The 136,965-nt window shown below is 45.1% G+C and overlaps 1 protein-coding gene and 1 pseudogene across 1 annotated transcript; both read left to right on the top strand.

Annotated features, from left to right (window-relative positions):
• Nucleotides 1-15,855: 15,855 nt before the first annotated feature.
• LOC126088479 (glutamate receptor ionotropic, delta-1-like) lies at nucleotides 15,856-103,100 on the top strand. Its single transcript, XM_049906620.1, has 7 exons — nucleotides 15,856-16,134; nucleotides 44,703-44,827; nucleotides 44,906-45,076; nucleotides 65,650-65,876; nucleotides 71,101-71,312; nucleotides 84,595-84,869; nucleotides 102,902-103,100. The coding sequence occupies exons 1-7, from the start codon at nucleotides 15,856-15,858 to the stop codon at nucleotides 103,098-103,100; spliced, it is 1,488 nt and encodes a 495-aa protein (XP_049762577.1).
• Nucleotides 29,777-29,894, top strand: LOC126089906 (5S ribosomal RNA; annotated as a pseudogene).
• Nucleotides 103,101-136,965: the final 33,865 nt, after the last annotated feature.

The following is a 136,965-nucleotide window of genomic DNA, read 5'->3' as shown; positions in this document are numbered from 1 at the left end:
TATAATTGTTCAAAGGGGACGTTTCACATGTAAGTGCCCAGAGCGCCGCATATCGTGGAAGCCCCAGCAAGAGCCGGCCGTTGTGGCCGAACGGTTCTAGACGCTTCATTCTGGAACAGCGCGACCGCTACGGTCGCAGGTTCGAATCCTGCCTCGGGCATGGATGTGTGTGATGTCCTTAGGTTAGTTAGGTTTAAGTAATTCTATGTTCTAGGGGACTGATGACCTCAGATGTTAAGTCCCATAGTGCTCAGAACCATTTGAACGCCAGCAAGACAGGTCAGACTGCTGCGCCAACCGCAATGAGACTCCTGTGTACACATATACGTAAGCTGTTACATTCATGTTTTTTTCGGTTAGGCACCATTTATTCGGTGTGGTACTGCTTGATTCAGAGAAGGCCGGCCGCTGTGGCTGAGCGGTCCTAGGCGCTTTAGTCCGGAACCTCGCTGCTGCTACGGTCCCAGGTTCGAATCCTGCCTAGTGGTTCTAGGCGCGCAGTCCGGAACCGCGTGGCTGCTACGGTCGCAGGTTCGAATCCTGCCTCGGGCATGGATGTGTGTGATGTCCTTAGGTTAGTTAGGTTTAAGTAGTTCTAGGTTCTAGGGGACTGATGACCACAGAAGTTAAGTCCCATAGTGCTCAGAGCCATTTTAACCATTTCGAATCCTGCCTCGGGCATGGATGTGTGTGATGTCCTTAGGTTAGTTAGGTTTAAGTAATTCTATGTTCTAGGGCACTGATGACATCAGATTTGAAACTTTTTTTTTTTTTTTCAGAGAAGCTTTTCGTGCCACAGCCGCGCGGGACCTCGCACGCTACTTGATAAATTTGCTGGATTGTTTACGTCACTAATGCGACTTTCTCGTACGCAGTGAAAGTATAACCTGATGTTCTTGATCGGGCCCTTCTAATGTTAATTAATTTTACGAAGAGTCCCTATGAGCTTTCCATTTTTTTTTTTCGCCTGAAGATGGGATTTACATCATGAAATCCGGGTCGTGTTTACGATTTCATTCAAGTAAAGGATTTATCAAGTACAGCTGTATCAGATTCTTTCACCACGAAAAAAAATCTTCGTTTGATTGTGAATATACAGGGTGATTCAAAAAGAATACCACAACTTTAAAAATGTGTATTTAATGAAAGAAACATAATATAACCGTCTGTTATACATCATTACAAAGAGTATTTAAAAAGGTTTTTTTTTTCACTCAAAAACAAGTTCAGAGATGTTCAATATGGCCCCCTCCAGACACTCGAGCAATATCAACCCGATACTCCAACTCGTTCCACACTCTCTGTAGCATATCAGGCGTAACAGTTTGGATAGCTGCTGTTATTTCTCGTTTCAAATCATCAATGGTGGCTGGGAGAGGTGGCCGAAACACCATATCCTTAACATACGCCCATAAGAAAAAATCGCAGGGGGTAAGATCAGGGCTTCTTGGAGGCCAGTGATGAAGTGCTCTGTCACGGGCTGCCTGGCGGCCGATCCATCGCCTCGGGTAGTTGACGTTCAGGTAGTTACGGACAGATAAGTGCCAATGTGGTGGCGCTCCATCCTGCTGAAATATGAATTGTTGTGCTTCTTGTTCGAGCTGAGGGAACAGCCAATTCTCTAACATCTCCAGATACTGTTGTCCAGTTAAAGTAGCACCTTCGAAGAAAAAGGGACCAAAAACTTTATTGGCTGAAATGGCACAGAAAACGTTCACCTTAGGCGAGTCACGTTCATACTGAGTTGTTTCCCGCGGATTCTCAGTGCACGCTGAACAAGTGTCGTCGATTCACTTCTGCCGTACTCAATAACACAAAAAGCTTTCTGTTGAGCGGTCGCCATCTTAGCATCAACTGACGCTGACGCCTAGTCAACAGCGCCTCAAGCGAACAAATGTACAACTAAATGAAACTTTATAGCTCCCTTAATTCGCCGACAGATAGTGCTTAGCTCTGCCTTTTGTCGTTGCAGAGTTTTAAATTCCTAAAGTTGTGGTATTCTTTTTGAATCACCCTGTATATTATTGCTCCAGTTTCTACCGTCTCTTAAACTTTAATCTATTGATGGTGTGTATCTGGGTCACAACATTCAGAAACTGTTTACCGCGCCGTACCACAAACCCGTGACAGCCTCGTCCGCGGAAACTGCTGTTTGTTTACCGTGGCACGTGCGAGGGAACCTTGCACTCTGAGCCATAGCTCCAGCGTGCCACTAATTCTGCTCATCACTTGCAACCTCGAGGTGCATGGCCCGGCCGGATTTGAGGCGTGAACCTATCAGGACGTTGAACGTAACTGCTGTCTCGGGCGTCAGCTATTTGTTTCCTCTGTCCTTTTCCAGACAGCAGGCGCCTGTCTCACCATCTGCTCGCGAGGCGCCGGGCGTGGCTGATGCTGTCGCCTGACCCTCGGAACATACCGTATGGCAGCTCCGTGTTCCTGGACTACGGCTGCGAGCGGAACCAAGTCCTTCTTGCACAGGTCAGTGTTTGCATACAATAATATACGGATATGAAAAGGAGGTGTCTGTGTATATACAGGGCTATTACAAATGATTGAAGCGATTTCATAAATTCACTGTAGCTCCATTCATTGACATATGGTCACGACACACTACAGATACGTAGAAAAACTCATAAAGTTTTGTTCGGCTGAAGCCGCACTTCAGGTTTCTGCCGTCAGTGCGCTCGAGAGCGCAGTGAGACAAAATGGCGACAGGAACCGAGAAAGTGTTATGTCGTGCTTGAAATGCACTCACATCAGTCAGTCATAACAGTGCAACGACACTTCAGGACGAAGTTAAACAAATATCCACCAACTGCTAACTCCATTCGGTGATGGTGTGCGCAGTTTAAAGCTTCTGGATGCGTCTGTAAGGGGAAATCAACGGGTCGGCCTGCAGTGAGCGAAGAAACGGTTGAACGCGTGCTGGCAAGTTTCACGCGTAGCCCGCGGAAAATTGGCTCATGCCACAACTGCATGACCGACAGCGCCGACTTCATCTTTCAACAGGATGGCGCTCCATCGCACTTCCATCATGATGTTCGGCATTTCTTAAACAGGACATTGCAAAACCGATGGATCGGTCGTGGTGGAGATCATGATCAGCAATTCATGTCATGGCCTCCACGCTCTCCCGACTTAACACCATGCGATTTCTTTCTGTGGGGTTATGTGAAAGATTCAGTGTTTAAACCGCCTCTACCAAAAAACGTGCCAGAACTGCGAGCTCGCATCAACGATGCTTTCGAACTCATTGATGGGGACATGCTGCGCCGAGTGCGGGAGGAACTTGATTATCGGCTTGATGTCTGCCGAATCACTAAAGGGGCACATATCGAACATTTGTGAATGCCTAAAAAACTTTTTGAGTTTTTGTATGTGTGTGCAAAGCATTTTGAAAATATCTCAAATAATAAAGCTATTGTAGAGCTGTGAAATCGCTTCAATCATTTGTAATAACCCTGTATATATATATATATATATATATATATATATGTGTGTGTGTGTGTGTGTGTGTGTGTGTGTGTGTGTGTTCGTGGCGTAGCTCTGGAATATCTGGAGCAATTTGAACTGAACTTTGCACCCGCATGACTTAGTACCAGAAGACAATTACTGTACGAGTTCAAATGGCTCTGAGCACTAACTGTACGAGTGAGACATACCTTGCACCCATATTTGTGGGGGTTGGGTTGAAGGTAGGAAATAGTTAATATAAGCGTAACTTTTGTGGTACTGCTTCTCTCTCTCTTCTCGTTGTAATAAGATGTGGCTTTTCCATGCTTAAAATTTGCAGAATAATTTGCAGAATATACAAATAGTGAATGAAACGGGGGTTTATTTTATTGAATTTCTTCCAGCTATGAGTGATAAACTTCTCGGAGCAGAAGTTCGATTCACGGGACACGGATCTTAGCACTTAGAAAACTTGCCCAGCAGCCGTCAGTTCTGGTGTTATTCGACCGTGTAACAATCCATAAAAATTTGCGTTAATCTTTTCCACACCATTTTAACCCGATATGCCACGACATTTTTCAATGAAAATGAGCAGTCGTGTTATTCCGAAATAAATACAATATGTGATCAAAAGTATCCGGACAGCTGGCTGAAAATGACTTACAAGTTCGTGGCGCCTTCCATCGGTAATGCTGGAATACAGTATGGTGTTGGCCCACCATCAGCCTTGATGACAGCTTCCACTCTCGCAGGCATACTTTCAGTCAGGTGCTGGAAGCTTTCTTGGGGAATGGCAGCCCGTTCTTCACGGGGTGCTGCCCTGAGGAGAAGTATTGATGTTGGTTGGTGAGGCGTGGCACGAAGTCGGCGTTCCGAAACATCTGAAAGGTGTTCAAAATGGTTCAAATGGCTCTGAGCACTATGGGACTCAACTGCTGTGGTCATAAGTCCCCTAGAACTTAGAACTACTTAAACCTAACTAACCTAAGGACATCACACACATCCATGCCCGAGGCAGGATTCGAACCTGCGACCGTAGCGGTCGTGCGGTTCCAGACTGTAGCGCCTTTAACCGCTCGGCCACTCCGGCCGGCGAAAGGTGTTCTATGGGATTCATGTCAGGACTCTGTGCAGGCCACTCCATTACAGGGATGTTATTGTGGTGTAACCACTCCGCCAAAGGCCGTGCATTATAAACCCCTGTTCGACCACCGAGCGAGGTGGCGCAGTGGCTAGCACACTGGACTCGCATTCGGGAGGACGACGGTTCACTCCTGCGTCCGGCCATCCTGATTTAGGTTTTCCGTGATTTCCCTAAATCGCTCCAGGCAAATGCCGGGATGGTTCCTTTGAAAGGGCACGGCCGGCTTCCTTCCCGTCCTTCCCTAATCCGATGAGACCGATGATCTCGCTGTCTGGTCTCCTCCCCCAAACAATCCAATCCAGGTGCTCGACCGTATTAAAAGATGCATTCGCCATCCCCGAATTGCTCTTCAACAGTGGGAAGCAAGAAGGTGCTTAAAACATTAATGTAGGCCTGTGCTGTGATAATGCCACGCAAAACATAAAGGGGTGCGAGCCCCCTCCATGAAAAACACGACCACACCATAAGACCACCGCCTCCGAATTTTACTGTTGGACTAGACACACAGGCAGATGGCGTTCACCGGGCGTTCGCCATGCCCACACCCTGCCATCCGATCACCACATTGTGTACCGTGATTCGTCACTCCACACAACGCTTTTCTACTGTTCAATCGTCCTATGTTTAGGCTCCTTACACCAAGCGAGGCGTCGTTTGGCATTTAGCGGCGTGATGTGTGGCTTATGAGCAACCGCTCGACCATGGAAACCAAGTGTTCTCACCCCCGCCTCACTGTCATAGTACTTGCAGTGGATCCTCATGCAGTTTGGAATTCCTGTGTGATGGATGGTCTGGATAGATGTCTGCCTATTACACATTACGACCCTCTTCAACTGTCGGCAGTCTCTGTTAGTCAACAGACGAGGTCGGCCTGTACGCTTTTGTGTTGTACGTGTCCCTTCACGTTTTCACTTCACTATCACAACGGTAACAGTGGAAATTGGCATGTTTAGGAGTGTGAATATCTCGCATACAGACGTAGACACAAGTGACACCCAATCATCTGACCACGTTCGAAGTCCGTGAGTTCCGCGGAGCGCCCCATTCTGCTCTCTCACGATGTCTAATGACTACTGAGGTTGGTGATATGGGAGTACCTGGCAGTGTAAAACATGGCTAGCACCAACTACAAACAGGTTTGTGAAAACTGTTTCATGCGGAAATAATCGAAAACGACCGAAATTAGTACTGAATGCATACTCGTTTGGGATACTAGGCTACTTGATGATAGTAACGATGGCATTAAGTCCACGTTTGGTCGAAAACATTCAATAACTGCAGAATGGATTTGTGATTGCGATGTTTCTCCCACGAACAACTTTATGTTGCTTGTTCAAGACTGGGTTTAGTCAAGAAGTTATTTATTCTTGTACCTGAAAACTAAACTAAAAAATCAATAGTTAATAAAGTTTTTCGAAATTAATATTGTAATGAATTTATCTTATGTTACTGTCGAATGCATTGTTTTAGAGCTGCAGGACTGATAGTGACAACTCCGATGACATTTCTGCCAAGGAACAGATGACATGTTACATGGGGGCTTAATTAAATTTTTATGCAAATAATTTTACTGTCTGTCCGGTTACGCAGCCTCGTAACCGGTTGGCCCTGACTAGTATTAGTACGCCATCTGACTGCATAGAATAACAACAAAGAATGAAAGAAAATTTCCGTTAACACAATTAATTAATTAAGTCCCCAGCAACTATAAAACGTACGAAACCAAAGCACAAGTGTAACTGTTCTGTGTGTGGAAGTGTGATTCAACGTACACATCTGGCACGGTTCTTCTTCAATAAGACAAGAAATTTTAAGTACCATTTACATTGAAGCAATTAAAAAAAACCAGAAATACTATAATTGCCCAAGAAAACCAGAATTACACTCTAATACAAGAACACAAGCCAGATGCTTTGTTGACTGAACCTGTAATGACGCATTATTTTTTAAGACATTGAAATAATGAAAAGAAAAGAGGGAATTTTTTTTTACCTCATATATATTGACGAAAAGCACTCTGATCGTTACAATATCTCCATTTCGAACAGCATCTGCGGTCTAGCCCATCAAAACTGCATAAAACATGGAACAAGCACTCTCTACTACGACATCTCGACAAGCACCGTCCACCACCGCATCTGCACAACAACTACTCTCCACTCCGCCTTCACGACAAGCACTGCCAGTGGAGGCGGCTGAATAATACTCTTTGGCGCAATCTCTGGCGCTGTGGCTCAGTGTAGCCACCTTTCAATGTGAAGAATAATTGTGAAACTTGTGGAGTAATTTGCATACTGTATTGCGAGGGTTGTTTATATTTTAAGTTACCACTTTGTGATCTTCAGCTCGGAATAGACTGCGAACCTCCGACTCTTTAAATATTGTTCTTATCTATAGGAAAGTTTATTTTTACTAAAAACCAGGACTTGGCAATTCGATCTTTTAAGGCTTTTATTGCGCCTTCAAATACAACACACGTCAGATGAGAAGTATTCAAAAATGGTTCAAATGGCTCTGAGCACTATGGAACTCAACTGCTGAGGTCATAAGTCCCCTAGAACTTACAACTACTCAAACCTAACTAACCTAAGGACATCACACACATCCATGCCCGAGGCAGGATTCGAACCTGCGACCGTAGCGGTCGCGCGCGGTTCCAGACTGTAGCGCCTAGAACAGCTCGGCCACTCTGGCTGGCGATGAGAAGTATCTTGTTACAGGAAACCTTCTGGGTAACGAATAACAAGCGGTGTTTTTCAGGACATACGTGCATACATTATTGATCTACACTTCTGGTCGTCGGTATTCCTTGGCAGCACGCCTGGTGCAGAAGACTCTTCGCCGCTTTTGACTATTTTGCCTGTCAAGACTCCAAATATGTCTTGAAACTGCACGAAGACCAGGCGGAACACCTCATACAAATAATAAAATACGCAAAACAGGACTTGTCCCCTAATAGATCCTCTTACATAACAATTAAAACTTTATATTCTGAGCGCTTATTCTGGATAACAAAAAATGCATATAATTCTACTAATAAGGCTTGTTCATTTATATCCAAAATTAATACGATATTCACTTCCACTCAACGAAATTATTTATTTCCAAACTTTGGTTACAAAATGTCTGGAAAATCTCGTACCCTCGCAGTATTTTTACTTTTAAAACCATGTAAATAAATTAACTTTATTTTTACACTATAGGCAAATTTCTTTCCTTTTCCGACCTAGTGTAAGACTTGGAAACATAATTGTAGACCTACAGACAATGTCTGATAATCAACTGGTATACAGCGTTATGCATAATTACCTTAGCCGGCCGGGGTGGTCGTGCGGTTCTAGGCGCTACAGTCTGGAACCGCGTGACCGCTACGGTCGCAGGTTCGAATCCTGCCTCGGACATGGATGTGTGTGATGTCCTTAGGTTAGTTAGGTTTAATTAGTTCTAAGTTCTAGGGGACTGATGACCTTAGAAGTTAAGTTCCATAGTGCTCAGAGCCATTTGAACCATAATTACCTATGTGGTTTAAGTAGACAGATGCTCGGAATCTTAAAGACAAACAAAAAGTAGACTGATCCATGTAAGTTCTTAACTCATGTTACAGGTGCTCGGTGTGAACACTGCTTGTGACGCAGCAAACGCCAAAATGATATCTCAACTCTTGACATGCACGTCCCATTACATCAAGGTCGATATCAATGACCACATTAATTATCCCTCCTTGCAACTCTTCCAAATTGACAGTGGACAATGTAACACCCGACAACAACAGCTACAAACAAATTTCATCGCTAACTTTCGTCAGGAAGGAAGATCAGAATTTAATTTCTCGTTGACGACCAGATGGAAGACTCAGATTACCTAGGAGAGGGAAGGAAATCGGCTGTGTTTTTTTCTTTTTTTTTCCTTCTTTTTTTAAAGAGCACATCCACATATTCACCTTAAGCGATTTAGTGATAGCAACGGAAAATCTTACATGCATGGACGGAGGGAGATTTGAATCGCCGCCTTCCCAAAAGTGATTTCAGCGTGCCGAACACTCGCTATGAGGTCTATATTGAAACTCCTTTATTTAAATGAGTGTGGCTGAACTTAAATTGCTGAAAGACTGAGAAGATGAAACTTCTACGTTATTTTATTTTGAAACAGCTGAGTAAACCTGAACGTACTGAACCTACTTTCTCTTTACTTTTTCTTATCATGTCAACACTGACGCGCAATATTCTAGCGCAACGCAATCTGACTGCTCAAAAAAAATTACAACCTGACTTCAAATAATTAATTCAAAAGAATGGCTCTGACTGAAAAAGAAATCCTAACAATAACCTATACATTTCATTAAGCACTTACCTCACAAAAATCTTCATTACGCGAACTACTGCAATACAGCGAGCGTCAATACTGCCAGCTAAATGAAAGATTCTAAGTACTAAAGCCACTAACTACTAATAGGCATGTGGTCAGCAAAGGACAGATTTTGTTGCAATCCAAGTAATGTATTTTTTTTACCTTAATAAAGTGACATCCAGCTCAGACACGAATATAAATCGTCATTGACATCCAGTACAAAGGTATATAATCATGAATAATATTCAATCTACAAGTCGAACATGATGCACAGATCGTTAGCCTACGCTAACACTCCAGACCTCTACCCTCCTCCTATGCTAACTTCTCACATCTAACATCCATCACTGCTGGCGACTAACTTCCAGCTGTCCAACAGTACTGGCGATTAACTTCCAACAACGAGTCCAACCAGCCACAGAGTCTCTTACAGAGAAAGCGCAGTCAGAGATCCAATCAGGCCCCCACAACCGCACGAGTGGTCGACTGTGAAGAGCGGACAAATTGAATAGCTGGGCGGCGGCCATTAGAGTGGTAAACTGATGCGAGGAGTTCGAATGTTTATACATCGCTTTTGGTTATAAAATGCCTTCCCTAGAGTTAGGTCACAAACATAATGCCTCATTTAAAAACGTTACTACAATATAGTTTTTAATTTATGAACAAACAGCAAGTAGTCACTGTTTATGAATTTATGTTACGTAGTACATGGAATCTGCCGTAGATAAAAGTTATGCACTGGACCCCTAGCATTTTTCGTAGTTCATTTACGATAGAGGTACGCAAAATGCATCAAAATACTCGAAGATTTGCCCACTATGTTAATAGATATTTTCTGACTCTACCTTGCTTTAGATTTTATGACGAAAAGTGCGTTATACATGGCGTAGTGCTTTGGCAACTCACGACCAAATTATCAAGTTTCAACCTAACCTAGACCATGAAAACACTACCGATCAGCCAGCTACAACAAACAAGACTTCAGGCAGGCATCCAGTATCGCATTAGTCACAATATTTACTTTCGAAGATGTACACTTCAGTTTATATGTGTGGTTTTTTCATATAATAAATAAAACTCAACAACTGTTCCATCGAGAGAAGTTGTGAAATCAGATTACAATTACACACATTCAGTTGCATTTTATAACCATAAAAAGCCTGCTAACTCAAATTTCGTGTTGCTTGCAACTCAACTTTCATAGTTAAAATAAAATGTGGTTCACAAAGAAAAATTTATCTTCTGCTGTATATGGTCTGGAAAACGAAAGATGGATGGAACAGCATCATCTTTCAGCTTTCTGCGATTTACGTAATTTTCAAGGAAACAACTTTCTTCAAAATGATCGGAACATATAAAATGGTATTCTGTCGGTCAGAAATCTTGCCTCCTGACAGCGTGTAACCATTTTTGTAACAGCTGTGGTTTTGAGAAAGGAAACCTGCAAATAGATGCACAGTCATTATGCAAATACCGTGTTACAAATACATTTGTTAAGCAAGTGCACTGACATACAAAACAACTTAAAATATTCACACATCTGTGAAATGTAATCTTCGTTCCTTTCTCGAATTTATTTGTACAATAAATCGCTGCACAACTCTTCACCATTGCACTTCTTTTGATTGGAACGTACAGACAGTAGAATTACGAGTAACAAATACTGTATGTACGCCCCAACAAATATACAACTTTGAATCAGGGTCTTCATAAACAACAGTACTACACAACACATCAGATTACAACCACTATAATGGCGTCCAGCCGAAGGTTCAAATTATCCCGCGACTGCAGCGCCATCAGTGAGTCTAGTTATTTTTTACAAGGTCTTTGGATCCAATGCAAAGCGCTACACAGTGCTGCCAACACAGAAGCAGCCCACTTACAATATACAGGATGACAATTACTGAACTATATGAAATAAAATCGTCGTAATTTCTAAACGGTTTGCATTAAGACGTTCAAACTTCACGATTGGACGCGAGGCATGATGGGAATTAATATGCCCTGTCGGTTTGGTTTTGCGACGAAGCCCGCTTTCATTTGGATAGGTTCGTCAATAAGCAAAACTGGCACATTTGGGGATTGAGAATCCACATTTCGCGATCGACAATTCTCTTCACCCTCAACAGGTGACTGTGTGGTTCGCAATGTACTGTCACGGAAGAATTGGTGCGATATTCCTCGATGGGACGGTGACTACCGAATGGTACGTGAAGGTTTTGGAAGATAATTTCATCCCCATTATCCAAAGTGACCCTGATTTCGACAAGATGTGGTTCATGCAATACGGAGCTCGACCCCATCGAAGCCGGAGATGATTGATGTGCTGGAGGAGTACTTTGGGGACCACATTCTGGGTCTGGGGTACCCAGAAGCCACTGGCATGGGCCTCGATTGGCCGCCATATTCTCCGGATCTGAAAACATGCGACTCATTTTTGTGGACTATATTAAAGACAAAGTGTACAGCAATAACCCCAAAACCATTGCTTAGCTGAAAACAGCCATTCTGGAGGTCATCGACAGAATCGATATTGCGACACATCAACGGGTCATGCAGAATTTCGTTATTCGTCTGCGCCATATCATCGCCAATGATGGCAGGTATGTAGAACATGTCATAACCTAAATCCCAATATCTGTAGCGACGTTTACAAGTTGAATAAAATAAGTACACGCCGTAGTTTGTGGCTAATTGACGGTCTTTTCTGATATACACTCCTGGAAATGGAAAAAAGAACACATTGACACCGGTGTGTCAGACCCACCATACTTGCTCCGGACACTGCGAGAGGGCTGTACAAGCAATGATCACACGCACGGCACAGCGGACACACCAGGAACCGCGGTGTTGGCCGTCGAATGGCGCTAGCTGCGCAGCATTTGTGCACAGCCGCCGTCAGTGTCAGCCAGTTTGCCGTGGCATACGGAGCTCCATCGCAGCCTTTAACACTGGTAGCATGCCGCGACAGCGTGGACGTGAACCGTATGTGCAGTTGACGGACTTTGAGCGAGGGCGTATAGTGGGCATGCGGGAGGCCGGGTGGACGTACCGCCGAATTGCTCAACACGTGGAGCGTGAGGTCTCCACAGTACATCGATGTTGTCGCCAGTGGTCGGCGGAAGGTGCACGTGCCCGTCGACCTGGGACCGGACCGCAGCGACGCACGGATGCACGCCAAGACCGTAGGATCCTACGCAGTGCCGTAGGGGACCGCACCGCCACTTCCCAGCAAATTAGGGACACTGTTGCTCCTGGCGTATCGGCGAGGACCATTCGCAACCGTCTCCATGAAGCTGGGCTACGGTCCCGCACACCGTTAGGCCGTCTTCCGCTCACGCCCCAACATCGTGCAGCCCGCCTCCAGTGGTGTCGCGACAGGCGTGAATGGAGGGACGAATGGAGACGTGTCGTCTTCAGCGATGAGAGTCGCTTCTGCCTTGGTGCCAATGATGGTCGTATGCGTGTTTGGCGCCGTGCAGGTGAGCGCCACAATCAGGACTGCATACGACCGAGGCACACAGGGCCAACACCCGACATCATGGTGTGGGGAGCGATCTCCTACACTGGCCGTACACCACTGGTGATCGTCGAGGGGACACTGAATAGTGCACGGTACATCCAAACCGTCATCGAACCCATCGTTCTACCATTCCTAGACCGGCAAGGGAACTTGCTGTTCCAACAGGACAATGCACGTCCGCATGTATCCCGTGCCACCCAACGTGCTCTAGAAGGTGTAAGTCAACTACTCTGGCCAGCAAGATCTCCGGATCTGTCCCCCATTGAGCATGTTTGGGACTGGATGAAGCGTCGTCTCACGCGGTCTGCACGTCCAGCACGAACGCTGGTCCAACTGAGGCGCCAAGTGGAAATGGCATGGCAAGCCGTTCCACAGGACTACATCCAGCATCTCTACGATCGTCTCCATGGGAGAATAGCAGCCTGCATTGCTGCGAAAGGTGTATATACACTGTACTAGTGCCGACATTGTGCATGCTCTGTTGCCTGTGTCTATGTGCCTGTGGTTCTGTCAGTGTGATCATGTGATGTATCTGACCCCAGGAATGTGTCAATAAAGTTTCCCCTTCCTGGGACAATGAATTCACGGTGTTCTTATTTCAATTTCCAGGAGTGTAGTTCAATAATTGTCACCATACAAGTAAGGCTTTTGTGAAAGGATCTCGTCTTTAATGATGTGTAGCATGTGTGTTGAGTCTGCTTGCTGTTGCAGGATGTAAAAAAATCAATATCCTACCGTCTAATCTGGTGAATGTAATTTGCGGACCCGTTCTTTTACCCTTCTTACATATAGGAGTCACTCGCGCTTTTTTTCCAGTCGTTTGGGACTTTGCGCTGGGCGAGAGATTCGCGATAAATGCAAGTAAGTACGGGGCTAATGCCTTACGGTACTCTTTGCAAAACCGAATTGGGATTCCATCCGGACCTGGCGACTTATTTGTTTTCAACCGTCCGTTGTTTCTCTACATCAAGGATGCCTATTATGATGTCCTCCATCGGGAGTCTGTGCGATGGTTAAACGACGATATGTTTGTACGATTCTCTCGCGTGAACGATTTCTTAAACACGAAATTTAAAACTTCGATTTTACTTTTGTGCCATACCAGATTTGTCAACGAGTGACTTGATTGAAGCCTTAGACTGGCTTAAAGATTTTACGTAGGATTAGAATTTTTGCGAGTTCTCGGCTAAGGTATGGCAGTTGTAGTTGTTGTACGCTTAGTGCATCGATCTTTTTACAGACACAAGAATTTCTACTAATTTTGCCTGTCGTTATTTGCGCGTTCTATTTTGAACTGAGAAGAGTGAAACAGTCTTTGCTTCTTCAGCATTTTCCGAGTTTCTTTGTTAAACCACTTCCTCGGCACATACTTCTCAAGAACACGATATACAATCCATATAAAATTTGCCCATAATGCCTCTTCGTCTATCATACTGGAACTAAATAATGTCAATTTATTGCCTAAGTGAGTTGCTAATAACTGCTTATCTGATCTTTCTAGCAGAAATACTTTCCTAGCTTTCTTGATTAACCTATTAACTTCGGTAACCAGAGTCGCTATGTTGATATCGTAGTCACTACTCCCTGTGTTAATACTGACGTCGTCGATTAGGTCACACCTGCTTCTAGCTACAAGATCTAAAATATTTCCATTGCGTGTGGACTGTCGAATTAGCAGCTCAAGATAGTTTTCGGAAAAAGCGTTCAAAAATACTTCACAAGACTGTCTGTCTGTACCCTCTTCAAAGAATCCATAGACATTCTAGTCTATAAACGGTAGCTAAAAGTCGACTCCAACCAGTGTTACCTATAATACTATGAGATAGCGAAATTCATCCACCTCTTAAATAGCTTGTTATTTAGGTACCGAAGGAAGTTTAGCTGCTGTGCACACCGTTACCTTGGTTTTGCCTTTGTTTCTGTAGGTGTTATAGCCTTCAGCTAGCAGAAGTTCAGTTTAATAAAGCACCGTTCTCAATTCCTGTTCACTCTCGGTGGCCAATGCTGTGACACCAACAAAATGTACCACAATGGTTTTCTGTCCGTGTCAAACAAATATCACATCTGTATAGTCCCTTCCCTTGCTGTCTCTTCAATTTTCAAATTAAATACCAGTTGTGACAGAGAGCAGCACTGGGCCGTATCTTTCCTGGTTCGGTCTCTTGTGCCATTGCCGCGCGGGATTAGCCGAGCGGTCTCAGGCGCTGCAGTCATGGTCTGTGCGGCTGGTCCCGGCGGAGGTTCGAGTCCTCCCTCAGGCATGGGTGTGTGTGTTTGTCCTTAGGATAATTTAGGTTAAGTAGTGTGTAAGCTTAGGGACTGATGACCTTAGCAGTTAAGTCCCATAAGATTTCACACACATTTGAACATTTTTTCCTTGTACCATTGCGCCATATGCTTTTATCATTGCAGATCCTCGAGACGTCGTTATTTCTTATCATATGTTTTTTAAGACTGAGTTTGCAGTTCCTTTAAGTTATGTAGATTCTAACGTTTCAGCAGACAGAGGTTTAACTTCATGAATTTCAACTGACATTTCATTAGTACAAGGGTATGATCTCTGTCAGTGTGGACACATAGATAAACTGCATTTCTTCATTCCTGAATCTTTATTTTACTAAACCACAGGGTGGTCAGGAAAAGTCTCAAAGCTTGTAAGGGTGTTGCAGGATATGTTGTGCTGAGAAATAATTTTTAAGAAAAAAAATTCCTTAGGTTGCGACGTTTTCGATTTAATTAGCACTGCCGTTAGCCAATTGCCAGTTGCCTGCTCACATTCAAGCACGTGCATGCGCCTAAATTCGGCAGTACACAGACATCTGTGGGTCTGTGAGCTATCACTCGCTCACACGCAGACTACCAATTAAGATGTGCCTTTTTTGGAACCGACAAATTTAATCTAGGTGAGCAAAAGCCACTTCTTTCAGTTTGAGGAAACCAAAACAAAGATCGCGTTTGGCAACATTGTGTCTAGCAGGCTGTTTGAATTTTCACGCGACTGGTTCACTTTAATGGCAATTAAATCGGCAACGGCGCAACGCATCGAATTTTTTTCGTAAAGATTATTTATCGACACAACTTCTCTTGCAACACCCCTACAAGACTTTCAGACAGCTTCTGACCACCCTGTATAATGCATCTGACCTTTGCTTTGATCGCTGGAATCTTACACCGTACTGCCTATTCAAGTGGTTCTAAGAAAGTTTATTTGCAACAGCTAACTCTTGCCACGCATAGAACTGTGTGTATTAATTTCCTCCCTTTAGCTTAGTCGTGACCAAAGTCTCTCTTTATTTTATGTTTCCTATCTTCACCTGCGACTGCATTTCAGTCTCCGATTCACATACGTGGACTTCTTACGCTGCAGTGCGCCAGGGCCGAGATGATGAACACGTCGACGCGCTGGCTGGTGTGGAGCACTCAGGAGCCGGACGAGAGGCTGCAGGTGCGGGTGGACAGTGACGTCACGTGGGCCACGTGGCGCGTGCGCGGGGGCGACGCCGTGCTGTGGGGGCTGATCCGCCTCCACCCCGGCTGGCCGCTGGCGCGCTGGCCCGTGGGGCGGTGGGCGCCCGCCGCCGGCCTCCAGTACGACAACCGGAGGCTCCAGTGGGTCGCCAAGAAGAACCTGCAGGGCCTCGCGCTGGGCGCCGCGCTGCCGGTACGTAACCCGACCTCGCCCAACCAAACTCCTGCCTCCGGTCGAAACAGCTGTAGTCAGATTCCAAACTATCATCTACACTACTGGCCATTAAAATTGCTACATAACAAAGATGACGTGCTACAGACGCGAAATTTAACCGACAGGAAGAAGATGCTGTGATATGCAAATGATTAGCTTTTCAGAGCATTCACACAAGGTCGGCGCCGGTGGCGACACCTACAACGTGCTGACACGAGGAGGGTTTCCAACCGATTTCACATACACAAACAGCAGTTGTCCGGCGTTGCCTGGTCAAACGTTGTTGTGATGCCTCGTGTAAGGAGGAGAAATGCGTACCATCACGTTTCCGACTTTGATAAAGGTCGAATTGTAGCCTATCACGATTGCGGTTTATCGTATCGCGACATTGCTGCTCGCGTTGGTCGAGATCCAATGACTGTTAGCACAATATGGAATCGGTGGGTTCAGGAGGGTAATATGGAACGCCGTGCTGTATCCCAACGGCCACGTATCACTAGCAGTGGAGATCTACATCTACGTCTACATCTACATGACTACTCTGCAATTCACATTTAAGTGCTTGGCAGAGGGTTCATCGAACCACAATCATACTATCTCTCTACCATTCCACTCCCGAACAGCGCGCGGGAAAAACGAACACCTAAACCTTTCTGTTCGAGCTCTGATTTCTCTTATTTTATTTTGATGATCATTCCTACCTATGTAGGTTGGGCTCAACAAAATATTTTCGCTTTCGGAAGAGAAAATTGGTGACTGAAATTTCGTAAATAGATCTCGCCGCGACGAAAAACGTCTTTGCTGTAATGACTTCCATCCCTACTCGCGTATCATATCTGCCACACTCTCTCCCCTACTACGTGATAATACAAAACGAGCTGCCCTTTTTTGCCCATCAATCCCACCTGGTAAGGATCCCACACCGCGCAGCAATATTCTAACAGAGGACGAACGAGTGTAGTGTAAGCTGTCTCTTTAGTGGACTTGTTGCATCTTCTAAGTGTCCTGCCAATGAAACGCAACCTTTGGCTCGCCTTCCCCACAATATTATCTATGTGGTCTTTCCAACTGAAGTTGTTCGTAATTTTAACACCCAGGTACTTAGTTGAATTGATAGCCTTGAGAATTGTACTATTTATCGAGTAATCGAATTCCAACGAATTTCTTTTGGAACTCATGTGGATCACCTCACACTTTTCGTTATTTAGCGTCAACTGCCACCTGCCACACCATACAACAATATTTTCTAAATCGCTTTGCAACTGATACTGGTCTTCGGATGACCTTACTAGGCGGTAAATTACAGCATGATCTGCGAACAACCTAAGAGAACTGCTCAGATTGTCACCCAGGTCATTTATATAGATCAGGAACAGCAGAGGTCCCAGGACGCTTCCCTGGGAAACACCTGATATCACTTCAGTTTTACTCGATGATTTGCCGTCTATTACTACGAACTGCGACCTTCTTGACAGGAAATCACGAATCCAGTCGCACAACTGAGACGATACCCCATAGGCCCGCAGCTTGATTAGAAGTCGCTTGTGAGGAACGGTGTCAAAAGCTTTCCGGAAATCTAGAAATACGGAATTAACTTGAGATCCCCTGTAGATAGCGGCCATTACTTCGTGCGAATAAAGAGCTAGCTGCGTTGCACAAGAGCGATGTTTTCTGAAACCATGCTGATTATGTATCAATAGATCGTTCCCTTTGAGGTGATTCATAATGTTTGAATACAGTATATGTTCCAAAACCATACTGCAAACCGACGTCAATGATATAGGTCTGTAGTTCGATGGATTACTCCTACTACCCTTCTTAAACACTGGTGCGACCTGCGCAATTTTCCAATCTGTACGTACAGATCTATCGGTGAGCGAGCGGTTGTATATGATTGCTAAGTAGGGAGCTATTGTATCAGCGTAATCTGGAAGGAACCTAATCGGTATACAATCTGGACCTGAAGACTTGCCCCTATCAAGTGATTTGAGTTGCTTCGCAACCCCTAAGGTATCTACTTCTAAGAAACTCATGCTAGCAGCTGTTCGCGTTTCAAATTCTGGAATATTCCATTCGTCTTCCCTGGTGAAGGAATTTCGGAAAACTGCGTTTAATAACATCGCTTTAGCGGCACAGTCGTCGGTAACAGTACCATCGGCACTGCGCAGCGAAGGTATTGACTGCGTCTTGCCGCTTGTGTACTTTACATACGACCAGAATTTCTTCGGATTTTCTACCAAATTTCGGGACAATGTTTCGTTGTGGAACCTATTAAAGGCACCTCGCATTGAAGTCCGTGCCAAATTTCGCGCGTCTGTAAATTTTAGCCAATCTTCGGGATTTCGCGTTCTTCTGAACTTCGCATGCTTTTTCCGTTTCCTCTGCAACAGCGTTCGGACCCGTTTTGTGTACCACGGGGGATCAGTTCCATCTCTTACCAATTTGTGAGGTATGAATCTCTCAATTGCTGTTGCTACTATATCTTTGAATTTGAGCCACATCTCGTCTACATTTGCATAGTCAGTTCGGAAGGAATGGAGATTGTCTCTTAGGAAGGCTTCTAGTGACACTTTATCCGCTTTTTTAAATAAAATTATTTTGCGTTTGTTTCTGGTGGATTTGGAAGAAACGGTATTGAGCAAAGCTACAACGACCTTGTGATCACTAATCCCTGTATCAGTCATGATGCTCTCTATCAGCTCTGGATTGTTTGTGGCTAAGAGGTCAAGCGTGTTTTCGCAACCATTTACAATTCGCGTGGGTTCGTGGACTAACTGCTCGAAATAATTTTCGGAGAAAGCATTTAGGACAATCTCGGAAGATGTTTTCTGCCTGCCACCGGTTTTGAACAAGTACTTTTGCCAACATATCGAGGGAAGGTTGAAGTCCCCACCAACTATAACCGTATGAGTGGGGTATTTATTTATTACGAGACTCAAATTTTCTCTGAACTGTTCAGCACCTAAATCATCGGAGTCTGGGGGTCGGTAGAAGGAGCCAATTATTAACTTAGTTCGGCTGTTAAGTATAACCTCCACCCATACCAATTCGCACGGAGTATCTACTTCGACTTCACTACAAGATAAACCAGTACTGACAGAGACATACACTCCACCACCAATTCTGCCTAATCTATCTTTCCTGAACACCGTCTGAGACTTCGTAAAAATTTCTGCAGAACTTATTTCAGGCTTTAGCCAGCTTTCTGTACCTATAACGATTTCAGCTTCTGTGCTTTCTATTAGCGCTTGAAGCTCAGGGACTTATCCGCATGACTGTAACGGATCGTGCAGCCACGTCTCGATCCCTGAGTCAACAGATGGGGACGTTTGCAAGACAACAATCATCTGAACGAACAGTTCGACGACGTTTGCAGCACCATGGACTATCAGCTCAGAGACCATGGCTGCGGTTATCCTTGACGCTGCATCACAGACAGGAGCGCCTGCGATGGTGTACTCAACGACGAACCTGGGTGCACGAAGGGCAAAACGTCATTTTTCGGATGAATCCAGGTTCTGTTTACAGTATCATGACGGTCACGCCCGTGTTTGGCGACATCGCTGTGAACGCACATTGGAAGCGTGTATTCGTCATCGCCATACTGGCGTATCACCCGGCGTGATGGTAAGGGTTGCCATTCGTCACACGTCTCGGTCACCTCTTGTTCGCATTGACGGCACTTTGAACAATGGACGTTACATTTCAGATGTGTTACTACACGTGGCTCTACCCTACATTCGATCCCTGCGAAACCCTACATTTCAGCAGAATAATGCACGACCGTATGTTGCAGGTCCTGTACGGGCCTTTCTGGATACAGAAAATGTTCGACTCCTGCCCTGGCCAGCACATTCTCCAGATCTTTTAGCAAGTAAAAACGCCTGGTCAATGGTGGCCGAGCAACTGGCTCGTCACAATACGTCAGTCAGTACTCTTGATGAACTGTGGTATCGTGTTGAAGCTGCATGGGCAGCTGTACCTGTACACGCCATCCAAGCTCTGACTCAATGCCCAGGCGTATCAAGGCCGTTGTTACGGCCAGAGGTGGCTGTTCTGGGTACTGATTTCTCAGGATGTATGCACCCAAATTGCGTGAAAATGTAATCACATGTCAGGTCTAGTATAATATATTTGTCCAATGGATACCCGTTTATCATCTGCATTTCTTCTTGGCGTAGCAGTTTTAATGGCCAGTAGTGTAGTAACCTGAAGGTGCTACTGCACAGAGGAGCTGTTACCTGATATGGATTCTAAATGGGCAGGGATCCATTAGTATCTGGCCTGACAGACAATGGCGCGTAAGAAACGTGAATTTGGTTGTTAGCTTCAGAGAAGATTGCATCTGCAGCAGATTCCTCGAGCCTTGTGCGTTAGTGATTCGTCTATGACGGCAAGCCTCGACACGAGGGGTTGCTTTCAGTTAAAACACATTCTACCGAAGTCATACACTGGCGGAAGTGGGAAGCGTTACAGATACTGAATCATTGAACTATCATTCCGTTCGTAATTGATGTCCATCATCAATATTAGGAATTTTTTGGCATGCCTGAGACAAATGGTGTGTCAGTTCATGAAGATTGCTGGCTGGAAGCTGGTATGAAGATTTACGTCTATTTATTCTACATCCAAATCTACACCTATACTCCGCAAGCCACCTGACGGTGTGTGGCGGAGGGTATCTTGACTACCTCTGTCGGTTCTCCCTTCTATTCCAGTCTCGTATGATTCATGGAAAGAAAGATTGTCGGTATGCCTCTGCGTGGGCTCTAATCTCTCTGATTTTATCCTCATGGTCTCTTCGCGAGATATACGTAGGAGGGAGCAATATACACTCCTGGAAATGGAAAAAAGAACACATTGACACCGGTGTGTCAGACCCACCATACTTGCTCCGGACACTGCGAGAGGGCTGTACAAGCAATGATCATACGCACGGCACAGCGGACACACCAGGAACCGCGGTGTTGGCCGTCGAATGGCGCTAGCTGCGCAGCATTTGTGCACCGCCGCCGTCAGTGTCAGCCAGTTTGCCGTGGCAAACGGAGCTCCATCGCAGTCTTAAACACTGGTAGCATGCCGCGACAGCGTGGACGTGAACCGTATGTGCAGTTGACGGACTTTGAGCGAGGGCGTATAGTGGGCATGCGGGAGGCCGGGTGGACGTACCGCCGAATTGCTCAACACGTGGGGCGTGAGGTCTCCACAGTACATCGATGTTGTCGCCAGTGGTCGGCGGAAGGTGCACGTGCCCGTCGACCTGGGACCGGACCGCAGCGACGCACGGATGCACGCCAAGACCATAGGATCCTACACAGTGCCGTAGGGGACCGCACCGCCACTTCCCAGCAAATTAGGGACACTGTTGCTCCTGGGGTATCGGCGAGGACCATTCGCAACCGTCTCCATGAAGCTGGGCTACGGTCCCGCACACCGTTAGGCCGTCTTCCGCTCACGCCCCAACATCGTGCAGCCCGCCTCCAGTGGTGTCGCGACAGGCGTGAATGGAGGGACGAATGGAGACGTGTCGTCTTCAGCGATGAGAGTCGCTTCTGCCTTGGTGCCAATGATGGTCGTATGCGTGTTTGGCGCCGTGCAGGTGAGCGCCACAATCAGGACTGCATACGACCGACTCACACAGGGCCAACACCCGACATCATGGTGTGGGGAGCGATCTCCTACACTGGCCGTACACCACTGGTGATCGTCGAGGGGACACTGAATAGTGCACGGTACATCCAAACCGTCATCGAACCCATCGTTCTACCATTCCTAGACCAGCAAGGGAACTTGCTGTTCCAACAGGACAATGCACGTCCGCATGTATCCCGTGCCACCCAACGTGCTCTAGAAGGTGTAAGTCAACTACCCTGGCCAGCAAGATCTCCGGATCTGTCCCCCATTGAGCATGTTTGGGACTGGACGAAGCGTCGTCTCACGCGGTCTGCACGTCCAGCAGAACGCTGGTCCAACTGAGGCGCCAGGTGGAAATGGCATGGCAAGCCGTTCCACAGGACTACATCCAGCATCTCTACGATCGTCTCCATGGGAGAATAGCAGCCTGCATTGCTGCGAAAGGTGGATATACACTGTACTAGTGCCGACATTGTGCATGCTCTGTTGCCTGTGTCTATGTGCCTGTGGTTCTGTCAGTGTGATCATGTGATGTATCTGACCCCAGTAATGTGTCAATAAAGTTTCCCCTTCCTGGGACAATGAATTCACGGTGTTCTTATTTCAATTTCCAGGAGTGTATACTACTTGATTCCACGGTGAAGGTATGTTCTCGAAACTTCAACAAAAGCCCGTACCGAGCTACTGAGCGTCTCTCCTGCAGAGTCCTTCCACTGGAGTTTATCGATCATCTCCGTAACCCTTTCGCGATTACTAAATGATCCTCTAACGAAGCGCGCTGCTCTCCGTTGGATCTTCTCTATCTCTTCTAACGGATCCCACACCGGCGAGCAGTATTCAAGCAGTGGGCGAACAAGTGTACTGTAACCTACTTCCTTTGTTTTCGGACTGCATCACCTTAGGATTCTTCCAATGAATCTCAGTCTGGCATCTGCTTTACCGACGATATCCCACGCATGCTCTGTGCGTGACAAATCAGAGGACTGGGCAAGTCAATCAAGTATCTGCACCTTCATCAAGGCGTTTTTGGTGCGAACTACAGTGTTGGATATTCCTTTATCCTGCTGGAAAATGCCATTTGGTTCCTTGATCATGAAGGATATCACAACAGAGCTTACGATTGTTGTCTCACGTTGCCTCTCTTCAGTGATTACCAAATCGACCCTGTTGTCAAATCCAGTAGTTCCCACAGCACGGTTCGAGAAAGGTTTGGGTCCCAAGAAGTCGCTACTTCCTCTGACTCGTCACACGATCGTCTGTGGACTCGTTGGTGTCGATATCACCGTCGCAGACAGAAGCGAAACTCATCGCTGAACACCACAGAATGACACTCAGCCTCCCAGTTACGTCATGCTCTACGCCGTGCAAGTCCTTGTTATCTCTGACACGGTGTCAGCCGTAAGCGACACATGACAACTAGACATCTCAACCCACTAATACACTCCTGGAAATTGAAATAAGAACACCGTGAATTCATTGTCCCAGGAAGGGGAAACTTTATTGACACATTCCTGGGGTCAGATACATCACATGATCACACTGACAGAACCACAGGCACATAGACACAGGCAACAGAGCATGCACAATGTCGGCACTAGTACAGTGTATATCCACCTTTCGCAGCAATGCAGGCTGCTATTCTCCCATGGAGACGATCGTAGAGATGCTGGATGTAGTCCTGTGGAACGGCTTGCCATGCCATTTCCACCTGGCGCCTCAGTTGGACCAGCGTTCGTGCTGGACGTGCAGACCGCGTGAGACGACGCTTCATCCAGTCCCAAACATGCTCAGTGGGGGACAGATCCGGAGATCTTGCTGGCCAGGGTAGTTGACTTACACCTTGAAGAGCACGTTGGGTGGCACGGGATACATGCGGACGTGCATTGTCCTGTTGGAACAGCAAGTTCCCTTGCCGGTCTAGGAATGATAGAACGATGGGTTCGATGACGGTTTGGATGTACCGTGCACTATTCAGTGTCCCCTCGACGATCACCAGTGGTGTACGGCCAGTGTAGGAGATCGCTCCCGACACCATGATGCCGGGTGTTGGCCCTGTGTGCCTCGGTCGTATGCAGTCCTGATTGTGGCGCTCACCTGCACGGCGCCAAACACGCATACGACCATCATTGGCACCAAGGCAGAAGCGACTCTCATCGCTGATGACGACACGTCTCCATTCGTCCCTCCATTCACGCCTGTCGCGACACCACTGGAGGCGGGCTGCACGATGTTGGGGCGTGAGCGGAAGACGGCCTAACGGTGTGCGGGACCGTAGCCCAGCTTCATGGAGACGGTTGCGAATGGTCCTCGCCGATACCCCAGGAGCAACAGTGTCCCTAATTTGCTGGGAAGTGGCGGTGCGGTCCCCTACGGCACTGCGTAGGACCCTACGGTCTTGGCGTGCATCCGTGCGTCGCTGCGGTCCGGTCCCAGGTCGACGGGCACGTGCACCTTCCGCCGACCACTGGCGACAACATCGATGTACTGTGGAGACCTCACGCCCCACGTGTTGAGCAATTCGGCGGTACGTCCACCCGGCCTCCCGCATGCCCACTATACGCCCTCGCTCAAAGTCCGTCAACTGCACATACGGTTCACGTCCACGCTGTCGCGGCATGCTACCAGTGTTAAAGACTGCGATGGAGCTCCGTATGCCACGGCAAACTGGCTGACACTGACGGCGGCAGTGCACAAATGCTGCGCAGCTAGCGCCATTCGACGGCCAACACCGCGGTTCCTGGTGTGTCCGCTGTGCCGTGCGTGTGATCATTGCTTGTACAGCCCTCCCGCAGTGTCCGGAGCAAGTATGGTGGGTCTGACACACCGGTGTCAATGTGTTCTTTCTTACATTTCCAGGAGCGTAGTTCTTGTCCACCCTTTAGCCTAGTGCCACTAACAGTTCTGGTACTTCATTAACACTGGCCCATTTTTTGCGTCTTGCTTCAGCGAGAGGCTTTCGCCATGCTTTACCTGAAATATCAAAAGAACATGCGTTGTGTCTCAACAGATATCCTCTGTGATGCTCAATTATTGTCCTCAAACTTATACAAATGTGAGAGCACATGTGAGAGGTGGTACGCCAGCCGGTAATTTTCACATCTTTTGTGGATCTGAGAAGCAATGACTAACCAGAAGCAGACGACGTCAAAATCTTCGTTGCTGGGAACGCTGGATTCCTAATCTGCAGGAGGGCAGTCAGACACTCATGGAAATGTAACTTTTACCACTTTTCTCCCAGTCGTCGCTTTCTTTTTGCAGAAAATACACTCCTGGAAATAGAAAAAAGAACACATTGACACCGGTGTGTCAGACCCACCATACTTGCTCCGGACACTGCGAGAGGGCTGTACAAGCAATGATCACACGCACGGCACAGCGGACACACCAGGAACCGCGGTGTTGGCCGTCGAATGGCGCTAGCTGCGCAGCATTTGTGCACCGCCGCCGTCAGTGTCAGCCAGTTTTCCGTGGCATACGGAGCCCCATCGCAGTCTTTAACACTGGTAGCATGCCGCGACAGCGTGGACGTGAACCGTATGTGCAGTTGACGGACTTTGAGCGAGGGCGTATAGTGGGCATGCGGGAGGCCGGGTGGATGTACCGCCGAATTGCTCAACACGTGGGGCGTGAGGTCTCCACAGTACATCGATGTTGTCGCCAGTGGTCGGCGGAAGGTGCACGTGCGCGTCGACCTGGGACCGGACCGCAGTGACGCACGGATGCACGCCAAGACCATAGGATCCTACGCAGTGCCGTAGGGGACCGCACCGCCACTTCCCAGCAAATTAGGGACACTGTTGCTCCTGGGGTATCGGCGAGGACCATTCGCAACCGTCTCCATGAAGCTGGGCTACGGTCCCGCACACCGTTAGGCCGTCTTCCGCTCACGCCCCAACATCGTGCAGCCCGCCTCCAGTGGTGTCGCGACAGGCGTGAATGGAGGGACGAATGGAGACGTGTCGTCATCTGCGATGAGAGTCGCTTCTGCCTTGGTGCCAATGATGGTCGTATGCGTGTTTGGCGCCGTGCAGGTGAGCGCCACAATCAGGACTGCATACGACCGAGGCACACAGGGCCAACACCCGGCATCATGGTGTCGGGAGCGATCTCCTACACTGGCCGTACACCACTGGTGATCGTCGAGGGGACACTGAATAGTGCACGGTACATCCAAACCGTCATCGAACCCATCGTTCTACCATTCCTAGACCGGCAAGGTAACTTGCTGTTCCAACAGGACAATGCACGTCCGCATGTATCCCGTGCCACCCAACGTGCTCTAGAAGGTGTAAGTCAACTACCCTGGCCAGCAAGATCTCCGGATCTGTCCCCCATTGAGCATGTTTGGGACTGGATGAAGCGTCGTCTCACGCGGTCTGCACGTCCAGCACGAACGCTGGTCCAACTGAGGCGCCAGGTGGAAATGGCATGGCAAGCCGTTCCACAGGACTACATCCAGCATCTCTACGATCGTCTCCATGGGAGAATAGCAGCCTGCATTGCTGCGAAAGGTGGATATACACTGTACTAGTGCCGACATTGTGCATGCTCTGTTGCCTGTGTCTATGTGCCTGCGGTTCTGTCAGTGTGATCATGTGATGTATCTGACCCCAGGAATGTGTCAATAAAGTTTCCCCTTCCTGGGACAATGAATTCACGGTGTTCTTATTTCAATTTCCAGGAGTGTATCTGATCGAGCTCTGCTCTCAGCTGGTTCTAAAACTTATGGACTAGAGAAATTCATCCGTCGTATTCGAAATTAATAAATAAAAACTGTTCTACAATCAACTTGTTTATTTGAAAGCGTTTTTACAATATTAGCTTTCGCCTAGCTCTAGAAAATACACAGGTGCACCTGTCTACTAGAACTACCAGAAAGCCAGAGAGCGATAGACAGGTAGGAATATATTTTATAAATAGCTAAGGCGATATTCTTACATGTCGATGCAAAATATTAATGTAGCAGCTGAAGGCTGCTCCATTGATTTCTTAGTTCATTACACGCGGAATGAAAGTTATTATTTGTAGAAAACAGCCGCCTGTGGATGTTACAACGGTCTGATGTACCAGTATATGCTACATGAGTTGTGCGCTGTAGTGGCGGCACTTTGAACAGTGGACGTTACATTTCAGATGTGTTACGACCCGTGGCTCTACCCTTCATTCGATCCCTGCGAAACCCTACATTTCAGCAGGATAATGCACGACCGCATGTTTCTACATCTACATCTACATCCATACTCCGCAAGCCACCTGACGGTGTGTGGCGGAGGGTACCTTCAGTACCACTATCGGTTCTCCCTTCTATTCCAGTCTCGTATTGTTCGTGGAAAGAAGAATTGTCGGTATGCCTCTGTGTGGGCTCTAATCTCTCTGATTTTATCCTCATGGTCTCTTCGCGAGATATACGTAGGAGGGAGCAATATACTGCTTGACTCTTCGGTGAAGGTATGTTCTCGAAACTTTGACAAAAGCCCGTACCGAGCTACTGAGCGTCTCTCCTGCAGAGTCTTCCACTGGAGTTTATCTATCATCTCCGTAACCCTTTCGCGATTACTAAATGATCCTCTAACGAAGCGCGCTGCTCTCCGTTGGATCTTCTCTATCTCTTCTATCAACCCTATCTGGTACGGATCCCACACTGCTGAGCAGTATTCAAGCAGTGGGCGCACAAGCGTACTGTAACCTACTTCCTTTGTTTTCGGATTGCATTTCCTTAGGATTCTTCCAATGAATCTCAGTCTGGCATCTGCTTTACCGATAATCAACATTATAAGATCATTCCATTTTAAATCATTCCTAATGCTTACTCCCAGATAATTAATGGTATTAACTGCTTCCAGTTGCTGACCTGCTATTTTGTAGCTAAATGATAAAGGATCTATCTTTCTGTGTATTCGCAGCACATTACACTTGTCTACATTGAGACTCAATTGCCATTCCCTGCACCATGCGTCAATTCGCTGCAGATCCTCCTGCATTTCAGTACAATTTTCCATTGTTACAACCTTTCGATACACCACAGCATCATCTGCAAAAAGCCTCAGTGAACTTCTGATGTCATCCACCAGGTCATTTATGTATATTGTGAATAGCAACGGTCCTATGACACTCCCTTGCGGCACACCTGAAATCACTCTTACTTCGGAAGACTTCTCTCCATTGAGAATAACATGCTGCGTCCTGTTATCTAGGAACTCTTCAATCCAATCACACAATTGGTCTGATAGTCCATATGCTCTTACTTTGTTCATTAAACGACTGTGGGGAACTGTATTGAACGCCTTGCGGAAGTCAAGAAACACGGCATCTACCTGTGAACCCGTGTCTATGGCCCTCTGAGTCTCGTGGACGAATAGCGCGAGTTGGGTTTCACATAACCGTCTTTTTCGAAACCCATGCTGATTCCTACAGAGTAGATTTCTAGTCTCCAGAAAAGCCCAATGTTGCAGGTCCTGTACGGGCCTTTCTGGATACAGAAAATGTTCGACCGCTGCCCTGGCCAGCACATTCCCCAGATCTCTCACCAATTGAAAACGTCTGGTCAATGGTGGCCGAGCAACTGGCTCGTCACAATGCGCCAGTAACTACTCTCGATGAACTGTGGTATCGTGTTGAAGCTGCATGGGCAGCAGCACCTGTACACGTCATCCAAGCTCTGTTTGACTCAATGCCCAGGCGTATCAAGGCCGTTATTACGGCCAGAGGTGGTTGTTCTGGGTACTGATTTCTCAGGATCTTTGCACCCAAATTGCGTGTCACCTCTCCTGTGACACCACTGTGGTGCCAATGTCGAACAGGAAGACGCTTGTACACACATGGCTCGTGCCTCTATGAAATGCCTGCGTGGTGTTGGAGTTGGCCAGCAAGATCTCCAGATCGGTCCCAATAGAACATGTGCGTGTCAGCTGGGGCATCTACTCCGGCCCAGTGTCACTACGCAGGATATCAAGTATGCACACTTGTGGGCCAGCTTGCTTTGGGAGAAGATGCAGCGGCTTATCCCACCCGAATTGGTACACGCACCACGCCATAGGGTGTGCAACGTCATACTGATAAGTGGGATCATACTTCCAGTATGTTTGTAAATCTGAATCAGTTTTTTAATTACTGCAATAACATCACACACGCTCCCAACCCGTGAAGTTTCATTTCGTTTCCTCCCCTCCATCGGTGTACTTCACTTTTTTTCTCAGGCACTTGATAAAAGAAAAAAACTGTCTGACATAACAACGCGCAACCTTAAGCCAATGCTCCAAGAAAGATGAAATTTGGAAATTTTGACATTCAGCCCCGCTGCTCATATTTCCTTGTCGAACCGAAATCCAGCGTAAACCAATGGTTCCAGAAACCTGAAATTTGGTGAGAATGTTCCTTATGTGACTTAGACGCCCGCTGAGAAAAGATTTTTCTAAATACAGCCACTCAATGCCATAAACAGGGGTTCTAAATTCTGTTCGCGTATAAATACCCATTCTAAGCTATTTGTCATAGAAACTTGAAAATCTGTCAAACATTAGTTACATAACGTAAGCATTGACTAACAAAAGATTTTTCAAAATTCAACCTCAAGGGAATAATATGGGTACGAAATACGTATTTAAAATTGCATTCCACACCTAGCATCCCGAGGAACTAAATAAAAATGCGGGTGCACTGTTGACCCTTAGAAGAAAATAATTACACAGCACGAAAGTAAACAAGAGGTAGTAACGGAAGAAGAAAGTCAGTTGTTCACGAAGGGATACTGTAAAAAGCTGGGCGTACAAAATGAGACTTATGTATACTAATAATGTAGTAAAGTATATGATCTTGTGTCTTTGTTTTGTCCAGTTTGCAACCGCATCTTCTACTGAATTTCCTTATTCGTAGTCAGTATAGTTTAGCCGGTCAGACACAGAGACAGTAGTAGGAAATGTATAGGGTTTAACTGCGAAGGTGTTCGATAAACGGCTGTCCGAATTTATGTATACTAATAACGTACTAAGCCAACGGCCTTGCCGCAGTGGTAACACCGCTTCCCGTCAGATCACCGAAGTTAAGCGCTGTCGGGCTGGGCTAGCACTTGGATGGGTGACCGTCCGGTCTGCCGGGCGCTGTTGACAAGCGGGGTGCACTCACACCTTGTGAGACAAACTGAAGAGCTGCTTAATTGAGAAGTAGCGGCTCCGGTCTCGGAAACTGACATACGGCCAGGAGAGCTGTGTGCTGACCATATGCCCCTCCACATCCGCATCCAGTGATGCCTTATAGGCTGAGGATGGCTTGGCGGCCGGTCAGTACCGTTGGGCCTTCATGGTCAGTTCGGGAGGAGCTGTTTTGGTTTTACAGTGTACTAAAGTATGTGATCTTATGTGTTTGTTTTGGTTTGTCCAGTTTGCAACAGCATCTTCTACTGAATTTTCTTATTCGTAGTCAGTATATTTTGGCCGTCAGATACAGAGACAGTAGTAGAAAATGTATAAGGTTTAACTGACAAGGTGTTCGATAAACGGCTGTCCGAATTTCTCTAAATTTTACACTTGCGCTTCGTGTATGACTCTACAGAAATATTTACTCCATTTACTGCTGTCTATTCAAGATTCACCATCCAATAGTACTCCCATCAGCAGTTCCCATAAAATCGCTCCCGCCGTCGATCACATCGCCAGCGACTGACGACACGTGCCGCGAAAGTCTTCGACATCACCGTAGCTCAGAATTAACTTCCAGTTTCCACCAGTTCTGCCCGAAGTTTGCCGTTGGGCAAATGTCGCAACGGCAAATCCCTTCCAAAGTATTTCTAATTGGAACTCCTGCCCCACTACGGGGGCGCGGTTCTTTCCGTCCCTTTACGACAGACCTGCACCTACCTGTGAACATTGTCTCAGCAGAAAGCCGAGTGAAACCTACTGTACTTCGACGTAAGCCAGGCTGCAATTTAAGTCACTAATCTACGTTTCGGGAGAAAGTTCTCACACAAATGAAAGATTGGAAATTTTGTCCTCAATTAATATATTCTGAAACTTAGGTGAACAAGTGTCACTGCCAAGCCCGTGCTAGTCTTAACACAGTCACTCAATCCCTTTCACTCACGTTTGCAAGTTTATGGTGTTGCATTTCCCGAAATCGTAATAGCTACAAAAATACGGATTGTTTTCGATTGAGAATGCTCGCCAAATATTGAAACGTCCCCTTTCAAAAATTATACATGACTGTGCTTAAACTGACACACAATATTTTTAGCGCAACGCAATCTGACTTTCAGAAATCCCTACAAAATAATGGCCCTGACTAACATTAACCTATACGTTTCACAAATCACTTACCTCACAAAAATCTTCGTTACTCGAACTACTGCAATACAGCGAGCGCCACTACTGCCAGCTAAATAAAAGATTCAAACTACGGAAGGCACTAACTACTGATAGGCATAGTTAGAAAATGAAAGATTTTAACAGAGAACAAACAATGCATTTACCTTAATAGTGTTCAAAAGTCATAATGTATATAGCAGTTCATGATATCCAGTATTACAAATTTCAAAACTCCATCTCTCTCCTCACATCCACCACTGCTGGCGGCTCACCTCCAACTGCGCAACGCTACGCGCTGTTAACATCCAGCTGCCCAACACTACAATAGCCAACAACAATGCAAACCAGCCACAGACTGCACACAGCCCAGCCAGTGATTTTCATACAGAGCGCTACGTAGCGTTGCCAATAAGAAAACATAAACAGCCTACTTACAATATTAAGCCTGTCGGTACCAAATGCAGTCACAGTTTTTAGCCTTTACCTGCTCAATACGCCACGCGGAATATATGTCTTTTCTCGTCACAAAAATTCACTTAAAAATTACGAAATTTCTACACGCCCATCGGAATAATTATGCCGTCACTTTACCACACTTTTGATGTATGAAACACTGCTAGATCCGGCAACTCATCGTTTCCATCGGAACTACTACTACACACGTCCGAACTGTTTCATGGCTAGGCTCCCACTCTTCTCTAGAATACTCTAAGTCTTCTCTACCAGCAGAGAAAGGCGCGCGAAGAATATTGCTTTACCATTGGTCAGTTTACTCAACAGCCGATAGCACAACAACATTCTCCCGCGTCAATCCGCGCTTTTCACCAATAACCAATTGCAAAATAGTAAACCTGACGACTGCACTTTTTACCGAGGCAATTATCTAATATGCTGAAGTTTTGCTTATGCCTAAAGTTATTTACTATTGTTATTTATACCTGAATTAACTTTCCCTTTACCATAAACATACTTTACAAATCTATTCTACAAAAATTCCCTTTGTCCATATCCATACTTCTTCGAAATGTTCCCACACTAAATCCTACTAGATAACTCGCTAAACCATTATATTCATATTAACCTTAAACCACACTCACGCATCATTCATACAGCTAAAACACATTTATAATATTTTACCTAGACAAAAAGACACAATAACATATTACGAAAATACTAGAACAGTTTATGAAAAACATTCTATTACTTTAGTGCCTCTAGTGGGCACAATCGAAACTAAAATCACAGTCTCCCTATCCAATATTGTCCTCTATCGGCTGATACATAAACTACGTGCGCGTCCAGTTTCGCGTCACCAACTGTCACTACCCAGCTCTGAGACACATCTCCCACTTAACCGCCTCCAAGGCAGGATCGTTATACGGCGCTACGCCTCACCATAACCATCTCGCCTAGCATGTGGTTGAGAACAGCTAATTCTAAGAAAGGCAGGACTTCATGCTTTACCTGTACAGATGGTGAATGAACAGTAGAAAAAAGACCTCATAAGAAAGCAACGGCAAGAAGTAACAAATAATTTGAACAGACAATGTAATTACTGTCCAAGGGGAAAATTTTATATTTTGCTAGGGAAAATCATTGGAAATGTTTTGTTTCATCAGCAATAAAGTTTAGCTGAGAAACGAAGGACGTTCTGTCGTTCCACTAACAGTTGCTAAACGGCACTCTTTTGATGAATTAAATGTTGACATCCTCGTTTTATAACCAGTCAAGCAGTATGAATGTAGCACAGTGTTTCATACTCTCACTTCTGGAAGAAGTCATGGTTAGGCTTGCACGGTGACCATTGAGAGCTTGGAACATCACTTAAATTAGAAATGCAGACTTGTTCTGAAATCTATGAGAATACAATAGCATCACTGAAGACTGCTGTATTACATGGAGTTGATTTTGTTGTATCTGATGGGCAGTTAACAAAAGACAGTGTTCAAGTAACCTATCGTGACTTCCATATCTGTCTAGCTATGAAAAAAGAGCAGCATTTCGAACAACACGATATACTTTAGGAACCTTAAGGCTCTCACATTGGAACAGGTCCATATGCTACAGGTGTATCGTCGTGAAGAAGGAAAAAACAGAAATCCTAAGTTTCTTACGGCGATTTGAAGGAACGTCAGCCTTTTCCAGCTCTTCAAGAAGTACTACAAATAATAGAGACACATGTGGGAGTCATTGTTGAAATTCAGTGGACAGTGTAAATTATGGATAGGACTTACGAGTTTGTTGATCCATTTAATCACAGCATAGTGAAGAAATTCAGGAATGAGAACTTAAACATAGTGGCTTCAAAAGATAATACAAAGAAGATCACGTCACAGAATAATCTTCAACTCAGTTCATTGACTTTAGTTATAAGTTAAATCACATCACAGATCAGATGCTGAATAATACAGGTACTGACGAAATAAAACTAAGAGGCTTCACCTAACGTTTCCAATCATTGTTCCTAGTTAAATAAATATTTTTTCCATTCGCGCACTAAGTACATGGTCTAGTCAAATTCTTTGACTTCCCTTGCGTGGCCCTGGCATACAGACAGTTTGTATGTATAATTAGGTGGTTTATCGGTTTTGTAAAGTAGGAATGGAGGACACTGCATCTTGGAGGTGCCACCTAATTTTACCACAAGTGACATTTTTCTCTGACTATTAGACTGTCCTTCATAAGTACTGAAGTATGGTATTAACTTCATTTATATTATTTCTTTTGGGTAGATACAAAGCACGAAGTGCGCTTCTGGACAGATTTGTTTTGAACAAACGTGTTTCAGTTCTAGTATGAATGATGTACAATCTTAAACGTTTGAATTTCATGATAAGAAATGGAACCATAGCAAATATAAAACGTACAGCATATGAAGGCCTCCATGACAGCCAATATTTTGTTCCTTCTCTGGAGTAACCTGAAACAGGTGCATCTCTGGCACACATTTTGTTTCATTTCGGAATTGTATGAGGTGCCAGAGTTAAGCAGAGCGTCTTGTATAATGTAAATGTGATGAATGGCGGTGTGGTGGAGGCCAAATTCCAATAAAGAAATGAAAAGAACATTGGCGCCCAGCTGGAAACTACGCTGGGAAAGTAAATAAGTAGATACATTTACATGTGTATGTTATTCTCAATGGCTATACTACGACACATTTCGTTAATTTCTATTTACAAAAAAAATGAAAGTGTGAATAAATTACTGAAACATGAGTCCACTAGAAACTACGCGTGAAGAAATTATATTACAAATTTAGAAAAAAATATAGCATCATACAAAATTTCTACACATAAAGTGCACAGTAGCCATTGATAGTTATATTACTTATATTTAAGTGGTTGAACATCACATTTAATACTAGCGCATCCTACTGGCGTGCCAGCCGGAGTGGCCGTGCGGTTCTAGGCGCTACAGTCTGGAACCACGTGACCGCTACGGTCGCAGGTTCGAATCCTGCCTCGGGCATGAATGTGTGTGATGTCCTTAGGTTAGTTAGGTTTAAGTAGTTCTAAGTTCTAGGGGACTGATGACCACATCAGTTAAGTCCCATAGTGCTCAGAGCCATTTGAACCTACTGGCGTGGCAGCAACACGCAGCCGATGTTGGAATGGGAATTCCTACATTAACCAACTCACGGATAAAAAAAAAGTTCTGACCTGTATCTGGTATCAAAAACACTAGATGGTCCACATCTCCCTCGTCATTGCATAAATCACATAATGGAGAATGCTTCAATCCTATTTGGGACAGGTGGGTTTGAAATTTCGTGCGATTTAAGTGCAAGTGCGTAATCGATGTTGTTTGTTTGTCATTGTGAAAGGTACCACTGTGCCGTGAAAACCACAAAAAAAATGTTACTGTTCCTGATTGCCTGTTTGTAGCGACTTGGGGTGCCATTGTTAAGAAACACTTTACCAGTAGACAACGAGCGCTTCAGATGTCGAAATGTTTTTTTTTTTTCCAATTGTACTCCGAGATAGAAAATTGAGAGCCATTCATCAGCGTATATACACTGACGGAAAAAAAAATCAGAATACCTAGGAGTTGTGCGATATAAACGAATGTCGGTAGGCGTCTTTCTGCAACTGAAAGATGTCTATTGAAATTTCGTGCCAGTCACACAAGAAATACACTTCAGTGCCACAATGAGGACCGAGCGAGGTGGCGCAGTGGTTAGGCACTGGACTCGCATTCGGGAGGATGACGGTTCAATCCCACGTCCGACCATCCTGATTTAGGTTTTCCGTGATTTCCCTAAATCGCTCCAGGCAAATGCCGGGATGGTTCCTTGCAAAGGGCACGGCCGACTTCCTTCCCCACCCTTCCCTAATCCGATGAGACCGATGACCTCGCTGTCTGGTCTCCTTCCCCAAAACAACCAACCAACCACAATGAGGAGGCAAATTAGGTTTACTTTAAATACACGCAGTAACGGTTGTGAGCGTTAGTTATATTTGAGATGTCCGAGGCTCGTGGTCTTGCGGTAGCGTTCTGGCTTTCCGCGCATGGGGTCCCGGGTTCGATTTCCGGCGGGGTCAGGGATTTTCTCTGCCTCGAGATGACTGGGTGTTGTGTGTCTTTCATTATCATTTCAACCTCATTCACTCGTAAGTCGCCGTAGTGGCGTTAAAGAACTTGTGGAGCGGCGGCCGAACCGCCTCGCGAGGGGTCTCCCGGCCACCAATGCCATACGCTCATTATTATTATCTTTGGTGAACTGATCATCATCATTTAAGACTGATTATGCCTTTCAGCGTTCAGTCTGGAGCATAGCCCCCCTTATACAGTTCCTCCATGATCCCCTATTCAGTGTTAACTTTGGTGCCTCTTATGATGTTAAACCTGTTACTTCAAAATCATTCTTAACCGAATCCAGGTACCTTCTCCTCGGTCTGCCCCGACTCCTCCTACCCTCTACTGCTGAATCCATGAGTCTCTTGGGTAACCTTGCTTCTCCCATGCGTGTAACATGACCCCACCATCTAAGCCTTTTCGCCCTGACTGCTACATCTATAGAGTTCATTCCCAGTTTTTCTTTGATTTCCTCATTGTGGACACCCTCCTGCCATTGTTCCCATCTACTAGTACCTGCAATCATCCTAGCTACTTTCATATCCGTAACCTCAACCTTGTTGATAAGGTAGCCTGAATCCACCCAGCTTTCGCTCCCATACAACAAAGTTGGTCGAAAGATTGAACGGTGCACAGATAACTTAGTCTTGGTACTGACTGCATTAGCTTTGCTACACCTCGCTTCCAGTTCTTTCACCATGTTGCCATCCTGTGAGAATATGCATCCTAAGTACTTGAAACCGTCCACCTGTTCTAACTTTGTTCCTCCTATTTGGCAATCAATCCGTTTATATTTCTTTCCCACTGACATTACTTTCGTTTTGGAGATGCTAATCTTCATACCATAGTCCTTACATTTATGATCTAGCTCTGAAATATTACTTTGCAAACTTTCAATCGAATCTCCCATCACAACTAAGTCATCCGCATATGCAAGACTGCTTATTTTGTGTTCACACATCTTAATCTCACCCAGCCAGTCTATTGTTTTCAACATATGGTCCATAAATAATATGAACAACAGTGGAGACAGCTTGCAGCCTTGTCTTACCCCTGAAACTACTCTGAATCATGAACTCAATTTACCGTCAAGTCTAACTGCTGCCTGACTATCCATGTAAAGACCTTTAATTGCTTGCAAAAGTTTGCTTCCTATTCCATAATCTCGTATAACAGACAATAACTTCCTCCTAGGAACCCGGTCATATGCCTTTTCTAGATCTATAAAGCATAGATACAATTCCCTGTTCCACTCATAACACTTCTCCATTATTTGCCGTAAGCTAAAGATCTGGTCCTGACAACCTCTAAGTGGCCTAAACCCACACTGATTTTCACCCAATTGGTCCTCAACTAATACTCGCACTTTCCTTTCAACAATACCTGAGAAGATTTTACCCACAACGCTGATTAAAGAGATACCTCTGTAGTTGTTACAATCTTTTCTGTTTCCATGTTTAAAGATTGGTGTGATTACTGCTTTTGTCCAGTCTGATGGAACCTGTCCCGACTCCCAGGCCATTTCAATTATCCTGTGTAGCCATTTAAGACCTGACATTCCACTGTATTTGATGAGTTCCGACTTAATTTCATCCACCCCAGCCGCTTTATTGCACTGCAATCTGTTGACCATTTTTTCCACTTCCTCAAATGTGATCCTATTTCCATCATCATTCCTATCCCATTCTACCTCGAATTCTGAAACATTACTGATCGTATTTTCACCTACATTGAGCAACTCTTCAAAATATTCCCTCCATCTGCCCAAGGCATCCACAGGATTCACCAGCAGTTTTCCTGACCTGTCCAAAATACTTGTCATTTCCTTCTTACCTCTCTTTCGAAGACTGCAAATTACACTCCCGAATGGTTTTCAAGCAGCTTGACGCATAGTCTCCAACCTGTTTCCAAAGTCTTCCCACGATTTGGTGAACTGATATTAGTCAAGAATGCTTTTAATGTGACAAAGACGCCATTATCAACACCTCACTGAGCTTGAACGAGGTCGTGTAATAGGGCTACGAGAAGCTGGATGTTTCTTCTGCGATACTGCAGAAAGACTTGGACGGTCGTCATGAGAATGTACCGTCGTAAGAAGAACGGGTTCCAGACGGCCGCGTGGAGCTACCGAGAGGGAAGACCATCGTGTTCGGTACATCGTACTGTATTTGCAGCAGTTTGAGCAGCAGTTGGCACCACAATGAAACAACGAATTGTTAAAAATCGGTTACTTCGAGGACAGCTCCGAGCCAGACGCCCTGCAGCGTGCATCCTATTGACGCGTCCGTGTCATTGACCCCAAACCACCGCCAACTGTGACTTCAGTTGTGTCTGGCGAGAGCTCACTGGAGGGCAGGGTGGAGATCTGTTGTGTTTTCTGGTGAAACCTAGTTCTGCCTCTGTGCCAGTGATGGCCGTGTGATGTGTAGTCCGGCCTGCAACTAACCTGTCTCCATGCTGACTCATCGCACCTGAAACGTCCCCTTAGAAAAATCTGTGAATGACAGTGCTGGTAAACCTCTTATGTCATTTGATTGTCAAACAGCTGAGCAGAACTGAACGTACTCAGACATTTCTCTCTTTATTTATTCTGATCAACACTAAACTGAGACAATATTTTTAGCGCAACGCAATCTGACTTTCAATAATCCCTACAAAAGAATGGCCCTGACTAACAATAACCTACACCTTTCATGAATCACTTACCTCACAAAAATCTTCGTTACTCGAACTACTGCAATACAGCGAGCGCCAATACTGCCAGCTAAATAAAAGATTCTAACTACTGAAGGCACTAACTACTGATAGGCATAGTTAGCAAATGAAAGATTTTGGTAGAGAACAAACAATGTATTTACCTTAATCATGTTCAAAAGTCATCATATATATATCAGTTCATGATACCCAGTGTTAGAAATTTCCTTTTTTTGACGGACACACGTCCAGATCGCCCGTTCTCAAAATTCTGCCATCTCTCTCCCCACATCCACAACTGCTAGCGGCTCACCTCCAACTGCGCAACGCTACGCGCTGTTCACATCCATCTGCCCAACACTACAATAGCAAATATTCCAACAATGCAAACCAGCCACAGACTTCACACAGCACAGTCAGTGATTTTCATACAGAGCGCTACGTGGCGTTACCAACATAAAAACCTAAACAGCCTACTTACTCAGCTACACCTGGAGTTAAAGTCTAGGGTTCGATTTCGTATGACATCAGGAGCACTCTCGTGTTTATCCGACGCACCCTAGCAGCAAATTTGTAAGTCAGTCTGGTGATTCGGCCTGCTGTGCTGCCATTCGTGAGCAGCGTTTCAGGGGGTGTTTTCCAGTAGGTTAACGCTCGGCCACATGCAGCTGTTCTACAGGGTGTCTGCATGCTGCCTTGGCTTGCTCGATCGTTAGATCTCTCTCCAATCGAGCACATGTGTGATGTCATCGGGCGACAACTCCAGTGTTATCCACAACCAATTAACCATCATTGCACTGAGCGACCAAGTGCAACAGGCATGGAACTCCATCCCACAAACTGACATCCGGCACCTGTATACCACAATGCTTGCACGTTTGCAAGCTTCCACGGTCTTGCGGCTACACCGTTTATTAATGTATCAGCGTTTCACATTTGCAATGGATTACCTCGCCCTTACATTAACCTGTGATCCTGCAATGTTAATCACTTAAATATATTATCTAGACACATGTATTCCCGAAATTTCATTACTCTACATTAAGGGGGAACGTCGATGAAAAACACACACTATTTCAAAAAATGCACCAAATCCACAGTTTTGGAGATATGGCAGTGAAATTTTGTACCGCGCTTTACCTGAAAGTAACACATTTACATATAAAATCCTTAGATTACATATCTTCAACTTTTTTTTAATGAAATTTGAAGTTTTATTTTCAAAGAATAATGTATGCTCCTTTTTCTCAGAAAGTATTCAAGAGATTTCTACAATAATTTCTCTGTTTCATCTCTTTATATGTTGTAAACTTCTCTCATGAGGTTTTTGGAATAGGTCAAACAGTATAATTTTCATAATTTTTTAATTATAATTCCACAAGTACAATTTTAAATTCATGCAAAATTCCAAGCACTTTGCCCTATATCTCAGCTTGCATCCAGAATTGCAAAATTTTCTCTGCAGACAACGTTTATCAGGTTCACAGAAGTATGTGTACAAAATTTCATAATTCTAGCATTCATAGTATCTGAGGAAAAGGTACATAAACTTTAAAAAACAAACTTTTCAGGAAACGCAATTTAAAGTTCAACCTAACTTTTTCCCTTATGGCACTTTTTCAGAAGGCACCACATTTGTACTCTGGGTCGTCTTTCCCTTCAACGCTTCTCTTCTGGTTTCTTGTTGCCTGTTTTCTTTCCTTTACCAGGTCTTCAACTGACGTTTCAGCTGCAGAGACGCGCTGTAAATCTATTTTTCTCAGGTTGTCTTGAGTAAATTTTCTTATCTTGAAGCCCATTCTTTCTAATACCTTCATCCTCCTGACGTTCCCACCATTAAATAAAATAACTGCATCACAAGTTGCAATTCTAACAACTGTATCAGATGCAAATGTGTTTTTAGGGCATCGTTTCCATATGAGTGAATTTAGAGACTCATTTGGATTTTTGGTTTTGTCATGAACACACTTTTTGAGAAGTGCAGGATCGGCCAGAAACCTGTAAGTGGGCTTGACAAGATCCATGATACAATCTGGAACCCTCTCTTTGTGAATGTAGGGGTTGTTATCCCTCTGACCTTGTAGATATTTACACCACCTAATGTGGCACACATAATGAATAGGGTGTTCATCTGCTGACAACATGTGGAAATATGTAGCCCATGCACTCTTTGTGATCGTGGCTTAACTGAATGAAGAAAGAATCGAACACTTGCATAAATCTCCGTCAGTATCACAAGGCATAAACGATGCAGCTAGTTTGTTATTGTTTATAAGATACGGAACATAGTCGAAGATGATCTGTAAAACCAAAGTGTGTTTATCGTGGCCTCCTAGATGTATCCTGCGCACGTTTGTTTGAAAGTAATACACAGAATCGTTGTTCACTGAGCTGGTATCGAAGGGCTGCTTCAAAACGTGGTTCGGCGCGGCACGTTACTTTTTACCGCCCTGCCAGCAATGTTCATTTGTCTAGCTAAAAGCTGTAGTAGAAAATACTAGACCACTACTGTCTATTGCAGGTCGCAACATACATAGAATTGTCCGGTAAACGGGATGTGGCTAGCTACTTAAATAAAAGTTTTAACTTGGAAATGTAAATTTTCAGGTGTATTTTTAAGATAAAGATTACAGTTAATACTGCCAAGTACGTACTAAGTGGAAACACAATATAAAGTTCACACGCACACACCACAATCACACATGTAGCCAGTTTATGGTATTTACACCGGTTACCGAAGTTAATAGAGTTCACCGAATCGTTTAGTTGTGAAAATGCTCGCTCAAATGTTGTGCCCTCTGCTCTACACGTAATACCTGTTCCAGTCTTGGATCGCACAACACGCCACGCGGTTTTAACTAACACTCAAAAGCAATAATTTTGATATTCCGTCGGAAATTCCACACGACTTCCACTATACCGTTCACTTAAATACACTTTGTACTACTTCGCGAACTCGTAATTAGCATTTTTCCGCGATTTTACAGTACTTTCGTCGGAGCTGCTTTCAATGAGATGTTACTAGTTCGAACACTCAGCCCTGATTCCCCTAGATCACACCAAAGGCTTTTTTCCCAGCATAGATTGGCGCGAGCCTGCATTTTTCTGATTGGCTGATATCACAAACAACAAATCAGGTTGCAGTATTATCCCGCGCTAACCCGCGATTTACTTCAATGACCAATCACAGTAAAACATTTCTTTCTGTGGCAATTGATAAATAAAGAAATTTAGAAAAGTATCAAATATAAAATTACTCCTTGTGAAATTACCGATTAATTTGTGTTCTACTCACGATTTATTAGTACCATAAACTGACTGCACATTTAATTATAGTAAATCCCCTGTATAGTTTAACTGGTACTTTGTGAATAAACAAAACAATTTTCATTTACTTCTGTTCTTCTTCACTCATACAACACTCACACGCTAATTACTACACATATAAAACATACATCATTATGCAAATACATTAAATATTAATCAAACATAACTTTACAACATGGTTTCTACTACGACTGCTAGCACTGCCCGTCAACTGCTGACCTCTGCCGCCTACTAGTACAACTACGTGCAGCTCTGTAACTCAGGCCCATGTCAGCTGGTGACATCTGTCGACGACTCATGCCTATAACGATATCGTCCTAACAAGTGACAGGAGCGATGCAAAGGCGTTACGCCTCAGTGGGCGTGGCAAGGAGCCGACGTCACACTTTTAATAAATTTTCAGGCACTTCGGATGCGATTTCAACATTGAAACTTTGGGAACTTATTGTTCATGAGTTGTACTAACAAATAAAAAGTAAATCGAAAATTGATATTTTTGGTCAATTTCATCAACGTCCCCCCTTAACTGCATTTGATGCTGCGATTTTTTCCGTCAGTGTATTTACACATAGGTTGAGACAGACGACAGAGGGATAGAGAAACAATTAAAATCGCTCAAAAGAGGAAAGGCCTCTGGACCTGATGGGATACCAGTTCAATTTTACACAGAGTACGCGAAGGAACTTGCCCCCCTTGTTGCAGCGGTGTACCGTAGATCTCTAGAAGAGCGTAGCGTTCCAAAGGATTGGAAAAGGGCACAGGTCATCCCCGTTTACAAGAAGGGGCGTCGAACAGATGTGCAGAACTACCTATATCTCTAACGTCGATCAGTTGTAGAATTTTGGAACACGTATTGTGTTCGAGTATAATGACTTTTCTGGAGACTAGAAATCTACTCTGTAGGAGTCAGCATGGCTTTCGAAAAAGACGGTCATGTGAAACCCAGCTCGCACTATTCGTCCACGAGACTCAGAGGGCCATAGACACGGGTTCACAGGTAGATGCCGTGTTTCTTGACTTCCGCAAGGCGTTCGATACAGTTCCCCACAGTCGTTTAATGAACAAAGTAAGAGCATATGGACTATCAGACCAATTGTGTGATTGGATTGAGGAGTTCCTAGATAACAGGACGCAGCATGTCATTCTCAATGGAGAGAAGTCTTCCGAAGTAAGAGTAATTTCAGGTGTGCCGCAGGGGAGTGTCATAGGACCGTTGCTATTCACAATATATATAAATGACGTTGTGGATGACATCGGAAGTTCACTGAGGCTTTTTGCAGATGATGCTGTGGTGTATCGAGAGGTTGTAACAATGGAAAATTGTACTGAAATGCAGGAGGATCTGCAGCGAATTGACGCATGGTGCAGGGAATGGCAATTGAATCTCAATGTAGACAGGTCTAATGTGCTGCGAATACACAGAAAGATAGATAGATCCTTTATCATTTAGCTACAAAATAGCAGGTCAGCATCTGGAAGCAGTTGATACCATAAATTACCTGGGAGTACGCATTAGGAGTGATTTAAAATGGAATGATCATATAATGATGATCGTCGGTAAAGCAGATGCCAGACTGAGATTCATTGGAAGAATCCTAAGGAAATGCAATCCGAAAAGAAAAGGAAGTAGGTTACAGTACGCTTGTTCACCCACTGCTTGAATACTGCTCAGCAGTGTGGGATCCGTACCAGATAGGGTTGATAGAAGATATAGAGAAGATCCAACGGAGAGCAGCGCGCTTCGTTACAGGATCATTTAGTAATCGCGAAAGCGTTACGGAGATGATAGATAAACTCCAGTGGAAGACTCTGCAGGAGAGACGCTCAGTAGCTCGGTACGGGCTTTTGTCAAAGTTTCGAGAACATACCTTCACCGAAGAGTCAAGCAGTATATTGCTCCCTCCTACGTATATCTCGCGAAGAGACCATGAGGATAAAATCAGAGAGATTAGAGCCCACACAGAGGCATACCGACAATTCTTCTTTCCACGAACAATACGAGATTGGAATAGAAGGGAGAACCGATAGAGGTACTCAAGGTACCCTCCGCCACACACCGTCAGGTGGCTTGCGGAGTATAGATGTAGATGTAGAATACATAGACCTAAACCTTCATACCAGCTTCCAGCCAGCAATCTTCATGAACCTACACAGCATTTGTCTCAGGCATGCCAAAAAATTCCTAATATTGATGATGGACATCAATTACGAACGGAATGATAGTTCAATGTTTCAGTATCTGTAACGCTTCCCACTTCCGCCAGTGTATAACTTCGGTAGAAAGTGTTTTAACTGAAAGCAACCCCTCGTGTCGAGGCTTGCCGTCATAGACGAATCACTAACGCACAGGGCTCGAGGAATCTGCTGCAGATGCAATCTTCTCTGAAGCTAAGAACCAAATTCACGTTTCTTACGCGCCATTGTCTATCAGGCCAGATACTAATGGATCCCTGCCCAATTAGAATCCATATCAGGTAACAGCTCCTCTGTGCAGTCGCACCTTCAGGTTACTACACTACTGGCCATTAAAATTGCTACGCCAAGGAGAAATGCAGATGATAAACGGGTATCCATTGGACAAATATATTATACTAGAACTGACATATGTTTACCTTTTCACGCAATTTGGGTGCATAGATCATGAGAAATCAGTACCCAGAACAACCACCTCTGGCCGTAATAACGGCCTTGATACGCCTGGGCATTGAGTCAAACAGAGCTTGGATGGCGTGTACAGGTACAGCTGCCCATGCAGCTTCAACACGATACCACAGTTCATCAAGAGTAGTGACTGACGTATTGTGACGAGCCAGTTGCTCGGCCACCATTGACCAGACGTTTTTACTTGCTAAAAGATCTGGAGAATGTGCTGGCCAGGGCAGGAGTCGAACATTTTCTGTATCCAGAAAGGCCCGCACAGGACCTGCAACATGCGGTCGTGCATTATTCTGCTGAAACGTAGGGTTTCGCAAGGATCGAATGTAGTATGGATGTAGATGTAGATGTAGACTGGTCTTACAGATCGTGGACACGCCGCTGGACAACCTGGGCGAGCGCCTGAAGAACGTGAGCGACCGCCAGCTGGACACGATGGCGCGCTTCGGCTGGGGCCTCTCCACCACGCTGGCCACGCTGCTCAACTTCTCGTAAGCTCCATCCCACCTGCTCTGCATCACACTTGCTTTCCTGCGACTCGTGCCAACATGTCCATCATTTTACCGCAGGATCGTACTGTACCGCGTGCGCAACTTTGGGTCACTGGTGAGTGAGAACGAGATGGACGGAGCGGTCGCCCTCATCCACAACGGAACCGTCGAGTTCGGAGCGGCTGGCTTCATAATGACCACCAGGCGCATGGACTTCATGGACTACACAGGACCTGGCCGGCTGTGGGCGTAAGTAGGCTTCGAGTGGGGACTGAAACCCGCCGGGGGGATAGTTATACACTGGTGAGCCAAAAACATTATCACCACCTGCTTAATAGCTCCTTTGCCCGCCTTTTAAACGAAATACAGGGTGTCCGAAAAGTCTTTCCCTGATTACATAAATTGATAACTCAGGCGAGAAATACAAGGTGCATTCAAGTCCTAAGGCCTCCGATTTTTTTTTATAATTAACTACTCACCCGAAATCGATGAAACTGGCGTTACTTCTCGACGTAATCGCCCTGCAGACGTACACATTTTTCACAACGCTGACGCCATGATTCCATGGCAGCGGCGAAGGCTTCTTTAGGAGTCTGTTTTGACCACTGGAAAATCGCTGAGGCAATAGCAGCACGGCTGGTGAATGTGCGGCCACGGACAGTGTCTCTCATTGTCGGGAAAAGCCAAAAGTCACTAGGAGCCAGGTCAGGTGAGTAGGGAGCATGAGGAATCACTTCAAAGTTGTTATCACGAAGAAACTGTTGCGTAACTTTAGCTCGATGTGCGGGTGCGTTGTCTTGGTGAAACAGCACACGCGCAGCCCTTTCCAGACGTTTTTGTTGCAGTGCAGGAAGGAATTTGTTCTTCAAAACATTTTCGTAGGATGCACCTGTTACCGTAGTGCCCTTTCGAACGCAATGGGTAAGGATTACGCCCTCGCTGTCCCAGAACATGGACACCACCATTTTTTCAGCACTGGCGGATACCCGAAATTTTTTTGGTGGCAGTGAATGTGTGTGCTTCCATTGAGCTGACTGGCGCTTTGTTTCTGGATTGAAAAATGGCATCAACGTCTCATCCATTGTCACAACCAGAAAGTCCCATTCGTGCTGCCGTTGCGCGTCAACATTGCTTGGCAACATGCCACACGGGCAGCCGTGTGGTCGTCCGTCAGCATTCGTGGCACCCACCTGGATGACACTTTTCGCATTTTCAGGTCGTCATGCAGGATTGTGTGCACAGGACCCACAGAAATGCCAACTCTGGAGGCGATCTGTTCAACAGTCATTCGGCGATCCCCCAAAACAATTCTCTCCACTTTCTCGATCATGTCGTCAGACCGGCTTGTGCGAGCCCGAGGTTTTTCGGTTTGTTGTCACACGATGTTCTGCCTTCATTAAACTGTCGCACCCACGAATGCACTTTCGACACATCCATAACTCCATCACCAAGTGTCTCCTTCAACTATCGATGAATTTCAATTGGTTTCACACCACGCAAATTCAGAAAACGAATGATTGCACGCTGTTCAAGTAAGGAAAACGTCGCCATTTTAAGTATTTAAAACAGTTCTCATTCTCGCCGCTGGCGGTAAAATTCCATCTGCCGTACGGTGCTGCCATCTCTGGGACATATCGACAATGAACGCGGCCTCATTTTAAAACAATGCGCATGTTTCTATCTCTTTCCAGTCTGGAGAATAAAAATCAGAGGCCTTAGAACTTGAATGCACCTCGTAAGATACAAATATGAAACTGGTGTCTAATTGTTTGCAAACTATCAAAGTTTTCTTCACACATCAGTAAACTTCCACATGAGCACCCTTGGTAGCACGTAGATCATCTAGGCGATATTCAGTTTCCATCCACACATTAGCCAACATCACTGGAGGGATCGATTCAACACCTGTGGTTATCCGTTGCCGCAGGGTTTCAAGATCTGGTTCACGTGTTCGGTAGACCTCGTCCTTGACATAACCCCATAAAAAGAAGTCTAATGGGGTTATGTCAGCAGAGCCTGGGGGCCAAACCGGTGACCCATCATGACCAATCCATCGCCCAGGAAAGGTCATATCGAGATAGGCACGGACGTCCAAACCCCAATGAGGTGGTGCACCGTCTTGCTGAAACGAGACATCGCGGTGATACTGAAGCAGCTGAGGAACAGCATACAGTTGCAATATGTCCAGATACACTGCAGATGTGATGGTAGCCTCAGCGAAGAAGAATGGCCCGACAATTCGATCGTGCAATAGCGCGCACCAAACATTCACCTTTGGACTGCCTCTGGTGCACTCCATGACCTCGCCAGGGGGTTGTGAACCCCAAATGCGCACATTATGGCGATTCACTACTCCACTGATAAAAAAGGTCGCTTCATCGGAAAAGGCAATTCGTCTGAGATAACCATCATCGTCCTCAATATGTGATAGCATTTCGACTGCAAAGTCATATCGACGTGTACTGTCATTGGGCAACAAGGCCTGAACGATTTGCACTTTGTATGCACGAAACAATAAACGTTTGTGTAAAATGTCATGGAGAGAGCTTTTTGTCATCTGTAATACACGTGAGGCCCTGCGCACCGATTTCTTCGAACTTCGCAGAAAAGACTGCCTTACAGCTTCCACCCTGTCTGCTGAGGTTCTTGGTCGACCAGACCTCGGAAGGTCAGCAACCGATCCTGTGTTCTTGAACTTCTCATACCAGGCTTTAATGCTCTGGACATCAGGTGGATCCCTTCCAAATGTTGTCTGGAAGTGTCTCTGCACTGTGGTTGGTGATCGTGTCTCATGGTACCACAGTACATGGCTTCTTGGGCACTGCATCTCATCCCTACTTACGTACTGCGAACCTAAAACAGAAAAAAACTTTGATAGCTGTAAACAATTCGACACAAGTTTCATATTTGAATCTTACTTCTAGCCTGAGTTATCAATTTATGTAATCAGGGAAAGTCTTTTCGGACACCCTGTATGTCAGTGATTGTGCGTGTCAGGGATCCGACAGTTTGTTGGGAGGTTTGTGGAGGTATGCGGTATTAGATGTCTACCCACAGGTCACGTAATTCGCTTAAATAATAGGCCGCTGATTTGCGTACGCGGTGTAAGTAGCCTGTTTATATGTGTGTATGTTGGCAGCGAGATAGACTGCATTAATAACTCGGACAGCGCCGTGCGCCCTCTGAAACAGACTTTCTGTGTCTGGTCGGACTCGCAGTTGGGAGTGAACAGCCAGCTGTGATAGCAGTTGGAGGTGTATAGACAGCAATGGTAGAGGTTGGAAGTTAATAGTTATCAGTGATGGAGGTTAGAGGTTTGAAGTGTTAGCGCGAGCGGATGGTCTGTGCGTATGTCTGTCATGGAAATGTAAGATTATTGTTGGTTATATAATTTGCTGGAACTGGTTATCAGGGCGATTATATAATTTTTTTAAACTGGATATCACATGATTAAGGTAAAATTTGTTAAATACATTGTTTGCTCTGCAACAAAATCTTTCCTTTGCTAACCACATGCCCATTAGTAGCTAGAGCCTACAGTAACTAGAATCTTTTATTTAGCTGGCTGTATTGGTGCTTCCTGTGTGAAGATTTTCTGTGAGGTAAGTGTCTTATGAAATGTATAGGTTATTGTTAGGATTCCTTCTAATTCAGGGCCATTATTTTGTGTTAATTATTTGAGCAGTCAGATTGCGTTTGAGTTGTATTTGTCAGGAATAATTCTGTAGGTCAGATATGAAATGATGAAGACAAGCAAAGTGACAGTACGTTCAGTTCCACTCAGCAGTTTAAGCAGGTTCACTTGCATTCAGTTTCACTCAGCAGCTTAATAATTAAATTTAGAAGTTTCATCTTCCCAGTTAGTTCAGTTTGAAACGTCCCCTTAGAACATTTATACAAGACTGTGCTTAAACTGACACACAATATTTTTTAGCGCAACGCAATCTGACTTTCAGAAATCCCTACAAAGGAATGGCCCTGGCTAACATTAACCTATACCTTTCACAAATCACTTACCTCACAAAAATCTTCATTACTCGAACTACTGCAATACAGCGAGCGCCACTACTGCCAGCTAAATAAAAGATTCAAACTACTGAAAGCACTAACTTCTGATAGGCATAGTTAGCAAATGAAAGATTTTAATAGAGAACAAACAATGTATTTACCTTAATAATCATAATATATATGCCATCCAGCCTTACAAATTTCAAGTCTCCGCCATTTCTCTCCCCACATCGACCACTGCTGGCGGCTCACCTCCAACTGTCCAACGCTACGCGCTGTTCACATCCAGCTGCCGCTGCCCAACACTACAATGGCAGACAACAATGCAAACTAGCCACAGGCTGCACACAGCACAGCCAGTGATTTTCGTACAGAGCGCTACGTAACGTTGCCAATAAGAAAACATAAACAGCCTACTTACAAGTTTAAGTAATTAGAAACTTAATAAAGAATTATCAGCGGTGGTGGCACCCGATAGCGACCCAGATGGCTTCCATAGTGTGTTCACTATAATGCTTCTCAAATCACTGAACACGATTGTGGCTCCGAGACACGGACAATTATACTGCTGGAAGACGACATAGCCGTCGGGGAAGACATCAATCATGAAGGGGTACAGGTGATTCGCGGCTGTCAGCGTGTCTTCGATTACTACCACAGGTCCCATGCAAGGGCAGGAGAATGTCTCCCATACCATAATACTGTGCCCAACAACCTGGGTCCGTGGTGCGCTGTACGTTTCGAGCCACTGTTCACCTCGATGACGGCGTTTGAGGAGACGACCATAAATGTAGCGTAGGAAAAATGCGATTCACCCGAAGAGCCGACACGTTTCCATTGATCGACGGTCGAATCCCGATGGTCCCGTACTGAGTGCAGTCGTAAATAATGATGGCGCTGGGTCAACATGTGAACACGTATGGGTAGTCTGCTGCCGGGCCCCGCATTCAATAGTGTACGACGAACGGTGAACTCCAAAACACTTGTGCGTGCACCAGCACTGTACTCTTTCGGCAGAGAAGCCACGTATCACCATCTGTCCTACTTTATAGAGCAGACAAACCTGCGAACCACACGTTCTGTGAAGAGTTGTGGACGTCCAACCATTTAGCGCCTTTTACTGTCCTTCTGTAAGTAGGCTGTTTATGTTTTCTTATTGGCAACGTTACGTAGCGCTCTGTACGAAAATCACTGGCTGTGCTGTGTGCAGTCTGTGGCTAGTTTGCATTGTTGTCTGCCATTGTAGTGTTAGGCAGCGGCAGCTGGATGTGAACAGCGCGTAGCGTTGCGCAGTTGGAGGTGAGCCGCCAGTAGTGGTGGATGTGGGGAGAGAGATGGCGGAGTTTTGAAATTTGTAAGACTGGATGTCATGAACTACTATATACATTATGACTTTTGAACACTATTGAGGTAAATACATTGTTTGTTCTCTATCAAAATCTTTCATTTGCTAACTATGCCTATCAGTAGTTAGTGCCTTCCGTAGTTTGAATCTCTTATTTAGCTGGCAGTAGTGGCGCTCTCTGTATTGCTGTAGCTTGAGTAACGAAGATTTTTGTGAGGTAAGTGATTTGTGAAAGGTATAGGTTAATGTTAGTCAGGGCCATTCTTTTGTAGGGATTTTTGAAAGTCAGATTGCGTTGCGCTAAAAATATTGTATGTCAGTTTAAGCACAGTCATGTATAATTGTTCTAAGGGGACGTTTCACTTCTACCTCTTTCCGTAGATGCTGACGACAATGTCACGTGAACATTAGACCAGCTTCGCCGTTTTCGAGATACTCGTTTACAGGCTGTGAGTAATAATAGTCTGCCCTTTGTCAAAGTCGCTTATCTCAAAGGATTTCCCCGTATGCAGCCCATATCTTCGCCAGGGTGATTCCCCGTCTTTGCCTGCTCTGCTTACATGCTTTTGTTACCGCGTCACACGCCCGCAACGCCGAACGTCGCTGTGGGCAGTGGTCATAATGTTTTGGTTTATCACTGTATATGCACAAATACTCCCTAAAGACAGTCGTTTTCCTACGGCGGTTGCTCTTCGCTCCTTGCACTCCCCGCGTCGACGTGTCCTGTAATAATTATTATTTGACACGGTGTGGAGGCATTCATGCAAGCAATGCCAACTTACTCTGGTAGGATGCATTATATTCTGTTAAATACACACAGTGTTGACCTGCACTGTTCGCAATTAACATTATTTCACAATTGACTCAATCAGTATTTGCATTCCAACCGCGTAATCCGTTTTGACGTACTAAAGTTATTGTCGAAGTAATGTTATCCAGCTGAAATACGTGCAACAAAGAAAACGCATGAAATTCACTGTTCAAAATGTGCTAATGGCTATGGGGAGCCACGGTTCTTCCAGCCACTACTAAACAGTTCCTCCGTTCATTACACGAGCGTGCTCGTGACCGAATCGCGAGGCAGATGTTTCAAAAGTTGGTGTGCGATATCCGAAACGAGATACTACCTACGCTCATGATATTCAAAGAGTCAAGCCACACATTTTTCTTTGGAAACAATCCAGTCCACGCTATCTTCCCGAAATCGTCCCGACGCCGTTGAGGATTGACCTCTCGAAACGATACATGAGATCGAAAATCGTCATCTTTTAGACAAACCTTAATTCTGGGCCTTGAACACTGATATGAAATGCACAGCTTTTTTGGCAAGCAAATTTAATTACATCACAATAACTTGAGAAATGCATGTTTCAGTCACAGCATCAACACTGCACATTGCACGCGCCCTACGGTAGCCCAGCTACGACTGACCTGATGCGCTCTAACCTCGCCAGAGGAGCGACTATCGATAGGTCGGCGACAGAACAGTGCACTTACAGGACGTAACATGGCATCCCGAAAGGAGAGAAACGAAGATTAGTGTTTAACGTTACGTCGACGACGAAGCCATTAGAGATTAACTGCAAACTCGGGTTGAGGAAAAATGCGGCATAAAAGCGACCGTGCCTTTCAAAGAAATCATTTCGGAATTTTCCTTAAGCGATTTAAGGAAATCAGGAAACCGAATCCGTATGGTCATACAGGGTTTTGAACCATCAGTACTCTCCCAGAAGGGGCTTCTATAGTAACTGTGATGGGGATAGTGTATATGGTCCACAAGACAGCGTTCACTTAGACCCATCTGTGTAGCTGAGGTCGCTGGCGCATACCTATGCAGTGGCGCAGAACTTGATCATAGCCAGTTCCAATCCAGGCGGTGGAAGCAGTTTTCACCACCAGTATTTGAGTGGCAATGCGAGAAGAGGTTGTAGGGTAAAGTTTCTGATCACCATAGCCATTTTCCAGGTTTATATTCCAAACCCCTCCACCCCGTCTCATGGAGAGAGGGCATGTAGCACTGTCGATGGAGATCCGTCGGTCGGATACGGACGCTGAGCTCGCTGATCCCTTCGGAGATATTCAAAGAGGGGTAGGCTGTGTTCCAGCGCTGCTTTCAACCGTCTCCCTTCTCTCATCATCATACAGCACCACACTATACACACACAGATTATGTGACCAATTCTCAACAGATACACTTGAGATACAGTTCTCAGACACTGCGTGGGGAGAGGTCACTGTGTTCTCGCTTCCCGCGCCCGGGTTCGATTCCCGGCGGGGTCAGGGATTTTCTCTGCCTCGTGATGACTGGGTGTTGTGTGATGTCCTTAGGTTAGTTAGGTTTAAGTAGTTCTAAATTCTAGGGAACCGATGACCATAGCTGTTAAGTCCCATAGTGCTCAGAGCCATTTGAACCATTTGAGGTCACTGTGTGTGGAGGATGTAAACACTTACCGATTAGTTAGCCGAACCTACACCTCGGGGGCTTCGAGCCAACTGTGCCGTGCGACTCCTCCAACATTACTCATTAGCAGAATCGTACCTCCGCCGTACTCCAAGATTATCATCTAATGTAGCATCTCCTCACTAGCGAATTCAGTTATATTCAGTCGACAGACTACTCAAATTTGGAATCTCACCTAAATTCTAGAACCATCATAATGGAATTTTACGCTCTATTTCCGTACTTGAGGGCATAATAATGAACTAAAGATGGTCTGGTTCCTTTCAGGTACAGTTCCCAGTTCATCGGCAATTACCTTCTGCCCCACGGTTCATTGGATTTCAGATGGGCGTTTAGTGCATACTATCAGTTCGCAGGCGTCGTATGTGTATCTTCTGATATTGCGAAGTTGTATTACATCCAGCATCATTTACGATAGCAATACTGCAATCGGTATAGCCGACAAAATAATGGGCTGAGCACCTCCTGTCCTCTGGTTCTCTGGTATCTGCTCACACTAAAAGCTGTTGTAAGGGGACGAGAAAGAGAGCAGATATATGTGCCTGTCCTTAGTTGCAGAAGGTCGTAAAATTCGGCAGATATCTGGGACGGACTTTGTCAGACGACGGTTTTATGACTGCCTTATCGATGACTTTATGAGAGTAAGATTTATGGTCGCCTTGGCAAAAGCAGTCCTCACATGACTACCTTGACATCACAGTATGTCATAAAATTGGCTTGAATTTGTCCTTGAGCAATAGCATTTCGAATACCTTACATTCGACACCAGTATTCATTTTTACCCCCTTGACGGCAGTCAAGATAGACTCATTGACCAATAATCAAGGGTGGATTAAAGGGGGCGAGGAGAGGGAGAGGGGGGGGGGGGGGAGCGGAGGGGCGATCGCCCCCTCCGAGAGCTCATAAAAAAAAGGTTCAAGATTCAAATGGTTCAAATGGCTCTGAGCACTATGGGACTTAACATCTATGGTCATCAGTCCCCTAGAACTTACAACTACTTAAACCTAACTAACCTAAGGACATCACACACATCCATGCCCGAGGCAGGATTGGAACCTGCGACCGTAGCGGTCGCGCAGTTCCAGACTGTAGCGCCTAGAACCGCTCAGCCCCTCCGAGAGTTGAAACTAAATGAAAATCAAATGGTAATTTTTGTAATCTGCGCCAATGTTAAGCAAGCGAATTTAGAATCTTGGTCAGTAGATTTATTCACTTAATTCAGTATTCGCCAAGCCACCTTACTTTGTGTGCCCGCGAGAATGTACTACCTGTACCAGTGACATGTGCTCCCCCTCCTGTTCGAATTGTGGGCGCCAAATATTCCAATTTCGGAAGATTGCCGATCTGCCACAGCGGCACGCTTTATAATCATAATTTTCAATATATAAATATATATATGAACTGAACTGGAAAAAATATAAATGTCAACGATTTAAGAACTACAATTTTAAAAGTATTTTATTCTCAATCCAGTTTATTTGCTTTTTAATTTGCGTATCAACTCTGTGTTAACAAAAGGCTTATGAACTTATTACTGTGTGTTAACAATTATATAAAAGGTTAGTCAGAAAAAATTTGTAAATGCTACATATTTTAATAAATTAAAGTAAAACACATTTTTGCTATTGTTTGATATTTTTAAGTATCAAAACAAACTAAAACAGTAGTTTTTGAATGTTTTTTCCATAACTTTCAAGGAGAGGACCCTTGGGTTTTCTTTCTCTTCTAGGCAACCACCCCCACTCACAAAACTTCGTTAATCCGCCAGTAATTTACTTGCAACACAAAAAGAGTGTTGTCCTGCTGAGAACGGCTGCAGAGTGGGTATTGTTTTACTCATAACAATATTACTGAAGAAAAGCCCCTATTGGAGTAGTTTGGCCTCCGTAATTTATGGTACTCACTGATCATCAGGCTAGAGGTGTGAGACCAGGATTGGTGATGTACTGTGAGAGACAACGCACACCCCTGTGCGATTTCGCGCGTTCTTGGGCCATTATTCGGTAAGTGGTCCGAACTTCAATCGAGGAAAGTTGTCAGGTGCCAATCTACACGCCATTAATTGTATTTAGGAGTAAACAGTAATAGTTTTAAGTGCGGTCAAAGGCGAAATTGAAGCCAATACACTATGGGGCGACACAACGGCCACATCTGCATCTACATGTATACCAGGTAAGGGTCATTCCATGTCAGACAGCCTAATTTCGTAACATTTTCCTGCTCGACCATCATAGTTTGCGATTAAATTTTGTGTGAACATTCGCACATGTCCCCAACGAACATCAGTAAAGTTTAACGTTCGTCGAAGCAATACTGGCCGAGATATAGTCACTTGTTTGACTCCATGCGCGACTTTGCACAGAGCGAGCATGAATTTCTGGCGAATTTGAGCTGCTATAGTTCGGCATATATTTTGTTGAAAGAAATGAAACGTGGCCATTTTGTACAATTTTATGCAATCTCTCCAGAATAATAATGAAGAGAATTTTATGAGCCATATTCAGCGAGAATATTTTAGGCAAAATAGCACAAAGAAATTGGCACCCTACAAAATTTCAAAGCTTTTTCTTTTTCTTTTTTTTTTACAAATTCTTCAATTTTACACTTCATTTATTAAGTGGCAGAAAGCGGTACAAAAATGAAACTTTACGTTTGAGAACCTTGTGTTGCCGGGTTACTGCATGCCAAGTTTTATATTCGTCATACCTCTAGTCCCCGAAATATTAAAAGCCAAACTTCGAAATTTTTTAGGGCGCCAATTTTTTGGACGACTTTGTGTGTAATTTTCTGGCCTAATATGGCCTATAAAATTCTTTCCATTACTATTCTGGAGAGAATGTATAAAATTGTACAAGATGGTGGAATTTCATTTCTTTCAACAAAATATTGGCCGAAATACAAGAGCTCATAGTCGCCAAAAATTTACGCTCGATCCGCGCAAAGTCGCGCAAGGAGTCAAACAAGTGACTAAATCTCGGACAGCATTGCTTCGATGAACGTTAAAATTTACCAATGTTCCTTAGGGATATGTCCGAATGTTTAGATAAAATTTCAGCGAAATATATGATGGTCGAGCAGGGAGGGCTCGGTGAGCCATCTTACAATGTGCGGTAGAGGGTACATCCTACACTCCTCCAGTTGGATTCACGAGCACTGCACGGAAAGAACAGGGTGACCCGTATAAAACAGCCCGAAAACTAGGTTCGGTATTTTGTGGAAACTACATCCTCTAAACAACAAAGAGATAATTAGAAAGTCCGAATGCCGGCCGCGGTGGTCTAGCGGTTCTGGCGCTGCAGTCCGGAACCGCGGGACTGCTACGGTTGCAGGTTCGAATCCTGCCTCGGGCATGGGTGTGTGTGATGTCCTTAGGTTAGTTAGGTTTAAGTAGTTCTAAGTTCTAGGGGACTTATGACAGCAGTTGAGTCTCATACTGCTCAGAGCCATTTGAACCATTTTGAAGAAAGTCCGAATAAGAGAACACGTTGCTCAAGTCAGAGGTATCCTCCGATACAACAATGACGTCAGTCCAACTGTTGGGCTCTGTTCATAGCGTATAACTCGGCGGAAACGTCGACTTGACTTAAGCCCTATTATAAGGCTCGACTTTTTGGTCCAGCGTCTACATACCTGTCAGCTCGCTAACACGACCTTCCCGTCCCATGCCACAGCTGTTTGAAAACATGGAGGTCAAGGTACTGAGAAAGAAATCGCAGCAGCAAGCCACTATTCAGATTATGAGATTTGTTTTATTATCTTTTTTTTTTCTTTCCCCTAGCCTGTTTAAAAGAAGAGTGTAATGTGTACAAGGTGTTTCACAATTATTCCTATTACATGCTTCTATGGGCTGTACAGGAGACTTAGTAGATAAAAATTTGATAAGGAACTAATGTCTGAAAATGTACCATTTTAATACAAAATAAGTTTGAGGAATGGCTCACTTTCAAATCTACCGCTTCGCGGTACGGTACATAATGACATAGCCGCACAATGCATGTTTTCCATTTTCGGTTGACGTGAGGACAAGAACGGGTGCTTATAAACTGGTACGTTCGCAACTGGAAGTGTTGAATTTTGTGCTCCACGGACGCGCACCAGGATATGTGAGCTGTGTGTATAACAGCATGTGCCACAGTTACACCTTGTGCAGCGAACAGGTAAGTGGGGTAACTCCTGTAGAGAACATAAGTCAGAGCTCAGTATCTTCGCTGGGTACATACCGTGAAGTGGTAGATCTAAAAGTGATGCCCCAGTCAAACTTATTATATATCCAAACGGTACATTTAAAGACATGGGTTCCCTATCAAAACTTTATCTGTAATGTCCCCTTTAATTCCCCTAGTAGCCTGTAACAGGAGTTGTCAAACATTGTGTACATCTTTTCTAATACAAGACAAATCTTTTATGTTTTTGAATGCCTTAGACATAATCCCGCACAAAAACGAACTCAATCCTTCGATATATTTTGCGCAAATCTATAGTGTAAAAAATCGATTGAATGTTCATGTTCCTGTTAGATACATGCTGTCGTGCTGTAACTTCACGTGCAAGTGCTCTGCGGACTATGTTTACAAGGCACTGTGTTAGTATTTCGGTAAATATGAATGTGAAAATGTTGAGAACAAATATCATATCTGATATTTATTTTATGTAATAAACTATATGTATAAAATCCGTAGAAGCCGCATACGCACTCAGAACCGGCAAATAATAAAATAAATTTGGTAAATGTGAGTACGACAGAGTCAGTGTTCTTCAGTCCATTAAGGAAAAACGTTCTACAGAAAAATAGATCGCGCCATTGTGTTTGACAGTGCCGAATCTCTCACTCAAAGGCTGTGGAATCTGACGAGTAATAAGAGACCAATTGATGATGCCAGCTAAAGAGATTTGATCTTAAAATGTGCTGTAGAATGTGAGTGTGTAAAATGTCTACGTTGGAATCTTACTCTCGTAAGCGACTTCTCTTTGGAAGACGTTTTGGCGTCGTGGTCAGCTAGTGAGCTAGGTGGCCAAGACAATGGTTTGCACTTTGGACTCGCATTTGTAAGGAGAGGGGTTGTAATCCAGGCCAGGCCATCATATAATAGGTGTTCTGTGCTTACTCTACACCACCAAAGGCCGCTCCTGTCCAATAGCGTCAAGAGGGTCTGCAATTTAGTTGCACCCTCCAACGCCCTGATCGCCATCAACGGTGCAATTTTAAATTTAAATTCGTTGTAAGTTCCCATGGGACCAAAGTGCTAAGGTCATCGGTCTCTAGGCTTATACACCACTTAATCTAACTTAAAGTAACTTACGCTAAGGACAACACACACACACCGATGCCCGAGGGAGGACACGAACCTCCGACGGCGGTAGCCCTCGTGAACCGTGGCAAAGCGCCCAAGACCGCACGCCTACACCGCGCGGCGGTGCAATTTTCTGTCACTCCATGAGGAACTAGGAGAAGTTTGGTCGCTACCAAGAGGATTAGAAACTACTGCTTCAGATAAAGTGGCACGCCACTATGTAAATTTAAGGGCTTCTGCACTCTAAAATCATGGTATTACGCACAAAGGTTAGCGTTATACACATATACAGGTGGCGGTAGTACCGCGGTCACAAGGTGTTTTAAAAACCGTCATTTGCACTTAGGTGACTTATGTGAAAAGGTTTCCGACGTGAGTATGGCACGACGGGAACTAACAGACTTTGAACAAGGAGTGATAGTTGAAGCTAGACACATGAGGCATTCCATTTCGGAAATCGTTAGGGAATTCAATATTCGAAGATCCATTGTGTCAAGAGTGTGCCGAGAATGCCAAGTTTCGCATTACCTCTGACCATGGAAAACGCACTACCTGACAGACTTCATTTAACAACCGTGAGCAGCGGCGTTTGCATCGAGTTGTCAGTGCTAACAGACAACCAGCACTGCCCGCAATAACCACAGAAATCAACGTGGGACGTACGACGAACGTATCTGTCTGGACAGAGCTGCGAAATTTGGCGTTAACTGGCTATGGCAGCAGAAGACAGACGCGAGTGCCATTTCTAACAGAACGACATCGCCTGTAGCGTTTCTCCTGGACTCGTGACCATATCGGTTGGACCCTAGACGACTGGGAAATCGTGACCTGGTCAGATGAGTCTCGATTTCAGTTGGTTAGAGCTGTTGGTAGGGTTCGAGTGTGGCGCAGCCATGGACCGAAGCCGTCAGCAAGGCACTGTACAAGCTGGTGGCGTGAGGTGTTCAAATGTCTGTGAATTCCTAAGGGACCAAACTGCTGAGTTCATCGGTCCCTAGACTTACACTTTGTGGTGTCACCGCCAGACACCACACTTGATAGGTGGTAGCCTTTAAATGGGCCGCGGTCCGCTAGTATACGTCGGACCCGCGTGTCGCCACTGTCAGTGATTGCAGACCGAGCGCCGCCATACGGCAGGTCTAGAGAGACGTCCTAGCACTCGCCCCAGTTGTACAGCCGACTTAGCTAGAGAGAGTTCACTCACGGATTACGCTCTCATTTGCCGAGACGATAGTTAGCATAGCCTTCAGCTACGTCATTTGCTACGACCTAGCAAGGCGCCTTTATCCTTTACTATGTATTTATCTTGATGCCTGTACCGTCAGACCGATGTTTTCCAATTATGGATTAAAGTTAAGCATTACTTCAACTACGTACTTTATTTGCTACTATAATTTCCCTTAACTGTTCCAGACCTCACGCCAGTCTGCGTGAGCTTAACGCGTGCATTTCGGCCTCCTTTAGCAACACGGTGTTGGATCTTCTGCCAACACACCACACTTTACTTAAACTAACTTACGCTAAGGACAACACTCACACCCATGCCCGAGAAGGACTCGAACCTCTGGCGGGAGGGGCCGCACGATTCGTGATATGGCGCCTCTAACCAAGCGGCCTCTCCGAGCGGCGGTGTGGGGTGTGTTTTCACGGAATGGACTGGGTCCTCTGGCCAACACAAACGATTATTGTAAATCTTACGTCCGGTTACCTGGAGATCATTTGCAGCTATTCATGGATTTCATGTTCCGAAACAACGAAGGACTTGTCACCGGGCCACAATTGTTCACGAGTGGTTTGATGAACATACTGGACATTCCGCTATCCAGATGGCGAATCCCATCGAACATTTATGGGACACAATCGACAGGTCAGTTCGTTCACAAATTCCTGCACCAGCAACATTTTCGCGATTAGGGACAGCGATAGAGGCAGCAGGGATCAATGTTTCTGCAGCCGACTTCTTGAGTCCATGCCACCTCGAGTTGGTGCACTAGGCTGAGCAAAAGGATGTCCGACACTGTATTAGGAGGTATCCCGCGACTTTTGCCGTCTAGATTATTCCCAAATTTAGACTTAAAGCAGTTTATGTTATCGATGCTGACTTCTTGCCTGTTTCACTGGATTCTTCAAACATATTTTCAAGTTCATATTTTCACAAAACATATTTTTTGTCTCTCAAATTAATTAATAATATACTTTCTTAAAAACTGACATACACAGTATTAATGCTTCGTAATATTTCTTTTCTACACTCCTGGAAATGGAAAAAAGAACACATTGACACCGGTGTGTCAGACCCACCATACTTGCTCCGGACACTGCGAGAGGGCTCTACAAGCAATGACCACACGCACGGCACAGCGGACACACCAGGAACCGCGGTGTTGGCCGTCGAATGGCGCTAGCTGCGCAGCATTTGTGCACCGCCGCCGTCAGTGTCAGCCAGTTTGCCGTGGCATACGGAGCTCCATCGCTGTCTTTAACACTGGTAGCATGCCGCGACAGCGTGGACGTGAACCGTATGTGCAGTTGACGGACTTTGAGCGAGGGCGTATAGTGGGCATGCGGGAGGCCGGGTGGACGTACCGCCGAATTGCTCAACACGTGGGGCGTGAGGTCTCCACAGTACATCGATGTTGTCACCAGTGGTCGGCGGAAGGTGCACGTGCCCGTCGACCTGGGACCGGACCGCAGCGACGCACGGATGCACGCCAAGACCGTAGGATCCTACGCAGTGCCGTAGGGGACCGCACCGCCACTTCCCAGCAAATTAGGGACACTGTTGCTCCTGGGGTATCGGCGAGGACCATTCGCAACCGTCTCCATGAAGCTGGGCTACGGTCCCGCACACCGTTAGGCCGTCTTCCGCTCACGCCCCAACATCGTGCAGCCCGCCTCCAGTGGTGTCGCGACAGGCGTGTATGGAGGGACGAATGGAGACGTGTCGTCTTCAGCGATGAGAGTCGCTTCTGCCTTGGTGCCAATGATGGTCGTATGCGTGTTTGGCGCCGTGCAGGTGAGCGCCACAATCAGGATTGCATACGACCGAGGCACACAGGGCCAACACCCGGCATCATGGTGTGGGGAGCGATCTCCTACACTGGCCGTACACCACTGGTGATCGTCGAGGGGACACTGAATAGTGCACGGTACATCGAAACCGTCATCGAACCCATCGTTCTACCATTCCCAGACCGGCAAGGGAACTTGCTGTTCCAACAGGACAATGCACGTCCGCATGTATCCCGTGCCACCCAACGTCCTCTAGAAGGTGTAAGTCAACTACCCTGGCCAGCAAGATCTCCGGATCTGTCCCCCATTGAGCATGTTTGGGACTGGATGAAGCGTCGTCTCACGCGGTCTGCACGTCCAGCACGAACGCTGGTCCAACTGAGGCGCCAGGTGGAAATGGCATGGCAAGCCGTTCCACAGGACTACATCCAACATCTCTACGATCGTCTCCATGGGAGAATAGCAGCCTGCATTGCTGCGAAAGGTGGATATACACTGTACTAGTGCCGACATTGTGCATGCTCTGTTGCCTGTGTCTATGTGCCTGTGGTTCTGTCAGTGTGATCATGTGATGTATCTGACCCCAGGAATGTGTCAATAAAGTTTCCCCTTCCTGGGACAATGAATTCACGGTGTTCTTATTTCAATTTCCAGGAGTGTATAAACATTCGAATCAAATATACTCACAGCACCAAGAACATCTAATGAATGCAATCTTTTGACAGCTACACTGTTCCTCCCGAAGAGTCGGCGGAAAACAAACTTGATTTACATTTAAAAATATGTCTTTTTCGGGAATTAATTTTGATGCGTACCACGCATACGATATCATTGCCTGAAAAATCGGTGCTGAAAGTTGGTTATGAATTATGCTGTGAATAGTTATTGCATCCGTGCAGTTGTGCAACTGTGGGTTTCCAGAAGGACACTGCAATTCTGAAGCCTGGATATAAAGTTTTTAACCTGGCGACGAAAATAAACATCACACGGCTGGCACACAGGTGTGCAGTTTGGCGGTATTACTTTTACTGTGCACGTCGGCTGACCATCGCCAAATATTGTGTCATATATTGTACTATTAATTCGTCCACTCCAGGAATCCAGTTTTAGACAAAACTTATCAGAAACGTATGGTTTTAAAACATTCTCAAGAAATGTTCTGTAAATCGCATTGGTCAGTTTCCCGGATTTGGAGCAGGTAATGTAAACATTTTTCAACGAGTCGGATAAACGACTGACCTCTTCTATAACCCGAGGACCAAATGTAACATTCGTTTCTTGTAAACACAGGAAAACCTTAGGCAACACTTTTCCAGAGGCTGTGGTGGCATTTGCGCCGTGTACGAATGTATTAGTTTGTTTTTACTACCAACTGCGACAAGAGTTCATTTTTCTCCCTTATGCGATAACGTGCGTCGAATGTTCACCCGATACTTGCATCCTGTTTCATCGGTCTCGATTACGTAATCACGATTATAACCGGTCATAAGTGACACCGTTTGCGTGCTGAAAAGAGCCGCCACTTTCTGTATATCTTCTATATTTTGTACGTCCTTATGAGAGTCGTATTTAGTGATGTGCCGTTGACGAATTTTATACTCCGATTTAAAATTTCTTGCCCAAGATAATGATGCAGCAAACGTAAAATCCTTGTTGGCCGTATATTGAAGCGCTGCACCTGCAGCCCACTCCTGAAGTATTCTCGTTGCTACATTCTCGTTACGACAGCGAGATTCGACAAGTCGGTCGTATGTACACTTATTTATCGCCTGGTATTTGTCGTATCTTCTTCCTCCTTTAACGATAACGTTTTCCCACAATTTCAAGTCCTTCTTCCTTTTCAGGGCTATTGTTGCTCCATTCTTTTGCAGTGTTTGTAAGTTCCAATTTGGATGGTTCCTGGCTAGCGCTACCGCCTTTACTTTTACTTCAAGGAGTACAGCGCCGAAGTTCAATCGTTTAGTAACCGGTTCGTAATGCTCATCGGGAACAGATGAAGCACAAATTCCCAGTGACGTGGAGATTTCCAAAGTGTTATGACCATTTTGCGATTCATTGGTTGGGATATCTTCCACTGAATCACCCTCTGTTTCGTCTTCATGGTATAGTACTTCAGTATCAACAAAAGTCATTTCGTTTGTCAGCTCCAAAAATCGCTCGACTATAGCCGCTCCTATCAATCTGGAACGCCGAGAAACAGAACTGCCTGCTTCCAGTAGTGCATTGATAATGCATCTGTCTTGCAACACTTTTACAAACCAAAACACAGCGTCGGTAACTTCCCGCTTGCCATCGTCTGTGACAGGCTCCCAACTATATATTACAGCGCTAGTCGAAGGGTGTACATCCTCCATTACTCATATTATGCATCTGAAAGATATGACACAACAAACAATAACTAGTTACTATGGCATAAACAGACGAGCTAATTACTACAAACTACATACAGTACTCGTCATATGTTACTTACGGAAGAACACTCTATTCATTCACAAAACGTATTTCATTCGGTGCATTAACGATGGAAAAATCACAACATGCATCCGCGAGGTTCGCGGCAGTCTAATGACGGAAAACACCTCTTTCCGATTGACTTCTATAAGGTTCGTGCTGGACACCTTCACTCTTCCAGGTTCACAACTATGATTTGACGAAGAGGCAACCGGGACAAACATAACTCTCCCCACGTGCATTCTGTCCCGTGCCTCGATGTAAACAAGCGTCGCGCGGTTGGCTATCTGTGATCCCTCGTGAGGAGTTCGCAGCACTCTTACTCGGAATTATTTTCATGTGACAAGGCTTAAAAGCTTAATACTTTACTAACTCACGGCGTTTGGGAAATTAGTTTGCCTACCTTATTATTATCATTCCTTATTGATTTACTTACCTTATTAACCCTCCCATATCTATCAATTGAGATATGGAAAAATACAAACGAAAAGAATAACATCCGCTAGGTTTCTTCGAGATTCCAACCCGGGTTTACCGATTCCCAGCCAGTTGCCTTGGCCGTTTCTTTATCTTTTATCTCATTTTTTTCTATATATTGTTTGATAATTTTTTCGTGGCGGACGTCCGATGACATCCGTTCAGGTTGTTCGTTGATCCGTTCACTCAGTTTTTTTTTATTACAGAGGGTAGCTAAACCCTCTGACCGAACACGCTAAGCTACCGTGCCGGCGCCTCTATCGGCGTTTTCGGCGAAAAGCGTTTACCATGCGGGTGCATAAGCGGCAGTTGTAAAAGTTTCTTTCCTCGATTTCTGGAAAAGTTTGCGTTTGCGGACCCCGTACCTGATGATGAAAAATGCTCTATTTAGAATTATCTATCGATCCCTCCAATTTTGAGTCGATTGCTCGTCATAACCTTTAGGGGTGATTTTCTCAAAATTGCGAGGATGTTGACCCAAAATATCTTAGACCCTTCGTTTTAGGTTGTGCACAAGCGACCTGCCAAATTTGACCCGAATCGGTTGGCCCTGTCTGAGGCCTTCCCCTTGTGAGACTGTTTTATCTTTACTTATTCTGATCATCACTAAACCGACACACAATATTTTGGCGCAACGCAGTCTGACTTTCAATAATCCCTACAAAAGAATAGCCTGACTAACAATAACCTATACCTTTCATGAATCACTTACCTCACAAAAATCTTCGTTACTCGAACTACTGCAATACAGCGAGCGCCAATACTGCCAGCTAAATAAAGGATTCTACTACTGAAGGCACTGACTACTGATAGGCATAGTTAGCAAATGAAAGATTTTGATAGGGAACAAACAATGTATTTACCTTAATAGTGTTCAAAAGTTTATATATATATATATATATATATAAAATCACTTGATGACATCCAGTCTTACAAATTTAAATTTCCTATATATATATATATATATATATATATATATATATATATATATATATATATATATATATATATATATATAAAATCACTTGATGACATCCAGTCTTACAAATTTCCTCTTTCTGACGGACACACGTCCAGATCGTCCGTTCATAGTAACCTCTCAAAACTCTGGCATCTCTCTCCCCACCACATCCACCACTGCTGGCGGCTCACCTCCAACTGCCCAACGCTTCGCGCTGTTCACATCCAACTGCCCAACGCTACACTAGCGAATATTCCAACAATGAGTCCAAACAGCCACAGACTATACACAGCGCACTCAGCGATTTTCATAGAGAGCGCTACTTGGCATCACCAACATAAAAACCTAAACAGTCTACATAGCCGCGAGGGATTAGCCGAGCGGTCTAAGGCGCTGCAGTCATGGACTGTGCGGCTGGTCCCGGCGGAGGTTCGAGTCCTCCCTCGGGCATGGGTGTGTGTGTTTCTCCTTAGGATAATTTAGGTTAAGTAGTGTGTAAGCTTAGGGACTGATGACCTTAGCAGTTAAGTCCCATAAGATTTCACACACATTTGAACATTTGAACAGTCTACATACAAGGTTCACAAAAAAAGATATAAAATAAGTATTGGGGAACAGTAATACAATGTATTTCAATTTTTAATATTTGTATTTTCCACAAGTACCAACGTAATGTTTCACTTATGAATGTTCCACACTATCAGTAATGATATGTCATAGATAAATCGAGATGATAGACAAATAACAAGTTGGTGAACTACGTTTGTACTTACTGATGGTTTGGCTCAGATACTGATACGCTTTCTTATCGTGCAGGCCAGAAATAATGTTTCGGCACCCCAAGTCGGCGAGCGTGCTCACGACGATCTTCAAGCCGTACACGGCGGAGCTGTGGGTGAGCAGCGGCGCGCTGTTCGTGCTCATCCTGGTCGTGTCGCGGCTCTTCTGCTGGGTCGAGCACCGCGTCACCGCCACCGTCGACGAGATAGACAACTCGTGGAACTCCACCTTCCTGCTCGTCTCCTCTGCCATCGGGCAGCAAGGTGAGCCACCAGCGTCCACGTCCGGAAGAGAAACGGGCAATATGGCTCTGAGCACTATGCGACTTAACATCTACGGTCATCAGTCCCCTAGAACTTAGAACTACTTAAACTTAACTAACCTATGGACATCAAACAAAACCCAGTCATCACGAGGCAGAGAAAATCCCTGACCCCGCCGGGAATCGAACCCGGGAACCCGGGCGCGGGAAGCGAGAACGCTACCGCACGACCACGAGCCGCAGACGAAGCGGGCAATAAGTCGACACACAGCGTTGAGATGTGTGTGGTTCAGGACACCCCCAACGTCCGGCCTGGTCAATAAGAAAAGTCGCTGGACGATGCCGCTCCCTAGAGAAGCACGCTCCGCTATTGTATGCCGGACAGACTGGATGGGTACTTAGCACGTATTTTGATCCGTAAATTAAGCTTGAGTGCATTGGAGGTTGACGAAGGGACCTGACAAATTGAGAATTCTGCATGACATATAATTTTTCGCATTTTGGAAAACTGAAAGTTACTCAAGATTATGCAGGAATGGTTCTAGAGAGCAACATTCTAGACGAGTGTGCATTACTAACAAATAATTCGAGAGGAAAGACGAACTATCTGAGTGCGTCAGCCAAGTGCATGGACAAGCCCAAGGCAAATCTTTCAGAACGCTAGGAGATAGATCCACTCAGCGTGAGAGAGTTCGATGTTGTGCTTTATATAGGACACTTTGCCGCTGGGTGTGATGTAAAACACTTCAGCACCTGTTGCGTGCAGGCTCATCACTTTGGTTCTGAATGCAGTGACTGTCAGCTAGAGCCATCAGTGGCAATGCCGGAGGTCTGATACCAGCTGGGTCACAAGCACACAAAAGCCACCATCTGGGAATATAGTCAATGATCACAGGGAGTCATGAGTCTTACTATGTCAGCTTACCACCATACAATTTCTCATAATTGAAATATACTACAGGTCTGCCATAAAAGTCAACATGCCAACATGCTAGTGTTTTTTTTTCCGAAATAATAACTGAAAATTAGGAAAAGTGACACATTGACACAATGGGCATTTCATTCTTTTCTTTCTGATATCAGTGTGTGATGGAAAGAAGGTAATTGACTTCTGTTAAAGGTGACTGCAGTTGTACAAAACAAAATATTTTGTCTACATCAAACTATTTTAACGTACTTTAATTGCATTGCTGCAGCTTACACACTTAATCCTTCTATTTCTTTATTTTGTTATTTCAGTACAAGCCTGCTAAGAATTAAATTTAAGCCATTAAGCTTTACGCTTTCTCCAGTACTTCTTTATCTGTCCTGTTTTCTTTATTTTTTACTTTTCCTCTCTGCTGCCCATTGTCCTCCTAGTTGTTATGGTGCTTTGTCTCGGAAAGCATTTCAACCTCAATATCATTCTTACATTTTGTTCTGTCTTTTATTTCTTTCTCATTTCCGTCAATTTCTTCTATGTCTTCATGAACATTCCCAAGCCAGTTGGGTTTGTCTTCTTAATTTTCAAATTCCTGTACAATTTTTCTTCTCAGTCTGCTAAGACTCATTCTTTGAATATGTCCTCAGAACATCACCGGATTTTTCATAATTTTGCCTGTATTTTTTTGGTACTTGATTGTATACATCTGTTTTACTTCTTAATTTAAATGAGTTTTCTATTGTTGTATTTCCTAATACCTTGTTCCTTTTCTTTTCCAAGATTTCTCCATTTTATTCTGTTCTTCTTATTATTTTTCCTGGCGTTATCCTGTATCTTCATGGGTTTAATTTATAGTGGCTTTTTCTGTCTTGTTTGACAATATCGGAGAACAAACAAATAATAATAAGTAATGATAATATTATGTGATCAGTTTATACAAACTTTGCGTGCTTGACAATGGCTTTTTGCATAAGGACAGTTCATTGTAAGTTTGACCGTGAGTGATTTTTCTGAAAATATTTCTTTATCGGACTTCGTAGATTGCATAATTCCAAAGCTTTGGTTCGCTCTAGACCTTTGATATAATTTGTGACACGGAACCTTTAGCCTTGTTAAGACGTCGTTTAATAGGAACATTAGCTTGAAACATAAATGAAACACAAGATTAAATAAATAATATCACTGTATTCACAAAATATTATACCAAATTAAATTACGTAGACATTTACATTTTTTCTGTTGCTGTGTGCTACTACGAGAACGCCTAGTGAGATTTCGTCTCAGAGAATAATGGCGGTGCGCCAAATAATTTTCTGTAGCGATGGCAGATATGCGCCAGATCAGGACGGCTTGTAGAACAAAAAAGGTGCCGTCATCTCGGCAAGACAATTGAACTGCGTAATTATTCTAATGTTTCAGCGGTTGCACGCCACAATCGATAGAACCGCTTATACCGATTAATATCTTAAGTAATTCTTTATTTATATTCTAAACTTATTGTACGTTTTGCTATATGTCTACGCCCATCCTGCAAATGTGCCTTTAAATGGGGTTGGCATTGTAACCTGTATTTGGCAGTGTTAGTTGTATAGGGTGGTCTGATGCTATTCCTGTCCTTCATCTCATCTCCCCCCCCCCCCCCCCCCCCCAGAGTCTCCCAAAGGAATTCGTGTTGCCATGTGTCCGCGTCTAGTGGTCTAGAGTTGTACATGTGAAAGTGTGAGAACATCTTTCGAAATGTTTGTGCATCGTGTCAGTGAGGCTTTACATGGGGACCAGTCCCATATTCACCAAAGTGGATGTGGGAAACTGCCTAAATACAACACCCAGAACAGTATCTCTGGCACGCCGAGCGAGGCGGTACAAGACAAAGGACTCGCATTCGAGGGGATAGCGGCTCAAACTGCCATCCAATTATCAGGCTGAAGGTTTCCCGTTGTTTCCATAAATCGCTTAAGGCATATTTGAATTTGGTTCCTCTGAAAAATGTTAATTTTCAATTCTCATTATTAGTGTGTCACACGCCACTTTTTTGCGAGGGTAGTGCAGTCATTATCACTGTCTCAAGTTGTTTGGGGAGGCTCGACAGTCCCATAACTTACTGATAATGTATGGTTCAGTTAGTATTTTTGACTGTTTCCTGAATCGGTAGCCACTGTCCATTTTCCCTTTGAGGAGTCACAACCGGCGAGCAGAAATTTCCATACATATTACTGATTGCTAGGTCTGTCACTAGCACATATGAGACAGCTTGGGAGAGCTATCCAGGATGGTCCATTGATCGCGACCGAGCCAAATATCTCACGAAATAAGCGTCAAACGAAAAAACTACAAAGAGCGAAACTCGTCTAGCTTGAAAAGGGAAATCAGATGGTGCTATGGTTGGCCCGCTAGATGGCGCTGCCATGGGTCAAAAGGATATCAACTGAGTTTTTTTTTAATAGAAACCCCCATTTTTATTATATATTCGTGTAGTACGTAAAGTAATATGAATGTTTTAGTTGGACCACTTTTTTCGCTTTGTGATAGATGGCGCTGTAATAGTCACAAACCTATGGCTCACAATTTTAGGCGAACAGATGATAACAGGTAGGTTTTTCAAATTAAAATACAGAACATAGAAACGTTTGAACATTGTTCTAATGTATTACATGTACGTTTGTGAACTTATCATTTCTGAGAACGCATGCTGTTACAGCGTAATTACCTGTAAATAGCACATTAATGCAATAAATAATTAAAATGATGTCCGTAAACCTCAATGCATTTGGCAATACGTGTAACGACATTCCTCTCAACAGCGAGTGGTTCGCCTTCCATAATTCGCACATGCATTGACAATGCGCTGACGCATGTTGTCAGGCGTTGTCGGTGGATCACGATAGCAAATATCCTTCAACTTTCCCCACAGAAAGAAATCAGGGGACGTCAGATCCTGTGAACGTGCTCCGACGAGCAATCCACCTGTCATGAAATATGCTATTCAGTACCACTTCAATCGCACTCGAGCTATGTGCCGGACATACATCATGTTGGAAGTACATCGCCATTCTGCCATGCAGTGAAACATCTTGTAGTAACATCGGTAGAACATTACGTATGAAATCAGCATACATTGCACCATTTAGATTGCCATCGATAAAATGGGGACCAATTATCCTTCCTCCCATAATGCCGCACCATACATTAACCCGCCAAGGTCGCTGATGTTCCACTTGTCGCAGCCATCATGGATTTTCCGTTGTCCAATAGTGCATATTATGCCGGTTTACGTTACCGCTGTTGGTGAATGACGCTTCGTCGCTAAACAGAATGCGTGCAAAAAATCTGTCATCGTCCCGTAATTTCTGTTGTGCCCAGTGGCAGAACTGTACACGACGATCAAAGTCGTCGCCATGAAATCCCTGGTGCATAGAAATATGGTACGGGTGCAGTCGATGTTGATGTAGCGTTCTCATCACCGACGGTTTTGAGATTCCCGATTCTCGCGCAATTTGTCTGCTACTGATGTGCGGATTAGCAGCTAAAACACCTACTTGGGCATTATCATTTGTTGCAGGTCGTGGTTGACGTTTCACATGTGGCTGAACACTTCCTGTTTCCTTAAATAACGTAACTATCCGGCGAACGGTCCGGACACTCGGATGATGTCGTCCAGGATACTGAGCAGCATACACAGCACACGCCCGTTGGGCATTTTGATCATAATAGCCATACATCAACACGATATCGACCTTTTCCGTAATTGGTAAAAGGTCCATTTTAACACGGGTAATGTATCACGAAGCAAATACCGTCCGCACTGGCGGAATGTTACGTGATACCACGTACTTATACGTTTGTCACTATTACAGCGCCATCTATCACACAGCGAAAAAAGTGGTCGAACTGAAACATTCATATTTCTTTACGTACTACACGAATATGCAGTAAAAATGGGGGTTCCTATTTAAAAAAAAACGCAGTTGATATCCGTTTGAGCTATTGCAGCGCCACCTAGCGGGCAAACCATAGCGCCATCTAGTTTCCCGCTTCAAGCTAGACGAGTTTCGTTCTTTGTAGTTTCTTCGTGTGATGCTTATTTCGTGAGATATTTGGCCCGGTCACTATCAATGGACCATCCTGTATACCAGCCAGAGAGGATGAACAGTGGCACTGCGAACTATATGTTGACGTCCTGTGTAACACGTTGCTCGGTGTCGACTACGCCAGGTTAAAGTGGAAAAGCTGTGCCGCACACTGGTGACGGCAGTGAAACTCGGGCGGCGGCCTCCGCTGACTGTGGGTGGGTGATGGCCGGCAGGTGTGTCGCGGAGCTCGGAGTGGCTGAGCTGGCGCGTGCTGCTGTTCGTCAGCTTCCTGTGCACCAACCTGCTGGACACGCACTACGCGGCCGGCATCGTGTCCTCACTGCTGATGCCGCCGCCCAGGACCATCAACAACAAGAAGGACCTCGCCGACAGCGCGCTCGGCTTCGGCCTCGAGAACGTCAGCTACACCTACCAGTTCTTCGTGGTACGGCTAACTTTCTACTTTTTCCTGTGTCTGTTATTCATACCCCCACCGCCTCCACCTGCCCCAGTAAAGAACCGACTGCTTGCAGCCAAGTTCCCTTTCTTCAGCCTTTCAGTGAAACAGTTAAAATAAGAGGGTCACTCCAAATGAAACGCACACTATTTTTTTTTTAAATCCGTCTTTTATTCTACATGTTTGAAAGTTTTACAGTGTGTAGATACATCCTTTAGGAGCAATATTTTCATTTCTCCAAATAATTTTCATCCTTCTCAACTACCTTACGCCATCTTGGAACCAACGTCTGTATACCCGCACGGTAAAATTCTGGACCAACCTGTTGGAGCCACTGTTTGGCAGCGTGCACAAGGGATTCAGCATCTTCAAACCTTGTTCCACGAAGAGAGTCTTTCAGTTTGTCAAGGAGATGATGGTCACATGGAGCCAGGTCAGGACTGGAAGGCGGGTGTTTCAGTGTTGTCCATCCGAGTTTTGTGATCGCTTCCATGGTTTTTTGACTGATATGTGGCCGTGCATTGTAGTGCAACAGCAAGACATCCCGCTTTTGCCGATGTGGTCGAACACCACTCAGTCGAGCTCGAAATTTCTTCAGTGTCGTCACATATACATCAGAATATATGGTGGTTCCACTTGGCATATTGCCCACAAGCAAGAGTCCTTCAGAATCGAAAAACGCCGTAACCATAACTCTTCCAGCAGAAGGTGTAGTTTTGAATTTTTTTTCTTGGGTGAATTTGCATGATGCCACTTCTTTGATTGCTTCTTCGTCTCTGGTGAAAAATGATGGAGCCATGTTTCATCACCTGTCACAATTCTTAGAGGAAATTCATCTCTACCATTCTCGTACTGTTCCAAAAGTTCGCTGCATACCGTTTTTCTTGTTTCTTTGTGAGCCACCGTCAACATCCTGGGAACCCATCTGGCACAAAACTTTTTTAACGCCAACACTTTCAGTACTCTGCAAACACTTCCTTTCCCCTATCTCAACGTAGGGTGACAATTCGTTCACTGTGATGCGTCTGTCAGCAGTAAGTTAACTCTCTGCACATTGTCTGGAGTGTGTGCAGTACAAGGCCTGCCACTGCGAGGACCATCCTCAATATTGCCGTGCCCACTTTCATCACGTAACCTGATTGCCCACCGACTAACTGCACTGCGATCGACAGCAGCATCTTTATACACATTTTTCAACCTATTGTAGATGTTTCCCACTGTCTCCTTTTCACAGCACAGGAATTCTATGACAGCAATTTGCTTCTGACGAATGTTAAGTGCAGCAGCCATCTTGAAGACATGCTGTGACGGCGCCACTCACGGGAACAGGTTGAACTAAGTTTGAAAACAAGCGGGAAGGATGTATCTACACACTATAAAACTTTCACACATGCAGAATGAAAACTGTATTTTTACAGAAATAGTGTGCATTTCTTTTGGACTGACCATCATACATAGACAGGAAGACAGGAATGAAAAACGCGTACCTGGAGCTTGATAAGAGGTTGGTAATGTGTGCAGTCTTAAATACTGTGAGACCTATGTAACATTTTCTAGGTAAGAGATTTTGTTGTAATTTGGATTCGAGGGGAAGAAATACAAGAAAGGATGTAGGATCAGAACTGGCAAATTTCATGACATGGAATGTAAGTGGTAGGAGGTGGGTAGGAGTGCAGCTATTCAGTAAAAAGGATGTACTGGAGTCTTCATTTGGAATGAAGAACGTAGGGTACGCTATAGTTGATAAGAGGGGAAAATGCTACTAAAGTCAAGACATTTTCTTGATTCTCTATCTTAAATATACCAGAAAGTGACTAGTTGACCTTATAATAAATTGATTTCGGATATGTAACAGTGATTGCATTTCCTCTCCCATTTACATACACACTGCACTGCCAAAGAAACTGGTCTATACTATGACTACGTCGTGTGACTAGGGCCTCCCGTCGGGTAGACCGTTCGCCAGTTGCAAGTCTTTCGATTTGACACCATTTCGGCGACTTGTGCGTCGACGGGGATGAAATGATGACGATTAGGACAACACAACACTCAGTTCCTGAGCGGAGAAAATCTCCGACCCAGCCGGGAATCGAACCCGGGCCCTTAGGATTGACATGCTGTCGCGCTGACCACTCAGCTACCGGGGGTGGACACAGAACCTGGTATAGGCATGCGTATTTAAACACAGAGATATGTAAACAGGCATAATACAGCGCTCGGTCGGCAACGCCTATATCAGACAAGAAGTGGTTCAAATGGCTCTGAGCACTATGCGAGTTAACTTCTGAGGTCATCAGTCGCCTAGAACTTAGAACTAATTAAACCTAACTAACCTAAGGACATCACACACATCCATTCCCGAGGCACGACTCGAACCTGCGACCGTAGCGGTCGCTTGGCTCCAGACTGTAGCGCCTAGAACCGCACGGCCACTCTGACCGGCAAAACAAGAAGCCTCTGGCGCAATTTTTAGATCGGTTACTGGTGCCACAATGGCAGTTTATCAAGATTTAAGTGAGTTTCGACGTCGTGTTATACACTCCTGGAAATTGAAATAAGAACACCGTGAATTCATTGTCTCAGGAAGGGGAAACTTTATTGACACATTCCTGGGGTCAGATGCATCACATGATCACACTGACAGAACCACAGGCACACAGACACAGGCAACAGAGCATGCACAATGTCGGCACTAGTACAGTGTATATCCACCTTTCGCAGCAATGCAGGCTGCTATTCTCCCATGGAGACGAACGTAGAGATGCTGGATGTAGTCCTGTGGAACGGCTTGCCATGCCATTTCCACCTGGCGCCTCAGTTGGACCAGCGTTCGTGCTGGACGTGCAGACCGCGTGAGACGACGCTTCATCCAGTCCCAAACATGCTCAATGGGGGACAGATCCGGTGATCTTGCTGGCCAGGGTAGTTGACTTACACCTTCTAGAGCACGTTGGGTGGCACGGGATACATGCGGACGTGCATTGTCCTGTTGGAACAGCAAGTTCCCTTGCCGGTCTAGGAATGGTAGAACGATGGGTTCGATGACGGTTTCGATGTACCGTGCACTATTCAGTGTCCCCTCGACGATCACCAGTGGTGTACGGCCAGTGTAGGAGATCGCTCCCCACACCATGATGCCGGGTGTTGGCCCTGTGTGCCTCGGTCGTATGCAGTCCTGATTGTGGCGCTCACCTGCACGGCGCCAAACACGCATACGACCATCATTGGCACCAAGGCAGAAGCGACTCTCATCGCTGAAGACGACATGTCTCCATTCGTCCCTCCATTCACGCCTGTCGCGACACCACTGGAGGCGGGCTGCACGATGTTGGGGCGTGAGCGGAAGACGGCCTAACGGTGTGCGGGACCGTAGCCCAGCTTCATGGAGACGGTTGCGAATGGTCCTCGCCGATACCCCAGGAGCAACAGTGTCCCTAATTTGCTGGGAAGTGGCGGTGCGGTCCCCTACGGCACTGCGTAGGATCCTACGGTCTTGGCGTGCATCCGTGCGTCGCTGCGGTCCGGTCCCAGGTCGACGGGCACGTGCACCTTCCGCCGACCACTGGCGACAACATCGATGTACTGTGGAGACCTCGCGCCCCACGTGTTGAGCAATTCGGCGGTACGTCCACCCGGCCTCCCGCATGCCCACTATACGCCCTCGCTCAAAGTCCGTCAACTGCACATACGGTTCACGTCCACGCTGTCGCGGCATGCTACCAGTGTTAAAGACAGCGATGGAGCTCCGTATGCCACGGCAAACTGGCTGACACTGACGGCGGCGGTGCACAAATGCTGCGCAGCTAGCGCCATTCGACGGCCAACACCGCGGTTCCTGGTGTGTCCGCTGTGCCGTGCGTGTGATCTTTGCTTGTACAGCCCTTTCGCAGTATCCGGAGCAAGTATGGTGGGTCTGACACACCGGTGTCAATGTGTTCTTTTTTCCATTTCCAGGAGTGTAGTCGGCGCACGAGCGGTGGGACATAGCATTTCCGAGGTAGCGATGAAGTAGGGATTTTCCCGTACGACCATTTCACGAGTGTATTGCGAACATCAGAAATTCGGTAGAACATCAAATCTCCGACATCGCTGCGGCCGAAAAAAGATCTTGCAAGAACGGGACCAACTACGACTGAAGAGAATTTTTCAACGTGGCAGAAGTGCAACCATTCCGCTGTTTGCTGCAGATTTCCGTGCTGGGCCATCAACAAGTGCCAGTGTGGGAAACATTCAATGAAACTTCATCGATATGGGCTTTCGGAGCCGAAGGCCCACTTCTGTACTCTTCATGATTGCACCACACAAAGCCTTACGCCTCGCCTGGGCCCGTCAACACAGACATTGGACTGTTGATGACTGGAAACATGTTGCCTGGTCGGTCGAGTCTCGTTTCAAATTGTATCGAGCGGATGGACTTGTACGGGTATGGAGACAATCTCGTGAATCCATGGACCCTGCATGTTTGTAGGGGACTGTTCAATCTGGTGGAGGGTCTGTAATGGTGTGGGGCGTGTGCAGTTGGAGTGATATGAGACCCCTGATACGCCTAGGTACGACTCTGGCAAGTGACACGTACGTAAGCATCCTGTCTGATCACCTGCATCCACTCATGTCCACTGTGCATTCCGACGCACTTGGGCAATTCCAGCAGGGCAATGCGACACCCCACACGTCCAGAATTGCACAAGGTGACTGCAGGAACACTCTTCTGAGTTTAAACACTTCCACTGTCCACAAGACTTCCCAGACATAAACATTATTGAGCACATCTTGAATGCCTTGCAACGTGCTGATCTCCACGCCCTCGTACTCTTACGGATTTATGGACAGCCCTGCAGGATTCACGGTGCCAGTTCCCTCCAGCACTACTTCAGACACTAGGCGCGTCCATGCCACGTCGTGTTGCGGCACTTCTGCGTGCTCGCAGGGACCCTACACGATATTAGGCAGGTATACTGTTTCTTTGGCTCTTCAGTGTATAGCAGTGATTGCTTTCCTCTCCCATATACAGCATTATTTTCCTTTTTTTATTTGTTCAGATGACTGCTTGTTGTTCGAAGCACATTTGTGTGTATAGGTGAGTAAGTGTGGTATCTATTGTTGTCTGCATGAAAGAGAGAATGAATGTCGAGCGCAAGCGTACTGTGACTCTATATCACACTAATGACTTGCCAACAATACAAATAAATGTTAAATAAACTGGATTTTATTCATGTCCCTTATACATTATATAAACATAATTTGGTAACAGAAGTGGATGAAAACAATAAAAGTTCGAAGAATGTCAAACAGAAAAATATGTTGCATAGACACCACATTTTATCACTTAAAATGGCAGATGGCAGTAATCAACAACTCACAAACCTTGGTATGCTGCCGCGCCTTTACAAACACGTCGCACCGTCCCTACATCTACACACACTCAGTATCCTACCTCTCCTTGACATATACATCTACATCTACATGGATACTCTGCAAATCACATTTAAGTGCCTGGCAGAGGGTTCATCGAACCACCTTCACAATTCTTTATTATTTCAATCTCGTATAGCGCGCGTACAGAATGAACACCTATATCTTTCTGTACGAGCTCTGATTTCCTTTATTTTATCGTGGTGATCGTTCCTCCCTATGTATGTCGGTGTCAACAAAATATTTTCACATTCCGAGTGGAAAGTTGCTGATTGGAATTTCATTAGAAGATTTCGTAGCAACGAAAAACGCCTTTCTTTTAATGATGTCCAGCCTAAATCCTGTATCTTTCCTGTGACACTCTCTCCCAAATTTCGCGATAATACAAAACGTGCTGACCTTCTTTGAACTTTTTCGATGTACTCCGTCAGTCCTATCTAGTAAGCATCCCACCCAGCGCAGCAGTATTCTAAAAGAGGACGGACAAGCGTAGTGTAGGCAGTCTCCTTAGTAGGTCTGTTACATTTTCTACGTGTCCTGTCAATAAAATGCAGTCTTTGGTTAGCCTTCCCCACAACATTTTCTATGTGTTCCTTCCAATTTAAGTTGCTCGTAATTGTAATACCTAGGTATTTAGTAGAATATACGACTTTTAGATTAGACTAATTTATCGTGTAACCGAAGTTTAACGAGTTCCTTTTAGCACTCATGTGGATGACCTCACACTTTTCATTATTTAGGGTCAACTGCCACTTTTCACACCATTCAGATATCTTTTCTAAATCGTTTTGCAGTTTGTTTTGATCTTGTGATGACTTTATTAGTCGATAAACGACAGCGTCATTTGCAAACAACCGAAGACGGCTGCTCAGATTGTCTCCCAAATCGTTTATATAGATCAGGAACAGCAAAGGGCGTATAACACTACCTTGGGGAACGCCAGAAATCACTTCTGTTTTACTCGATGACTTTCCGTCAATTACTACGAACTGTGACCTCTCTGACAGGAAATCACAAATCCAGTCACATAACTGAGACGATATTCCATAAGCACGCTATTTGAATACAAGCCGCCTGTGTGGTACTGTGTCAAAAGCCTTCCGGAAATCCAGAAATACGGTATCGTGAAATCTGCTCCGACGTTTATCCGTCCTACCAGCTATAGCTTTCTCAAACTATTTCCACTCCGCGTCAGGACTTCCCCTCTCTCCTCCCTCTCCTTTTCACTCCCTCCCTTCCTCTCATGGTACCACGGTCCTGTCCACCATCCAGATTCGTCATTCTTTTCCGTCTTTTGCAATACCCATCTTACCGCCTACCGTCTTTCTACAGATATCACCCAGTGACTTATAAATTTAAACCTCCTTCATCCAAACGTTTAATGTCCCCTCAGCTTCTTCAAGCAAATCCTCCATCTCTTCTGTAAAAGTACAGAGATTCCTTTAATGAATGTTATCGTTTCTTTTTTATTTTAATGTTTTAAATGTCCATTTTTGTCTTTATCTTTACCTGTCGGACGTCTTATTTTCTTTTTAAATTTTGAACGAAGAAACTGCTTTGAATATAGTAAGCATCTCTACATTCTGTTTTATATTTTTATATTTTTTTAAATGTTTGCATCTATTAATATATTTTATTGTATCTTCATTAATTTCTGTAAATGCTCTAGGATGAAGAGCAGGATACTGTACCACCGACGATCCAGCCGCAGCCCATATGGGGCAGGGGGGGGGGGGATGAAATAACAATAAAAAAGTAATCGACAACAGCGGGGAATCTCTTCAGCCATTCCAGGTCTTTGTAAATGTTTTGCAAGTCCAACATGTGATTCAGTAAAACAGATAAATAATCATGAAAATTATGACATTGCAGATGTAAACTGATATGAGTTGTATACTTTCTTTATTCATAAAAATTATTCTGAACACTCACAGGCATCGATGGCGAGACGTGCCGAAGCCTGCCTTCATATCTGCAGTTGACATGCTAGGGAATTCTGTTATAAGGTGACCGTACACTCAGTTATAAGACGTCGTATCGGGAAAGGCATTGGTTTCTGGACCTAACCTTATTAAGGTTATTTGCTTGTTCCATTGTCCTATACTCGCCCCTTCTCTTGTACTTATAACAGTCAGACATCACGTATGCATATGAATGACAATCTCAGAAGTCAAAGAAATTACCAATGAAAGTTAGTAAAAACCAGCGAAATGTAAATGAAGATAACTCTAATAACACTTTCATAAATATATTGATCGCGCTTCCACTGGAGTGAATAAAACGAATAGTTAAGTTGATAAACGATTGCTCACCCAAGAATGCTTGCGAGCAGAACCGACGTGTGCACGGCGTTGACTTTCACGTCCAGAAAACCGACACGGCGCGGGAAACAAGTTGAAGAACAGGGCGAGCACTTACGGTGGCTTCTCGGCGAGGAGCTATCGGCTCGTCCCCACTATTCACAGTCGCTCGCTGATCGCCGAATGCCGCATGCCTAGTGCCACCTTTGTTAACTACACCTAGCGTTCAGTGGAATACGTTTTTGTAGATGGCCACTAAACGTTCTGGTGGATAACTGGTGAGACTCACGTGCCCTTGCAAGTTCCACTTACAGTACTCGCAAACTGCAGAGCTGATCGAATGTTCTGAGCAACAGAACTTTATAGAAACTAAAACTGGTCGCCATGCATCGTTCGCAGTGACAGCCCCGATAGAAACAAAGAAAAATAATGTTAATGAATACATCTCTTGTCTTGAATAACATTTCATGAGACTGTGGGGCCAGAATCTGCGATTTCCCTTTGTGGTACGGCTTCATGCCAGGGTGTCCTACAAGTCACAGTCAAGTACAAGAAAAAACTGTGTTTCATTCAGTTTTTCCTGTGCGGCTTTGCTCAGCAGTATGAAAGGAAAACTTTTCCTGTGAAGTGAATGACTGCAGTTAAATCGACCGTTTACCACAAATGTGCAATGTGGGAAGGAGTTTTAGCCTTCCATCTCTTTGCTCATAACGTTGAAAGATGTCATTTCCACAAAAAGGACAACTAAGCACTGCTGCGATGTAATACTATATTTATTTGTTAAGTTTATCTCTCTGACCGGTGTCTATTCATTTTTGAAATATTGAGTGCAAGAACAAGACAGTAAATAATTTCAGAAGCGCATTTCTACGTAACTGCTTACGCTGTACACTTCAAGATAGTAACAAACATTATAAGGATGGAGTATGTTTTACTTAATACACCACTAATCAGTTTCATCTTTTATATTTTTTAAACACAGTTATTACTGATAATTACGTACCTTCTCCGTATACAGGGTAAGCCAGAAAGAACGCCCATTTTGAAATGTTTACAAAAACTTTATTAACACAGGTCTTCACGATTTACAAATGCAGGCGTGCTAGTGAGACTTCGGAGTTCCATGCGGTATACAGCAGTCGCTTCTTAAAGATCACATCACAGATGAGCACCGTCTGTATCGGAGCACTCATGTATATGAGCTATGAAGTTGCTAAGCAATGCGTTCTTCAGTACAGCAACAGGAACACCGAGAGACTTCTCTACGGATGTTGGCCGGCCTCTGTGGCCGAGCGGTTCTAGGCGCTTCAGTCCGGAACCGCGCAACTGCTACGGTCGCAGGTTCGAATCCCGCCTCGGGCATAGATATGTGTGATGTCCTTAGGTTAGGTTTAACTGGTTCTAAGTTCTAGGGGACTGATGACCTCAGATGTTAAGTCCCATAGTCCTCAGAGCCATTTGAACCATTTTGAACCTACGGATGTTGGCCTCCAGCGCTTGGAGGTTTGCAGGGCGAGTTTCGATCACTCTGGACTTTAAGAAATCGGGAACCGTCAGATCGTGAGAACGTGCCGGCGAAGCCATACCACCAAATCGGGAGATGAGACGCCCAGGAAACCATTCACGCAGTTCGTCCATTGGCCGCCAGGCAGTGTGTGCTGTTTTGCAGCATCCTGTTGATACCACGTGACTGGACGGCGCCAGTTTAATCTGCAGGATGCTCGTTGGGTCGCTACTGTTGACTTGGTTTCACCGTAAAGCCCTGCGATGCGGACATGGTCTTTCACGCTCCACTTCGCCATCGTAACTGAATATCCCACTCCCTTGCAATGCTCCGTGTTATCGACTACGGATGCGCACCTGCAGTCTCACCTGAGAGAGAGAGAGACAAAAACGTTTTCATTACAGCATTTTATATTAACAACCCATACAGATACTTTGTATATTTGTTCTTTTTTGTAGTGTATAACCACTAAACATTTCATTCTCTGCATCTCAGTCCACGATTTTCAAGTTATAATGTTTATTACACCGATTTACATTGAGCTGTTATACTGCCATATTCCGTTCTTTCATAACAGTCTATCCATATCAGCTTACACTAGAAGTTACCAATGTTACCAATATGCGTCACAAGAACACTCCTTTCCGTATTGCTCGGCCGGCGAGCATCACATACAGCGAAGTGACAGGATATCATGTCGGACCTGCTTTTGCCCCAGCTTTTACCAACTGAAATCGGGACCCTTCTGACCAGGTCACGATTTTTCAGTCGTGTATGGTACAACCAATATGATCACAAGATCAGGTAAGGCACTGCAGGCAATGTCGTGTGCTGTTAACAGAGGCATTCCCCCGGATTGGTTATCTGCTACCGTAGCCCATTAACGCCGAATTTCGTCATGCTGTCGTAACGGATACTTTTGCTTACGTCCCACATTGATTTGTGCGGTTATTTCACGCACTGTCGCTTGTCTGTTAGCACAGACAACTCTTCGTAGATGCCTCTGCTCTCGGTCGTTAAGTGAAGGCCGTCGGCAACTGCGTTGTCTGTGGTTAGCGATAACACATGAAAGTTGGTATTCTCGACGGTTTCCTAAATGGAACAATCCATGTGTCTAGTTCCAATTACAATTCCGCGTTCAAAGTCTTTTATCTCGCGTCGTGCGGCCGTGATCCCGTCGGAAACCATTTCAGATGAATCACTCGAGTACAAACGACGGCTCCGCCAATGCACTGCCCTTTTATATCTCTTGACCGCGATGCTGCTGCCATCTGTACGTGTGCATATCGCTAACTTCTGTCACTTCAATGTAGTTTTCATGAAAATAAATAAATAAATAAATTCAGATTTCAGAATCGAGTCTTGTGTATGACACCATAGTTCGTTAGCACAAGGAAATGTACGAGGGACGTTTGAAAAGTCCGTGCAAAGTCCGAGAGGTGGGACCACCGGCGCTTATCGAGGTCATGTTTAGTTAGTAACATCTTTGCAAAGAACGCACACCAAGTTTCAGCCATATTGGTCTATTTCTTTATGTTTGGCATTCGTGTGGATCAAGGAAATCGAGTGATTGTCAAAAAATGGACGAAAAAGAATTTCGTGTGGTGTTTAAACAATTTTATGAAAGACAAAACGCGTCAGGAGACTAAAGAGAAGCTTGATAAGCATTACGGTGACTCTGCACCTTCGATTAGAACAGTTTATTAGCCGTTTCAAAATTTTCGGAGTGGCCATATGGGCACAAGTGATGCTGAACGTTCTGGATGCCCTGTGGAAGTTAAGACTCCAGAAATCATTGATAAAATCCACGATATGGTGATGGATGACAGAAGAGTTAAGGTGTGGGAGATTGCTAGTGCGGTGGCCATCTCAAATGAACGGGTACATAATATTTTGCGTAAACATTTGGACTTGAGAAAGCTATCCGCGAGATTGGTTCCGCGATTTTTCACGCTTGACCAAAAACGGAGTCGTGTCAAGTGTTGCAAGGATGGTTTGCAGCTGTTCAGGAAGAATCCGCAGGACTTCAAGCGTCGTTTCGTCATTTTGGATGAAATATGGATACAGTACTATACTTCTGAGACCAAACAACAATCCAAACAATGGGTTACCAAGCGAGAATCTGTACCAAAAAAGGCGCAGACCATTCCTTCAGCCGGAAAGGTTATGGCGACTGTCTTTTGTGATTCGCAAGGGATAATCCTCGTCGACTATCTGGAAAAGGGTAAAACTATTACAGGTGCATATTATTCATCGTTATTGGACCGTTTGAAAACCGATCTGCAAGTGAAACGCCGGCGATTGGACCACAAAAAAGTCCTTTTCCACCACGACAGTGCACTAGCACACACCTCAGCAGTTGTGGTCGCAGAATTAATGGAAATAGGATTCCAACTCGTTTCACATCCCCCCTATTCTCCAGACTTGGCTCCTTCGGACCACTATTTGATTCCCAATTTGAAGAAATGGCTGGCGGGATAAAGATTTTATTCAAACGAGGAGGTGATTGCAGGAACTAATAGCTATTTTGCAGACTTGGACATTTCCTATCATTCGGAAGGGATCAACAAATTAGAACAGCGTTGAACGGAGTGTATAAGTCTAAAAGGAGACTACGTAGAAAAATAAAAAAGGTGTACGCCAAACACGTAAGTAGTTTTTATTTTTGCACGGACTTTTCAAACGCCCGTTGCAGATAAAAGCCGGCTGGAGTGGCCGTGCGGTTCTAGGCGCTGCAGTCTGGAACCGAGCGACCGCTATGGTCGCAGGTTCAAACCTGCCTCGGGCATGGAAGTGTGTGATGTCCTTAGATTAGATTAGATTTACTTTCATTCCAATTGATCCGTAGTGAGGAGGTCCTCCAGGATGTGGAACATGTCAGAAAAACAACAATACATGACAAATATTTACAACTAAAACAAATAAGCTAATGTACCATTCCACAGGTCCCAAGTGGAATGATCGTCATTTTTTAATGAACACTAAGAGTCATTTTACAAATATTAATGCACTGAATTTAAAATAAAAAAGTTTTTTATTTATTTATAAGGTAATAAACATGTAATACAACTACTGTAATACTTATTTACAATGAACACATTACTGCACTGAAATGGTGCAGAAGTTAGATTATACTTGCACACATACACACACACACATACACACACACACACACACACACACACACACACACACACAGACACACAAATTTTCAGTGAACACATTACTGCACTGAAATTGTGCAGAAGTTATGTTGTGCTTATATACAAATCAGTTGGTTTTACTAAGTAATTCATCAATGGAGTAGAAGGAGTTGGCCAGCAATAAATCCTTTAGGCTTCTCTTAAACTGAATTTCATTGGTTGTTAAGCTTTTTATGGCTGCTGGCAAGTTATTGAAAATGTGTGTTCCTGAATAATGCACACCTTTTTGTACAAGACTAAGTGACTTTAAATCCTTGGGAAGATTATTCTTATTTCTAGTATTGATTCCATGAACTGAGCTGTTGGTTTGAAAAAGTGATATATTTTTAATGACAAATTTCATTAAGGAATAAATATATTGGGAAGCTGTAGTTAGTATCCCCAGTTCCCTAAACAGGCTTCTGCAGGATGTTCTTGAGTTCACACCACATATAATTCTTACTGCACGTTTTTGTGCCCGGAAAACTTTAGCTTGGCTTGATGAATTACCCAAAAAAATAATCCCATATGACATTATGGAATGAAAGTAAGCATAGTATGCCAGCTTTTTCATTTTTATATCCCCTATGTCTGACAAAATTCGCATTGCAAACAGAGATTTGTTAAGACGCTTCAGCAGTTCTGTGGTGTGCTCCTCCCAGTTGAATTTATTATCGAGCTGTAATCCCAAGAATTTAACACTGTCCACTTCTTCTATCTTAGGTTAGGTTTAACTGGTTCTAAGTTCTAGGGGATTGATGACCTCAGATGTTAAGTCTCATAGTGCTCAGAGCCGTTTGAACCGTTTGTAGATAAAAATGAACTAAACAGATGTGAGTGAGCTATCCCGGTCGGTGGCCCCGTGCCCGCAGAAAAGCGACGACCCGGTGGACCGCGCGCTGTGCAGCCGCAAGCTGTACCCTGCCGGCGGCCGGCCCAACTTCTTCCCCGCCGAGGTGGGCGTGCGCAAGATGGCCACCGAGCTGTTCGCCTTCCACGCCGAGGACGTGCGCGTCGGCCCGCTCATCGACCGCTTCTTCTCCGACGACGACAAGTGCGCGCTGGTCTTCATACCTCTGCTCACGCCCGTCGCCACCTACACCGCCGTCCGCAGGAACTCGCCCGTCAAGGAGCTCTTCAACTTCGGGTAGCGTGCACACCTTCTCCGCTAAACACCAAATTATCCGCCTGTTGAAAGCTTGCACTAGCTGATTTCCCGGCATAGAAAGAGCGAGAGAAAAACCATTGTAGGCTCTGTGGGCCGTGAGACCCCGAGAGGCACATTCACACCCATAATGGTGAAGCCTTTGTTTCCTCCGTAGCGCAGCGGTAGCGTTACCGCCTAACACGCAAGGGGGCCCGGGTTCGATTCCCTGCAAGGGGACTGTGTGTTGTGAGCCCTTCATCATCATATTCATTATCATTGACACGCAAGTCGCCGAAGTATCGCAACTAAAAAGACTTGCAATATGGAAACCGAACCCCGAAGGGGATATCCCGGCCAACAGATGCCATACGATCATTTCATTTCATTTGCTTTATCATGTAAGAGTAGAAAAGTTCTGGAATGATATCAGAGAGATAGTATCGACAGCAATTGAGAGATGTATACCACATAAATTAATAAGTGATGGTACTGATCCCCCATGGTACACAAAACGGGTCAGATCGCTGTTCCAGAAGCAGCGAAAAAAAAGCACGCCAAATTTAAAAGAATGCAAAATTCCAAGACTGGCAAAGTTTTGCAGATGTTCGACATATAGTTCCTGCGAAATAGTATGGGTAGAGGTTATACTTGGAAATCGGACTAAACTATGAACTGGGTCGTTTTACCAAGCCCCCGACTCAGAAGATATAGTTTCTGAACAGTTCAAAGAAAACTTGAGTTTCATTTCAAATAGGTACCCTTCTCATACAATTATGGTCGGTGGTGAGTTTAATCTACCCTCGATATGCTAGAAAAATTATACGTTTAAATTCGGCGGCAGGCATAGAACGTCATCCGAATTTGTACTGAATGCTTTCTCAGAAAATTATTTTGAACAATTGGTTTCTAAGCCCACTCCAAGCGTTAATGGTTGCGAAAGAATACCTGACTTCTTAGTAACAAATAATCCTGGACAAATAGTGAGTATCGTGACGAATACAGGTATTAGCGACCATAAGGCAGTAGCTGCTAGGCTGAATGCTGTAACTCCTACAGTCATAAAAAAGAAACGCAAAGTATACCTATTTAAAAAAGCTGATAAAAATGCTTTCAACGCCTTTTTAAGAGACAGTCTGCACTCCTTCCGATCTGGGTGGTTCATTGAACCCTCTGCCAGGCACTTTATTGCGAATAGCAGAGTAATCACGTAGATGTAGAGGAATTGCCTTTTCCCACGTGTTTTCTGTAAGTTGTGTCTTATGGGGGTAGACCAGGGGGACATTCGATTTTGGAACCGATATTCGTGATTTTTTTCAATTCAATTACGAGAAAATTGCAAAACTTACTTTAGACCTTCACTGTACACCCTTAATTACGTTTCTTTGAGCAAAAAACATATACTCAGTGGACATTGCGTGACATCGACGAAAGGCTTTCCTGGACTGCGAGGGCTGTTGGTGGCAGTTCTGAACGCCACAATTTTCAACCTAGAACAAAATCTCAAAAACTGCTTTGAAACTGACGATATTGTCTAACGTAGTATGTACGGATAATTAAAAAAAATGATTTTTGATCAAATGACAGCGTTCTGAAATAAAAGTCGGTTTTTTCGACGAAAAGTCGTTATAAAAACGTGCATCAAAAGTCCCAATTAAAATTTATCGCAAAAATCCTATATCTACAGTAGAAAAAACGCAGACTCACAAGTTGCACAAAGGTATAATGTAAATGCATGTACATTTCACGAGTTACAGCTCCCGTCTACTTGAAAAATGTTGCTTTCAGAAAAGAAGGATTTAAAGTTAAAAGCTGTATTTTTTAATACTGAAACTGAACGAACGTTTAATCGGCAATGCCAGCAGCGTACAAGTGGCCTCTTTTTCGCCAGTGTCGAAACACTCGAGTTTTGACGAAATTATAGCGATGAACTGGCTTCTGCTTACCAAGTCAAGCGTTCTTTGCACGACTGGGATTACTTTTCGAACCTTTTCTACCCGTATGAATATGTTTGTCATTTTCAAGCACTCGCGTTTTACTTCATATAAAAAACAAGCGAAATGACAAGTTAAGCAGACACGAGACAAGCACGTATTTTCAGACAATTTAACATAACCGAATAAAAATAAATCTTGATGAGATTAGTATTTCAGTTGATACTAATGCCCTCTGTGACGCTATCCGAAACTAATAGACCCATATTCCAACGGTAACTACACTGACGGAAAAAATCGCATCATCAAAAAATAATGAATGTAGAGCAATGAAATGTCTGGAACACATTTTTCTAGGTAACATACATATTTAAATGAGTTACATTGTATAGATCACAGGTTAATTTAAACACGAGATAAGCCATTGAAAATGTGAATTGCTCGTACGTTAATAACAGAAGCAACTGCCAGAATTTTGAATGTAAAACATGCGTACGTGTACGCCTTGTATCGTGTAGGAACTGGATGTCAGTTTGTGGGACGGAGTTCATGCCAGGTGCACTTGGTCGAAATACAGAGAGTTAATATTGGTTGTGGATGATAGCGAGGTTGACGTCCGATGATGTCCCATGTGTGCTCCTTTGGAGACAGATCTGGTAATCGAGCAGGTCGAGGCAACTTGTCGACACCCAGTAGAGCATGTTAGCTTACGAGGTGCATTCAAGTTCTAAGGCCTCCGATTTTTTTTCTCCGGACTGGAAAGAGATAGAAACATGCGCATTGTTTCAAAATGAGGCCGCGTTCATTGTCAATACGTCCCAGAGATGGCAGCACCATATGGCAAATGGAATTTTACCGCCAGCGGCGAGAATGAGAACTGTTTTAAATACTTAAAATGGCGACGTTTTCCTTACTTGAACAGCGTGCAATCATTCGTTTTCGGAATTTGCGTGGTGTGAAACCAATCGAAATTCATCGACAGTTGAAGGAGACATGTGGTGATGGAGTTATGGGTGTGTCGAAAGTGAGTTCGCAGGTGCGACAGTTTAATGAAGGCAGAACATCGTGTGACAACGAACCGTAACAACCTCGGGCTCGCACAAGACGGTCTGACGACATGATCGAGAAAGTGGAGAGAATTGTTTTGGAGGATCGCCGAATGACTGTTGAACAGATCGCCTCCTGAGTTGGCATTTCTGTGGGTTCTGTGCACACAATCCTGCATGACGACCTGAAAATGCGAAAAGTGTCATCCAGGTGGGTGCCACGAAAGCTGACGGACGACCACACGGCTGCCCATGTGGCATGTTGCCAAGCAATGTTGACGCGCAACGACAGCATGAATGGGACTTTCTTTTCGTCGGTTGTGATAATAGATGAGACGTGGATGCCATTTTTCAATTCAGAAACAAAGCGCCAGTCAGCTCAATGGAAGCACACAGATTCACCGCCACCAAAAAAATTTCGGGTAACCGCCAGTGCTGAAAAAATGATGGTGTCCATGTTCTGGGACAGCGAGGGCGTAATCCTTACCCATGCGTTCCAAAGGGCACTACGGTAACAGGAACATCCTACGAAAATGTCTTGAACAACAAATTCCTTCCTGTACTGCAACAAAAACGTCCGGGAAGGGCTGCGCGTGTGCTGTTTCAGCAAGACAATGCACCCGCACATCAAGCTAACGTTACGCAACAGTTTCTTCGTGATAACAACTTTGAAGTGATTCCTCATGCTCCCTACTCACCTGACCTGGCTCCTAGTGACTTTTGGCTTTTTCCAACAATGAAAGACACTCTCCGTGGTCGCACATTGACCAGCCGTGCTGCTATTGCCTCAGTGATTTTCCAGTGGTCAAAAGAGACTCCTAAAGAAGCCTTCGCCGGTGCGTCAGCGTTGTGAAAATGTGTACGTCTGCAGGGTGATTACGTCGAGAAGTAACGCCAGTTTCATCGATTTCGGGTGAGTAGTTAACTAGAAAAAAAATCGGCGGCCTTGGAACTTGTTGCACCTCGTACAACAGTGATTTGTGGGCGAGATTTACCTGTTGGAAAACACACCTGGAACGCTGTTCATGAACGGCAGCACAACAGGCCGAATCATCAGATTGACCTAAAAATTTGCAATCAGGTGCATGGCACGAGAGTGCTCTACTGTTACATGAAATCGCACCGCATACAATAATTCCATGTGTATGTCCAGTGTGTCTGTCACGCAGACAGGTCGCTTAAAGGCCTTCAACTGGCCTCCTTCTAACCAAAATAGTGCCCTCGCTGCCAGAACCAACTTTCATCAGAAAACACAACAGACTTCCACCCTACCGTACAATGGGCTCTCGCTTGACACCACTGAAGCCGCAATTGGTGGTGGTTTGGAGTCAGGTGGTGGTTTGCACGCTACAGGGGGTCCGGCTCGGACCTGTCTTCGAAGTAACCGATTTGTAACAGTTCACTGTGTCACTGTGGTGCCAGCTGCTGCTCAAATTGCTGACACAAATACGAGGTGCATTCAAGTTCTAAGGCCTCCGATTGTTTTTTCTAATTAACAACTCACCCGAAATGGATGAAACTGCCGTTACTTCTCGACGTAATCGCCCTGCAGGCGTACACATTTTTCACAACGCTGACGCCAGCGGCGAAGGCTTCTTTAGGAGTCTGTTTCGACCACTGGAAAATCGATGAGGCAATAGCAGCATGGCTGGTGAATGTGCGGCCACGGAGAGTGTCTTTCATTGTTGGAAAAAGCCAAAAGTCACTAGGAGCCAGGTCAGGTGAGTAGGGAGCATGAGGAATCACTTGAAAGTTGTTATCACGAAGAAACTGTTGCGTAACGTTAGCTCGATGTGCGGGTGCGTTGTCTTGGTGAAACAGCACACGCGCAGCCCTTCCCGGACGTTTTTGTTCCAGTGCAGGAAGGAATTTGTTCTTCGAAACATTTTCGTAGGATGCACCTGTTACCGTAGTGCCCTTTGGAACGCATGGGTAAGGATTACGCCCTCGCTGTCCCAGAACATGGACACCATCATTTTTTCAGCACTGGCGGTTACAAGAAATTTTTTTGGTGGCGGTGAATTTGTGTGCTTCCATTGAGCTGACTGGCGCTTTGTTTCTGGATTGAAAAATGGCATCGACGTCTAATCCATTGTCACAACCGAAGAAAAGAAAGTCCCACTCATGCTGTCATTGCGCGTCAACATTGCTTGGCGACATGCCACACAGGCAGCCATGTGGCCGTCTGTCAGCATTCGTGGCACCCACCTGGATGACACTTTTCGCATTTTCAGGTCGTCATGCAGGATTGTGTGCACAGAACCGACAGAAATGCCAACTCTGGAGGTGATCTGTTCAACAGTCATTCGGCGATCCCCCAAAACAATTCTCTCCTCTTTCTCGATCATGTCGTCAGACCGGCTTGTGCGAGCTCGAGGTTGTTTCGGTTTGAAGTCACACGATGTTCTGCCTTCATTAAACTGTCGCACCTACGAACGCACTTTCGACACATCCATAACTCCATCACCACATGTCTCCTTCAACTGTCGATGAATTTCAATTGGTTTCACACCACGCAAATTCAGAAAGCGAACGACTGCACGCTGTTCAAGTAAGGAAAACGTCGCCATTTTAAGTATTTAAAACAGTTCTCATTCTCGCCGCTGGCGGTAAAATACCATCTGCTGTACGGGGTTGCCATCTCTGGGACGTATTGACAATGAACGCGGCCTCATTTTAAAACAATGCGCATGTTTCTATCTCTTTCCAGTCCAGAGAAAAAAAATCGGAGGCCTTAGAACTTGGATGCACCTCGTACAGTACGATGCGCCAGTCACACGCCGAACACGTCGGTCTTCCCTCTCGGCAGGGCCGAGTGGCCGACCGGAGTCCGAGCTTCTTGTGATTGTACATTCCCATCGCCACTGCTACAGACAATAACGTACAATGGCTACATTCTTGCTACGTCTTTCTGCAACATTGCAGAAGGAACATCCACCTTGTCGTAGCTCTATTACATAACCTCATTCAAACTCAGTAAGGTGTTGATAAGGGAGTTTTTGTCACCTTGAAGGCTATCTTGACTAACATCAGCTCACCACGTACGATCTCAAAGATAACAAACACTCATGACTGTGTATTTAATGAAAACCTTATTTGTAACCTTATCCTTATGCGACTGGCGCGAAATCTGAACAGACATCCTCTTTCAGATGTTGAAACACGTCTACCAACTTTTGCTTATGTCGCACAACTCCTTGGTGCTGCGATTATTTTCCGTCAGAGTGTTATAGTACTACACTAGCTGCATTTGAGCTCTCGGTTGCGCCAAGCCGGCCAGAGTGGCCGAGCGGTTAAAGGCGCTACAGTCTGGAACCGCACGACCGCTACGGTCGCAGGTTCGAATCCTGCCTCGGGCATGGATGTGTGTGATGTCCTTAGGTTAGTTAGGTTTAAGTAGTTCTAAGTGCTAAGGGACTTATGACCACAGTAGTTGAGTCCCATAGTGCTCAGAGCCATTTTTTTGTTGCGCCAAACCCCATACAGTAAATCGCAGTTATAAAATATTTTAACATGTTTGGTCACTTTATCAGCTGATCTTAAAAATTCAATCTCTAAGAAACAATAAAAAAAGGTTAGATTTCTAACTTGGTCTACCTTCAATTTTAAAAAATATATCGCCTCAACCACTTGTTTATAGTGTAAAACACTAAGATTGACGCGTTTCGGAAGTCAAGCTTCCATCATCAGAATAATAAAAAGTAAAAGAACCTGTTAAAACTCGCTAAAATGGAACATGCACCAAGCACAATAAAACTGATAATAAAATGAAAACATCGTGGCTACTTCCCTTGTTGCAGGCGTGTCTTCCAAGGTGCGTCTCCACATAGTCGTCAAAATATAAAAAGCTCTACAATCGTGTCGCCTATGGTGTTCAACGTCTAACCACATGGCTCTCTCCTCTACCGTCGTACACCGCCCGTGCGTCTTCGTTGATACCACACACCACGTAGCCATACACGACACTGAAACGCGAGTGAGTTCACGCGCAAGTAAACAAGGAAGTCACAGAGATGTCTATACAAACAGATAACGTATACATGTTCCAAGGACCGTATGAAATGATGGTATCCTGCCAATTGTTAAAATGTAGTTACTAAAAGAAACCAGTGAAATGTTTGAAAAAGTTATTTTTATCACCAGTTACCTGTTCATTCAGTGTGTTCTGATTATCCACGCTATGTATCGTCATTTCCAGCTGTTCTAGTAGATCCAGCTTTTTGCCTTTGTCCTGTCTATGTCAAATAACGAGATCCTGATCTATTCCCAACATGGGGTGTCCCGTTTCCCAAATATGCGTGGATACAGCTGACTTTTCGAAATTATTAAGCCGGAAAGCATCGCTATGTTCTTTGTAACGTACTTTAAAGGACCTACCAGTTTGGCCTACATAGCTTGCCTTGCACGTGTTACACTGAATTTAATAGACCCCAGCTCTCTCATATTTATCGCCTTCCTGCTGTAAATTATTTCTTAGTTTAAACCGCAGCGTATTATTGGTCTGAAAAGCGGTATCAACTTTAAAAGGTTTTAGCAATTGGCAGGATACCATCATTTCATGAGGTCCTTGGAACATGTATACGTTATCTGTTTGTATAGACATCTCTGTGACTTCCTTGTTTACTTGCGCGTTAGCTAACTCGCGTTTCAGTGTCGTGTTTGGCTACATGGTGTGTGGTATCAACGAAGACGCACGGGTGGTTTACGACGATAGAGGAGAGAGCCATGTGGTTAGATGTTGAACACCATAGGCGACACTATTTTAGAGCTTTTTATATTTTGACGACTATGTGGAGACGCACCTTGGAAGACACGGCTGCAACAAGGGAAGTAGCCACGATGTTTTAATTTTATTATCTCTACCGTTCCACTCTCGAACGCACGCGGGAAAAAACGAGCACTTAATTTTTTTTCGTGCGAGCCCTGATTTCTCTTATTTTATCGTGATGATCATTTCTTCCTATGTAGGTGGGTGCCAACAGAATGTTTTCGAAATCGGAGGAGAAAACTGGTGATTGAAATTTCATGAGAAGATCCCGTCGCAACGAAAAGCGCCTTTGTTTTAATGATTGCCACTCCAATTCACGTATCATGTCTGTGACTCTATCTCCCTATTTCGCGATAATACAAAACGAGCTGCCCTTCTTTGTACTTTGTCGATGTCATCCGTCAGTCTCACCTGATGCGGATCCCACACCGCACAGCAATACTCCAGAATAGGGCGGACAAGCGTGGTGTAAGCATTCAGTAGACCTGTTGCACCTTCTAAGTGTTCTGCCAATGAATCGCAGTCTTTGGTTTGCTCTACCCACAATATTATCTATGTGATTGTTCCAATTTAGGTTATTTGTAATTGTAATCCCTAAGTATGTAGTTGAATTTACAGCCCTCAGATTTCTGTGACTTATCGCTTAATCGAAATTTAGCTGATTTCTTTTAGTACTCTTGTGAATAACTTCACACTTTTCTTTATTAAGGGTCAATTGCCACTTTTTGCACCATACAGATATCTTATCTAAATCATTTTGCAAGTCGTTTCGATCATCTGATGACTTCACAAGACGGTAAATGACAGCATCATCTGCAAACCATCTAAGACGGCTACTCAGATTGTCTCCCATGTCGTTAATACAGATCAGGAACAATAGAGGGCCTACAACACCATGGGCGTACCCAGCGAGGGGCAGGAAGGGGTAGCAGCTGCCCCCCCCCCCCCAAAGATATTTGCAGTTTTTCACTAGCTTACTGTTTTATTTAATAAGAAATGCTGCATGTTTTCTCGGATTGTACAAGTGCATTCCTGTATTTAAAATGTTTATTAAAAGCAGTTTTACTGGTTTACTGTTTTATTTAATAAGAAGTGCTGTATGTTGTCTCGAGTCCTTGTTTCCTGAGACTAGTATGACAAAAGTACCGCTATCCAAGATGGCGGTTATCTCTACTAAGCAAAGAAAATAGCGGGAAGATAGTTTACTTGGGCTACCTCTACTAACCTAAGTCGCCCGATGCCACCTCCTCCTAAGGATTCGTTGGAAAAAAGGACTTGTCTTTATTATTTAACCAATTTCAAGCAGATGTGTTCAGCACTGGGTCCAGAGCCCAACTGACTTAGTTCACATCGCCACCGCCAGAGGATGGTACAGTGACGTCAGGTGAAGATGCAAGTACAGTTATTCAAGACAGCATCAAACAGCGTGTTCACCACAAGGTCTGGATCTAGTATTCAATACCACCAGCAGAGGGCGCTGTCGTCCGTTTCGTTATGTAATCCAAAATGGTGGGGTGAAATGGCGGGAAAACAACTTTGGACACAACTTTTTATTTTGCAGGCAGTGTCTCCACCACGAGATATAGACTCCAACTCACCTAGTGCACAATACTGCCACTAGAGGGTGCCGTCATCCATCCTGTGACGTAATCCAAGATGTTGGGGGCAAATGCCTTCATGGAAAAATGTTTGCGGTCACCTACGGAACCATGGTCGTACCCAGGCGTGGATCTCTTCGTCCGAAGCAAATCAACAGTCTCGTCCTTCTTTAGGCCTCCAAAAGTATGGAAATCACAGGGAGAGAGATCTGAACTGCGTGGGGGATGTTTAAAGAGCTTCCCAGCGAAATTTCAGCAGCGTAGTCGAAATAACAGACACGACATCTCCGGGAAAATCTTGATGACTTGTTTCTTTAGCTGGAAGGACCCGCTACTCATCAACTTTCTGGAACGCGGCGCCGCAATTAACATACAGTGGTACGTGGACACTTTGCAAAAACTAAAGCACGCCATAAATCCAATCTTAATCAATGGCATCATTCTGCTGCAGGATAATGCTCGCCCACATGTTTCGCAGGGAAGACCTTAAACTTCCTCCATACTGTCCTATATCTCCCATTCGTGGCTGTCGATTTGCTTTGGAGGAAGAGTTCCATGCCTGGATGCAATCACGGTTCCGTAGGCAACCGCAAACATATTTACCTGGAGGCACTGACCGTATGTCACAGTAGATTAAATGTATATACTTGTTTTGTAAATAAGAATGCCTTTTCCTGCTGCCAGTTACTTTATTTATCCCATACACGTTTCGTCTTCTCCTGTTGTAAGGCACCATCAGTGAGATGTATAACGATACAGTTTTGTTAGTTTTAGATTGCTAAACAGTTCACTTCGCGATTTTTTTGTAAAAAAAAGTAATTACTTAGATGTGCTGATGTGCGTTTCCTCACAGCTGGTCTGGAAGTCGCACTACCACTTTTATCACTGCCATATAATCACATCCTTGTATTCTCGCCTTCCACACACTGTTCACCATGTTTTTCACTCTTTTTTGGGGTGGACTATTGTTCTTTTGTCACTGTAATAGTCGTATCGAGTGACAAAAGAACAATAGTCCACCACAAAAAAGAGTGAGAAACATGATGAACAGTGTGTGAAAGGCGAAACACGAAAATGTGATTATATGGCAGTGATAAAAGTGGTAGTGCGACCTCCAGACCAGATGTCAGGAAACGAACATCAGCAAATCGTAAGCAATTACTTTTTTTACAAAAAGAATCGCGAAGTGAACTGTTTAATAATCTAAAACTAACAAAACTGTATCGTTACAGATCCCACTGATGATGCCTTAGAACAGGAGAAGGCGAAACGCGTATGGGATAAATAAAGTAACTAGCAGCAGGAAGAGGCAGTTTTCTTTACAAAACAAGTATTTATATGCTTGCTGAGGAGGATGGCCACACAAACAAGCTTGTGATTAAATGTATTAACAGTTACGCGATTACTTTTAAAATAATAAACATTTCACTTACTTTTTCCATGTTTCACCTTCTCATTCACCTGTTGATCACTCTCCGTCAGCGATAATATGCTGCATCCCGCCTGCCAAGGAATCCTGAGCCCAGTAACAGATTATGTTTGACACCCTAGGAGGCAACATATTCGCTTGAAGATGGACAGAGGACTTCAGCGACACGACGGATGCCTCTCGAGTATCATTTTCGTTCACAGATCTTTCCTTCGTGTAATATTATGGAGAGGGGTGTGTGATTTACTGGCGGTATCTAATGCTAGTTTATATGAATGTGCGGAGTTTGTTCTTTCCGGCATGTCCGAAAGGACAGACACGTGTTCTGTCAGACATGTCTGAAAGAACAGGCACCACATGGAATCCACAGCTGTGATACAATGATGTAAATTGAAAGTGGAGGGGGCGGAAAGGAAAGGAAAGGAACTAATGATGTCAGCTGCATCGGGAATTTACAGGGTGTTTCAAAAATGACCGGTATATCTGAAACGGCAATAAAAACTAAACGAGCAGCGATAGAAATACACCGTTTGTTGCAATATGCTTGGGACAACAGTACATTTTCAGGCGGACAGACTTTCGAAATTACAGTAGTTACAATTTTCAACAACAGATGGCGCTGCAAGTGATGTGAAAGATATAGAAGACAACGCAGTCTCTGGGTGCACCATTCTGTACATTGTCTTTCTGCTGTAAGCGTGTGCTGTTCACAACGTGCAAGTGTGCTGTAGACAACATGGTTTATTACTTACAACAGAGGATTTTTCTGTTGTTGGAATTCCACCGCCTAGAACACAGTGTTGTTGCAACAAGACGAAGTTTTCAACGGAGGTTTAATGTAACCAAAGGACCGAAAAGCGGTACAATAAAGGATCTGTTTGAAAAATTTCAACGGACTGGGAACGTGACGGGTGAACGTGCTGGAAAGGTAGGGCGACCGCGTACGGCAACCACAGAGGGCAACGCGCAGCTAGTGCAGCAGGTGATCCGACAGCGGCCTCGGGTTTCCATTCGACGTGTTGCAGCTGCGGTCCAAATGACGCCAACGTTCACGTATTGTCTCATGCGCCAGAGTTTACACCTCTATCCATACAAAATTCAAACGCGGCAACCCCTCAGCGCCGCTACCATTGTTGCACGAGAGACATTCGCTAACGATATAGTGCACAGGATTGATGACGGCGATATGCATGTGGGCAGCATTTGGTTTACTGACGAAGCTTATTTTTACCTGGACGGCTTCGTCAATAAACAGAACTGGCGCATATGAGGAACCGAAAAGCCCCATGTTGCAGTCCCATCGTCCCTGCATCCTCAAAAAGTACTGGCCTGGGCCGCCATTTCTTCCAAAGGAATCATTGGCCCATTTTTCAGATCCGAAACGATTACTGCATCACGCTATCTGGTCATTCTTCGTGAATTTGTGGCGGTACAAACTGCCTTAGACGACACTGCGAACACCTCGTGGTTTATGAAAGATGGTGCCCGGCCACATCGCACGGCCGACGTCTTTAATTTCCTGAATGAATATTTCGATGATCGTGTGATTGCTTTGGGCTATCCGAAACATACAGGAGGCGGCGTGGATTGGCCTCCCTATTCGCCAGACATGAACCCCTGTGACTTCTTTCTGTGGGGACACGTGAAAGACCAGGTGTACCGCCAGAATCCAGAAACAATTGAACAGCTGAAGCAGTACATCTCATCTGCATGTGAAGCCATTCCGCCAGACACGTTGTCAAAGGTTTCGGGTAATTTCATTCAGAGACTACGCCATATTATTGCTACGCATGGTGGATATGTGGAAAATATCGTGCTATAGAGTTTCCCAGACCGCAGCGCCATCTGTTGTTGAAAATTGTAACTACTGTAATTTCGAAAGTTTGTCTGCCTGAAAATGTACTGTTGTCCCAAGCATATTGCAACAAACGGTGTATTTCTATCGCTGCTCGTTTAGTTTTTATTGCCGTTTCAAATATACCGGTCATTTTTGAAACGCCCTGTATGTGGAATCAGCAGCTGCGACTGAAAATGTGTGCCAGAGTGGGTCTCGAACTTAACTAGGTAGCTGCGTTAACCTCTGCGCCATCCGGACACTGTATTTGTCACAACTGCGCGGACTACCTCGGCACGCCTCGAGGCCGCCCCACATCCCCACATGGTGCCAGCTACCCTCTGTCTTCGTCCACGTCCTCCATGCTCGCCACTTTGGGATACCGACAGAAGGTCAGGCGTAGCTGTGCATCTGCGCTGAAGGTGGTGCATTCATTGCCCATCGAGGCGGTTCAGTTATATGAATACGCGATGTCTGTTCTTTCGGACGTGCACAGTTAAGTTCGACCTCGTGAGGGAATCTCAAAGTAGCGAGCACGGAGGACGTGGATGGGGGCCGTGGATAGCTAGCGCCATATGGGAATGTGGGTCAACTGGAAATTGTGCGAAGATTGTTCAAGATATCGCACTTACTAACATACAAGCGAGTTTTTTAAGTAAGTACCGTTTTGAAATTAAAAAAAAGACGTTCTAAGATATCTCGGTAATTTTATTTTTACATGAAAGCCTGTACCTTAATATACTTTTCTACATAATCTCCGTCAATATTGAGGCACTTGTCATAACGTTGTACCAGTTTTTGAATACCCTCCTCATTTAAGTCTGTCGCCTGAGTTGTTGACCACTGCATAAAAAAAAGGGAAAAGAAAAAGGTCAAATGGCTCTGAGTACTATGGGACTTGGCCGGCCGGAGTAGCCGTGCGGTTCTAGGCGCTACAGTCTGGAGCCGGGTGACCGCTACGGTCGCAGGTTCGAATCCTGCCTCGGGTGTGGATGTGTGTGATGTCCTTAGGTTAGTTAGGTTTAATTATTTCTAAGTTCTAGGCGACTGATGACCTCAGAAGTTGGCCAGCCGGGGTGGCCGAGCGGTTCTAGGCACTACAGTCTGGAACCGAGAGACCGCTGCTGTCGCAGGTTCGAATCCTGCCTCGGGCATGGATGTGTGTGATATCCTTAGGTTAGTTAGGTTTAAGTAGTTCTAAGTTCTAGGGGACTGATGACCTCAGAAGTTAAGTCCCATAGTGCTCAGAGCCATTTGAACCATTTGAACCTCAGAAGTTGAGTCGCATAGTGCTCAGAGCCATTTGAACCATTTGAACTATGGGTCTTAACTTCTGAGGTCATCAGTCCCCTAGCACTTAGAACTACTTAAACCTAACTGACCTGAGGACATCACACACATGCATTCCCGAGGCAGGATTCGAACCTGCGACCGTAGCGGTCGCGCGATTCCGTACTCTAGCGCCTAGAACCGCTCGGCCACCCCGGCCGGCTAACCACTGCATCACCACTGTTTTGACTTTGTCATGAAGACGCTGACCGTCCAGGTGTTTCTTCAAGTGCAGGAACAGATGCTAGTCACTGGGCGCAAGATCGAGGCTGTACGGTCCTCCCTCGGGTATGGGTGTGTGAGTTTGTCCTTAGGATACTTAAGGTTAAGTAGTGTGTAAGCTTAGGGACTAAAGACCTTAGCAGTTAAGTCCCATAAGATTTCACACATATCTGAACATTTTTTGAGGCTATACGGAGGATGATCTAGAGTTTCCCATCGAAAAGATGCGATGAGATCTTTGGTCTGATTCGCCACATGCGGACGGGCATTGTCTTGCAGCAAAACGATGCCCTTCCTCAACTTGCCACGCCTTTTGTTCTGAACTGAACGGCGCAGATTGAGCAATGTCTTACAGTAAGCTGCTGCATTGATTGTCTCATTACGAGGCAGAAATTCCACAAGCAATACTTCTTTTCTGTCCCACAAAACTGTGCACATGATTTTCCGGGCAGAAATTGTTTGCTTAAACTTCACTTTCTGGGTGAATCTGAACGCCGCCATTCCATGGACTGTTGCTCTGATTCTGGTGTGACGTAGGCCACCCATGTTTCATCTTGAAGAAACACCTGGGCGGTCAGCGTCTTCAAGACGATGACGAAGTCAAAAAGGTGGTGATGCAGTGGTTAACAAGTCAGGCGGCAGACTTCTACGAGGAGGGTATTCAAAAACGGGTACAACGTTGTGACATCTGCCTCAATATTGACGAAAATTATGTAGAAAAGTACATTAAGGTACAGGCTTTCATGTACACTAATGGCCATTAAAATTGCTACACCACGAAGAAGACGTGCTAAAGACGCGAAATTTAACCGGCAGCAAGAACATGCTGTGATATGCAAATCATTAGCTTTTCAGAGCATTCACACAAGGTTGGCGCCGGTGGCGATACCTACAACGTGCTGACATGAGGAATGTTTCCAACCGATTTCTCATGCGCAAACAGCAGTTGACCGGCGTTACCTGGTGAAACGTTGTTGTGATGCCTCGTGTAAGGAGGAGAAATGCGTACCATCACGTTTCCGATTATGATAAAGGTCAGATTGTAGCCTATCGCGATTGCGATTTATCGTATCGCGACATTACTGCTCGCGTTGGTCGAGATCCAATGACTGTTAGCAAAATATGGAATCGGTGGGTTAAGAAGGGTAATACGGAACGCCGTGCTGGATCCCAAAGGCCTCGTATCACTAGCAGTCGAGATGACAGGCATCTTATCCGCATGGCTGTAACGGATCGTGCAGCTACGTCTCGATTCCCTAGTCAACAGATGGGGACGTTTGCAAGACAACAACCATCTGTACGAACAGTTCGACGACGTTTGCAGCATCATGGACTATTAGCTCGGACACCATGGCCGCGGTTACCCTTGACGCTGCATCACAGACGAGAGCGCCTGCGATGGTGTACTCAACGACGAACCTGGGTGCACGAATGGCAAAACGTCATTTTTTCGGACGAATCCAGGTTCTGTTTACAGCATCGTGATGGTCCATCTGTGTTTGGCGACATCGCGATGAACGCACATTGGAAGCGTGTATTCGTCATCGCCATACTGGCGTATCACCCGGCGTGATGGTATGGGGTGCCATTGGTTACACGTCTCGGTAACCTCTTGTTGGCATTGACGGCACTTTGAACAGTGGATGTTACACTTCAGATGTGTTACGACCCGTGGCTCTACCCTTCATTCGCTCCCTGCGAAACCCTACATTCAGCAAGATAATGCACGGCCGCATGTTGCAGGTCCTGTACGGGCCTTTCTGGATACAGGAAATGTTCGTCTGCTGCCCTGGCCAGCACATTCTCCAGATCTCTTACCAATTGAAAACGTCTGGTCAATGTTTGCCGAGCATCTGGCTCCTCACAATATGCCAGTCCCTAGTCTTAATGAACTGTGGTATCGTGTTGAAGCTGCATGGGCAGCTGTACCTGTACACGCCATTCAAGGTCTGTTTGACTCAGTGCCCAGGCGTATGAAGGCCGTTATTACGGCCAAAGGTGGTTTTTCTGGGTACTGATTTCTCAGGATCTATGAACTCAAATTGTGTGAAAATGTAATCACATGTCAGTTCTAGTATAATATATTTGTGCAATGAATACCCGTTTATCATCTGTATTTCTTCTTGGTGTAGCCATTTTAATGGCCAGTAGTGTAAAAATTAAATTATTGAGATATCTTAGCACATATTTTTTTTTTAATTTCAGAACGGTACTTACATAAAAAAAACACGCCTCGTAACTGCCTTGTAAGCAGGAGATCCCGGATTCGCATCCCAGTCCACCACACATTTTCACTCGTCATTGCTGATTCCCATAAAGTCGCGATGCAGCAGATATCAATAGTTCCTTCCCTTCCCTTTGCTTTCCTTTCTGCCCCTTCCCTTTCTGCCCGATCCACCTTCAATCAATTTACACTCCTGGAAATTGAAATAAGAACACCGTGAATTCATTGTCCCAGGAAGGGGAAACTTTATTGACACATTCCTGGGGTCAGATACATCACATGATCACACTGACAGAACCACAGGCACATAGACACAGGCAACAGAGCATGCACAATGTCGGCACTAGTACAGTGTATATCCACCTTTCGCAGCAATGCAGGCTGCTATTCTCCCATGGAGACGATCGTAGAGATGCTGGATGTAGTCCTGTGGAACGGCTTGCCATGCCATTTCCACCTGGCGCCTCAGTTGGACCAGCGTTCGTGCTGGACGTGCAGACCGCGTGAGACGACGCTTCATCCAGTCCCAAACATGCTCAATGGGGAACAGATCCGGAGATCTTGCTGGCCAGGGTAGTTGACTTACACCTTCTAGAGCACGTTGGGTGGCACGGGATACATGCGGACGTGCATTGTCCTGTTGGAACAGCAAGTTCCCTTGCCGGTCTAGGAATGGTAGAACGATGGGTTCGATGACGGTTTGGATGTTCCGTGCACTATTCAGTGTCCCCTCGACGATCACCAGTGGTGTACGGCCAGTGTAGGAGATCGCTCCCCACACCATGATGCCGGGTGTTGGCCCTGTGTGCCTCGGTCGTATGCAGTCCTGATTGTGGTGCTCACCTGCACGGCGCCAAACACGCATACGACCATCATTGGCACCAAGGCAGAAGCGACTCTCATCGCTGAAGACGACACGTCTCCATTCGTCCCTCCATTCACGCCTGTCGCGACACCACTGGAGGCGGGCTGCACGATGTTGGGGCGTGAGCGGAAGACGGCCTAACGGTGTGCGGGACCGTAGCCCAGCTTCATGGAGACGGTTGCGAATGGTCCTCGCCGATACCCCCGGAGCAACAGTGTCCCTAATTTGCTGGGAAGTGGCGGTGCGGTCCCCTACGGCACTGCGTAGGATCCTACGGTCTTGGCGTGCATCCGTGCGTCGCTGCGGTCCGGTCCCAGGTCGACGGGCACGTGCACCTTCCGCCGACCACTGGCGACAACATCGATGTACTGTGGAGACCTCACGCCCCACGTGTTGAGCAATTCGGCGGTACGTCCACCCGGCCTCCCGCATGCCCACTATACGCCCTCGCTCAAAGTCCGTCAACTGCACATACGGTTCACGTCCACGCTGTCGCGGCATGCTACCAGTGTTAAAGACTGCGATGGAGCTCCGTATGCCACGGCAAACTGGCTGACACTGACGGCGGCGGTGCACCAATGCTGCGCAGCTAGCGCCATTCGACGGCCAACACCGCGGTTCCTGGTGTGTCCGCTGTGCCGTGCATGTGATCATTGCTTGTACAGCCCTCTCGCAGTGTCCGGAGCAAGTATGGTGGGTCTGACACACCGGTGCCAATGTGTTCTTTTTTCCATTTCCAGGAGTGTATAATACGAAGTTAGTGAGTGAGTCCTGCTGTGCCTGCAGACTGCGCATGATGTGGGAGCGCGGCCACATCAGCTACCTGCGCAAGGCGTGGTACTTCACGCGCGTGCGCTGCCTGTCTGAGGCGGAGTACGCCAGCGTGGACCTGGTGCCCATGTCGCCCGCCTTCATGCTGCTCGGCTGCGCCATCTTCCTGTCCGGCCTGCTGCTGCTGCTCGAGGTCCGGCAGTACCGCCGGTAAGCTAGCATCGCTACCTCAGCCCACCACACGTGTCCCCATATTGCGAAGAGTTTTCGATGTGCGAGCTGCAGCTCCTTCTCTACGAAAACAAAAAATTATGACACTGAGGTGACAAAAGTTATGGGATAGCGATATGCACATATACAAATGGCGGTGATATTGCGTACACAAGGTATAAAAGGGCAGTGCATTGACGGAACTATACTCAGGTGATTCATGTGAAAAGGTGTCCGACGTCATCATGGCCGCACCATTCGTCCGCAGCTCGTGGTCTAGTGGCTAGCGTTGCTGCCTCTGGATCACGGGGTCGCGGGTTCGATTCGCGGCCGGGTTGGGGATTTTCTCTGGTCGGGGCCTGGGTGTTTGTGCTGTCCTCGTCATATCATCATCATCGTCAACATTCGTGACATTGGCTAGATTGGATTGTGTAAAAATAGGGACTTTGTTGGGGCGCTCATGACCGCGTAGTTGAGAGCCCCACAAACCAAATATCATCACTGAAATCACCAGAATGGAGACTTCGAACGCGGAATCCTAGTTGGAGCTCGACATTCCACTTCGGGAATCGTTAGGAAACTACATATTGAGAGATCGACAGTGCCAGGAGTAAGGCGAGAACACCAGATTTAGGCATTACCTGCCAACACGGGCAACGCAGTGGCAGACGGCCTTCGCTTAACGACCGACGGCAGCGGCCTTTTGCATAGAGCTGCCAGTGGCAGAGACAAGCAACACTGAAATAACCGCAGTGGGGCGTACAATGAACTTTTCTGTTAGGACAGTGCGGCGAAACGAGGCGTTAATGGGCTATGGCAGCAGACGAGCAACGCGGGCGCCTTTGCTAACAGCACATCACTTGCAGCCCTCTTCTCGTCTCGTGAGGCTATCGGTTGGACCCTAGACGACTGGAAAATTGTGGCGAGGTTACATGAGTCCCGATTTCAGTTGGTAAGAGCTGATAGTAGGGATCGAATGCGGCGCAGACCTTATAAAGCCATGAAACCAAGTTGTCAACTAGGCACTGTGCAAGCTGGTGGCGGCTCCACAATCGTGTGGATTGTGTTTGCATGGAATGTACTGGGCCCTCTCGCCCGACTGAACCGATCATTGACTGGAAATGGTTATGTCCAGCTACTTCAGGGGCGGGCAGGAATCCTGCACGTGTGCGGTGCACTTGCACGCGTGCATTTAACAGGTGTTCTGGGTGCACACAGGGGCAAGCTGGCCACCCCCTTATCTCCCTTCCCCACCATACTTTCTGTCCGCTCCTTCCTCTGTAATGCGTTTTGTTTCCTAGCTTGCTTTATTGAATGAAGGAATAAGGTTAGTACGAGTGCTTGAAAGAAATCATGGTTTGAAAGCGTACCTGTTACCTACGATACGTTTTATTTATCACAGGTGGAGTTTACAATACGTTTAATATCTGGAGCAAAATTTCTACATACAGACAAACGCAAACAGTTACGTAAATTTTCATCACTGATGTTTGCTGTTAACTGAGGCTTATTAATTCAGCAAACGGTTTTGCAGCTCTCGCTATATTAAGCGCAATTTTATAACTTGCACGTACCACTGGGCTATTATTGTTGTCGTCCTGAAAAACTGAAAACTGTGCTCCATAAAATTTTAAATCAGTTAGATGAGAGACATGACGAAAGAAAGTCGTAGATCTCTCCTGACAACAGCAACTACGACAAATTCTTCTAACATCGTCAGATCGCTCTTCTTAAGCTCAGTCAGTTTCCCCATCCGCTCAGAATCCGACAATAAATTGTACTCGTCCTTGTGAAATTTATTACAATAGTCTTCAATACTACACTTCCGCTGACCAGCGAGAATACTGCCACATATTAAACATTTCGAATTTTCACGTTTTTGCACAACGAAAAAATGATTCTCCCATTACCTTTTAAAAGATAACAAATCTCCAGTTCTCCGTTTCCTTGATTCACTCTGCATTTTCCGGTTCTTGAAATACAACGTTCACTACGTAGCGGTCGCTTCACATCAACGTCCGCAGCTCAGCCTGGTAGTACATTGCAGCAACCTGCCGGCTCTCGCCACTGCCCCATTTGACGACTGCACGCGAGCAGCACACGTGCAGCGCTGTGCGCTCATGAGCCGCGTGCAACGTTTGCCCGCCCCTGAGCTACTTAGAGATCATGTGTTGCAATTAATAGACATAATGTTCGCAATTGGTTTGAAGAACGTAGTGGACGATTCGAGCAAATGATTTGGTCGTCCACATGGCCCGACATGCACCCCATCGAACATTTATAAGACGTAACCCAGAGATCAGTTCACGCACAAAATCTTGCACTGGCAACACTTTGGCCATTATGGGCGGCTGTAGAGTAGAGGCAGCGTGGCTCAATATGTCTGGAGGGGACTTCCAACGACTTGTTGAGTCCACGCCACGTTGAGCTGCTGCACAACGCCAGGCAGGCCTAAAGGAGGTCCGACACGATATTAGGAGGTGTCCCACGACTTTTGTCACCTCACAGACTCCATGGTTCAACACTTTCAATGGTTCAAATGGCTCTGAGCGCTATGGGACTTAACTTCTGAGGTCATCAGTCCCCTAGAACTTAGAACTACACTCCTGGAAATTGAAATAAGAACACCGTGAATTCATTGTCCCAGGAAGGGGAAACTTTATTGACACATTCCTGGGGTCAGATACATCACATGATCACACTGACAAGAACCACAGGCACATAGACACAGGCAACAGAGCATGCACAATGTCGGCACTAGTACAGTGTATATCCACCTTTCGCAGCAATGCAGGCTGCTATTCTCCCATGGAGACGATCGTAGAGATGCTGGATGTAGTCCTGTGGAACGGCTTGCCATGCCATTTCCACCTGGCGCCTCAGTTGGACCAGCGTTCGTGCTGGACGTGCAGACCGCGTGAGACGACGCTTCATCCTGTCCCAAACATGCTCAATGGGGGACAGATCCGGAGATCTTGCTGGCCAGGGTAGTTGACTTACACCTTCTAGACCACGTTGGGTGGCACGGGATACATGCGGACGTGCATTGTCCTGTTGGAACAGCAAGTTCCCTTGCCGGTCTAGGAATGGTAGAACGATGGGTTCGATGACGGTTTGGATGTACCGTGCACTATTCAGTGTCCCCTCGACGATCACCAGTGGTGTACGGCCAGTGTAGGAGATCTCTCCCCACACCATGATGCCGGGTGTTGGCCCTGTGTGCCTCGGTCGTATGCAATCCTGATTGTGGCGCTCACCTGCACGGCGCCAAACACGCATACGACCATCATTGGCACCAAGGCAGAAGCGACTCTCATCGCTGAAGACGACACGTCTCCATTCGTCCCTCCATTCACGCCTGTCGCGACACCACTAGAGGCGGGCTGCACGATGTTGGGGCGTGAGCGGAAGACGGCCTAACGGTGTGCGGGACCGTAGCGCAGCTTCATGGAGACGGTTGCGAATGGTCCTCGCCGATACCCCAGGAGCAACAGTGTCCCTAATTTGCACCTTCCGCCGACCACTGGCGACAACATCGATGTACTGTGGAGACCTCACGCCCCACGTGTTGAGCAATTCGGCGGTACGTCCACCCGGCCTCCCGCATGCCCACTATACGCCCTTGCTCAAAGTCCGTCAACTGCACATACGGTTCACGTCCACGCTGTCGCGGCATGCTACCAGTGTTAAAGACTGCGATGGAGCTGCGTATGCCACGGCAAACTGGCTGACACTGACGGCGGCGGTGCACAAATGCTGCGCAGCTAGCGCCATTCGACGGCCAACACCGCGGTTCCTGGTGTGTCCGCTGTGCCGTGCGTGTGATCATTGCTTGTACAGCCCTCTCGCAGTGTCCGGAGCAAGTATGGTGGGTCTGACACACCGGTGTCAATGTGTTCTTTTTTCCATTTCCAGGAGTGTACTTAAACCTGACTAACCTAAGGACATCACACACATCCATGCCCGAGGCAGGATTCGAACCTGCGACCGTAGCGGTGGCGCAGTTCCAGACTGTAGCGCCTAGAACAGCTCCAACACTTTGGCAGATAGTTTTTACACAAGAATTATTTTCAAAGAAATTCGGAGACACTAGTGGGCTTGTACAGGCTGGTTATGCAAAATGTGGACAAACTGTAGGAAAAACCGCTGAGAGGATAAGAAGCAAAAAAGCCAATATGGACCTGTGGCCGAGAAGGCGCTGTAAGGGAGTTACACCCACATCTAGATCTACATCTACATTTATACTCCGCAAGCGACCCAACGGTGTGTGGCGGAGAGCACTTTACGTGCCACTGTCATTACATCCCTTTCCTGTTCCAGTCGCGTATGGTTCGCGGGAAGAACGACTGCCGGAAAGCCTCCGTGCGCGCTCTAATCTCTCTAATTTTACATTCGTGATCTCCTCGGGAGGTATAAGTAGGGGGAAGCAATATATTCGATACCTCATCCAGAAACGCACCCTCTCGAAACCTGGCGAGCAAGCTACACCGCGATGCAGAGCGCCTCTCTTGCAGAGTCTGCCACTTGAGTTTGTTAAACATCTCCGCAACGCTATCACGGTTACCAAATAACCCTGTGACGAAACGCGCCGCTCTTCTTTGGATCTTCTCTATCTCCTCCGTCAACCCGATCTGGTACGGATCCCACACTGATGCGCAATACTCAAGTATAGGTCGAAAGAGTGTTTTGTAAGCCACCTCCTTTGTTGATGGACTACATTTTCTAAGGACTCTCCCAATGAATCTCAACCTGGTACCCGCCTTACCAACAATTAATGTTATATGATCATTCCACTTCAAATCAGTTGCCACTCCCTGCACCAAGTGCCTATCCGCTGCAGATCTTCCTGCATTTCGCTACAATTTTCTAACGCTGCAACTTCTCTGTATACTACAGCATCATCTGCGAAAAGTCGCATGGAACTTCCGACACTATCTACTAGGTCATTTATATATATTGTGAAAAGCAATGGTCCCATAACAGTCCCCTGTGGCACGCCAGAGGTTACTTTAACGTCTGTACACGTCTCTCCATTGAGAACAACATGCTGTGTTCTGTTTGCTAAAAACTCTTCAATGCAGCCACACAGCTGGTCTGATATTCCGTAGGCTCTTACTTTGTTTATCAGGCGACAGTACGGAACTGTATCGAACGCCTTCCGGAAGTGAAGGAAAATAGCATCTACCTGGGAGCCTGTATCTAATATTTTCTCGGTCTCATGAACAAATAAAGCGAGTTGGGTCTCACACGATCGCTGTTTCCGGAATCCATGTTGATTCCTACATAGTAGATTCTGGGTTTCCAAAAACGACATGATACTCGAGCAAAATACATGTTCTAAAATTCTACAACAGATCGACGTCAGAGATATAGGTCTATAGTTTTGCGCATCTGCTCGACGACTCTTCTTGAAGACTGGGACTACCTGTGCTCTTTTCCAATCATTTGGAACCTTCCGTTCACATGAAGGTGTAGTTAAAAGATCTTTGACACTGTAGGTTTCAACGATTGAAAGCACACGTAAGAACTCACCAGACAAGTGAAAATGTTCTGTGTGTACTACTTAGTTATCGCCACACTCGACAGGGCAGTAATGTTATCCATGACAGCAGTGTGCTAGGTTATCTGCTTCACTGCAGTTGCTGACCCAATTTAGTGTCGACACGTGTCGTGTAATGCAGTGCTGAGAGACTATATCCCACTATGCCAACCAAGAACAAGCTGATGTCTTTACCTATGGACAGGCGAGTGATAATGGGGGGGGGGGGGGGCAGCAGTATAACTGTACGGGAAAAAGTAGCCCAGCAGCTGCCCCTGCCCCGTGAACTGTTTGCAACACTGTACCTCCGTTTGTGAGACACTGGCTCGTTTATGAGAATGGGTAATATGGAAGGCATGAGCAACCGGTACATACACAGAACTTGGACGCCACAATCAGCACCAGGTAGGCGGCCCTACCAGGATGGGGTAAGTCAGTCGAAAATGTGTAACATTCTCCACAACAACTGCCGCTGTCCGTATCACAAGGTGTTCAGGCCTTACTACCTTTGGACATGTCCGAAAGAAAAGACACAATTAAAATCGGTCAAAAGAGGAAAGGCCTCTGGACCTGATGGGATACAAGTTCAATTTTACAGAGAGTACGCGAAGGAACTTGGCCCCCTTCTTGCAGCGGTGTACCGTAGGTCTCTAGAAGAGCGTAGCGTTCCAAAGGATTGGAAAAGGGCACAGGTTATCCCCGTTTTCAAGAAGGGACGTCGAACAGATGTGCAGAACTATAGACCTATATCTCTAACGTCGATCAGTTGTAGAATTTTGGAACACGTATTGTGTTCGAGTATAATGACTTTTCTGGAGACTAGAAATCTACTCTGTAGGAATCAGCATGGGTTTCGAAAAAGACGGTCATGTGAAACCCAGCTCGCGCTATTCGTCCACGAGACTCAGAGGGCCATAGACACGGGTTCACAGGTAGATGCCGTGTTTCTTGACTTCCGCAAGGCGTTCGATACAGTTCCCCACAGTCGTTTAATGAACAAAGTAAGAGCATATGGACTATCAGACCAATTGTGTGATTGGATTGAGGAGTTCCTAGATAACAGGACGCAGCATGTCATTCTCAATGGAGAGAAGTCCTCCGTAGTAAGAGTGATTTCAGGTGTGCCGCAGGGGAGTGTCATAGGACCGTTGCTATTCACAATATACATAAATGACCTGGTGGATGACATCGGAAGTTCACTGAGGCTTTTTGCAGATGATGCTGTGGTGTATCGAGAGGTTATAACATTGGAAAATTGTACTGAAATGCAGGAGGATCTGCAGCGAATTGACGCATGGTGCAGGGAATGGCAATTGAATCTCAATGTAGACAAGTGTAATGTGCTGCGAATACAAAGAAAGATAGATCCTTTATGATTTAGCTACAAAATAGCAGGTCAGCAACTGGAAGCAGTTAATACCATAAATTATCTGGGAGTACGCATTAGGAGTGATTTAAAATGGAATGATCATATAATGTTGATCGTCGGTAAAGCAGATGCCAGAGTGAGATGAGATTCATTGGAAGAATCCTAAGGAAATGCAATCCGAAAACAAAGGAAGTAGCTTACAGTATGCTTGTTCGCCCACTGCTTGAATACTGCTCAGCAGTGTGGGATCCGTACCAGATAGGGTTGATAGAAGATATAGAGAAGATCCAACGGAGAGCAGCGCGCTTCGTTACGGGATCATTTAGTAATCGCGAAAGCGTTACGGAGATGATAGATAAACTCCAGTGGAAGACTCTGCAGGAGAGACGCTCAGTAGCTCGGTACGGGCTTTTGTCAAAGTTTCGAGAACATACCTTCACCGAAGAGTCAAGCAGTATATTGCTCCCTCCTACGTATATCTCGCGAAGAGACCATGAGGATAAAATCAGAGCGATTAGAGCCCACACAGAGGCGTACCGACAATCCTTCTTTCCACGAACAATACGAGACTGGAATAGAAGGGAGAACCGATAGAGGTACTCAAGGTACCCTCCGCCACACACCGTCAGGTGGCTTGCGGAGTATGGATGTAGATGTAGATGTAGAAAAGACACCACGCGGAATCCGCAGCTGTGATACATTATATGTAAATTGAAGGTGGAGGGGGAGAAAGGAAAGTAGAGGGATGGAACTACTGATGTCAGCTGCACTGGGAATTTACGCGGAATCAGTGGCGACGAGTGAAAACGTGTGCCGGACCAGGATTCGAACACAGGATCACCTGCTTACTAGGCAGATACGTTAACCACTGCGCCAAACAGAGACAGCATTTATCGCAACTGTGCAGACTATCTCTACATGCCTCTCAGCCGACCCACACTTCCACCTAGCATCACATATCCTTAGTCCCTGCTAGAGTGCTGCAACGCTCCATGTTTGACCGGTCACGGCTCGCCTGTTGACGGGGGGACCGAGCCGCTCGTGACCGGCCCCATACGACTCGGTTCGGTCACGTACTCGCACCATGTCTGATGTCCGGATTCCGGACACGCGGATAACCGAGCATGACAGGGGTGACCCTGGCATCGCACCTCGCCTCGCCCCGGCTCGCTGCTCTGTACTGTACAAATCCAACACCTCTCTCTCTCTCTCTCTCTCTCTCTCTCTCTCTCTCTCTCTCTATTTCTGTCTCTCTCTTTCTTTTAATACAAAAGTAACGTTTCCAAGAACGGGTACGTTACACAGCTAAATTCATAGAGCACTTTCTTTTATAATATTTACTCCCGTCTTCCTAACGTCCGGGAATTTTGTTGTAAATAAAACATTGATCACAAGAGACCAATCTGTGTTAATGTAATGAGATGTAAGCGTCAAATAGTGCACCTGATTATGCGAATCAGTCCACATATCAACTATCGCAGCACATGTTTTATTAATAACTTCCGCAATAACAGAGGGCATTATACTGTTTCGTATTGCATCAGCTTGTTCTTTGACATGTCTGCTTATAGTAGAGGGATGTGGCATGCCATCTGCCACATTAACTTTTCCATAGTGGGCACCTAGATGTATTAATTCTTGGCCTAGTTCTCTGAAACCTTCACCGCAAGCAGCATTAAAAGGTCTCATATCTTTAGCACACATTGCAACACACTTTGCTGTAATACTATTTTTTATTACTGCCGGTATTCCTGAAGGAGTTGTATCTTTGTGAGGTTTCTTGCAACTGTGTTTCTTTAAAAGAGTGGTTCCCGATTGGAAACACAATAATGTGGAGCAGTTTATGCACGATACGTATCCAGTAGACGCACTGTTTTCGTCTACAACCACCAAAAGTATGCTCCGTACTTGGCTTTTTAGACCTTCCCGTCTCTTCACCGTGTAAACATTGATTTCAATCTTACGTCTTACTGCACTGGCTTCCTCGCACTGCATGATTGCAGAGAGAGAGAGAGACACACACACCACAAATGAGAAGCCCGTACTGGCTGCAGTCTCACACGGATAATGACACGTGTAATGTGTTTGAAGTTGCGTGCTACGTATTCGGTCACGGCTTCTATGCTCGGTCACTAGAACTAGTGCGGGCAGCCTATCCAGTTAGGGTGTGCTCGCCCCATCTCGTATTTTGTGCTCGCTTACTCGGTCATGCAGGACTCTAGTCCCTGCCCACGTCCTCCGTGCTCGCTAATCTTGAGATTCCCACAGATCAGACGTAACTGTGCATCTGCACTGAATGAGATGGATTCGCTGCCCAGCTAGGTGAATCAGTTATATGAATCCGTGGTCACTGTCCTTTTGGACATGTCCGTAAGAACAGACACCACGGCTTCATACACTCCTGGAAATGGAAAAAAGAACACATTGACACCGGTGTGTCAGACCCACCATACTTGCTCCGGACACTGCGAGAGGGCTGTACAAGCAATGATCACACGCACGGCACAGCGGACACACCAGGAACCGCGGTGTTGGCCGTCGAATGGCGCTAGCTGCGCAGCATTTGTGCACCGCCGCCGTCAGTGTCAGCCAGTTTGCCGTGGCATACGGAGCTCCATCACAGTCTTTAACACTGGCAGCATGCCGCGACAGCGTGGACGTGAACCGTATGTGCAGTTGACGGACTTTGAGCGAGGGCGTATAGTGGGCATGCGGGAGACCGGGTGGACGTACCGCCGATTTGCTCAACACGTGGGGCGTGAGGTCTCCACAGTACATCGATGTTGTCGCCAGTGGTCGGCGGAAGGTGCACGTGCCCGTCGACCTGGGACCGGACCGCAGCGACGCACGGATGCACGCCAAGACCGTAGGATCCTACGCAGTGCCGTAGGGGACCGCAACGCCACTTCCCAGCAAATTAGGGACACTGTTGCTCCTGGGGTATCGGCGAGGACCATTCGCAACCGTCTCCATGAAGCTGGGCTACGGTCCCGCACACCGTTAGGCCGTCTTCCGCTCACGTCCCAACATCGTGCAGCCCGCCTCCAATGGTGTCGCGACAGGCGTGAATGGAGGGACGAATGGAGACGTGTCGTCTTCAGCGATGAGAGTCGCTTCTGCCTTGGTGCCAATGATGGTCGTATGCGTGTTTGGCGCCGTGCAGGTGAGCGCCACAATCAGGACTGCATACGACCGAAGTACACAGGGCCAACACCCGGCATCATGGTGTGGGGAGCGATTTCCTACACTGGCCGTACACCACTGGTGATCGTCGAGGGGACACTGAATAGTGCACGGTACATCCAAACCGTCATCGAACCCATCGTTCTACCATTCCTAGACCGGCAAGGGAACTTGCTGTTCCAACAGGACAATGCACGTCCGCATGTATCTCGTGCCACCCAACGTGCTCTAGAAGGTGTAAGTCAACTACCCTGGCCAGCAAGATCTCCGGATCTGTCCCCCATTGAGCATGTTTGGGACTGGATGAAGCGTCGTCTCACGCGGTCTGCACGTCCAGCACGAACGCTGGTCCAACTGAGGCGCCAGGTGGAAATGGCATGGCAAGCCGTTCCACAGGACTACATCCAGCATCTCTACGATCGTCTCCATGGGAGAATAGCAGCCTGCATTGCTGCGAAAGGTGGATATACACTGTACTAGTGCCGACAATGTGCATGCTCTGTTGCCTGTGTCTATGTGCCTGTGGTTCTGTCAGTGTGATCATGTGATGTATCTGACCCCAGGAATGTGTCAATAAAGTTTCCCCTTCCTGGTACAATGAATTCACGGTGTTCTTATTTCAATTTCCAGGAGTGTATAATTGATTTGCCTTGATGGGTAACGAATCCATCTTCTTCAGTGCAGATGCACAGTTACATCTGATCTGTGGGAATCTCAGAGTAGCGAGCATAGAGGACGTGGGCAGGGACTGCAGATAGGTGGCGCTAGGGGAGAGAGTGGGTCGGATCAGAGGGATGTAGAGATAGTCTGCACAGTTGCGATAAATGCTGTGTCCGGTAGGCGCAGTGGTTGCCGTAGCTCCCTAGTAAGCAGGTGATCCTGTGTTCGAATCCTGGTCCGGCACACATTTTCACTCGTCGCCACTGATTCCGCGTGAAGTTGCGATGTAGCTGACATCAATAGTCCATCCATTTTCCTTTCCTTTCTCCCCTGTCCATCTTTAATTTACATATTATTTTCTATGGACCTGCCTCTGCAGCCACGATTTTACGCTGGTGTATCGCACAGGCCACCAAGCTGCTGGGATTTCTGTCGTGTACCCTATTCACAGACGAGGCTACCTTTACGAGGGGCGTTATCGTCAACCGCCACAACGCCCACCTGTGGACTAGCGAGAATTCCCATAGTATCGTGGCAGCTAAGCATCAGCACCAGTTTAGCCACAAAGTGTGGGCGGGGATTATTGGTGACCGCCTCGTGAGACTCTTCACCCTTCCACAATGCTTCACAGATGAGACACATCTGGGAGCGACCCTGCTTCCTCTGCTGGAAAGACGTGCCTTTGCTGGTACGAAGGGTAATGTGACTGCCACATGAAGGTGCTCCAGCTCACCCGCATTTTCGTGCAGGGGCATCTCGACGCCATCTACTCTGGGCAATGGATTGGATGATCTGGTCCAGCTGCATTGAGCCACACTGTGGGCGTGCCTGAGAGAAGTCACGTAACTGGATCCTATCCCGGACGTGCAAACGCTGGAACAACGTATTCACGCGGCAAGTGACCCCATTTGGTTGAAGGATAGCACATTTGAACATCTGCATCAGTTGCTGCTGCATCGTGTTCGCACAGGCCTAGAGGCCTATTGTAGCTGCTTGCAACACCTCGACAAGTGTGCGATATTACAGTGGCCGTGATGAAATGTATTCGCAGTTGCGAATATGGATAACCATTAGCTGTGTAATGAAACTATAATAATGAAATCTTGTGCCGGACTTGCGTTCGAACCTGGGTTTCCCGCTTATCATGAGCGTTCGCCTTTCCATTGGGCTATCTTAGCACCCTTCACGGCCAGACACAAACTTCCATACGTTGTCAACTGAAGGAACATTGCAAAGTACTTCTGAACAATATGTGTTGTAAGTAGGCTGTTTATGTTTTCTTATTGGCAACGTTACGTAGCGCTCTATATCAAAATCACTGGCTGTGCTGTGTGCAGTCTGTGGCTAGTTTGCATTGTTGTCTGCCATTGTAGTGTTAGGCAGCGGCAGCTGGATGTGAACAGCGCGTAGCGTTGCGCAGTTGGAGGTGAGCCGCCAGCAGTGGTGGATGTGGGGAGAGAGATGGCGGAGTTTTGTAATTTGTCATGAACTGCTATATATATTATGACTATTAAGGTAAATACATTGTTTGTTCTCTATTAATATCTTTCATTTGCTAACTATCCCTATCAGTAGTTAGTGCCTTCCGTAGTTTGAATCTTTTATTTAGCTGGCAGTAGTGGCGCTCGCTGTATTGCAGTAGTTCGAGTAATGAAGATTTTTGTGAGGTAAGTGATTTCTGAAAGGTATAGTTTAATGTTACTCAGGGCCATTCTTTTGCAGGGATCTTTGATAGTCAGATTGCGTTGCGCTAAAAAAATATTGTGTGTCAGTTTAAGCACAGTCGTGTGCAAATTGTTCTAAGGGGACGTTTCAGTGTATGTGTGTGAATTCCTAAGGGACCAAACTGCTGAAGTCATTGGTCCCTAGACGTACGCACTACTTAAACTAAATTAAACTAACTTATACGAAGAACAGCACACACACCCACGCCCGAGGGAGAACTCGAACCTCGCTGGAGGGGCCGCGCAATCCGTCACATAGTGCCTCAAACCGCGCGGCCACTTAACAACACAGGCACTGCAAAATCGTATTTATCCGCCGATACCGGGCAAGCGACTTTCAATTAATATGGCTCCCCAGTACGGCAATACTCATAATGGATGGAGTGCAAGGTGTAAACTGGTGGTTGACAACATATGGAAGTTTGGGTCTGGCCATGAAGCGTGCTCGGATAGCCTCTTGGTAAGGCGACGGCTCGCGATACGCGGGAAATCCGGCTCCAAGTCCCGGTACCGCACAAATGTTCATTGTCATCATTCCATTATAGAGTTGATGGCTGTCCATATTCGCAACTGCGGAAGCGTTTCATGTTTTGTCTGTTTCTGGTCTCACCACAGCATGTCGTGCACTGCATTGTACTGTTGAAACGTCCCCTTAGAACATTTATACAAGACTGTGCTTAAACTGACATACAATATTTTTAGCGCAACGCAATCTGACTTTCAGAAATCCCTACAAAAGAATGGCCCTGACTAACATTAACCTATGCATTTCACAAATCGCTTACCTCACAAAAATCTTGGTTACTCGAACTACTGCAATACAGCGAGCGCCACTACTTCCAGCTAAATAAAAGATTCAAACTACAGAAGGCACTAACTACTGATAGGCATAGTTAGCAAATGAAAGATTTTGATAGAGAACAAACACTGTATTTACCTTAATAGTCATAATTGACATCCAGTATTACAAATTATCAAAACTCCGCCATCTCTCTCCCCACATCCACCACTGCTGGCGGCTCACCTCCAACTGCGCAACGCTACGCGCTGTTCACATCCAGCTGCCCCTCTTAAGCTAACTTAAATCTACTGAGCTCAGATGCTAAACTATGGGACGACGCAATCAGCAGCATCACATAAAACAATTAACGCAAACAGCAATGACAAAAAAAATGGAAAATCGCAAAGCAAGCTACAGTAAATCTAAATTACCAAGCAATGCAACATTACAAATAATATGAGCCAATGTGCAGCAACAATAAAAATAAATCAATAGTAAAACTAGCTTAACAGAGTAATACAAAGTGAAATTTAGTAGCACTATGCCTGGCAAACAGCAGCAGAAATAACTTATATCTAAACATGACATAGCTCAAGCAGAAAAAAACATTACACTAAAGACAATAATGCAGACAAGGGAAATGCATATTCACATCTTAATGTCTATGTAATTAAAGTGGTGCATCATAACAACTTATTGTAAAAAAATATTACCATGTACTTGAAAAGAAAATTATGAGTTACTGTTACTAGTTCCTTCTTATTGTCCTTTCCTTTCCAAGTGCTCCTTTTTCAAAGAATGTGGATCATAAAATAATTATTTAATAGATCTGTTGACAGAAAGTGTTCACATTAGCAAATGCATTTTATTTTATAAAAGCAATGCTGCAACACAGCTGGAAACCAGATATCAAATGAAATAAGCAATTACGCAAACCAAAGCATAAAAATATCATTCAATAGGTATGTGACATTTCATAAGTTAGTAGAAATTCTCTCAACTCTCGTAGAAAGACGCTTGTCGTAATCAGGTGTGCAGATGTAAAAATATTTCTCGTCATTTCATTAGGCGTTTCAGTAAATCTCATAAATTACGAGCTCCACAGTATGCTTTCAACAAGGAAATGTCAGTAGCGCGGACAATGGCCTCCCCTTTCTTTTTTTCTACCTGTGCTTCTGATGAGGCACTCACACTAGTGGCTTGTTCTCCAGGCGTCTGACACACCTGGGTGCCCACGACGCATTATGTGCAGGTGGTCACTTAACTTTCTTACGGAAATATTTACGACAGCAGTTTCCGCTACAGTGACAGTCTCATATAAAAATATTTCTCAGGTCAAGAATTTGCGTTGCAAATGTGTAGAAACAAAATCCTGTGAATATAACATTGTCCAAAAAATTTTCGCCGGCATTGTGATACATTCACGCATTTACACACATTTCATAACTCTTAAAGTATGATTCTTGGTTTCCAACATCCTTTTTCACAAGTCAGGAGTCCCTAACCACTACTAATTATTCCTTACCTTATTCGTCGACACTTCTTCAATATTGCATCATAACAGATAAGTAGCATAATCAAATAACTCATATAGCATCAGCCTATTAATCATAAACATACCTCAGCAGCATAATACTGTACAGGCATGATGAATTAATAAATACCCTACGGTATGGGCACCATATATTCCAGCCGTAAGCTCATAAGACTTTCTTTGCTGCCTATCCTGTCAGGGACAGTCTCCAGCAGTTTGTCACCGTTCAGAAAAATCACCCAAAATAAAATGCTCACAGGAGAAAATATTAGTCTCCTCCTTGAACGTAAGAGCTGCCCGGTCGCATTGGAGGTCTGTTGTTGGTGGATGTAGAACTGGTACCAGACAGTCACGTGACCGAGCCTCGACCACCGACGCAAGTTATCGCGGTGAAAGGGTATGTACGTCACAATAGATTGTATGTAGTCAATGCGGTAAGAAGGGCGACGTGGAGACGTGACACAGTGTCAAAAAGGAGTTATCATCTGAATGAAATTGTCCTGTTTGTACGTGAATCTACGCAAGCTCTCCATCCTGTCTGCAAGGAATGGCCGGCCGTGGTGGCCAAGCGGTTAAAGGCGCTACAGTCTGGAACCGCGCGGCCGCTACGGTCGCAGGTTCGAATCCTGCCTCGGGCATGGATGTGTGTGATGTCCTTAGGTTAGTTAGGTTTAAGTAGTTCTAAGTTCTAGGGGACTGGTGACCTTAGAAGTTAAGTACCATAGTGCTCAGAGCCATTTGAACCATTTTTTGCAAGGAATGCTGTCCCCCCTCGCAGCCATGTAACACGGCGTAAACATCCTGACCGACGTAGGCGATTATCACGCCTTGCAAAGGCAGTCGATTTGCAGGGATGCACAGAGCGCCGACCGTGGCCGCCATGACTATTCAAAACTCCGGCTTTCCTTTTCCAACCTTCAACTGCCGCACCGGACTGTCGATCTGATGACGGACCGCCCCTGTCCATTCGTTCTTCCAAGTCTTTGGTTCCACTCATCTTTCATTCCCTGCTGAAAAGGGGAGGGTGGACCCTTGCAGAACTTAGTTGTATTGAGAATACATTGTTGTAACTACCGGGTGATCAAAAAGTCAGTATAAATTTGAAAACTGAGTAAATCACGGAATAATCTAGATAGAGAGGTACAAATTGACACACATGCTTGGAATGACATGCGGTTTTATTAGAACCAAAAAAATATAAACGTTCAAAAAATGTTCGACAGATGGCGCTTCATCTGATCAGAATATTAATAATTAGCATAACAAAGTAAGACAAAGCAAAGGTGATGTTCTTTACAGGAAATGGTCAATATGTCCACCAACAATAGCTGTACTCGAGGAATAATGTTATGAACAGCACTGTAAAGCATGTCCGAAGTTATGGGGAGGCATTGGCGTCGGATGTTGTCTTTCAGCACCCCTAGAGATGTCGGTCGATCACGATTCACTTGCGACTTCAGGTAACCCCAAAGCCAATAATCGCACGCACTGAGGTCTGGGGACCCGGGAGGCCAAGCATGACGAAAGTGGCGGCTGAGCACACTATCACTACCAAACGACGCGCGCAAGAGATCTTTCACGCGTCTAGCAATATGGGGTGGAGCGCCATCCTGCATAAACATCGTACGTTCCAGCAGGTGTTTGTCAGCCAGGGTGGGGATGATGGGAATCTATAACATATCGGCGTACCTCTCACCCGTCACGGTAGCAGTTTTGCTGCCCAGCGCCATCTGTCCGACGTTTTGTGAACCATTTTTTTTGTTCTAATAAAACCCCATGTCATTCCAAGCACGTGTGTCAATTTTTACCTCTCTATCTACATTATTCCGTGGTTTATTAAGTTTTCCAATTTATACTGACTTTTTGATCACGCTGTATATCTGATACATAAAGTCAATATTTCTGAAACAAATGATGTGTCTGTAAAGTCCTGCCCTAGAGGAATTGCTGCTGCCAGTAAATTCAGGTCGTTGACTAGCCTGATGTGGCAGTTGGAGATAGCAAAAGGAAAGCCGAAGTTTTAAGTTTCGCGTTTAATAAATCGTTCACGCAGGAGAATCATACAAATATACTGTCGTTTGACCATCGTGCAGACTCCCATATGGAGGACATAGCAACAGGCATCCCTGGCGTAGGGAAACATCTGCCGCGCGGGATTTGCCGAGCGGTCTAGGGGGCTGCAGTCATGAACTGAGCGGCTGGTCCCAGCGGAGTTTCCAGTCCTCCCTCGGGCATGGGTGTGTGTGTTTGTCCTTAGGATCATTTACGTTAAGTAGTGTTGAAAGGGTACAGTACCGCCCGACATTGAAAATAGGTACAACATACTTCATTATTCTTGTCAGAACAACATATTTTTTCTAATAATAACTCAATTTCAATTAATACAGCGAAGCTGGATACCAGTGTGGGAAAGAATGACAATTTATTTATTTAATTGATCACATGTGCACTCCCACAAAATAAATCCCTACATCCAATTTGGTGAGATCTGTGAAATGAATGAATGTATGGTTGTCTGCTAACCGCAGATAGTGAATGTGAATATATGATCATCTTTGAGACGATCCTTTGGCCACCTTTGGTGGAACCAAAGATATGAAACTTACCAGAGCTTTGAGCACCTGAAATGTGGCTGACCAATATGGTACCGAGCGAGATGGCGCAGTGGTTAGCACACTGGACTCGCATTCGGGAGGACGACGGTTCAATCCCGTCTCCGGCCATCCTGATTTAGGTTTTCCGTGATTTCCCTAAATCGTTTCAGGCAAATGCCGGGATGGTTCCTTTGAAAGGGCACGGCCGATTTCCTTCCCAATCCTTCCCTAACCCGAGCTTGCGCTCCGTCTCTAATGACCTCGTTGTCGACGGGACGTTAAACACTAACCACCACCACCACCAATATGGTAGCATGGTCTTCCCCCACCTCGACAGAAGTGCGAGATGACCTGAAGAACGGCCATGTTTCGGCACTCTGCCGCTGGATCTAGTGTTGGTAAGACCTGTCTTAGGCGTGCTCCGTAAGGACAAAAGAGTGGAGACATGGTATGCATGTGAAATACTTAAGAGTAGTTTAGAATAATAATTTCTCTACTTCAGGAACTTTTGTGGGGAGAATTAAATGTCAGGCAGGTAATGTTAATGGGATCGTAGTAATCTTCGGAAGTGACCAACGGTCACAATGAAACCACGTGTAGCAATAAGTTGAAATACTTCCGAGTGCTTAAGTTAAGCTGAATTACTAGCATGTGTATTATAAGTTGGAAATATTTAAGAAATGGCGTGTGCAGGACTTGAAATTAGAGACGAGAACTTCCACGTGGTGAGTACTGTGTGAGTCTCAATCTGTGTATGAGACAAAGGATAAAGAGAAGTACTCGTCCATGGTATCAGTTGAGGACTCGCGTGTGTGATGAAGATGTTCTTAATATTACTTTGCGTGTTGTGTTTCCGTGTGACGCTTGATTCAAACTCTAATACTCTGAGAGAGAAGCAAGGTGAGCCAGCAACGCCACTTGGCTTCCATTGCACAGGAAGACGTGCATATATTGTCCAGAGTTCGTAGTAGGAAAGAAAAGTTACGAAGTGGGGCAGTGTCATGTGAAACTGGGATGAATACTAATTGAAGTGGGAAAGCTGAAAGTGATGTGATTATAATGTTGTGACTATTCCTTGTTTTGTATTGTATGTTGCCAGTGTGATGTATGTCATGTAATTTAAGTATGTGTGGTTTGCATGGGAGAGTAGCAAGGTAGTTTCAGAGGTAGTGGGTTATGCATGTTCCTTTTGTACCGCTCGGTCTGGAGGAAAGTTTCGTGATGATGGTTGTGAGAGTCGAAGTGTGAGATATAGCAAAAGATCCACCATCCTATCCAGAAAGTGCACTGTAGCCTTAAATAATTACGAGACCATAAGATAGAGAATCACCAATGTAAAGCCATGCCCACTGGGCGGAATTTCTCATGTGTTATTGTTGTAGGTTATAGAATTTGTGTGTTTAGGTTATAGAATTTATCGGAATAAATAAGATAGTGAAAAGAAAAAGATTGGTGGCCTTTTCCTTCGAATTGTATGTTGTCATGATATCCAGAATTTATAATGTTTGCGCCATTCATATTCAGTGCGATGGCCACGTGTTGATAAAAGCCGTTAAATAAAAAAGAAAATGTGGTATTGCCAGTGCGTAGTGAACAGTCAGTGTTGTGTAAATTACTAATAGTCAGATGTGCGTTTCCGTTGCGTAATATTCCTACAGGCCAATTTGTAACTTAATTGTGAGTACTAGAGTTCATGTTATTCGATAAATAAGAATGAATCCACTCGCTTGGCAGACCACTCATCTTGCAGGCCTAACTCCTTGATGCCACAGTATGAGCAATGCATGTGGGTGCCTCTCAGTGTGTGTAAGCTTAGGAACTGATGTACTCTACGGCGTTGACCATTTACGAGTACTTACCTTCATTTAACGTGGATCTATCGCCCAGTGCAAAGTCACACGCGACAGGAAACAAGCGCAGGCAAGTCCTGTATGTAAGGAAGTTGATAGAACGCACTCTCACAATTACAGCCGAATATCCCTAACATCGGTTTGCTGCTGAATCCTTGAACATTTTCTCAGTTCTAATGTAATAGATTTCCTAGAGATCGAATCAGCACGGTTTTAGAAAGCATCTCTCTTGCGAAACTCAGCTTACCCTTCTCACATGATATACTTCGAACTATGTATAAAGGACAACCGGCAGATTCCATATTTCTAGGTTCCCGAAAATCATTTGACATGGTGCCCCTCTGCAGACTGTTAACGAAGGTACGAGCCTATAGAATAGGTTCACAAAAATGTGAGTGGCTGAGAACCGAATATGTTGCCCTCGGCGGTGAATGTTCATCAGAGACAAGGATATCGTCAAAAATGCCTCAGTTTTAGTTAATACAACGAAATACCTGTCCAAAGTTGCAAAATTTACCTTTTTCTATTAACTCGACGACTAGTTTCAGGCCCAGACCCATTTTCAAATCATCGTAACATAGTCAAAACTGGTATTTCCGAAGATGTGAAAACCACGCCAAAAATTTGCAACGAACAGTTACAGCGCATATCTGTAATTTACGGTTCATACACGATTTTTTACATTTTTCATAGGCAACTTATAATATTTATTTAGTAAAAAAGCGCACGTTCACTCAAGGAAATTACTTTGAAATAATCAGTACATAGAAAGAAATGACATTCTTCATGTTACGCTTCACTACCTTGTTATTATTCTTTACTGGTATACTTACCTTATCAATGCTGGTGTTCTTACCAATTTCTCCTTCTTTTTTGCAAAGAAAGTACAAATAAAAAAAAGCAAAATTCTGGTGGGAACAGAACACAGGTTCTCAATTTCGTTGGTCAGCACGCCAGCGGCGCTTCCGTTCATTAGCGTCTACATTCTGGGTACGTAAGGGACAGTCGTAACAGTTTCTTTCCTCCATATCTACGAAAATGGACGTTTGCGGACACCATATACGACGACGAAAATGTGAAACTTTCCATTATTTATACATGTATCCCGTCAGTACTGAATCGATTGCATGTCAGAAATTTTTGAGGTGGTTTTCTTAAAAATGGAGGCATGTTGAAGCAAAATATCTCAGAGCGTTTCATTTTAGGCTATACACAGCCGACCTCCTAAATGTAAGCCGAATCGGTTGGCCGTATCTGAAGCCTGTCCGTCCAAAACCGCGGTGGTTCGCTACAGTGCAAATAATCCGGCACATAACATCTGTAGACCGTGGAGGCTATTCTCAGAAGATATACAGGGCTATTACAAATGATTGAAGCGATTTCATAAATTCACTGTAGCTCCATTCATTGACATATGGTCACGACACACTACAGATAGGTAGAAAAACTCATAAAGTTTTGTTCGACTGAAGCCGCACTTCAGGTTTCTGCCGCCAGAGCGCTCGAGAGCGCAGTGAGACAAAATGGCGACAGGAGCCGAGAAAGCGTATGTCGTGCTTGAAATGCACTCACATCAGTCAGTCATAACATTGCAACGACACTTCAGGACGAAGTTCAATAAAGATTCACCAACTGCTAACTCCATTCAGCGATGGTATGCCTCTGTAAGGGGAAATCAACGGGTCGGCCTGCAGTGAGCGAAGAAACGGTTGAACGCGTGCGGGCAAGTTTCATGCATAGTGATGTGAAAGATTCAGTGTTTAAACCTCCTCTACCAAGAAACGTGCCAGAACTGCGAGCTCGCGTCAACAATGCTTTCGAACTCATTGATGGGGACATGTTGCGCTGAGTGTGAGAGGGACTTGATTATCGGTTTGATGTCTGCCGAATCACTAAAGGGGCACATATCGAACATTTGTGAATGCCTAAAAAAACTTTTTGAGTTTTTGTATGTGTGTGCAAAGCATTGTGAAAATATCTCAAATAATAAAGTTATTGTAGAGCTGTGAAATCGCTTCAATCATTTGTAATAACCCTGTAGTAATTTACAAGCAAGTGACATCTTTACACTAAATATTGAGAGACTTGCTGATGATCAGTGCTTGGTGCAAAGATTGGCATCTGAGTGTGAACAACAAAAAATGTTCTGTTATGCGAGTAAGTAGAAGAAAAGACCCGATGCCACATCACCACACGATTGACCATCAGTCATTGGGATCAGCTACAATCTTGTGGTTGCTAGGAGTTGAGTTTCTTCCACGAGCGGATCACATATATCTAGCCTTGGAGAAGGAAGGTGCCAGGCTTAAGCTTACTGGAGGAATGGTAAGTATATTTGACGCGGTAGGTATAATGTGTAATGCATTTGAAATCAAAACAAGTGATATTATATTTGATTGCTCTGTCTGGTGCCTCAAGGCGTAAAGCAAATTCATTTTACTGTATGCCAAATGTAGACTCGTATTTTATCGATACTGCCGTAGCCGATGCCTCGAAGTTTCCTGCCGGCGCCGTTAGTTGCGCTTTGAACACCGCCACCAATGAAGTACTTCCAGGCCGCCAGCCAATGAAGACCATCAGGACGGTGTTAAAAGATTATTCCCATGTCGCTAGTTGGTGCTGAACATTACACAGAGTTGTTGACAGTTAGCTCTCCCGGCAAACATTCGGTATATATACAGGGTGTTACAAAAAGGTACGGCCAAACTTTCAGGAAACATTCCTCACGCACAAATAAAGAAAAGATGTTACGTGGACGTGTGTCCGGAAACGCTTAATTTCCATGTTAGAGCTCATTTTAGTTTCTTCCACCTGCGCTCAATGGAGCACGTTATCATGATTTCATACGGGATACTCTACCTGTGCTGCTAGAGCATGTGCCTTCACAAGTACGACACAACATGTGGTTCATGCACGATGGAGCTCCTGCACATTTCAGTCGAAGTGTTCGTACGCTTCTCAACAACAGATTCGGTGACCGAAGGATTGGTAGAGGAGGACCAATTCCGTGGCCTCCACGCTCTCCTGACCTCAACCCTCTTGACTTTCATTTATGGGGGCATTTGAAAGCTCTTGTCTACGCAACCCCGGTACCAAATGTAGAGACTCTTCGTGCTCGTATTGTGGACGGCTGTGATACAATACGCCATTCTCCAGGGCTGCATCAGCGCGTCAGGGATTCCATGCGACGGAGGGTGGATGCATGTAACGGAGGACGTTTTGAACATTTCCTGTAACAAAGTGTTTGAAGTCACGCTGGTACGTTCTGTTGCTGTGTGTTTCCATTCCATGATTAATGTGATTTGAAGAGAAGTAATAAAATGAGCTCTGACATGCAAAGTAAGCGTTTCCGGACACATGTCCACATAACATATTTTGTTTCTTTGTGTGTGAGGAATGTTTCCTGAAAGTTTGGCCGTACCTTTTTGTAACACCCTGTAGACGTATGCCCGTCTCGGGTGTCTGCCTATAGTTAGCCACGGCTGCCACAAGTTGTCAACAGTGTAGCAGTTCTTCACCCACAATCTGAGTACAATACATTTATTTAAAGTCCATTTGTGTCAGCTAATCTTATGATTGCCTGTGCAGATTCCTACGCCGACAGATCCCCTTGGCCACCTTCCACCCATTTATCATTAGCAACGAGGACATAACATTTGGCTCCTCGGCATATAGCGGCTGCCGACTCGCAGCACACATGAATTTAGTGTTGAAATATCACGCAGAGATTCAAGTTCGAACTTGTGCCGTAAAACATGAGCGTATACTGTCTCAATTACCAGAACTACCAGACAGAAACTTAGAGGCATCACGCTAGCATTTTATTAATGCCAAATTCTTCCTCACAAGGTGAAAAGCTATTTTGAGGAGTCGGTATACCTTGTTTTGATCGTCAGCCAAGGAGAGAACGGAGACAAAATGGGACTTCAAAATTGTTATAAAGTTCCTTTTTAATTTGTAGTAGTCAGCCAGCAGAACAAAAAGACGACATAAAATTTTCGCAATACCTAACAGAGACAAAAAGAACTGCAAACCAGGGTGCGTGAGAGTGGACGCTTGTCTAGTAGACAGCACTGGCCTGGCATGTATATTGAGTAGCATGATTTGTACAGGGTGTCCCACTCAAACCTCCCTGGTTTCAAGGACACAGGAAAGAAAAACCACAGTAGACACGACAATGAAAAATGCGCCACATTGCAGAGCATCTCAAAGAATTTATATTCCAGCATCAGAAGTGCCAAGTATCGTGGCCAGTGTGCAGCATGGTCGCATGAAGTGAAAATGGCGACTCCACAGCAGCACGCGCAAGCAGTAGTGTGGTTTGCAGAAACAAAATCGCCGGTTACTGTGCAAAGAAATTATCGTCGTGTGTATGAATTTGTTCCACCTGATGTGAAAACAAGTTTCTGGCAACAGGAAGTGCTCTGAAACATTCTGGCGATGCACGTTGCGGAGTTTCAGAAGAGACAGTGGAGGACATCAGACAAACGTTTCTCAGATGCCCACATAAGTCAATTCGCCAAGCATACCGACAACTTGATGTACATCGATCAACACTGCATCAAGCAGTTCACCAGCGTCTTCGTATGTGTGCTTACAAAGTGCAAATTCTGAAACATCTGACGCCGAACGACAAACCATGCCGACAACAATTTGCTGTGGATATGCTGCAGCGTATTGATACGGTTTCCAGCTTCCTGGAAAGATGTTTATTCTCAGATGAGGCAACCTTTCATTTATCAGGAAGGGTTAATAGGCATAATGTTCGGATTTGGGGTTCGCAAAATCCGCTCATTTGTCATTGAACATGTTCGTGATAGCCCTAAAGTAAACGTCTGGTGCGGGCTAATGCACGACAGGATTGTTGGACCGTTCTTGTTTGTGGAACAAACAGTGGATGGGTCAGTGTATCTGCACATGTTGGAGCAGTTGGTGTACTCTCACTTACAAGACTTGCAACCCAACGTCATTTTTGAACAAGATTGAGCTCCACCGCATTGGTCAACCGCTGTTCGCAAGTTCCTGGATAGGAAATTTCCCAATCGTTGGATCGGACGTGGAGCACCCATTCATTGCCTGGGCACCACGTTCACCCGACATTACGCCGCTTGATTTCTTCATGCGGGGATTCGTGAAGAGCCGCGTGTATGCGACCAAAGTGGACGATATTCCTACGTTGCAACATCATGTCACTAATACGATTGCAACAATCACAGGGAAAATGTTACAAAAACTTTGCAAGAAATTGAACATAGGCTCGATATTCTTCGTGCTACAAACGGTTCACATGTAGAGGTGTATTGATGATAAATAAATAAATTCTTTGAGATGCTCTACAATGTCGTGCATTCTTCATTGTCGTATCTACTGTGGTTTTCTTTCCTGGGTCTTTGAAATCAGAGTGGTTTGAGTGGGACACCCCGTATTACGTGTAGGGCGGTCTGCTAGTGGCGCATGGTCATTAAGGAAATTAAAATACTGTTTCGATTTAAGATTTTTGGAATCAATAAAATAATGTAGGCTTTCATTCGTATCTGATGACTTATGTGTTAACCTGGCAGTACAGGATCCGAACAACAAAGTTTGCGAGCTGGCTCCCTAGCAGCCCGGACATCCGGACGAGTACCAAAATAATGTGCAGAGAGAGGAGGAGCTTACAAGGTCTAGTTCTTCCAGCTTTCATTAATGTTTTAACGATCTTATGCATTATCTGAAGCGCAAATGAATTGTTTGTTCTTTCCATATGCAGTACTAAGGGGTGCATTCAAGTTCTAAGGCCTCCGATTTTTTTTCTAATTAACTACTCACACGAAATCGATGAAACTGGCGTTACTTTTCGACGTAATCGCCCTGCAGACGTACTCATTTTTCACAACGCTGATGCCATTATTCCATGGCAGCGGCGAAGGCTTCTTTAGGAGTCTGTTTTGACCACTGGAAAATCGCTGAGGCAATAGCAGCACGGCTGGTGAATGTGCGGCCACGGAGAGTGTCTTTCATTGTTGGAAAAAGCCAAAAGTCACTAGGGGCCAGGTCAGGTGAGTAGGGAGCATGAGGAATCACTTCAAAGTTGTTATCACGAAGAAACTGTTGCGTAACGTTAGCTCGATGTGCGGGTGCGTTGTCTTGGTGAAACAGCACACGCGCAGCCCTTCCCGGATGTTTTTGTTGCTGTGCAGGAAGGAATTTGTTCTTCAAAACATTTTCGTAGGATGCACCTGTTACCGTAGTGCCCTTTGGAACGCTATGGGTAAGGATTACGCCCTCGCTGTCCCAGAACATGGACACCATCATTTTTTCAGCACTGGCGGTTACCCGAAATTTTTTTGGTGGCAGTGAATATGTGTGCTTCCATTGAGCTGACTGGTGCTTTGTTTCTGGATTGAAAAATGGCATCCACGTCTCATCCATTGTCACAACCAACGAAAAGAAAGTCCCATTCATGCTGTCGTTGCGCATCAACATTGCTTGGCAACATGCCACACGGGCAGCCATGTGGTCGTCCGTCAGCATTTGTGGCACCCACCTGGATGACACTTTTCACATTTTCAGGTCGTCATGCAGGACTGTGTGCACAGAATCCACAGAAATGCCAACTCATTCGGCGTTCCCGCAAAACAATTCTCTCCACTTTGTCGATCATGTCGTCAGGCCGGCTTGTGCGTGCCCGAGGTTGTTTCGGTTTGTTGTCACACGATGTTCTGCCTTCATTAAACTGTCGCACCCATGAACGCACTTTCGACACATCCATAACTCCATCACCATATGTCTCCTTCAACTGTCGATTAATTTCAATTGTTTTCACACCACGCAAATTCAGAAAACGAATGATTGCACGCTGTTCAAGTAAGGAAAAGGTCGCCATTTTAAGTATTTAAAACAGTTCTCATTCTCGCCGCTGGCGGTAAAATTCCATCTGCCGTACGGTGCTGCCATCTCTGGGATGTATTGACAATGAACGCGGCCTCATTTTAAAACAATGCGCATGTTTCTATCTCTTTCCAGTCCAGAGAAAAAAAATCGGAGGCCTTAGAACTTGAATTGACCTCATACAATATGATTCAAAAATTTGGTCCTGTTATGGAGGAATCTCTGTGTTGTGGAAAGGTAATTAATGTCTGTGTAGTGGGGCAGGGGAGGGGGAGGAGGGAGTAGGCGCCAAATGACGTGTCGCTTGCGTGGAAAATCATTCTCGAACCGGCCCTGCATACTTCTGAGGCGTTAATGGCGCAATGTTGCTCTTCAGTTGTTCTTTTCTCTTTCAGGTCGCAGACTGAAGTGATCCCTGTGGTGCAAAACCTTTCCGGTCAGAATCTGAAGAAGAAAGTGGGAAACTTACAAACAGGACGGCAGAAAGTACGTTTCAGTTCAGCGACACTCATCAAATTGCTACCGTCGCTCGACAAGAACATCTATTGGGACCAGGTCGACCCTTCACAGTAAATTCACAACAGTTGATCATCTCATAATCTGCACGCTGGCCAACTTCGCTATATCCTATCGCCGCTGTAGGAAAATGTCTCTCTTTATCATAGCCCTGCAATAAACGTAGTTCTAGAATCTCTGCACAAGTCAGGAAGTGAACCATATCTCCACATAGGGAACCATTTGATACGAATTTTGCTTTCGTCACGTTATTACATCACCGTGAAGAACTCAAGTATACGTAGGCCTGTTTTTTATTTCTCAGGCTGTGTACCGGAATAAAAGAGAGAATCTCGTAAACGTAACAGTTTTGTTGCACAAAGTAGTAATCAGTGCTGTATTTTACTTTTTATATGCATTTTTATTTAATACAGTATCTTCAGTGACTCATTAGGCTTTGTGATTGTAAACAACCACACTTGGTGTTATTGCCTGTTAAAAATGAATATTCACAACAATAATAAAGATTATTGCATCACATTATTGAATTTCTCTTAATTAAATACCGGTACAACAATGTTAATGAAAATGAATCGCCAACAACAGTTATTGGTACACTTTGGTCCACTACATCTTTTAATAGCACGATGGATAAGGGAAAAATTAACTGTCAGAAATAGAGACTGAGTACGCATAGCAGTAAAAAATTTCACAATACAAACAGAATTTAAAAAAAAATACTCACAGGGTTTAAATATGGTAGCAGAAAATTCCAATAATTAGACTTTCAATTTACGAATGCTGTGTTTCATAATTCAAGAACTATTTTACTGAGTCAACTTTTACTTGTACGTACAGGGGTTGGACAAAAATATGGAAACACCACGAGAAATTCACTACTGGCCATTAAAATTGCTACACCAAGAAGAAATGCAGATGATAAACGGGTATTCATTGGACAAATATATTATACTACAACTGACTTGTGATTACATTTTCACGCAATTTGGGTGCATAGATTTTGAGAAATCGGTACCCAGAACAGCCAACTCTGGCCGTAATAACGGCCTCGATACGCCTGGGCATTGAGTCAAACAGAGCTTCGATGGCGTGAACAGGTACAGCTGCCCACGCAGCTTCAACACGATACCACAGTTCATCAAGAGTAGCGACTGGCGTATTGTGACGAGCCAGTTGCTCGGCCTCCATTGACAAGACGTTTTCAGTTGGTGAGAGATCTGGAGAATGTGCTGGCCAGGGCAGCAGTCGAACATTTTCTGTATCCAGAAAGGTCCGTACAGGACCTGCAACATGCAGTCGTGCATTATTCTGCTGAAATGTAGGGTTTCTCAGGCATCGAATGAAGGGTAGAGCCACGGGTCGTAACACATCTGAAATGTAACATCCACTGTTCACAGTGCCGTCAATGCGAACAAGAAGTGACCGAGACGTGTAACTAATAGCACCCCATACCATCACGCCGGGTGATACGCCAGTATGGCGATGGCGAATATAAGCTTCCAATGTGCGTTCACTGCGATATCGCCAAACACGGATGCGACCATCATGATGCCGTAAACAGAACCTGGATTCATCCGAGAAAATGACGTTTTGCCATTCGTGCACCCAGGTTCGTCGTTGAGTAGACCATCGCAAGCGCTCCTGTCTGTGATGCAGCGTCAAGGGTAACCGCAGCCACGGTCTCCGAGCTGATAGTCCATGCTGCCGCAAACGTCGTCGAACTGTTCGTGCAGTAGGTTGTTGTCTTTGAAAACATCCCCATCTGCTGACTCAGGGACCGAGACGTGGCTGCACGATCCGTTACAGCCATGCAGATAAGATGCCTGTCATCTCGACTGCTAGTGATACGAGGCCGTTGGGATCCAGCACGGCGTTCCGTATTACCCTCCTGAACCCACCGATTCTGTATTCTGCTAACAGTCATTGGATCTCGAGCAACGCGAGCAGCAATATCGCGATACGATAAACCGCAATGACGATAGGCTACAATCCAACCTTTATCAAAGTCGGAAACGTTACGGTACGCATTTCTCCTCCTATTACGCGAGCCATCACAACAACGTTTCACCAGGCGACGCCGGTCAACTGCTGTTTGTGTATGAGAAATCGGTTGGAAACTTTCCTCGTGTCAGCACTTGTAGGTGTCGCCACCGGCGCCAACCTTGTGTGAATGCTCTGAAAAGCTACTCATTTGCATATCAGAGCATCTTCTTCCTGTCGGTTAAATTTTGCGTCTGTAGCGCGTCATCTTCGTGGTGTAGCAATTTTAATGGCCAGTAGTGTAGATGGACATGTAGTTTGGCTGTCCAATGAAGTTTGTGTTGCAGAAGCTACATTATGTTTATTTGCGGCTAACCATTGCGCTGTAAGATCTGTAGATCACATCTGCAGCCTTTCAAAAAGGTGCGTTTGTATAGAAGCAAGTGTAGTGGTGTGCGTGTGTATGTGTGTGTCTATTGAACCGGGGACCTAGAAACAACAGAGAGGCTGCGTCCCGCTGTAGCCCTCAGTGGTTCACAACCCCACAACAGGCCACGGCAGTCCACCCACCTCACCGCCGCCCCACGCCGAACCCAGGGTTATTGTGCGGTTCGGCCCCCAGAAAGTTATTCAGTGCAGTAAATGACGGAGTTAATGCACTGAAAATAGTTCAGAAGTGCAATACACGTTGGATGTCTATTTTAGAGGCTGTTCCTCGTGCTTTGTCCCAGTGGCTCGAACTAAAAACCCTCTTTGAGATAGCAGCGCTTCATGAGAAGTGCTATACTGCCCAAGTCCTTCATAGAATGTACAGTGATGACAAAATTTATCTTACTTTTCTGAAACTTTACTTGGAAGAATGTCAGTTGGTAAATAAGGAATTCCAGTCAAATTCTGCAAACCAATCACGGCTCCTAAACGATGTTGTTTTACTAATCAGTACCAATTGTTGTACCAGGGTATATAGGCGATCTTTTAACAGCGAATGTTCGCAAATATAAGTCGCCAAGAATATACTTAGGTCACGAAGTCGAAGTTTTACTGCAGAATATGAATCCATCCAACAAAATTTCATCTGAGTTTGAGAATGCCATAAGGAAAAGATGTGAATATTTTCTTGTATCCCTTGGTGCTGAGCTGCAACGCCACTTGCCCCAAAATGTAAACGTGTTGCAAAAACTGTCCTTAATTGCTCCAAGGGAATGCTTGATAGTGATCAGAAAACCAATAATCGCTGGCTAAGGAAATGGGCTTGTCAGACAGTACAGTAACAATAGTTGATTTTCAGTGGTCCAAGGTCACTACTGTCCAATGGCAACAAATCAACAACAATGCGGCGTTCTGGAATGAAATTAGGCCACACAGAGGTGCCGGCAGCTTAAATCCTTTCCGAGAACTCTCAGATCTGACTATTATGCTTTTGGTTTCTCCATGGTCCAATGCATAAGTGGAAAGGGCCTTTAGCCAACTAAATTTGATAAAAACGTCTCTCTGGAACAGACTAACTATTATTATGGTGAACGCCATAGTTACAATAAGAGTTGGTCATAATCGTGTTGGTAAGTGCTGTCACTATTACGAGCTGCCAGAGAATGTTCTCCAAGAAATCGTCACCATGACAGCGTACGCCCCAGGGATACCTTCACGCAGTCCCAGTGCTTCAGAGACAACCTACATCAGGATGAGGAGGAAAATGAAATACTGTGGCTTGAACTGCATTAATATGGTGAGTGGAATCTGAACTTAGTAAACTTCCTTTTAGTTGTAATAGTAGTGTTAGTAATAATAATAACAATAATAATAATAATAACATGCCATGACGATGACAAAAAATTTCTTTGTAAGTTATCAGTGCATTGAAATTTCGTTTTTAGGAGGGTAAATAACAATAATATGTATTTAGCGAATTTTAGCGGAATTTTAACTTCAGTTTATCGGAATAAATTTTTCTGTGTTGGCAACGCTGACCACAGTACGGCACATTTCGATATGAAGTCTTCTGTGCAATTACTCACTTTCAGATGTTTAGGTCAAACATAAAACGAGGTACGTAAAACTGGACGAAATCGTGCATAGCATGCTAAAAGGATAGTGACAGGACATACTAAATAAGCTATTGGCCAGTTTCCAAACACAGATGAACAATTTAAGGTGGTACACATCGATCTAATTGGGCTCTGCCTCCCACAGATGAATTCATATACAGTTTAACGTGCATCTCGCGGTTCAGTAACTGGACAGAAAGCATTCCATTATGTGATGTTTGAGCAGAAAGCATGGCACAAGCACTTTATAACTCCTGGACCACTATATTTGTAGCACCTAGCGAAATAGTGACTGATCAAAGAGCTTCCTATCTGAGCTCGCTCATGCATTAGGTAAGATTTGTGGTTATAACTTTGACTACGATATACCACACCCCATGGAGGAAGTTATCAAAAGTATCGACCAGGAATATTTAGAAAACAAAAACAGAAGTATTGTGTTGATTGGGGGAGCCAATGATGTTTATAGAAATGAACTAGCAACTGCTATCGGTAACCTGAAGCAAGTTTTACATTCTGCAAGAGAGAGCATCGTAATTGTAACTGGAATACCTCACAGACACGATCTGATGACTACTTCCAGCGTAAATTTCGAAATTAAAAAGGCAAACAGGCAGTTCCACAAGATCTGCAAAATGTACCCAAATGCACATTTTCTTAGTGTGGACTTTCTTCAAAGGTGCAACTACACGAAATATGGAATGCACCTGAACAGAAGTGGCAAAAGGTTACTCAGTAAAAAAATTGTATGTACACTAGAAAGACAAAGTTTGCAAGATAACAGTCTTCACAATACAGCCATCCCAATGATGTAGACTATCCAAAAATAGTCGAGCAGCTATCAGTATCAGTTGATTACCACTTCAACAGCAATGGTACTGTAAATACAACTCATGCTAACATGCCAACAGAGAGAACAGTGACAGAAGCAGTAGGTCTACCTGAAAAGGTGAAGTCAACAAAAGCTACATTAACAGGAGCATCTGTCCCAGCGATGACAGAATCACCCAGGCAGCCAACAGTACCACCAGCAACCACAAATGAGAACACAACTACAACAGATAGAATGGTGTCTAGGGGAAGAAATGTCATACCACCTTCCCGTTTCAATGATTTTTTTATGTGCAGGCCTGAAGAAGAAAAAGCCAATACCCTAAACAGTGTCAAATGTTTACTACCACATGACTTTAGGCAGACTTCTCTGGAATCTCAGTCAAGAAATAACAGCACTGACAAAATAAAGAAGGTAGGGTTATCAATTTTTCATCAAAATGTGAGAAGACTCCCTAACAAAATAGACCAATTGCTTATCAACATTAATGAGAAAGACTGTATAAATAATGCCCAGATATTGTGCTTCACTGAGCACCATGTTACTAGCAACTGCATCATGCCCTTTTTACCAAGTTACAACTTAGCAACCCAATACTGTAAATAAAGAAATGGGGGGAGTGGCAATATATGTTAAGGAAAATTTTGACTGCAAAGTAGTTGACATTACAAAATACTGTATGGCCCTACATTTTGAAGCATGTGCTACTGAAATAAAAACTAATCTCAATTCATTAACAGTCCTGGCTGTTTACAGGGCACCTTCAGGAAACATAAAAATGTTTTTTAGTCTCATGGACCAGGTATTGTCAGTTTTATTTTCAAAAACAAAGGATATTGTAGCCTTAGGTGATTTTAATGTAGACTGTCTGACTGATAATAACAATAGAAGTAACTTCCAGAATGTGATGTCCACTTATAATCTGAATTCAGTAATCAATTTTTCCACTAGAATCACACCAGATTCTCAAACTATGATAGTCAATGTATTTTTAAATGTAAGTAGATACCAGAACATTAATGTAAACCAGGTTATAAATGGTCTCACAGACCATGATGGTGAATTAATCACTCTTTCAGTGTTAACCCGCTTGTTAAACTATCTCCCCAGTATGTATAAGAATAATGAACAAAAAGGCAAAAGAATCCTTCAACTGTAGGTTGCAGCTAATGGACTGGTCCTTTATTTACAACATTGATAATGCTAATGGCAAATTTAACTATTTTATAAATGATTTTTCTGCCCTTTTCCAAGAATCTTTTCCAAAGAAATGGGTCAAAAATATTAATCCAAATTCTGTAGGTAAGCCTTGGATCACAGAAGGTATTAAAAAGTCATGCAGAACTAAGAGAGAAATTTATGCTAAAATCAGAACAACTAATGATACACAAAAATGGAATCATTATAGATTGTACTGCAAAATCTTAAAGAAAGTAATACAGAAGCCAGAAGTCCTTTTCTATAAGGAGAAAATAGATAAATCAAATAATAAAATGAAAACAATTTGGAACATTATAAAAAGTGAGACAAAGACAAAAACAAGCGACACAGATGACCTAAAAATCAGGCATGGGGTAACTTAATAGAAAACCAAAAAAGTTTGGATGAAATTTTTAGCAAACATTTCCTGTCAGTAACCCAACAAATTGGCTGTAGGCCCTGTGTTGAGGAAGCTATTACTTTATGTCAGGATGCATACTCCAACATAATACCAGAAATGTACATTAATCCTATCACTGTAGAGGAAATTCAAACAGTCATCTGGTCTTTAAAGTGTAAGAACTCTGCATGAGTAGATAATGTATCCAATAATTTATTGAAATTTTCATGTAAATGGATTAGTGATATTCTGTGCCATATTTTTGATGCTTCATTTCGACAAGGCATTTTTCCTGAAAGACTCAAGTATGCCATTGTGAAGCCCCTACACAAGAAGGGTGATAGAGCTGAGCTCACTAACTACCAACCTATTTCACTGTTAACAGCCTTCTCTAAAATTCTAGAAAAATTAATACACAATAAAATTACTGAACACCTCATAATGAACAGACTTATCAACAAGAGCCAGATTGGCTTTCAAAGGGGCTGTTCAACTGAGGATGCAGTGTATGCACTTACAAATGAAGTATTTGAATGTCTAAATCAAAAAATGATAGGAATTGGTGTTTTCTGTGACTTATCAAAGGCATTTGATTGTGTGGGTCACCACATTCTCATGCAGAAAGCCAAACTACTTGGAATAAGGGGTGTCACAGGTAACTGGCTGCAATCTTATCTTCAGGAAAGAAAACAGAAAGTAATTTTAAACAGCTCAGATGAGTCAAGGGATACCTCCGCTCAGTCTGAATGGACTTCTATTAGTTGTGGTGTGCCTCAAGGCTCAATTCTGGGG

The sequence above is a fragment of the Schistocerca cancellata genome, chromosome 6 (assembly GCF_023864275.1).
Source record: "Schistocerca cancellata isolate TAMUIC-IGC-003103 chromosome 6, iqSchCanc2.1, whole genome shotgun sequence".
NCBI classification, from domain to species: Eukaryota; Metazoa; Arthropoda; class Insecta; order Orthoptera; family Acrididae; genus Schistocerca; species Schistocerca cancellata.
This window is presented reverse-complemented; position numbering and strand designations above follow the sequence as displayed.

Coding starts and splice junctions, on each gene's coding strand:
- LOC126088479 (XM_049906620.1), top strand. CDS start 15,856: ATGATGAACACGTCGACGCGCTGGCTGGTGTGGAGCACTCAGGAGCCG. Junction 16,135..44,702: donor CGCTGGGCGCCGCGCTGCCG/GTACGTAACCCG, acceptor CTGGTCTTACAG/ATCGTGGACACGCCGCTGGA. Junction 45,077..65,649: donor GGACCTGGCCGGCTGTGGGC/GTAAGTAGGCTT, acceptor CTTATCGTGCAG/GCCAGAAATAATGTTTCGGC.